The following is a 144,179-nucleotide window of genomic DNA, read 5'->3' on the forward strand; positions in this document are numbered from 1 at the left end:
CTGATCAGGCCCTTGGAAGTGTTCTCCGGGGCGGCTTGATAGGCGTTCGCCTCGAATTCTCGGTCTCCGATGCAAAGCTTGCTAATAGCTCCGTAACGTTTAGCTCTGTCTTCAGACGGCGTGCTGAGCACCACAACGTTCTGTTTAACGTTGAGGCAGATGCTATCTTCCCCGGCCGCTTCTCTACCTACACCCGCCGCGTTACGTAGGCAGCAGTAAATGCGATCCGTCCCGTAATCGCGTACGTTGAAACCGCCTCGGGGGCGTACGACGATTTTGTAATCGTCCGGCGGTAACTCTGGCATTCGGCTTGCCATGGCAATCTGATGCACTTGTCGGGCGTACTTCCTTTTGTACTGCGCTGTGGTGGTTCCCGTATTCGAGGTGGCTACCGTCCGTCGCTGCATGTGCTCCTGCTGGTTATCCGCCGACTCGGTCACACCGTCGGCCTGTTTCTTCCTCTTGACATCGCACCACCCCGCTCCCTCGCCGAAATCTTCCGGCCTGATCTCTGTTCCATCTACCTGGACAACTTCCATTTAACGCCGGGAAAGGCCTGGCACGCTGCCGTCGGCGACTGGGATCCCCAATGAGCTCCGGCGACAAGTTAGACTTTGCAAGCCCCACCGCCGTGGCGGCCAGGCATTGGTGGCGTACGTGGAAATGCTAGGCTTAGCTTGCCCCGCTTGCGTGGCGGACAAAAGGCGCTGCCTATCGGCCAGAATATGGGCCCACCTGGCAGAACTTGATGTTGAGGGAGTCCTGAAGCTTCCGCCTGTCGCTGGCAAGAAGAATTTCCACGAGAAGTTCAGTAATCCGCCAAAAACATAGGAAAGTAGCGGAGCCGACACGAAGCACGTCCGCCTTGTCTGCATTGTTTTGAACAGAAAAAAATTGTCCTAGAGCCAAAATAGAACCGGAAGCCACAAAAAAACAAAGAAAAAACAGGGACACTCAATGCAGTGTTGAAATCCACGTGACGCAAACGCTCTTTGCATTAACGGGGTAACAACAATATCAAGTGACATGAGCCTAGGCTGGTCATTTGCATATAGCTGTTGGCTGTCAGTGTCATGAGGTCTGAGGCAATGTGGGATACTTGTGGAGGGAACAGAGTCGTAGGGAATCTTTGGCACCGAGAAATACACCACATACTTAGATTATTTAAGGCTTCATGCCCTTTCCGTCACATCCTTGGAGACACGCCACAAAATTCGCTCCATCCCAATGGCAGATGTTGTACAAACTCAGTTGTACATACCATGCGCTGAAGTTATCTGTTCGGCACATACCTAATGGTCCGAGCAGTCTACTTCATGATACAGAAGGCGAACCAGTGATCAAGTTGTCTATACAAATACAAAAATATGTGTAGCGAACGAACTACGATGAACGCCATACACAGTTGAATGAGCAAAAAAAAGGGCTTCGCTATATAACGATGCTTGTTCCGCAGAAGCCAAGATTCAGAGTTGAAGAAGAATTTGCGCTAGTCAGTCGACCAAACCTGGCACCGCTGTCTTCTTTAGGGCGGTCGTTCTTTAACTACAGGGCTAACCCGAATGCTAGTAGAGGGCTGGACGACAGAGATTTTATCGGCAGAGCAAAGCGCGGAAACTTAACTTTGCAGTCTATTGGTATATTTAGTAAATGCGCTAGTAAAAACTATTTTTATCTTTCGGGAGGAACGTGACGCAAATAATGGAACGTCAACTGCAGTAAAGAAGTGCAAAAAATAACATAGCTCACGAAAACTTCTCATGGAGTTAAACCTTTATCGGCAGTTTCAGCGCATAGACCGCAAACAAGAAAGCTTTGTGTTCCGCCGCTCAAATCGCTCAGGTCATTTTCTGCTCTTCTTCCTCTAGACGTATTGAAGTCAAAGGAAGATGAACTTTGCGAACATTGAAGATGGTCTGTGAAGATCTCGGAGAAATAGGCTGAGAAACACTTCGAGAGTTAGAAGAAAAGTAGAAAGAATACACAAAATATTGTTCTTCTCAGAGGTAATCTTTTGTGAACAGCGAAGAAAAAAATATAAGAAAGTTCGGATTTGAGAAGAAAGTATTTCAGCAAAAACCTAATAAACTTGCGCAAGTGCTCCAAAACAGCAAGACATCTTTATTGACGATGGGCGTAGTTAATAACGCTGACGGATAAATAATGAGAAAAACACGCACTGCACCTAGCAGGCAAAAAAAAAAAAAAAGAACCGTCAAGCTATAAACGTCTTGAGGCCTCAAACTTCGGAGAAAAAAAAATGAAGTTCTGGCTAAGTTTCTCACTATTTCGGCTTGTTGTGTATACCTCTGGAGGACGAAAGTTTGGCCTTCAAGTTTCGAAAGTTAAAACACAATTGCTTGCTCTAGCATTCTTTTTCTGCTTGATTTCCGCAACAATAAACACATCTTACTTTTAGTTTTATTGTGGTGAAAACGCTGAAAAAGTACGCTATTTGTCAGCAATAAGTAAGCGGTCTTTCACTTCTAATCTGTACCCCAGGCACAAAATAATATTTGAGAATTTGTTTGTTTTTGGTACATTTTACGTAAGAAAACCGGCAGAAATTTGCGTTATTTTAAGGATGTATGCAGGAAATGATTTTATATATCCGTAACGATAACCTATGCATATGTGTAGAGATACCTATGGTTAAGGCCGGTTCGAGACTTAATCATGAGGTGTGCTAATGCAAGCGTAAATTATATTCATACATATTACCTTTGTACTTCCAAGTTTGAGAAGTGCTCATGAAAGCGCGAGCCATATCTATTTATTGTTTCGAAATGTGTCCATTACATATACTCAACCGCATTCTCATGGGTCATGATATGGAAGGCAATGTTTAAAAAATCACTAATGCAAAATACCACGTGATGCGCACAAATTCACTGTTCCACAATGGGCAATCAACGAAACGGGAATCAGCGAGGAAGAACGAAGGAAAAATTTAAATGGGAAATTAACTAAGGAAAGTTCTCGGAGGAAAAGTCAGAATGCTATGTTTCTCAAAGTATGTGTTCAATGTACGTGCCAAATTGGCAGCATGTTCCTTGGTTTCAGCAGCGTGAGGCAAACTATTTACTTTTTCTAATGTGTCGAGAAAAAACAAAGCGACACGATAACAGTCAGTACGCTATAAGTAAGGCTGCATAACTCTTCTGTGGTTTATACGGCGCAAGCTATACCTGCAAATTGCATATATAATTCGTTTTTTGTCCTTATGGGTCCGTTCATGATTTGACACAGAAACATTAGCCAATGCTAAATGTCTGTGATTCTAACTAACAAGATATTGAAGTTGTGGTAACAAAAACGGGTCACCTGCATTCGTGTTTTTTTCTCTCTCTCTCTCTCTATTTTAGCCTTTCAAACTTTCCGATGCGGAGTCCACACCACACAAACACACTCCAGGTCTTTTCGGACAAACATTTTATATGCTGCAAACTTCATCTTTAGTGTTGCATACTGCAACTTTTTCTTTAGAAAAGGTAGTCTTTGATTTGCCTTAGAACAGACGTTATGAGAACAGACGCTATGAGTCAGATTGCATTGTACGTGCAATGATGACTCCGATGTATTTGAAACGATTCGCATTATGTAAAACATGATCTCCAATATAGTACATGAAGGAAAGATCGCGCTTGCTTTGCTTAATATCCGTTATTAATTAGCCATTGTAACCGCTAACTTTCAATAAAGAAAAGAGAAACTAGGATTAGGGCTTTGTTTTTATAAACCCTTAAGAATATGCTCCTCTGAATAAAATGCACGTCACTGCACTAACTACAGGTACTAAACAGTAACACTTCACAAGCGTTGTTATGAAAAAAAAAGCATATTGTGTTTCATTTCTTTGTGTTATAATCAAGAGAACCGAATACTAAACGCCCGGAATCGATGGCAGCAAGGCAGAACAGGGCCTTGTCGTTCTGCCACAACAGAGACAAAAAAAAAAGTTATAACGCAGAACGTTTTGGTTAAATACATTCTGGAATTCCCTGGTTGATTCTGAATACTTCGTTGGGCCATTCTGCATCGACATTGCTAGCGACCGGCAGGGAGGCTTCACTTGTAAATCAAGGTTTGGTGAATAGTCGAAGCAGCTTGCCTTGTAAACACGGACACACAAAATCAGGAGGGATACAGAGCGCTGAACAGGTAGGCCTCAAGTGCTCTTCCCTTGCACCTTCCAGTTCTCTGCAGTTGCATTTTAATAACGGTACGTGTATCGAAACACGACAGACATAGGGCGCTTTAACGGGATGCCCTTCCAAACTGTTTCTATTCCATAAGTGCAGTCAGCCGTCCACGAGTTATCAAACATTTTTCGGGCCAATGCCACTTCGCCTGTCTGTCGCGCGACATATTTCCATGCTGATTATGCGTGATTAGAACAAACAAACGAAAACAAAACATTTGTTTTCAGTTCTATACGTACTCCACCATTAAGCCTACGTTACTTGTGAAAAGTTATCGGGCAGGGCCCACTTCATCACCTTTCTTTCCCCCGACGTCATGAAACCTCAAAAACTCACGGCGTCAAAGTGACGTGTACTCTTTAAAAAGGCACGAACAAAACAGCATTTTTCTTTCGGTATAGCCAGAAACTGCCGCGTTCCAGAAGCAATAAAAAGATGGCTCCCCGCCGATTGCTTCGTTACTGGCTTCGCAGAGCTGCTGGGCAGAAAGCATTTATTTGCGTTTTGTTGCTTTTCGCCACATGCCCTTTTTGTCATTGCATGCGTCACGTTGTATAGCAACGCGTTCGAGTGTTGCTGTGCCACATTCCTCAGGAAAGTGTTCTTTTCACTCCTTAAGTTACGTATTAAATCAGGTTTGCTTCCAACGTAATGCGCTTAGGTGTATATATCAGTGGGCTTGCACAGTAACGAGAATAAAGAGTTTGAAATTTGGAATAAAATTCAAATATTAGTGGAAGAATGCGTCACACTTACACGAGCGAGTAACATCTTCACCAAGAACAAGCCTTCAAACACAAAGTTCTGCGCACTTTGTCATCGCAATTTCCTATCAATCATTTCACTAGCTCTCTGTCCTCGAATAAAGCTTTTGCACCAAGGAAAAATTGCTTTTCATTAAGTGCTGGACGGCACACTTCAGAAGCTGAATGTTTGAAGCCTGCGATCAATATTATTTGTCGCAGATCTTTCACAGCAGTACGGTTCTCGTTCGCGCCCGATATTTTGCTAAAGCGAGTGTTCTCAAATACAGAAGAAAACGAACAAAAGTTAAGCATCTTCAGTAAGTCTGCAGACGCTCGGCATCGCCTTTGAAATTGTGGCTGATGGATCGCTTCGCGGCGGTAAGCTCGGAGTCTCGGAAAATGCGCTCTACTGGAAAATACATAACCTCCTTTTGGGGACAAAAAATTTGAAGTTTTCGCGGTGATGGTCTCCAAGACATGTTACTCGGACCGTGTGTTCTTAATCAAACGAAGTCCTTGGGATCACTACCAAGGGCAACGAAAGTAGTGAATATCGGAATGGCAATATTTCTTCATTCGCTAGCGAGAAATAAGTCGGTGTTTGCGACTTCCTTCGGTAAAGCAAACGTAAGCCTAACCAACCTATAAGGAAAGTCTAAGCAATTTCAAAGTGGTCTGCCTTTTCTTTCAGGCTTCGATTCTTGAGCATCCTGCCTCTCCTTATTTTTATTTGAACGTCTCAAACATTTCAGTGTACACCCGCCTATTCGCTCCATGCATGCCAGCACAATTACCTTACTTGGTTTTGCCTGCCTCCTCCGGGTTTCCCACGCAATGGTCCTCCTGCATAAATGAAGCTGACATTCCCACATGTGCGAAATCGCATTACCGTATCAGTCGAAAACATCTCCAAACCGCACTAAACTCGCAAAAATATCCTTTTAAACTGCACATTCTTGTATTCGGAAAAATAAAGTTGAATATTATGGAGAAAGTAAAGAATACGTAACTCCCTTTCAGTTTTTCTCGGAAAGCGCTGCGGCTGCGTGTCGGTGTAACGCTGCGGATTTCAAATTATCCCGCCCATTTGGGCTATTTTTGAGTGCAGGAACATCTATTTCTCGAACATTGTCTTGGTTTAATGTTTGGTTTTTGAAAAGACAACTAGAAGTCTCATTCCAATGAGAAATAGACTGGACCGGAGCAGACGCTCTGAAAATCGATGGAAGCACCTGGACTCCATTCGGGAAGACAATGCGTCGCCTTGAATTTTCGCCCATTCTCCGATTTCCGGACTAGCGACGCTTCTCTTGTGGTAGGAGTTATTTTCCTCCTAACGCGTTATGTGCTCACACAGCTGAACACCTGAACATAATCTCGTCTCGCTCTCTCCAGATAGCGTCACGTTTCCAATTTGATACTCGCGATGCCATTTGCGTTCCCTTGTTCTTGAGGGTTGTATGGTTCCTGTCTGAGTTTTCTTTGGATCTGGAGTTTGGATGTGAATTACTCCGGATGCACTTTCCCCTCTTTTTTATGGATATTAGGCGCAGGTTACCTGACTGTAGTTAGGTGCGCCGCTTAGTTATAAACGTGTGCGTTTTTTTTTCCTTCACGCTGCGTAATGCAGATGACCGCTACGCCATTAATCTCTGGTACCGGCGACAGTCACGTGATGACAACCAGTACGACGCGATGCTTTACTGGAAGCAATCAAACAGGGCGCGTGTTTCGTGAAAGTTCGTTGCTCGAGATAAGCCATGTAAAAGGGTGTGCACAGCGGAAGATGTTTGACGATACGAATGCATTGGAAAATTTCAAAGAGTGCAGGCATAGAGACATATTTTCTCGTTTGGAACCTACTGTCAATTCGTATATATACGCATATTCTGGCCTGACTTATTGCGCTGTTTGGTGATCCATGTTGCTTTAAAGTCAGACCTAAGTTAGAAGTGGGCGCTCGTCTTCGTCCTGTCTGCGTCCTTGTGTGTCTCCACTTGTGCTGTCCACTCACTAAGGATTACCGGTCAAAGGACACAAACGGAAGCAATGTGCATATCCAACGAACGAAAAGCTGTCGTCGAAATTACATAGCTTTCACCTTTGAGTTGCGAGCTCGTGTATACATATACAGTAAAGTGCGAAATACCTACAGGTGTAGATTACGGAAAATACCATCATAAGAAAAGTACCTGTACTACTGTTCACAGAGCAAACGTGAGGTTCGAAACGAAACTAATACTTTGAATATGTCGGTGCAATGCGCACAAGTGCGTCCCCACTAGTGTAAAACCTCATAGCATATCTATGAGTTATTTGATTTGATAGGAAATTTATTTCACCAACTAATTGCTAATGTAAAGCAAGAGCATCTAAAACCATCAGAATTAATGGGATGCGTCTTAGTTGCTTGCGAATAGTGATGACTATATGAGGAATAAAGTAACTTGAATATCAATTAAGTGCATCACAACACCGTTTTTATATTGCTGTTAACTGGATGCTCCGTTGTTATATGATGGATAAACATTATTCAACCAGATATTTCCAAATTACTACAAACAATAGGTTATTGTGTACAGCCGAAAGACGCATCACACATAGCTGGCTATTCTCGGTGTTTTTCTTCAGACTCCACGAGAACTTTTACCCTACAGACGTCAGCGTAACAGCTTAATCGGATTGATATGTGCGCAAAACTAACATTAAGCTGTCTAATCTACGCCTTATGCCTGCTGGAAATTCGAAAAGAATGGCTCATCTCGCTGTTCGCGCAATGAAACGCACGCTCACAAAGATGTCGCCAAGTTGTTCTGTTGATTGCGTTTTCAATAATTTCTCTCGCAGGCTGATTATCGGCAGCTGTGGCTTAGCGTAAGGGCGTTGTACGGCTAAGCACGGGGTCGCGGGTTCGTTACCTGGCGGCGGTGGCTGCATTCCGGAGAGTGCGAAATGCAAAACGACACGTTTACCTAAATTGAGTTGGGTGATAAGAACCCTATGGGGGTCAAAATCAATTGTGATACACCTTGGTTTATAATCATTTTTTTTTCTTTTTCATAAACTGATTCTTGCTTCCGCGAACAGTTCTGCTGATATAAAACAACGGCGGAAAGGCACAAGTCTGAAGCATTGCAAGAAAACCAACCAAACAAAAGAGACACCTGACAGTGTACATTGCAAGAATGATCCCCCAAAAGGTCATTTAGGCAACGGCTGATCTGCCTAATCCATTTTTCGCAACATGGCATGTGCATGCAATATAACCTGGGCACTGATACACTGATTATGTTAACGTTTATGGGTACGAAGCATAGTAACGGGGTCACGAGAAGTAAATAGTGAAACTGGTGCAATTTTCTTGCGTGCATGTGCTTTTTGTTCAGTCCGTGCCCTGCGTAGATAATTGTGTTCCAACGTGTCAAAACTCACACCCCTATTACAAGTACAACTATTCCGCGAAAGGTGTTGGGCTGCTGAGCACGAGATCGCGGGATCGAATCCCAGCCACGGCGGCAGCATTTCTATGGAGGCGAAATGCGAAAACACCCGTGTACTTAGATTTAGGTGCACAGTAAAGAACTCCAGGTGGTCGAAATTTCCGGAGTCCTCCGCTACGGCGTGCCTCATAATCAGAAAGTGGGTTTAGCACGTAAAACCCCATAATTTGATTTTTTATTCCGCAAAAGAGGGCAAGTGTCACGAGCCGAGAAATTCGCTCTAGCGGGCTCTCGACACACCCTGGTTCTGTTTAACGGCGATCACCGTGGAATTCACCTGGGGCGTGCTCAACCAGTGCGGAACCGCACATCATCCCTACCACTGGCAGAGGCGGACTTCGCTGAATGATGACTCGCGGATGCTTCAGTCGAACGCTTGTGTGTGCGGCGGCAGATAGTGAACGTCGGGCACAGCTGCCTGGACATGTGGATCCTTGGGCAGAAAGTCAAACTCGCCTGTGCTACACTCCTCGCTCGCTTTCGGCTGCGCGCATTAGATGAGCCAGCCATTATCGATTTTCTATTGTCTCCCATTTGCCCATAACTTAAGCACGGTTTCCATAACTTAAGCACAAGTTTTAGCGCCTGCGATATTCGATAAAAGCTTTAGCTATGGAAGCCTAATATCATACACAATTACTGCCTTGCGAATAACAGGATAATGGTCCTAGCAGGTATATTCGTGAAAGGAGGAGTCGCCATGGACTTAGTGGCCGCGGAATTATGTTGCAGTCGAGAGGAGAGCAGCTTCTCCCCTCTCATTATTTCGTTCCAAAGCACTTATCTCACGTCGTCAGTTCTGACGCACTTGCATTCAACTCATTGCTCCTGTCTCCTTTCTTGGTAGGCTGTCTTCAGAAGAACGCTGCAAAAAAAAAAAAAAAGGATATAAAAGAAACTGCTCACGGTGATACGATTCGAAACATGAAAGAAACAAAAGGACTTAGTTTGGTGCTGCATCGGACCGCCTCGAAATGGTCAAGGAAAAAAAAAACACGAAATTAGTTCCGAGCTATACCGAATGGAGTAAAAAAAAAAAAAAAGCAAGCTTTCGTATCTATACCCTGCGGCGCCACCAAAGGGTCTTTGATAAGTGACCGTTCACTTGCCACAACACCTTTCGGATCGATGCAGTGATCGAGGACGTGGCTCTATGCGACCGAGATAAAAAGCCAAGGGAAAGTCGCCGCGACTGCTCGCACGGTGGGTTTTCTATAGCAATGCGATGGAATCGACTAGAGACTGTCGGGGTGTTTCAGAAGGGGACCCCTGCTTCGGTGGTATACTTTTGGTGTCCCGCAGCCTCGCAGGAAGTATTTTACTTTCTCTTTCTTTTTTTCTTCCTTTCTGCCTATATACGCCTTTCTGTTTTGCAGTCCCGTCGACGTTTCTTCCCATCCTTGATGCGCCCAAAGGCTCGCACGAATGATGCCGGGGTGGGGAAAATGGCGGTGCTTTTAACGACAGGGCCACATTTTTACCATCGGACGTCTTTGTGGCGGACTGCGGCAAGCGACTGTTACTGCCTCGATGCGGGAGGCTAAAAATACCCACGCCAGGCTCGGTTTGCGTGGCCAGAGTCGAAGCGATCGCCATTTATAAGCCTTAGCGCAACGAAGCCTATTGTTTTCTAGACGACTGCCACGGCCTTTTTCTAAATTTCGCGGAAGCGCAATATATAACCTCGTACTTGGAGAGGTATTGTATTAAGCAGTGCGATCGTTTACTACATAGAGGGGGCAGCTTGAAGAAGAATCTGAACGCTGCTCGTGCGGTCCTGATCCACAGCACAAGTAATAGATAAATAAATACAAAAAAATATCCGAGAGCACTTAAGCACTTCGTATGAGTTGTGAAGTCGGAAGCAATAATGTCCAATCGCCCGCCGCTGAGTGGTCCTTCGAGTTATAAACCCCTCGCGGGCAAGCAAGCACGCTGAAACGCTTGGCCAGGTTTAGCCCTGCGGTTAAGACGCTACGCTTCTGAGTGTGGGGCCCGTTAGATTCGAAACTCACTACCGCCAACGTTTTCTTTTTCCTTTCGAATTGGTTCAGTTTTTCTTTATATTTATACATTAATTTCTTTATTGCGATTGCCTAGAAGCAGTTACAATGGCGGCGAGAGCATACGCTGTTAAGGGAGGCACCGATAACACAGCCTCCCAAGAGCGAAAGTGGCGTGGCGTCGCGGTGATGCCCTCTCCCCCTCACGCAACAGCTGGAGTGCTATCGCAACGGCAGGTAGTCCTTTCGCCCGGTCTGGTCCGTCAAGGTACACCCTGGTGTGGTGTCGCAGCCAATAGGAATTTAGGAGGCGTTTTTCGCTTGTCCATACGACAGACGCCGGCCTTTTCGCTCACAAAGCCATTTGACGCCTTGGAATCGTTCTAAAGGAAACGTATGCCCCGCAGCACGTGTTTACGCCATTTGTATGCTCGTGCAGGTCTTCAATGGACACAGAATTGTTTTCGTTAATTTACTTAACGTTTAAGCATTGCGAGGATGAAAAGATGCGATCCTGGCGCACACATTTACTGCATGTGCAGATGTTGAATTTTGCTCAGTGATATATGGCTATGGCTTTCCAGATTTATTTTAGGTAAGCATTTGCTTAACATGCGTATATGCAAGGAAGAATTATTATACTATTGTTGGCAAGTGTGACATTGGATGCAAATGAACTTCAGCTGTCTTTCCATTCCACGAAAAAAACAAGAACTTCTGACCACAAAATAATATTTCATTTTGTAAGGTTCTATAGGTGCATTGGATGTTACTTGACGCTGCTTGTCAAGAATGAAAGGGATAAAACAAGGATCCGTCTCATACATTAGTCATATTGTCAGGAATGGCACGTTCGTTAAAGGACTAAAGGACCACGGTGCCCAATTCAGCAATCTTAAACGAGCTTGGGAATCGAGCATCGTAAAACCAACGAAAGGGACTAATTCGGAGACATTTATGCCTCCAGAATTACTTCGCTGTACCACCCAAGCGTTTTCTTTACCACGCGACCTCTCACAACGATGTTGGAACCCACTCTTTCCTGCTGGGTGTTGAAAACAAAAAGAGACGATAAGTAGTCCCCAGGAACTTGCACCTCAGAAAAGTGCAGTAACTGCTACTTGTAGTGCGGGGTGTCGATTGCAGGCGATGCTCGTGAAAAAAAAAAAAAAGGAGAGAAAACAGAAATAAAATGTCGAGGTGCGCGATGACAAAAAGTAAAAGTAAACCCTTGAAGTCGTATGCGAGGGAAACAACTGAGGAGAGCGGAGGGAAAAGATAACGCGAAGCTCGAAGCCAAAGTGGTTACTGAGAGAAGAATGGGTGGGGGGGGGGGGGGGGGCGAAAAGTCTGCGATGCGTTCTCTTCCCTGGAGGCACACGTGACTCAAGAAATGCGGCCTTTCCATCGCTGTTCGCTTGACTGCCTGCTCGACTGGAGATTTGATGCGCGTCTCTCTACAGCCTCCGCGTGCGCCACGTGTACGACTACGCACGTTGCACGGTATATATGTATACTTGCTGTTGTGCAGGAGTGCCGTGCATCTTGGTATGAAAACACGAAAACTGGTGGAAAGGGGGGGGGGGGCTGCTCTGTTGGCCCGGCGGAGTTGCTTTTTTTTCCCCGTTGTGGCAGGAACTGCTGAGGAAGTGCTGTGAGAGCCGATGTGCGTCGTCGCTGGAGGTAGTGCTCTCACGGATATATGCCTTTTCGGGGTTCAGGCCTATGCGTTTTACGTCTGCGTGCCCTGAACGACACCCTCGCGTCCTTCTCCGGTTGAACGTCCTCGTTCAGATTCCATGCCGAGTGTGCGTCTTAGTGCTTCCCTTTAGAAGTTTTTTTTTTTCATTTTTTTTAAACTCGTATGGTGAAGAAAGAGGAAGAAAGTACTTGTTTATCGCACATCTTTCAGTAGCAGCTCATGCGCTGCCAAGAACAACCGTCTTTGACAAAAGCTGTTTTCGTTGAGAGCTAGGCGCGATTAGTTTCAATTAATTTAATGGCATAGCGGGTGGCATGTGGGATGTAAGCAAAGGAAAACGCCCATTTGAGTCATGCTAGTTCCTTTTCAAAAGCTCATTTCTTTCCTCCTTTATTATTATTTTTTTTTTTTGCCGGGGTCAAGGACACACAGGGCCGGGTAGTCCGTAAATAAAGCCTCAATTTAGCAGTGGGGGGAGGTTACGTAACCTTTTATAACGTTTCCCTTGAATGCATTAGCATAGGTGGTGAAAACCATCGAAGCGAGAGGGTGGATAAAATCTCCGCTTGGTTTTTGTGAACGTAAAGACGGATGAGCAGGTCAGTGTGCTCTCTCGGCACGCCAACTTTGCACTTAGGATCGTTTCCGGAAAAAAATCGCACATTCAAAAACAAGTCACAGTGACATTATAGTAAAATATTTACGACATAAATAAAAATTCATCTAACCACAAAGCGCATGGTAAGGTCAGACAATTGCAAACCAGTTCTGCGGAATGGCGCAAGATGGAGACACTGTCATCCACCCGAGTGTAGCACACAACTATACAGAGCAAACCCTTACGGGTTTCTCAGGAAGAACGCCTCACAGTTTATGAAAAAAGATTCGTCCCGGAGAATATCAAACTTTTCGGCAACTGCGAAGCATTTTTTTTTCTGACAAGCCCGTGTGGGTTTCCTTTGAAGCTTCGTGGGGCATTCGGGTAGATGACAACTTTTCTCTTTCACGAAGGTCAGACTAGTAGAGATTGGATCTCATCAGCGTGATACCCAATGAGTGAAGAAAAATAGAAGAAAGCAGCACTTTGCAGCGCGCTTCTGAATAGAATTCATATTGCGAATGAGTGAACTAGCATCACGTTTCTCAGTATTCATAATACTGTTGCTGGGGTACTGCTTGATCATTTGTTCTATGCTGTACGGCTAAGCTAGTGAAGTAGATTCGCACAGTTGGGCAATATCCGTCAAGCTGAGTAAAGAGCCAATATCCTTATATGCGAATAAATTGTAGCAGGGCACACAATGCAAAATAGCGAAAGAAAGAAAACGGCGCGTTTCTCTCAGCTTTGTGTGCGCTGCTTTAACATATCACACTGACCGCAAATAAAACAAGGCGACAGAGGCAGAGAACACATAAACAAGCTGTTTATGTGTTCTCTCCCTCTGTCCCCGTCTTTTATTTGCGGTCAATATGATATGCAGTAAACACAAACTAGGCCAATCTGAAGTTCTTCTGCTTTAACGTAGTTGAGCCTTCGCCTACTAGCCGAAATGATATGGCGTGTTTATGGAAAATTGCTTTTTGTATAAGTGCGCAATGTCGCGGCAATGGGTTAGGAGGTACGGGAATATGAAAACGTTTGTATAGCTATATTTACTAGGTGTCCGTAAAAATAAAGGCGCATCAATGTTTTTAAAATTGGGCGAATCTGTGCCCTACTCTGTAAAGGTGCTGGTGTTCACATGTCCCATTCGCCAGTATAGAAACACTACTATAAATGTGCACTGTAGTGTTTTAGCAAACCTCCTGTGCATTGCACTTTAGCAAACTGGTCTAGCAATTGTAGCGAGTTATACTTGGGCTGGAAAAGATGTATTACAATATGCGAAGCCGCTGTTGCCCACTGTGCGTTTTCACAAGTGCGTGCGATTCTCTGGAACATCCGTTTCGAGAGTGGAACATTGTCTTTTTTGCGGTTCATGTGTGCTTAATTTTTAGCAGAACAGCAAAAAAAAAAAAAGAAGGAGACGTTTTATGGGCTTGGGCCATCAACTGGATATTTCACACACGGAACATGATGCCAATAAAAATAAGCTACATGCTTACGCAGTGTTCCTGATTCAGATATAGGTTAAATTGTAGCTTTGATGTACCTAGGACGCATCACAATCACTAAATATGAAGCAATAATCATCGATCGGTGAAGGTTCGAGGAAACCGGAGCTTAAGACGAAACATATGCTCGTGTAGCTTCCTTTGTTACCTAGGGTGTTGCTTCAACCCGTTGGCAGTAGAACAACGAGCGGAGCTCTGCTTAGCCAAGAATTTGCATGAAGCAATATGAAGCGCTGGCCCTACGGCTCGGTGACGGTTTGACACATTCATTGTGCTTGTCATGTCATTTAACAAAAGCGTTGGTGCTTTACGGCAATCACGACGAAAGCCCGAGCGATGAAATTAGCGTTTCTTTTTCTTTCAGCCTTTGTTTTCGCTACCTTATAATGTAGAACGCCAATTCCGCAGAACGATCTGCAGTTCTCTTCATGGGAAAAACAATGACGATAACTTTTTGTTACCCAGAACCTTTAACAACTACAACTTAGGAGCTCAAACCACATCTTGTTTTTCGTCTAGTAAATTCTTTCTGTGGAGCGATCACAATCGGGGATGGTAATGCCATGATGTTGTGACGATGAAGAATAGAGCAGTGCCTCTTGCGTGAGGTAAGGAGTTAGCACTCTTTTTGGCGGATTAGGAGGCGGAATTGTACATCAAAAAATCAAGTAATGTTCAAAGCACAATGATAGCGGCAGGCCCCATCGTCGAAATTTGATCTGTGGGTCCAGCACATCGGCTGTTTATTGCACCACCCATTGTAGCTTCCAGCGTAAATACTCGTGCTGGCGTGATGTCCAGAATGTAGAAGACTATTCACGTCGAGCACGGAAATTAATTAAACGAGGTTCCCTAGCTGCAGAATCGGCGACGAAATTTCAAATAGTTGCGGTGCATGAAGGCGTGTCTTGTGTCAAGCCACGAATTTGATCAGGTCAAAAATGGTCATGGGAAAATATGCTTCACATGTCGATATATTTAGGATGATAAAGCCGAAAGGCCTGTTCTCGGTGAAACGTAGTAATTGGTGTTTCAATTGCGCTTTGGGTCTCTAATTGATAATGAGCACCTCCGCTTGTCCAGCCGCCTTGACAAAAAAAAAAGTTAATCCTGATCAAGTACTATCCTCGGCATAACTACCAATATTTCACTTTCACCAGAACGGCCAATCACTGAAGGCGATAGCAAGGTATCAGGTAATTCCAAGAAGTAAGGCTCGTAGTTTTATTGATGGTATAAATTTTAGTAAACATTCGCTCATTACCTAAACACATGCTGTGCCACGCGCCCAAGGGCATACATGAAGAGAGTCCGCTCAACACAGGTCGAAACAGTAGCACGATGCGCCAGACAAGGATGACAGCGGAGAACGCGCGCGCAGGTTCCAATGGGAACATTTCGTGACCCCCCTACCGCAACCATTCGCCGTGCCATACATGATAAACACAGAAGATCACGTGACCTTCAAGAATGCTCTAGCGGGAAGCCAGCGCAAAATTCAAAGCGCCTGCAGTCTCCTCCCCTTAGCCGCCGCGCTAGCACGCTCGCCCTCCAACCCACGGCCAATCACGAGGCTTTTGATGATCAAGATTTTAACAATACATACTTGTTAGTAGTAATTTAATACGAGTTAAGAACGTTCTTTAATACCTATTCGGTAAAAATAACTGCAAGGGAAGATGTCACGTTTTGTGTAATCTCATTTCTGCTGGAATTGCACTAAGCAACTTCGGAGTCAAATAGGGGAACAGCGCCTTTAGAGATATATCAAGAATGTGTCTTCATTAGTCTTTACGCCTATTTTTCCTTTTTACATGAGTTTATTTAAATTTTCATTCGTAGCATACTGCACACTACAGGTCTAAGCAGGGCTGGTGTAAACATGTAGAAACACAATGATGAAAAGCAACTACTACATTTTAGAAATACAACCAAAGCGACGTGCTATAACATGCAGTCTAAACAAACCCACTCATTTGTGGTTGAGGAAAAAATCAAGAGCCAGTTTTGGCAGAATATGGAGTTAAGGTATGCTGACGGTGGCTTTGAGGTTATGGGTGGACGGCTTGATTTTTTTCTAAATATTTGGTTGAGAAATTTAAGCCGCAAGATTTTTTTTTCTCCGTGCTTGAAGTGGGAGAATGCTATTGGAGTTCACTGGTTCTGAGTGAGAGTCAGTTGTACAGAATTAGGTGTGGCCGATGCCGCTGTCGGTGCCTTCGGCTAAGCGGTAGTAAAGAATTGTGTGATGTGATAACTTTATTTGGAATCCGGCGATTGGGAGGCCCGGGCCTGGGGCCGCCTAGATGGCCACTGGGAGCTGCTGCTCCCGTGCGGCTTCCTTGGCTCGCTGGACGGCCCAAAGTTGGTCTTGGAGTTCTGAGCTGAGCAGCACGGCCGACCACCGCGCCCGTAGATTTTCTGGGGAGACTGCCATTTTATTTTGGTATATTTCACAACCCCACAACATGTGTTGAAGGGTGGCTCTAACAGACTTGCAGAGCTTGCACATATCGCTCTCGTATATATCGGGGTAGAAAGTTTTTAGTTGCACGGGACTCGTATAAGTTTCTGTTTGTAGTCGCCTCCAAGTAACGGACTCAGCTCTGTTCAGTTTAGTGTGAGGCGGTGGTAATACTCGCCTCCGATTTTGATAGAATTTGGTAATATCGCTAAATCTTGTTAATATATCTTTTTCTCTCCAGATTTCCTCCTCCGCGTTCTCCTGACCGATGGAAGTCACTCTTTGCTCAGCTCGGCGAGTGAGACCTCGAGCTTCGCGGTGTGCTACCTCGTTGAGGTTGATTGCGGGAATGTCTAAAGTCGTATGCGCTGGGAACCAGAGCAATTGCCTGCCGTTCTTCTCTGCATCGGAGAACTTTGCTTCATTGACTCTGATGATGTGCCATGCCTCAGGAGAGATCCTACCTTTTGCATAATTTCTAATGGCCGCTTGAGAATCACTAATGATGTACTGAGCATTCGTGGAGACCAATGCTAGTGCAATGGCTACCTCCTCTGCGGTCTCGGAATGTTTGGTATTAACTGATACGCTTGTAAGGAGTTTTTGGGTGTGATCTACGATTACTGCTACATAGCTATTTCTGTCTGGGTATTCAGCAGCGTCTACGAAGGTTGCTCTGTCGTCTGACCCAAAGCTTCGGATAATTTTCTCTGCTCTACTCTTGCGTCTGCCGTCGTTGTAACCTGGATGCATGTTCTTGGGTATATTTGGTACTAGGAGTTTGTCACGAATTTCTCTCGTTATCGTCCTCTTTTCCCCGTATAAATTGTGGTAATTCATTCCTAGTTTGCTTAGTATATGCCGTCCCGTTTTGGTTTTGGTTAGTCGCTCTGCTTGAGATGTTTGTTGTGCTTCTATGAGTTCGTCCAGTGTGTTGTGGAGTCCTAGCCTTAGCAAGAGATCCGTGCTTGTACTGATGGGAATACCTAGTGCTAGTTTGTATGCTTTTTTTATCATGTTGTTAATTTTACGCTTTTCAGCTGCAAACCAATTGTGGAAGGCTGCTATGTATGTGATCTGACTGATTACGAATGATTGTATCAGCCGTATGATACTTTCTTCCTTCATACCTTGGTGCTTGTTAGTAATTCGTTTGATTAATCTCATGGTGTTTGTTACCTTTGTGTCTAACTTCTTTACGGTTTCCCTATTTGTGCCTTTGTTCTCGATTACCAGACCCAGCACTTTGAGCTGGTTGACTATTGGGATATGCCGCCCGTTCTTGGTGTGTAGCTTGATTTCCTCATGAGCCTTGTTTCTTTCGTATCCTTTGGGAGGCCTGCCTCTAAGTGTGGGGCGGTACAATAGAAGTTCAGATTTCTCTGCAGAGCATGTGAGGCCTGTTCCTATGAGGTGTTCCTCTACTGTGTTAATTGCAGTCTGGAGTCGTTGTTCTATTGATCCGTCGCTGCCATCACAGGTCCAGATAGTAATATCGTCCGCGTAGATTGTGTGATTCAGGGACTCTATGTGATTTAATTTTTCGGGGAGTCCCATCAAGACGAGATTAAACAGCATCGGCGAGATAACAGCGCCTTGCGGCGTGCCGGCCCCCCCTATGTCGATCTCGGGCGACTTGAGCCCTCCGACGGAGATGACTGCTTTCCTATCTGATAGGAAGCTCTTGATGTAGTTATACGTCCGTTGCCCTAGTCCTATTCGTTCGATGTTTTCCAATATGGTTGCGTGGTTGGCATTATCGAAAGCTTTTTTAATATCAAGGCCCAAGATGGCCCTTGTCGAGCGCGTTTTATAATCGATTATCTGATGCTTAAGTTGGAGCATAGCATCTTGTGTCGAAAGATTTTTGCGAAATCCTATCATTGTATCTGGGTATATGTTATTATCCTCTAAGAAGTTGTCTACTCTGTTTAAAATTACATGTTCCATTAATTTTCCGACGCAGGATGTTAGGGAGATTGGTCTGAGGTTGTCGATCTCAAGCTTCTTACCAGGTTTTGGAATAAGCGTTATCGTCGCTTTCTTCCATTGAGCTGGCACTTCTCCCTTTACCCAACACTCGTTTATGTATTCTGTTAATTTGGCTATCGATTCATCATCGAGGTTCCTGAGAGTCTTGTTGGTTATACCGTCCGGGCCTGGGGCGGATTTGGTGTTTAACTTTTGTAGGGCCGCGCGGATTTCTGCCTCCGTGAGTTCCTCGTCTAATTTTGCGTTTGTATTCCCGTTGTACCTAGGATAGATGCAAGGGGGTGCCTGGTTTAAGTATTTCTGCTGTAATTCATTGAGAAATTCCTCTTCTGTACCCTCATATGCGTGTATTAACTTATTAATGGCTTGCATGTGATTTGTCTTGTTATTGTCATGGTCAAGCAGGAACCTGAGCAGGTGCCAGGTTTTGCCGGTGCTTAATTGTCCGTCCATGGAATTACATATCTCGTCCCATTGTTGTTTGGTCAATTGCTTAGCATGTTCTTCTATTTTTTTGTTGAGGAGTGCTATGCGCTTTCTTAACTTTCTGTTATGCTTCTGACCGCTAAGTCTATTCTGAAGCGAGTGCTTAGCTTCCCACATGTGGAGAAGTCTGCTGTCGCATTTATCCAAGTTAGATTCAGGTGGTGCTATTTTTGTGGCAGCTTTGACGTCATCACTGAGCTCCTTAGTCCATTGTTCTATGTCTGCGATTGATCGTTGCTGTTTCGTCTCTCGCGTTCTACGAAATAGTTCCCAGTCTACTAATTTTATCTGTCGTTCCTTGGGTCTATTCGGCCCTTCTCTGACGTGTAACTCCAATATGCGGTGGTCACTACCCAAATCTTCCAGTGTGTTGTGCCACGTCGCCTTTTCAATATTCCTGGTAAAGGTTAGGTCTGGGGTTGTGTCCCTGTTTAGCGCCGTGCCTACTCTGGTCGGAGTGGCGGGGTCTGTGACGAGCGTGAGGCCTAATTCTTGCGAGTCGTTCCATAAGTCCCTTCCTTTTGCTCTGGTATATAAGTATCCCCACGTGGTGTGCGGGGCATTAAAGTCTCCTCCTATAACTACCGGATTTTCTCCAGCAAGTCTGAGTGTTTTCTGGAATAGGTTCTTGAATTTGTGTTTATGTAGCATGGGGTTGCTATAAATGTTGAGAATAAATAAGCTACGTCCTGTCTTTTTTTGTGGGATGAATTCCAATAGAATATTGTCAATGTGCGTTATGCCTGTGTTGTGCTGCACGCAAGTTATGTTTCTTTTTACCAGCGTAGTTAATGCCCTGGTGTCCCCTTCGGCATAGCCAAAAGATCTGTATCCTGCTAGCTTTGCAATCCCGTGTGTTTCCTGCAGAATTATGACGTCTGGTGTATCCTTGTCTTTTAAATACTGCTGCAAAACTGACTTTTTGTTTTCGTAACTTCTACAATTCCACTGCCATATCCTGAACCCTTTTTTAGCGCGCTTCATTTCGGGTGCGACCATGGGAGGGAGACGGGAGGTTGCAGAGAAGCTGATCTTATATAATTATGTGGTTGTGAAGTGGGTAATGATTGTGATGGTTCGGAGGCAACGGAGGGGAGTCCGTTACCTGGTGACTGGTTTGCCTCTAGGATGTCTAATCTACTCATAATTGCTGCTATTGCCTTAGCCATTTGATTCATCAATTCGTCCCGTTTTTCATTTGACTTTTGTATTTCTGCTAGGGTCTTTTGAATATCGGCTAATGCTTTATCTACCACTGCGGTATCTTGTTTATCACTGATGGCTTGGGCCTTGCGTTTGAGTGGAGGGGGGTCATCCCCTTCGTCCATCTTATTGTCCGGGATTTCAGATGGCTCTTTCGTGCTCGCGTGTGGAGTGGGAGTTACCTGATTTATTTGGCTTTTTCCTTCCTTCAGAATTTTGATTTCATCGCTCATACGTGCTAGCAAAATCCTCAACTGCACGTTCTCGTGTTTTAGTTGCTTGATCTCGTTATTAATGGCAGTCTCCCCACCAGCCCCCGGGCGCACGCCATCGACCACGTCTGCCCAGCTCACCGTGTTAGTCTGGTTTGCTGAAGAGGATGGCCTAGTTCTGGACCTGGATCGGGATCGTGTCCCCGGTTGCCTGGAGCCGGACCGGGATAATGATCTGGTGGTGGATGGAGACCTTGTTCTCGATCTGGAGCGTCGTTCCCTGGCGTTTAGGAGGCCAGGCGTTCCGCGAGACTCTGCTCTGTCTTCTGTTGAGATAGCGTCTTCATGTTCTTCTTGTCGTTCTCGTTGCAGTCTGTGCCATTGTCTCTGTTTAACGATGAAGGGTTTTTTGAATTTGGCTTTGCACGTCTTGTCTGCGGTCGGATGGTCCTCGCCGCATAACTGACATTTAGGTTGGCACCTGTGGTCTTTATCTGGGTTTGATGTTCCACATCCCGCACAAATCCTGTTGTCAGGGTTGGGACATACATCTCCTCTGTGTCCAAGTCTGTTGCACTGGTGACAGAAATCCACTTGTTTCCTGTACAGGGAGCAAGGGAGTAGCGCTGCCCTGTATCGGACGTACGCGGGCACTTTGTGTCCTTCAAAGAGCACAATCACTGTGGTAGTATTACTCAGTCTCTTTGCTGCTATCGCCGTTGGGTTTTTACTCGTAACCACCGCTGCTGTGATGTCTCTTGGGCCCTCGTCGAGTGGGATTCCTCTGATGACTCCTTTGGCCGTCATGTCAGGCGCTGTCTCGTAAGCATTGGCCTCGTAAAACGTGTCTTGAATCTTGATACGTGCTACTTCCTGATATTTGTTTGCACGCTCTTGATCCGATGTACTGACGATGAGGATATTTTGATAATTGTTGGGGCAGACAATGTCCTCCTCCCTTTCGTCTCGAGGAATGCCTGCCGCATCTTGTACCGCAGCTGTGAGGGGAACTATACCGTGCTCGGATATCTTGAGTCCTCCACGCGGTCTGATCACAATCTTGTAATCCCCTCTTGGCAAATGTGGCATTCTGCTTGCCTTGCGTATTTGCTCTAGCCTGCCTTTCCATGGGTTATTGTTGCGCTTGTCGAGCCGCGTCGGCGACAAGGTGCTCTCGCGATGTTGGGAGGTTCGCCGGTCTGATCTTCTGTGTCTGACCTCCTTCCATCCCTTGCTTATATCCACTTCTTCCTGGGATATGCTGCACCCCTCTACGGTGACTTCCATCATTGAGAAAATGATCGGCAATTGTTGAGGAAGCCGGCTCCGGCGCGTGGCCTCGCGGCTCTCCCGCCACGAGGTCCGGCCAAAATATTGTCGCAGAGGCTTGAAAAATGGGAATCCCACCTGGTTTTTGGTATCCACTTGTTCCTGGGAACGAGCTGAGTCCGTTGGCGTGCAATAGCGGGTGGCTTTTGGCGATTTGCGCTACAAGAACATTCGTGGAATATCACTTTTATACGTAATCAACTTTACGAATTAGAAAGGAGTTTTAAATAAGTTCGGCGTAATTTCTCTGGGAAACAGATGTAATTATTGCACTGCATGCATAACGTTTCAACAAGTTTCTGAAGACCAGGTTCCTTGCAAGACAGGATAGTCTTACATTCGCAGCGTCAGTTGCCGAAACCTCATCCACGCTGTGCGGCGTCTGTCCTTCGCTCTTCCAGTTTTCGGCGTGAGCCAGGGCGACATTTGAACAATTCACACAGGGTTTAAACTTTGTTCGGTGGTGAGCTTAGCAGTTGTAGGCATCGGTGAAATAATTAATGCGCAGGTGGAGAAACGCTGTAGCCTTTATTTATTTAGATATTTACAAGAAATCCTTGGAATGCTATCGGGTGGACTCCGCTGAACAGGCGTTTGCAGAACTTGCGATGGGAAACGTACGTCGAGGAATCTTCGAAGATAAGAGGGTACGGGTATTGTCGCACTACTTCCAGCAGTAATTAATTGTTCAAATTTTCATTGACTATTATTCAGCCAATGGAGGCCAGCGGCAAGCATTTCTTGAGTCCTGAACGGTATTGGTGTATGTAACCATCTGCTTCGTAGGAAGACTGAGATTATTGGCATTTTTGTGAAAACATAGAATTGTATCTTCACAATGTTTTTTTCACCTAGAGGGTGGCTTATAAATTCTTGCAATGAGTTTGCTCACACTTGTATGTTTTGGTATATGCAGAATAAAAATTTTGTACGAATGTTGTTGTCTGATTTTTAAAATATTTAATGTGTAAACATTCTTTGGCTAGCACCCCAGCGAAATCTCTCTATCCCGTGACGCCTCATATCTGCAAAATAAATGCATATTTACTCAAGTTAATACATGTAAGTACTGGAATTGTTCAATTGTAGATAATCGGCAGTGTCAGAAAAAAATACGTCTGACCAGGATTCGAGACATGACCGCTGCGTAGCCTGCGGTCCATGTGGCATTTCGTTCCAACAGCCTTCATTCTAGTTTTTGGTTTCGTTTCACTGAAAAAAGTTCCGTTCCGGTTCTTCTCCGGAACGAAAAAAAAAAAAAAAGACGTGATTCGTAGCGGTTCATAAGAGTTTTGGTTCGCATGAGAAAATGTTCGAAGCAAGGTAGCTATAAAAAATCTAAAGGAATTATGAGTTTTCAAATCATGTTCTGTGCCTTGAGGCAAAGCACTAAGAATGATATAAGTAGCACACGTCAAGGAGTATACTGGCTGAAATGCGAGGCTGCTTTTCCGAAAAACGAACCTAAAAGAACATAAACGAACGATAAAACCTAGGTAACAAAGCATTGTACTCGTACGAGACGAAACAATAAGCTCTTGAGTGCGCAAGTACTGGGTACAGCTACGGTGCCGATCTTCTGGTGCACCGAGCGGCAGGCTTAGATTAGCGGCGCGGCGCGCTCGACCGGCTTTGGCTTGTACTGTCCCTGCCTGAGATGCACGTTTGTGTGGACCCCTGACATACGCGTTAATCCTGAAGTTGCCTGACGCCAGTTGCACCGGATTGCCCACTTTCTTCTTGAACCGAAAGCCGATAAAAAATATATCGCTTTCACTCCGAAAAAGAATAACAAATAATGTTTTGGTTACGTTTTGGCTCCCGTCAAAAGTGTCGTTTTGTTTCGTTTTGTTTGCTTTCGTTCCGTTTCGACACACTTGGTGCCTGTGTGAGCCACATTACACTCATAGCAATGAAAGAAGCTTTGACCTCTGTTTACATCACACCCGGTTCAAGTCAAAAGGACATTCAGAGGTTTTTCTCAAATTGCGTCACTGTTTGCATTATTCCAGTCAACTTGTTGTGGTGTTGTGTTGTATGTAGTATAGATGGCTAACAAATGGTACATTGATCATAGTTGAGGGGAGCAATTCGACTACAACACGCTTTCTATTTGTGTGCTCTCTTTGGTGGATGAGAAAAGACTTTGTTATTGCTATGTAATGTACGTGACACATGCTTGTAAACGCTATTCGCAAATGCAGTTTGTTGGTGAGCGAATCTCCCGTACACTTTAAGGCAATGCCCCTGAAACATACCCTCATGTTTAGGAGATCTTTCAGTTGGTTAGCTAGCAGCTTTCCTGCATTCAAGGCTCAAATTCTCGTGAGTTGAAAAACGGAAAGTCGCTCTCTTTTTCAGAGCAAATATCATCCGCCATACAATAAATACACTTGCCCTCACTTCCACTTCCTCGAACAAAAACGACACTAAGTGCATAATTTGAGGCTAGTATGATTTACAGAAAAAAAAAAAAAACTTTTGTTTTAGTTGTAACTCTTGTTTGCGGTATCATTGTGTAAAAACATTACTCTCCTATGATCTCATGAGGTAAGTTTCTTTGGAAATAATTTTTAAAAAAGGCCTGTGGCGGCGCAGATGCACCGAAATGCCGAAGGCGGCGAAGTGCGCGCGAGCGGAACGCGTATGCTTGAGAAGGCGTGTAGAATGAAGTGAGTTGGTTATAGTATCGCGACGTGGCAGCGTTTCTCTTCCTACCACCCCAGTATATCATGAGAAGCCAACAAGCAAAGACGGCAAGGACAACATAGGAGAAATTACTTGTACTTACGAATTGGGGGAAAGAAATGATAAATTGTTGGCAATGAAAGTGGATGAAAAAACGACTTTCCGGAGGTGGGGAACGATCCCACGTCTTAGCATTACGCGTGCGATGCTCTAACCACTTGAACTACCGCGGCGCAGTTTCCCCATCCACTTTCTTTGGTATTTATGTTTTACGACTACAACTAACCTTGGGAGTGTTAGCCAGCGCCACCGCTCACAAACCTACACGGCGGAGGTTCGTGAGTGGTCCACGTAACAATGGTTGCTCGTGTACTAAGAAATGCTCATGAGCTGGGGCCTAAAGCTCACGGCATGAAGCGAAACAATGTGCGCGGACATGTGTGCAGACGCGCAGTCGGTCGCTGCGAACTCGTGCGATCACTGCATCGAGACTTCATTTTTGATGCTGCATTTCCTTATACAGACAGCCCACTATTAGAACGCACTTTACATAGCTTTCTCCCAGAAGCTGCCTACCTTTCACGCAAGAAGCCAGTTCGGCGGACTCCATCGCAGCGACAACGTGCCGTGGTCATTCACTAAGAGAATTCCGTAAAGAGATAACGTATGTAAACCACTCTGCGCTTTATGTTCGCCCAAGATCATAAATGTGACCGTAAAAAAACATACCCCGCTTTGAGAGTACTTACGGAAATGTCCAGGAAGGCTCCGGCGTGGCGTTTTTATTGCGCGCAGACAGCCAAACCTATGAGGAGCGCGCCTCGCGTTATCCCTCACACTACGTAAGCGTGGCGTTTCCGACAGATGGCGACTCAGTACGTCCTCGCCCCCAGCATTGTGTTCTGTGACCCGTAAACACCTAAGAATACGATGCTTTGTTAAAGGCTGCTACGCGATTCGTAGAAAGAATTGGCTCGTCCTGTCTACTGTACTGCCCTGTTTACACTGTTTGGTTTCAAATATGTCGCTGTACCAACTGGCTCGGATTCAGGTTTTAGTGAAACAGTGTATGTTGTTTTGATTCCGTGATTCCACACAGAAAAGCGCCGGTGTGCGGTGAAGCTGTAGGGGTATTACAGTTGGCTATACGTACACGCCGACTCATGCGTATTGCCCTGTGTTGAGCCATGTTAAGCGATCGCGTAGTTTTTGTGAAACGAGAAAATGCGAGAAACCGCGAGAAAAGCCGCTTCTGCGATCAAAAAAAAAAACATCAGTGAAGTGGAAGAGTTGTAGCACGCCTCTAGTTGTATTGAAACGAAACAAAATACCCGAGCACTCGAGTAACCACACCAGACAGTGTTTTCTTGAAGGCCTCGCATTTTCTTTCAAAACGTAGGATAACGCGACAGCGTGACATCTTCTACAAACTTGTTTACGCACAAACAACAGTCGCACACCTGTGAAACGATAATTCCAGCAATGACACTCTTATACGTAAGGACAGACAAGCATACGTGTGGGGCAGAGACACTGTCCATTCCAATTCATCAATATATTAAAAAAATAACTCTACCAAACGAAGATGCACCTTTTCGATGGTAAGAAAACTGACTTCTGCCAAATACACGACATCACGCAAACTTCCAAGGGCTCGATGACATCACTGTTTGTGGGCTATAAAAACGCAGCATTGGTTGAGATGATTCCACGTCAGCAAGCAACAATATCGATGTAGTACACCTATCATTCGCGACAGTTGACAAATAATTCATACAGTGAAACACTCTTCCGAAAGAGGGGCTACCCGTGCAAGGCTCTGGGTATGTAAGGCGACGTGAGTAACGGCTCTTGCAAGCTCATCTCGCAGTCGAGACGCCGCTGTGCAGCTATAGTGGAAGGAAGGCGACATATCCGATGCGTGAAATATTTTGGGTACGATGAACACTTACAGTACACAGAGACCGCCACCATCAAGGTTTTTGTAATGAAGTAAGCGTCATAGATCAGCTTGTTATAACTGAGTTTCGATCTTGCAAAGCCTGTTTGCTTTACACAAGGGGCACGTGTGCACGAAGTTACGCGAATGAAGCAACACGCATTACAATTTCAAAGGAGCATCAGAAAGATGGCGTCCTGAAGTGTTGTAATAGCCTAAGGATGCTTCTTTGCTCTTTTTTTTTTCTCTGTAATATCACAAGATTGAACTTGAGCAATCATTCGTTTCTTCAACCAGCCAAGTAAAAAGAAAGCCTTTTTTGACCCTATGGTGACATTTCGTTGTGAATGTCATCGTAGTGGAATGTCATCTATACACCGCTCAATGTTGAAGCGTCTAGTCACACGGCAACACATCTGAGCAAATCGGTCACACTTTGAGAGAGTAGCGCTCCAATGTCGCTCTTACTAACATGAGGGTCGAAAATCTAGGCACGTCGTTGCATAGTCTTATGCCACCACTCGAATGAATCGTATTCCTATTTAGAGGAATCAACGTAGCTTGTGGCAAGGAAAGGTCAAATTAAACAGGATGACAACCATAAACCAATGCACAAGCAAGTTTCATTAGTTAGATTTTTTTGTGCGCTGGAAATGCGTAATGAGAGAAAATATATGACACAGTATCACGGTGTTCATTCGTTTTCGTTCACATTCGCTGTTGGTTTGGTGGACTTGGACGAAACTTTTGCAGAGTAATATCCTTCCCCACAAAATAAAGGAGTGCAGAAAATGTACGTTAAAGAGTAAAATTTCCAGGAACCGTATGTTAGACCGATTGGAAAATCAATTAAATTGCGAAAATGGCACAGCACAGCAACATGGTATGGTGGTTTCAAAAGTACACCATGCACTTATGAGAAGGAGTGTACGGAACAGGCCCTGCTTTTGGCTATTTGCAGCCGACAGACTTTAGACGGTTTCCTCGAATACTTTTGGACAGTTATTAGCGTTCCCATCAGTGACGTAAAATTCCGAAGTATGTATCATATTTGGATGTGGCTTTAGCAACCCTCTGTGAAATACCAGGATGCTCTAATGCTCAACTTGTGTAAAATATGAAGTTAAAATCGTAGAATCGTTCATAACGAGCCCTGGTATTGATGCACCACCCTTCGATTTCCTCTACCGGGCGTCCGCGTTTACAATGACAGAGTTGCAAAACCTAAAAAGTGGTACAGTTTCAATCCAGCCAGAACATCTACAGTACAAAGAATAAATGTCTCTATACAGAAAAGCAGCACAGTAAATGCATTTAGACAATACAACCACTCTAAACGCACTCGTGGAACGGCAGTGGCCTAGTAATTCGCCGACTTAATTTGGCCATGTTGTCCATGATGAGTTTGTTGTTTGGATCGAGAGACAGAGCCACTTGGTAGTGTCGGAAAGCGCCAGGGTAGTCGTTCTGGAATAGAAATTCAAACGCCCCCTTATTACGGCACCGAAAACACCTCACAAACCTTATGTCGAGCCCTCATTCAAGCAGCTTGGGGCAGCATCAGAAGGACATGGAATGACGCGAGACATAGACTCACAGGACTAGATCAAATTATTACGGCAGCATCAAACGTAAAGCAGAAGAAAAAAAGTTTATAAGAAACAATACAATCAGGTTCTATGAGCTTAATCTGTGCTTTTTACAGAGACAATAATAAACATGGGGCAAAGCCACTCTAGGTATATACTCTGATGTTAGGGCATTCGTAGATCCAATTCTGATAATCCTAATTGATATTCTAAATGATAATTATAAGAATCCCTGGAGATTGTGGTGGAGTAGCACAAACAAGTTCTCAATGCCTTGCAGCCGCTTAGTTTTCTATAGGCGCTTTAACAATATAATAATAATAGTAACTTCTTTGCGTAATGGTGGTTGTTAGCAAAACTAGACTTTGTCACCTAGAAGCTGGTTTAATGCGAAATGTTTTGAAACCTTTATGCAGTAAATATCTCGGAGAATGTTTTGAGCGATTACATATTACAAATAATTTGTTCATCCATGAATTTCAGCCAAAATATTACTAAACTACCAAGGCTTAACCATGATGTATTCATTAGTTCCTGTAGCCAACATTGTCAGGCGATCGTTAGAAACACTGTGAAAGTTCGTCAACATTGTGAGTGAACTCCATGTGCAGAATGCAATAATAACCCCCTTACTTGTACCTCTGTTATCCTTGTCAAGAAGTACTGGAGGATTATCGCTATGTGCATTCTTGCACTAACAATTAGTTTAGCACAAACAGTGTCCTCTATAGTGGTGATTAGTTCCTATTAAGGCGGTATCGGACAAGCACGGCGATAGGACTCTGCATAGTTAATACGTGACTCGTTTCGCATAATCAACGACAGCTACGGGAAGTTTTTAAAAAAGTAACAATGTTACATAGGGTACGAGTACTCACCTCTAAGTGCCTTATCACGGCGAGATTCAGATGTGCATGAGCGAGATTGGGATCAAGACGAATAGCGACTTCGTAACTCTGCAAAAGAAAGTGAAATTCTTATTTTGAATCTTGGCTCCTTTCCATAGCCGTTGTCGTGTAGAAAGCGGCGAACATTTCCAATATTAATCGCAAGCTTCAACATGTTCTGAAATATAAGTTAGAACCCATAACAGAGAAAGAAATTCTTGTTGTGCTCGTCGAAAGTTTCTCTTTACAAATTTTGCAACAGGCACAGTGATTGTTTTGCGTGCGTGGTTTATGCCTCCTATAACAAAGGCTCCTAAACACTTTAAACGGTAACAGAATTGGTGCTGCTTTGCGAAAACAAAATCGTTACAACTTTCATCCCCACGTATAGAAAAAAAAGACAATTGTTATAATCTTTTTATCCATTGCATGAATTCGTGAAAAGGTAATTTTTACCTCAAACCCTTGCAGATTAATATCGCAGAACATTGTTTACCATGATGCCCAAACATAAAAATGTTTATTTTGGAAGCTGCAGTGTTTTACGCTTATCATTTTTATTGTTTGGTTCCCACTATCTATCTATCTATCTATCTATCTATCTATCTGTCTGTCTGTCTGTCTGTCTGTCTGTCTGTCTGTCTGTCTGTCTGTCTGTCTGTCTGTCTGTCTGTCTGTCTGTCTGTCCGTCCGTCCGTCCGTCCGTCCGTCCGTCCGTCCGTCCGTCCGTCCGTCTATCTATCTATCTATCTATCTATCTATCTATCTATCTATCTATCTATCTATCTATCTATCTATCTATCTATCTATCTATCTATCTATCTATCTATCTATCTATCTATCTATCTATCTATCTATCTATCTATCTATCTATCTATCTCGACTCGACTCGACTCGACTCGACTCGCCTATAAAGGACGTAAATATAGCTTTTTGACTAGATATTTACCGCAAGAAAAGTAAACCTCGTACTGGTGCAGGCTTAATATGAACATGTATGTACTAGGAATACTCTATGATACTAACCACTCTGGCGCATGGAAGCCTGTCTTGAATACTTTCATAAATATTACGACACCAAGACTAACAGACCTGTGCTGAAGAGTTGAGGTCCCCTAAGTCCTTCAGTATGTCACCATGATCACTGTGTATTCTAGCACAGAGCAGGTCATCAACGTCGCAGAGCTCTAGAGCCTTCAGTACGTAGTCCAGTGCCTGCAATAACACAGAACAATAAAAAGCCGGCGATTAGTAATGCCCTTCTACTTCGGCTTAAGTTTAAGAACATTCAACATTGAGAGTTTGTTAAATTATGGTAGCGTAGTGAAGTAATGAAGTTTCAGAAGAAATGTATTAGAATATATTCGATAGTTTAGGCTGTTATCGCACTCCTTCTTTATTACTGAAAATAACTAATAACCTAAGAAAATAACCTAACAAATGATGTACCGCGAACCGTAAAATGTTTGCATGTGATCGCAGTCAATGCATCTGACCTCGAATTGAAAGGTGTTGCGCAAACTTTGCCGCACAGAGAAGAAGCTGAAGTCTATATAACAAAGGTTGGGAAGAATTTTGAACTTTTCGCAAAATAAATATTCCAAAAGCTTTTGTTGTCGGCTGCGCCAGTTGCTATAATAAAAACGTGAGTGCGCCTGCGAGATTTCTTTCACAAGTGACAGACACCACAAGGGTGAATTATTATAGCCTTAAATATTTCTTATTTGATTGTTAAAAGTGAAAAGAAAAACGCTTTGTAGTGATTGTTGAGATTATAAATTAAGCTGCTCTATAGAACTGTAAAAGAATGCAACGAAACAACCATTGCTATATGCCCATGACCATACCCAGAAAAATAAAAGAACGTAGCACATTTAGCCATATACACGCTACGAAGACACTCACTGTGGTGCAATAGTGCCTTGCTTGTTCTGCTTTAAAATAACAATTGTGTCAAGTAGTTCACGACTAGGTGAAAAGTACCTCGACTGTGCGGTTGATGTGGTTGTACAAAAGCGCAGCCGTGTGCAAGGCCGCTCTGTCAGTGCTGTTATTCTCGATGACGTCTACGAGAAGCTCTTCGGCCACTCGGAAGCTTCGGAGGCGAATGAGCAGCTGAGCCTGAAAATGAAGGTATAATAAAAACAAAGGGAATTCAGCTGTCTTTCCTGAATTCCTGATTCAGAACGTAAAAAGTTTAGAACGCCAAAATCATCCCTGACCTAACATAGTCGATGACACATTTTTCGACAATTTCTTAAGGAAAATTACGCCTACATAGTTAGTGTTATCCAGTACGTCCTTAGAAGCCCTCATTATGCGTCTCAAAATGCCCTCCTCTTGAATACGAAAATGCGTTTGCGTAGCCTTGAAGAATGGGAAAGTTTGTCGTTTCGTGAAGTCGGTGTTCCAACTGGAGTTTCCCTGCTATGCTCTATTGATGTACAAATATGTTATTCCGAAAGTACAAGACGAAAAACAAATTTCGCCCACAAGTACACAGAAGTGACCAGCATTCATCTGGTTTATCACACGCAATGCCTTTAGGTTTTAAAAACACATGACTTCACATTAAAATGGTACTTACAAACATAAACTCTCAAATACGTAAACTTGGCACCGTAGGCATTAACACCAAAAATCAAGAGCTACATTGGATGTCGGCTTATGATTCTGCAAGTTCGCGCAGCGTTTCCGACTGCCCTATGATTCCCGACTTTACAACAAAAATATTGATTCAGCAATTCCCTGACGCAATACGTAGCAATGTATGGCTTGAGTACACGCAAGCACTGCAACTTTTCAGTATTTATTGTTTAACTATTGATTGAAAACATCTAGATTTTATGTTTCAGTAGCCCATCTTATTTAGGCTAGATTTATGAAGTAAAAGTAACAAGATTTACTTCTGGACTGAACTTTTTCTCATTTCCAACGTTTCTTTTTTTCAAAAGTGAGCAGTAAGAAGCATGAAAGAAACTCCATCTTTCTAAATAAGCTAGTAATGACAATCAGGTACATTAAATTTTATTTATCAATGAAACTATCTGCTTCCTGCGGGCACTCACATGATGAACGTTGCTGTCGCGGTGTTCAGGAAAGAGCCGATTAATTTCTTCGAAGAGCTGCCTTGCTTCGTCCAGGCGACCAGCACTGACGTAAAAGACGGCGAGGTTGTCCATCACCTGAGGGTCTGGCTCAACTGCAAGGGCTCTGTTCACAAAAATAGACAAATAAATAAAAGGAATTGTCGAACAGAGAGGAAGACTTTGAGGTTGCACGCAGTGAGTTATTTCACGGAGGGGGATCTTTGTCGCGATAAGAAAAGCGACGCGCATGTCTTTTTGTAACTCTTTCTGATGGCTACTCAAAATTGTTCAAGTATAGTGTCACCATCCGATTTAATGCGCATCACCTTTGATTACATTACGAAGAAAGAAAGAAAAAGACTACTGGGAAGAAACATTGCTACACGAGTCTATAGCAGTTAGTGAATTATAACTTAAACGGTACTCACATGACGGACATTGCTACAAGCTCCGCGTGACGTCACATGACGAAGGAGGTCCTGCCGGAGCTCCTTCATTCATGCGGGCAGCGCTGATGCCAAAGGGAGGTCAGCCTTATACTGCCGTACGGGGGAAACCACCACTATTCGAGAGAAAATATATACACGAGTGGCCAACACCTCCAGTCAACACGCAGTTTTGACAGCTTTTTTTGTATGGTACCTGCATGCAGGCGCCTAATCTGTCAGTGGGTGCAGCTCGTCGATTTCAGAGTTCTGTGGCCTTCGAACGAGGCGTTGCGTGCTCGCTTCATGGCCCGGCCGGCCGGCCATCACGGCGTACACGGAGTGCCGAACGAAGACAATGGCGCCAAGTGTGGCTGACATGAAAACTAATCGTTAAGTCTAGTTTGTAGTGGCCGAGCGAAAAGTCAGACAGCGCTGACGTATCGCGTAAGTTCGTGCGTCTCGCAATAGCATGACGTGCGCGTGACGTGGTGAACGTATACTGAATAAAACCGTCTGATTTTCGACCTTTTAAAGAGCCAGTAGTTTGTGTCAGTACTTGTGCGTGGTCTTTGCTTCACGTGGCTAGGCTTCGAAACATTAGCTAAAGCCCTGAAATAAAGAAAAAAAAAGGAGGCGGTCACTGCATCTATTTGCTAATTCCGAAAACCCATCATTTGGTAGTTGCACTTTACGGCAAGGACTGATGTTATAATATGAGAAACTCAAAACTAAATGGAAAAGTTCCAAAACTAAATCTAAATTAAACCATCTACAACCGGTAATCCCACGTGCCAACGTAGCAGCGACCGCAATTAAGAATTTTGGTGGAATATCAGTTAGAGACCATAAGGGGGCCGTGACCTTCGTGTTGGCAGTCTGACAAGTGCCAAATCAGCAACATCGATTTGCTGGTCCTATTGCCCAATCACCTTGCTTTACAGGTTACAAGTGACATTAATACTAGGACACAATATTCTCACACCTATCTAACGACGTATGAAAAATAAGAACCGCCTGCCTTAATTTCCACTCGAATAAAAACACACAGATGTTCTTCACCCAACGCTTATTTCAAGCCTGTGGATTAAGGAAGGTCGAATGGTAATCGTGTAGAATACCTCTTGTAGAGACTCTCGGCCTGCATGTTGAGGTTCATGCTCCGAAGGCTTCTAGCTGCGTTAAAGAGGGCCACGGTGTGATTTTGCTGGAGGTCGAGAGCTTGCTGGTACTGTGTCATGGCTTCTGCCGCGCGACCTGTGCAGGAAAGACAATAAGGTCAGCCCAGCAAACGTAAGGGTAAATTCAATATTCCATCTAAGAGCCTAAATTAGTTTAGGTGATTTGTAGTCAAGCCAAGGCATGCCATGTGAGCCCTCTCCTGGAGCTTCAAATTTCGAACATTTTGAAAGTGTTATTTTTACATCATCAATTATCCCCGAGGGCACGCAAGCCCAGAAAGTAACGTCATAAACCTATGATACCCAACGTATCATTTTGGCTACAGAGAGTCTGACGCATCGAAATTCTGACTTATGTGCGTTCAAAACATAGATCGAATTTATTGATAGGACAGACAGAGAGGTCGACATGAACTAGTGCGCTATAGTTTGTTACTCAGCACTAGGAAAGAGGGAAGGGGAGTGAAAGTACTGGGATGGATGATGATTATAAGACACGTGGTGAGTGCTCTTGTACATTAGTCGGTGGCCCTAGCAGAACCACTTGTCTAGCTTGGTGTCCTGCAGAAACTTCAACAGTGCTTGAGTTGACCGCGTTGAAGTTACAGTGTCAGGCCATGGACCGAGAGTAGCTGCCTCCGACAGTAGTTGCATGCCATAGCTGGCTAGGGACATCCTCCGCTCCAACTTACAGGCTGCGCAATCACACAATATGTGTTACAGAGTTTCAGGCGCCTGACAGTGTTCACAATCAGGGCTGTTCGACTGGCCGATGAGGTGTGCGTAGCTGCGGGTGAAAGCAACGCCCAACCGAACGCCTGCTTCGCGTAGCCTTAGGGGGCAAACAGAATTTACCGTCTTGGTCGATGGTACGTAGCCGTGTGCGGATGTTGTGAGCGTGGGTTCTGTATGAATTTGTTTCTCGATCGTTAAGTTAGTGTCGCTTCGCAAGTAGGCAATCCGTACTCCACCAGAAAAGGGAATGCCGATCTTGCCTCACTTTCAGAGTTCATTTCCAATCCCAACACAATGACCATGTAACTCATTGCAATGTGATCAAGCTGATAGTATATATAGCCTCTCATATACACTGAAGTAGATTTCCAGCTGTGCACAGGGCAAAAAAGAATTAAAATTTTGATTTGCGGTTCTGCCACGCTTTGCTTAAATAACACTTCGCTATTTCTCTATTAGAACAACTGTTATGTCCGTGGCCGGAAACATGATAGACAAAATTTTTCTGCGTTTCCATGCTGCGTGGGACACCTTCGGCTTTACGGGTTGAATCTTGACGCACACAACACATGGCTGAATCAGGGACGACATGCCATTGTGAAACCTCAAGTCCTGAGTTTGAATGTCGAAGTCATTGAATGTCGAGGTGGGCACGGCAGCAGCGTCAGAATGCCGCCTAACAATCCGCTTCTATTTTGTATCCAGACGCTCCTGATTCTGCTGCTGCAACCAACGGCACCAACGGGAGCCCCATCGACCACAGATTAGCAGCAGATATGGCTTCTGGATATCGACGGCGCAACTCGTGAATTGACCATCAACTTACTGGCCTTAAAAATCATCGGTGGCGGCGCTGGAACTGCCTCAGCCCTCCCTCCGGAAGTCCTCACAGCGCCACCAGCGTCAGCACTTCTGCCTGGTATAAAGCTGGCCTGCAACGGGTCGCTTGGCAGTGGGCACGGCAGCAGCGTCAGAATGCCGCCTAACAATCCGCTTCTATTTTGTATCCAGGTGAGAAAAAATTTTGGAAAATGCTTCCGCAGTAATGATGTATTCCTTATTTTGCTGCCGTGCCCACGGCTCCTGTGCGACTTGGTTGGCAATTCCTGCGCTTCTATGCGGTTCTTACTGCTTCTGGGTGGCGATGTCGAGTCCAATCCGGGACCCACACTTGAAGAGCTGGCCGCTCAATTGAAGCTTATAGCGGGTGAAATAAAAAATGGCCGAGCAGAAACGAATGAAAAACTCAATGCGCTTGATAAAAAGCTAGAGAAAATTGCTAGCCTTGAGGCTAAAGTGACTGACTGTGTCAACAGAGTAGCTGAACTTGAATGTAGTGTTGAAATTATGGCCAAAAAACTAGATGCCCTCGAAAACAGAAGCCGTCGTTCTAATCTGATCGTATATGGTGTCGAGGAACGAGAAAACGAGTCGACTCAAGTACTTGAAACAACTGTAGTTAAGGAAATTTTCGAGGATGTACTTGGCGTAACGATATCGGGAGTCGAACGCATCCACCGTCTTGGTAGGCCAAAGCAGGGCGATGAGCAAAAATCCAGGCCTATCATAATGAAGCTTGTCGATTACCAAGATAACAAACATTATGAATTGCTGCTCAAAATTGAAAGGCTTCAAAATTTCCATCGGTGGGGATTTTTCCCAGCCTATCCGAGAAATTAGAAGGAAGCTGTGGGCTCACACGAAAGAAAATCGTGATCGACAGGAAAAAGTACGCCTTGTGTATGATAAGGTTAAAGGAGAGGGAAGGCTCTTTTCTTGGGACGAAAACAGCAATAAAATGATGGCGGTAACAAAAAACGCCAAGCAGAAGGCAATGAAAAAAGATCTACCAAGCGAGCCACGTATCACGAGAAGCCGAAGTCAGCAACAATAATCAACATAAATGCTCGCAGTCTCATTAATAAGGTAGATCAGCTAGAAGCAATACTCCTGGCACATACACCTGATATCGTCAGTAACACAGAAACATGGCTGCATTCCGGTATTTCCTATAAGGAAGTTGTACCCCCAGGATATGCGATAGTGCGCAAAGACAGGGAATCACGCGGTGGGGGTGTCGCGCTTCTTTGTAAGGAAAAAAATTAAATTATGGGGTTTTACGTGCCAAAACCACTTTCTGATTATGAGGCATGCCGTAGTGGAGGACTCCGGGAATTTCGACCACCTGGGGTTCTTTAACGTGCACCTAAATCTAAGTACACGGGTGTTTTCGCATTTCGCCCCCATCGAAATGCCTTTTTAAGGAAGGGATCCACTTTTCTACTATGCCCGACGTAAAAGATAGTGAAGCTCTGTGGTGCAACGTGCATCTTCAAGACACGATCGCTAAAGTGGGCGTGTTCTACAGACCCCCGAATGCAGAAAGCGTGTGCCTTGAATCTTTACTTGACTATATGCAATCGCACGTGCACGGGGGCTCGATTGTACTTGCTGGTGATTTTAACCTTCCCGAGATTGAGTGGTGTTCCCTTGTCCCTGAAACAAAAGCTCAAAGCATACTACTGGACATTATGCTTGGCTTTAACCTTGATCAGCTTGTTGGCGCCCCAACTCGTGTACAGGGAACGTCATCCTCCATCTTGGATCTTGTATTCGTGAGTAACAGTCTACCTTTAAATGAGTCGCGAGTAGACATACTTGATGGACTATCCGACCACAAAATGGTCTTATGCTCATTGCCACTCACTAGCCCACCTATACGTGGCCAATTAAAGCAAATACCCGCCTTTAACAAAGCCAATGATGACGCTATAATGACGTACCTGGCACACGAGTACCCTGAATTTCATGACTTTTGTACCGATGAACGTTATAGTATCGATGCGGTTTGGTTAAAATTCAAGTTTCATGTCATGCACTGTATGCGTAATTTCGTCCCAACTGTCTACAAATGAACTCGCAAAAGCAATCCGTGGATCACGCGTGAAATAATTCATACTAAACGTAAAATCAAGAGGTTACGAAAAATTAGCAAGGAACGGAATGTTGCAGGCTACCGTTCTCAAGTAAATTCCCTTACTAGATTACTTAAGGAACGAGTACGTAATGCTAAACAGAAATTCTGTGGCTCTACATTGCACGAGTTTATTAAGAACGCGCCTCACAAATTCTGGCAGTATATGAATGCAAAGCGGACTAATCCAACTTCACCAGATTCGCTGGATCAGGCTAGAGCTCATGAATTTAACGACTATTTTTGTTCTGTTTTCACAACTGATAATGGCACTGCGCAAATGAATCCTTCCTTTTACAATTGGGACAATCGATTGCTAGGCACGCCTACTTTATCGGAGGCAGGTATTCTTTCACTCCTATTAGGCATCAATGAAAAGAAAAGTAGCGGTCCAGACGCAATTCCCAACAGCTTTTTGAAACGGTACGCGGAGCCAGTCAGCAGATATCTTTATCTCATATATTCCAAATCTTTGAAAGACTGTTGCCTTCCGGGTGAATGGAAAATCGCAAAAATTACTCCCGTACTCAAATCGGGTAATGCAGCGTCTCCTTCTAATTACCGGCCTATTTCTATCACTTGCACTTGCAGCGAAATTCTAGAGCACATTGTATTAAAATATCTCATAAGTTTTATTGAGTCGAACAATATCCTCCACATGAATCAGCATGGCTTTAGATCTGGATTATCCACTGTTACACAGCTTGTCGAAACACTGCATGACCTGGCCCTCGGCATTAACGAGCGCACTCAAACTGACGTCATTTTTCTCGACTTCTCGAAGGCGTTTGACCGCGTTTCGCACACTAAACTACTCCTTAAACTTAATTAGATATTAGGTGATGGCCTAATTTACCAGTGGATTACTAATTACACAACTGGCCGCTACCAATTTGTAAAGTACGGCTCTCACTCCTCCGACCTTGCTCCAGTGTTATCAGGCGTTCCCCAGAGATCTGTATTAGCTCCAGTTTTGTTTTTAATATTCATAAATGACATAACTAACTATGCTGACGTGCAACTCAGGCTCTTTGCTGATGACTGCATGCTCTATAATGAAGTACGACACCGCGATGACCAGGTGAAATTAAATATTGCCTTGAATAACATAGCTCAATGGTGCATAGACTCGCAAATGACAATAAGCATTGATAAAACCGTATGTCCATTACAAATAAAGCGTCTAAGCTTGATTTTCCATATCACTTTAACGATGTGCCACTTCGTAGTGTAAACCAGTATAAATATCTAGGTATTATAATATCGTCTAATATCAGCTGGACAGAGCACGTGCGGCAAGTGTCAAATAAAGCATTAAATAAACTGTTCTTCATTAAATGGGCCTTGTCATATTCTACACATGAAACAAAGCTTCTTGCATACGTCACTTTTGTCCGCCCAGTCTTGGAATACGCCAGTATTGTCTGGTTCCCTCACACTGCGAACGATATCGCCATTTTGGAAAGGGTGCAGCGGAAAGCGGTGCGTTTTATCTTTAACAGATACGGACGCCTTGATTCACCTACTACTCTGTTACAGCGTGCTGGTCTAGCTACCCTTGAAAGTCGAGCAAAGCTTTTTCGGCTCAAATTTGTATACCAACTACTGCATAGATCATTCCGTATAAACCCCGACTCTTACTTTAAATTTCGTGATACCAGACCGACCAGAAGACGGCACGCATGGGAACTTGTAGAATATCCGTTTATTAATAATACGTTTCGTTATTCTTTCTTCCCACGCTCAATTCGTGAATGGAATGCACTGGATGTAGTCACAAAACAGCAGCCAACACTAGCAAAGTTTATGGATTTAATTGAGCATGCTGCATAAGCCTAATATGTTGTTAATATAAGTAACCAAATTGCTTTCGTCATGCAATCCATCCCGATTCAGTTTGTGCTAGGAAAGCACTTGCCTACACTTTTTTGTTCTGTGCATTCTGTATTTGAATGATGCCTTCTACCCTGCATTTTCTTTTTCCTGCTGGTTGATGTACATTGGTTTCGTTGTGTGTATCATTATGTATGAATGTACTACTGCTATTCTTGAATAGTCTCCAATCATTATGTACTCATTTATTGAATGTTTTAGTAGTGTTAATTGATGTGACTTGTTGCTCACACCTGTAAAAATCCCCATGGGGGATTGACAGTATTCTATAAATAAATAAAAATAAATAAAAACGACGCTGCATTCATACAATCGCGCTCACCGTGTGACTGAAGGAACGTTCCGTAGTTGTTGCGCGCATCCGCATTTTGGTCGTCACTCGTTAGCGCCATCTGGTGCAGCCTCTCGGCTTCAGCCAGGTCTCCCCTTTCGGCGGCCAGCGCTGCTAGGGACGAGTAGGCCTCGCAGAAATCGGGCTCCAGCTCTACCGCACGCTCCAGCAGAGTCCGGGCAACCTCCTTTTGGCCTTGCTTGCTGCGCGTGAAAATCGAAGGGGAATATTTGTGCACTGCAAACGAATGCTTACTCTGGCATAGATGTGCTTTCTAACTCAATTTAGGACGTCAATGCATGGCGGCAAGTAAATAGCACAGGCAAACGCATTAAAAAAAACGTGTCTTGGAATTGGTACTCGAACAGTACGACCCAATGTCTATGTCCTAACTCTATACAATATAAACACATGCATAAATACAAGAATTTTTTTTTATTTTCACAATTTCGCAACCCCTGTAGTAATATTTCCCTTCGGAGAATGTGAAAAGTTTGCATAAAAGAAGTAAATAATTAAATAAATAAATAAATAAATACCTGAATAGAATGAATCACCGCCATATATTCTTCTGCGTGATGCTCTATTTCGGCGTCTGTCCGAATAAGACTTATTTACACGCTTAACACCCAGTAAATTTGGCGCATTCGGGATACCTGGAAAATGGAAGGCTAGAGAACGAAAAGGTACTGCATTACACTGAGCATGCCTGGACAAGGCAAGCATTTCTACACTTAAAGGTACGTTTAAAACGGTTTTGAATATATTGTTCAGAAGGAATACGCCAGGGCTTTCTGAGAAACCATAGGCTACGACGTCATGTAGTCCAGTGTCAGCGTGCTTCGGTTGTAATGCAGCAAAATTAATTTCTAAGGAGCAGTTGGTGATCATGATTCGCAAGTTTTCTTCTTTTCTCTACGAACATTAAAAAAAAATGCGCTTGTGTCAATGACTATGCCCGTGAACTGAGTTGTTCAAAAAGATGTTGACTCAGCTGCGAGTCCACCATAGATCATCCGATGGCAAATGCATTAGTTTGTCTGTGGGGTCTATCACTAAAAAACTCTCAACCTTTAAAGATTCCTAGATATAGGTGAAAATTTGATCAATTGACAGTTGGTTTCCGTAAACCTACACCTGCGGACAAATTTCTAGAGTTAGCACCACTGGCACCAACGCACTTTTATTCGTCTGCGATGTCCCTACTCCTAAACCTGGCGCTCTCTACTACTTGGTTATCATAAACTTACTCCTTGAGTGCTTCACGCACAAAAAAGCAAAGTAATGCGTACCTGTAGATATTGGCGAGGTTAAAATGAGCCCCTGGATGATTTGGATTGACGCGCAAGGCGTACCGGAACTGATGTTCCGATTCTTCCGTCGACGTCAGCACAGTGCCCAAGTTATTGTGCGCGCTGGCATGCTCTGGCCACAACCTGAGCAAAGAGGCAGCAACAGTTCTAAACGTGAGGCAGGGTATTAAACTATTACAGGGAACCTTTTTGCAGCATACTTGTAGTAAGACCCCAGCTAGCCACATTTTCAGTCTTAGCAGTACGTTGCACAGCCGAAGCGGAATAAGTATTAATCATAAAACAGAAGCAGCGCATGAGGATAAGTACTTCACATTTGGTAGGTCGCGGTAAAAAAAAGAAACGTTATGCCTTACTTGATCGCCAGCCTGTAGTGCTTGACGGCCAGGTCAGAGCTGCCGATGTCCTTCTGCAGATTAGCGTAGTTGTAATGCATCTTTGCGTTACCTGGAAGGTCCCTGATGCCTGATCTGTAGGAAAGAGTATTCCCGTATTTTTAATCTAACGAAAGATTATTCTGGTCGAGAGCATTGAAACAAAGCGCCACTCTTGTTGATATTTTTTTTTTAGAAACTCGGAATTTGAAGGAATTCGAAGGAGCCCAAATAAAATGCTTGAACTCACTCGAACAGGGCTTCTCTAGAGGCCCACACGCCGTTCCTGCTCCAAGTACGGGCAGCAAAGAGCAGCACTAGAATGAAGCAGGAGCTGGCGGTGCACCACCTGATCGCTCGTGAGCACCGCGAGTGGAGGCGGCACAACCCTTCGGCCACGAGCAGTGTAACTCCGATGCTGCAATCGTGGGCGCCAGAAGGCAGAGAGAAAAGGAGTGGGTATCGTGGAACAGTGAACCTGCAAGCTCGAAATCATTCTAGCAACGAATGCAAAGCAACACTGCCGTCAAGTGTAGACGAAAGTTTGAAATGCAGAAGCCATGGTCCTCAAGGCCGGGGGGGGGGGGGGGGTGAGATAGAGAGAGAGGGCTTTACTTCCACACACCGAAATATCGTATATAGATGTAACTGTCGTAAGGGAAACGGCCACAGCGGACACGGCTATTTCTGAATTTAGAGCTGTGCAGACAGTTCTGTTTAAAACCACATATCGAAATAACACTGTGGTAAGGGAAATGCTCCGGCCAAACAATTATGTAGAAACCAGCCGAAAGCTCGGTCAGCTACGAGGAAGAACGTAATTACAGTTGTGTAGTTTCAAAATTAACTACTGCGCTTTTACTTGGCAGAACAACAGTTTCACTATGGGGAACGACGTATACTGGAGGAATCCAGATTCATGTTCTTTAACTCTGGTTATTTAGCACGAACCTAACACACGTTACGCGAGCGTTCTGGCATTCTGCCCCCATCTCAATGCGGCTGCCGCGGCCGCGACCGAACCCATGACCTCGTTCTCCGAGCGTGATGTCATGGCCACTTACTACCGCGGTGGGTCAGTGAAGTAACCTGTGATCGGGAAATAAAAGATACGTTCGCTAATAACACTTTAATAACGCGACAATATTTCTCGTTTTCAGCTGCGGCGCTCGGAAAGAAACCGCAGTGCGCTCGCAATTCAGTGGCAGCGTATGGATTGCGCCGCAGCTCATCGCAGTCTGATTCTACAATGTGGGCAGACAGTCACGTGGTCCGTCTTCGTATGGTTTTAAGCCTTTAATTCCTAAAAGACAGTTCGAAATGAAAAGAAATTGGAACAGTTTGTTCACCATGATTTCTGACCATGGCGAGTACCTTTGTACGCAGCAAAACATTGAAATGTTATTGTAGATGTAACTTTGTCACGTGGCAAAACCGCGATCTTTTCACGAGGCACGCTCTTACGGGAGACTCCGGATTTATTTTGATCACGTGGGCGTCCTTAACGTGCGCATGAATCACGCTACACGAACATTTTCGCATTGCGCCTACACCGAGAGAGAGAGAGAGAAAAGCAAAGGAAAAGCAGGGATGTTAACCAAAGATTATCTCCGGGTGGCTACTCTGTACTGGGGGAGAGGCAAGCGATGCGATAGGTGAGAGAAAAGGAGAAAAAAAATATAAAAAAATAAAGAAATAAAGAAACCTACACAGACACGCGCGATACAAGATGCGACCGCCACGGCCAGGATAGAACAAGCGATCACGTGCATAACAGCGCAACGCCGCAGCCAGCGAGCTACAGCAGTGGATTGATACAGTAGTTATATTCTCACAATTGAATTCACGACTGAAAACTTCTCAGGATATTTAAAACGCTGGTAATGTCTGTGTGCTAATTTTGCCATGCCCGAATCAGAATAGGGAGGTTTCGAAACAGCGTGTCCTTAAATACGTCAGGCATTACATGGTTGAAAATCGTGTAGATTTAAAGTGAAGTCATTTTCTCTAAATGACGTGACTAGAAAACTCGCTGGCGTGTCTGCGTCGTTAGCATCGTAGCCATCAACTATATGTTACGCCATTTGCGCGCCTCAATGTAAGAATTATGGATTGTTCAGAGTAAGCAAATCCCGTATACACTGAACAGCCCGTTTTAGCTCTAGGGCAATGCAAAAAAAAAAAAAATCATGTTCGCTTTCTCTAACAAAGGTACCATATACCCTTTTTCTCAATGGATAATGGATTCCTAGCAACGCCGCGTTGTGTGTGGCAATTATTATTACAATCATCAATATTGGCACGAAGTCAGCTCGAGAGAGCGTAAGTAGGTTTTGTTGTTTTTTGCCTCCTTGATGATGTTATTTGCTCTGCTGAGCGAGGAGTATCGTTGTAGAGCCAGATGATTGCGTTAGAATCGAGGAGGCAGCCTCTATGACGATAACTTTCTTTTTTTAACTTTTCCTGTGTCCAGACACCTTAACTAACCAAACGACCAACCAACCAACCAACCAACCAACCAACCAACCAACCAACCAACCAACCAACCAACCAACCAACCAACCAACCAACCAACCAACCAACCAACCAACCAACCAACCAACCGAATATTGCATTATAAATGTACGAATGAAAAAATAAAACGAGACGACACGTGAAACGCATTAGGACAAGCAACAAATTGTTGCGAAAGTAGAACAACTCGACGATAAAAGACGCCCTTGCATTGTTCGTGAATAAATGGCAACAGTTAATGAATGAGCGAAGCCGTGGGTGATTTTTCATGCCAAGTAACACGAAGAAACACAGGCGGAGAACACATTACACAACGGCGGAGAAGTAAGCGCTTACACCGTTGTGTGCTACAAGATAACGCTTTCACGCAGAAACAACGCGCATGGTGAAGGAAATAACAGAAATACTTTTCGAGCAAAACAACAGGCCCGTTAATAACGAAGCCTGGCGGGCCATGGTTCGAGACAGGAAACGACCAGCCACGTGGAGAACAATGCACAGTCGAAACTTCCGATGGGAGGAAAAAAAAAATAAGGTATGATGGGCCATTGAATCCGCAAGCCGGATAACTTATTGCCGAGAGTACGCAACACATTGAGAAACGGTGGCACCGGTGGTTTGAAAAAAAATGAAAACGACGGTACCGAATGACCACTGCGGCAATTTACTGCAGCAGCGTTGAAATTATGTGAGGATGCGCCCCGCGTCGAAGCGAATTTATTTTTCGCACCTCATAGGGGAAACGTAACAAGCGCAAGAAATAATGGCTCGCGAAATGGCCATTCGCGTTCGCGTTGTCATAGAAAGAGGTGCTTTATAAAGCCATTTGTTACCTTTCCATATACAATACATGGCGGCGATTCACGCCGTAGACAGGCGTAGCAAACATACAGAAAGACAAAGTATACGTCGGTATGCAGAGCATGCCTGTCCGAATGCGTAAATACGGACTCCAGTAGAATAACGTTGGGCGCCTTGCGCACTATGACAAGCACCAGCACTTTACGGGATGCTATATACTCTGCGTGTCCACTGAAGGCATCTAGTTTTAACGTAGACTAACGCTATTGTAAAGGAAGCGCTAGAACTCAGCATAACGTGTTCTTGGGCAAGTTGGTTGACACTTGGTGAAGCCACACCGTTGGAAAAAAATTTTAGTAAACAGATAGTAAGGGGCGCAGTAACTAATTTTACCCTCTTTTACTACCGTTCCCTTAGCTCTTACTATATTTTATTGACGACTTACTACAAGGTACTAACTTCGTGTTACGCGTTGTTTATTATGCTGTGTAGTGGCAGTGATTATAATGCGATTTTTAGATGAACTGTAGTTGGTATTGTTATGTTAGATGAATAGCTGTGTGCTTCGTTGTGGCGCAGACTGTACGGTACACAAATATAGGTCAATAAATTTGTTTTTTTTTTATACCACAATACATGAGCACTCATTGGTATATAGCTTGTTCTCCCCTTGGTTATAGCTATACGGGATGTTTCTGCGAAGAGCTTTACTAGTATTTAAAAATAGTCGTTTTGAAATAACAGGACGGTTCCTTCAGGGACATTCCCTGAGCTGTAGCAACCGTACGTTATTGGGTGAAGCGAGGTAATTAGTTGCTAATAACCAAAACTACACTTCATAAATTTTAAACTTTAGATTTCACCGTGATAGGCCGATTCAGGCGACCTGTCCGTACAAGCCGCATCATATTCTAGATATCGAAAAATCGGGTTACCCGCGGAACTGACGCAAAACAAAATTCGGCTATCAAAGCGTGCAAGCCGAAACCGGGAGGCTGCAGTGCGGGCCTATACCAGCAGCCCTAGAAATGACGTTCTGCTGACGTCATCAGAGCGTTGGGCAGCCAGCACGCTGAGCCAACACCACCTAGATAGCACAAGGCCTTTTCACTCCGATCCATGACGTCATGTTACCTAGCCCGGCTGCCATAGAATACAATGGGGATGATCCCGAGTAGGCAACAGTGATTTTGACGTCACCGCTTTCGTCACCCCAGCCTTGTCAATGGGAATTTAGGGCCTTGTTTGTGACGTCGTGGATCGGAGTAAACAGGCCTTGCGCTATCTAGGTGGCATTGGCTGAGCCGGCGAGGAGCAAAGACGCGCAACGTGTTAGTGGCTTGCCGCTCAGTGTGTGTGGTCAAAATAGTTGTAGTATATTGAAAAAATGATAGTAGGTGGGATCAAAATGAAAAGTAAAATTTAGTACAGCATTCCAGTATATGCTACACGAGAATGTAGGGGCGTTACGCTGCTAAGCACGAGGTCGCGGGATTAAGTCCCGGCCGTGGAGGCCCCATTTCGGTTGGGGTGAAATGCGAAAACGCCCGTGGAGCATACAATGGGTGCATGTTAAATAGCGCCAGGCTGTCGAAGGTAATCCGAAGTCCGCCACTACGACGTGCGTAATAACCAGATCGTGGTTTTGACATTTAATTAAAATCCCAGAAGTTATTTAGTTATTTAGAATGTGGAGACATCTAGCATGACGCACCTGAAAATTGCAATTCAGCATAACGTTAGTGTTCATAGAATTTTTGTTTATACATCTGTATCTGGGTACTTCGACTGTTCTTGCTGTGCACGACCGTGGTAATTGTCCTTTCAGGGAATGTGCGTATAATAGACATTTCGAATACGAATCTAATAGTTCTTTGTATTCGACTGGCATTCGATTGGATAACTTACTGTACTAACAAGTCGAATATTTGTTTCGTGCGAATAGTGCAAGGAACGACAAGACTTGTTCCTGTCTGCAGTGAGATGGACAGATGGAAGTGAAGACTCTACCAAATGATGAGGCTGCAAACAAAACCGCCGTTTTAACCCAGTGAACCAGTTCTGGCGCGAACGTCTGGAAGGCGTGGGTTCTGCAGTATACCTTCCCTAGTGGTTAAATAAGCATGCTTCGCCTTGGTAGCCCACGAATTTATTTGCTCAGTTAAGGCAAATCAAGTGAGCACTTGGCAAACTCACATCACAATTATTTTCAAGTATTGGGAAGTTTCGCCCGAAGCGCGATACGTTGAAAGCGATATATGGCTTGTTATTACGCTGGCGCTCCTCACAGAGCATTTTAGGGATACCTGGTGCCGACAGGTTGGCGCAACACAAGCACGCGCGAGAACTGCTGTGTCGCAACAGAAACACTGCCCCGGCAGCTATCAGGTGTCTCACAACGCTGGCCTGACGACGAGCGCCACCAAAGCAAGCGTTACGGGCGTCACACCTCAATGGCGTACGAGATTAAACTAAAGGAACACTCTCAGCGTTGACAGCGTCAAGCGTGCTGGCCATTACCGCTCCAACCATTGCGTGCACTGAGGTGTGATATTCGCGTCGCTGCTCATGAGCAACGCTGAGTGCTTGTGCACGATGCTGCTGCCAGCAGAGGGAGCCAAAACTGTACACTGGTTCAAAGTCAATGGAGCGGGCCACTAGGATCGGGCCACACGTGGAGCGGGCCACACGTGGCTTCTTCGTGTTAGCAGCAACGCGCACTGCGCGTCTCGGGCGTCTGTGGAGAACTCTGTATCTTTCCACGCGCGTGCCGTGCTCACGGGTGGTCACAATATCAACACGACGGCGGAAAATACGGCGACGGTGCACAAGCGCCTTAAAGCTCCGTAAAGTTGTTATCGCAGTTAACTACATTACAATATTGCTCGCTTGACGTGTTGTTGTTCACGAGGAAGCTATCACGGTATAATGCGTGCTGAACTATGACACGCAGTATTCCGCGCTCCTCGTCAACTGTAAGCGCCACGCCGCAGATAGTTAATCGCTTGCCCCGTGCTGCAGGACCAGGGTTCGATTTCTCGCAAGGGACGAAAATTTTTTTAATAGCTTCTCTACGCGGTCAGTGTATCGAGGCTAGAGAAATAGCCAGACAGATCAAAGTGGGTCGCAGTAGGCAAAGAATGTTATCACAGGCAAGGTGCCTGTGGTGCTGCAGTAATGCATGTAGCTATTTCAACAAATGCTACACTCTACTACATGCGTCTTGTGACGCACTGTTACGTAGTGCCATAACTGCAATTTTCATGGTACTAGATGCTCTAAATTGAATACGCCTCTCATTTACAAGCTTTTCAAAAGAGCAAGCCTCAAGTTCCTAACGGCATTAGCTGTACCAAATAAAGCAATTGAGCCCCTCGTTGTCAGACGGGCTCCCCGCACGCAGTATCATTCACCTCCTTTAGGAATTAGAAGTGTTACACACCCGGTTCGATATACGAAGGTAGCTTCGCACGATTGCAGACATTCAATCTGATTCGGAAGTTTCGCTACGAGAACGCCCTCTTCTCATCTGCAAACGCCGACACACGCGCCACCCCTCTGCTTTGCCCTGCCTTCATTCATGCTTGTTCATATCGAAGAGCTCCATACCTGGGAATGTAGAGAACTCTTTCGGCGACAACGAAGCCGACTGTCACAAAGAGGTTGGACGCCGGAAGGAAGGGTAGCACAGTAAGAAGCAGTGCCACTAGTAGTCCCGAAGAAGGCTCTTGCAGTTGCTCTGGAGTTCTGTAGTAGCAGCACTGCTGTCTTGATCCACCAGCAGTCTTCATGAAAAGTATAAGGTGATACCCAGTCATTGACAGCGGCTCTCCCAATTTCCGTTCTATTGCTGACATCAAGATACCCAAAATGTACCCGACTGCTGCTAATTGCACATTCAGATACGCACACAAAGCATGTTCACGCGCTTACTCTCACACACCCACACAGAAATGCGCACGCACGCACGCACACACAGACAGACAGACAGACACACACACACGCACGCACGCACACATGCACACACACACATACACACAGACAGACAGACAGACAGACACACACACACACAGACGCACGCACGCACACATGCACACACACACACACACACACACCACGCACACACGCACGCACGCACACACATCAGGTGCAGAGGTAGTGAACCACATTCCATTTAAGCTACTAAATCGTAAGCGAGATAAGATGTCGTAAATTTCCTTCTTTAGCACATTTTCAAATTGACTTTCTACTTTAGTTTCTGCTATAACATATTACAGTTAACTTTTCTCTCGAAAAACCCACCGGTAGTTCGATTAATCTGAAATTTGAAGCTTAAGTCACGGTATTTTCTACTTTGCTCACTATATCACGGCCACAAAATTATGGTTTTTGAGCATCAGAATATGGAGCAATGTTTCGGCGCCGCGTGACCTGAGAGGCAGTATGACAGACACACAGAAAGTGTCATCTCACCACCTAAAGGAGATGGAGATGCGACGATCAGTTATTTTCTAAATCATGCAGGAAGGAAGCCATGAAGCGTAATTATAACTCACGCTGCCTTTGTGTTGCGATAAAATTAAGGCCCGCCATGCGAGAACTGGTAGCAAAAGAAGTATCGCCAGTGTTGCCAGATTCCTTGGATCAAACGGTGACGTCACGAGAGGTATGCTGCCCATCTGCCAATCGTAAGACAGGTTACGTGGATACAAGATGAGCCAGGCGTTGAAGGCGCACAGGTAGCTATAAGTCAGCAGCCTGTCATTAAGAGAAAAAGAGAGAGAAAATATTAATAATACGAAATGTAGAGGTCATTAAGAGAAAATTAACAGTGGCAGTCAGTGGGCTCTCTAGCTGTCCTTTTACACGATGAAAATGACGGCACAGATTTTCGCGCAGCTTTCTTGTGGTTCTGCAGTGGTGCTTGAGCGTTCAGCTATCTCTTACCAGGGCATTTAAAACATGTTTATTCTCATTCAACGCTTCATAAATGACCTTTAACACTTGTTCAGATGGTATTTACATCGCCCAACATATCGAAAACAGCGTAGTTTTTATTGTGTATTTTGGTTTAACTAATTTTGTTCTATATATTGAGTGCAGGAATACTTGCTGCGCCATAAGTTTACTCGTGAATCACAGCTTTTATAAGATTCAGTATTTCCTATAGCTAGGACGTTCAAAGTTCTGCACAAGAATTTTGCTTCTTTGCGTCATTTATTATAATCTCATTATTCCGGTTTCTGTGCGACACTTCTTGTAGTGATTGTATTTGTTGTGATAGCCGCGGCTCAATAGACCGAACTTAATATTGATATAACGAGAAACGATTTCATCGGTTTCAGTTTCAGAACTTAAGCTGAATGGTAGCACATCTTATAGTTTTGTTCCATATTTTAAAGCCACAAAGCGACTATTTTGCAACTGCAAATAAAAACTGACATAAATATTTCTAGGGCATCATAGCACGAAACATGCGAGCTATAACCTGCCTGTCATACGCAAGCAGGATGAGTTTTCTATCGCGAAAGCGCTGGCATGCGGGAGTTACTATTTGATTAATGGAAGAACGAGAAAGGAGGCTCAAATTTTTCTTTAGGAGAAAAGTTTACAGCCCAATCATTTGAATAGAACATAATTTCAAAGACATAGTCATATTGTTGGATCTGCAGGACAATACCAATTGCTGTCCCCCAGAAATTTGGATCTTGCCGTTGGGTGCGGGAGTTCGCCGAAATTGAGGAGGACGTCGGGATGAAAACTGGAGGTTTATTTACATTATTTACAGTAAGAGTACAAAGAAATTAACGTTCATAAAGTCATTACGGGCCGGCAGCAACTCGGACGCTGCGGCCCGTAGCAAGAAGCTCGAAAGAGATGAATGAAGGAATGCTTTCTTGCTGCTCCCGGACTCTGGCTTTTAACCCCTTCGGTGTCTCGAAGTCACGTCACGTTCGGCCAATCGGCGAGCCCGCTCTGGTGGCGTCATTTCCGGCCAATCAGCGAGCCTGCTCAGGTGTCGTCATTTTCGGCCAATGGTAGGTGCCCCTGCGATTGTGTCACACCCGGCGCAGAGGGTAGCTCCTTGGGCTCCAATTGTCCGAGGGCTTACTTCTCTCTGCGGTATTGCCTTCCTGGCTTGCAAGCGCCGTCACAATAGTCGGATGGGGGGGGGGGGGGCGAGCATCTTTGCTCGGGGCCCAACATTACCTGGAACCGTGCCAGGCTCCCGCTACACTTTCGGGAAGAGTCAAGCAGTGAATAGCTCCACCTGCGGCGCACGCAGTGGGGGACGCCCACTCGTTTGCACGTGCCGCGCCTCGGGAACGGGGTAGATGTGCTTCTGCGCTCCTTAATTAGCTGTGGCGCGATTCGATGTGGTCTCGTGAACTCGAAGTAGGCTCAGGAAAAGGTCCCGTATCTAACAATATTCTCTCTCTTTATTTTTTACAGAAGATTTATCGCAAACACCGTACTTTTTACACTACCAATGAGCACAGTGATTCACATCGCGTTCACTGTCCTGGTATTAGAGGTGGAGAAGCTTGCACATACTGTAGGAAAACAAAAATGCTTTCGGAGCCATTATAATTGATTGATTGATTGATCGATTGATTGATTGATTGATTGATTGATCGGTTATGCGTAATTAATGTTTATTATTTATTATACACAATTATTACAACATTTACTAAACATAATCAATCGATTATGTCTAATAAATGTTGCAGAAATTATCGGTTTCCCTTTATGCGAAACATAAGCGTACATTTGTGTCTTTATTTCACACTCTTTCAATGATTCAGTACGTTAAATTAGTAATTACTTAACAACGCGCCATCGCAGCCTCAAGATCCATCCCTCCTGACATGTAAGCCGTTCGAAAGGGTCAATAAATTTCCTACTCAAGTGGTTCAAGGTCAAATAATTTAACAATACTAGTAGATTAGCTTAGTCACTGTGTTCACCTGGTAAGGCGCATTGGCGAGAAGGACGCAGGGTTGTCCATCGCGGTGAATTCGGGGAAGCTTCCCTGTAGAATCCATAGCCGAAAGCACAAGAGTAAAGCCGTCTGCAGAGAAAAAGAAAATAACGGGAATGTAACAAGGTGCTGCGTATTTGCACGCAGGTATTGTTCCTTTCTCCAGCATACTTAAATTAGGTGCACGTTAACAAACCCCAGGTGGTCCAAATGATTCCGCAGTCCTCCACTACGGCATGCCTCATACATTAACAGATCGTAGTTTTGGCTCGTAAAACTCCATACCTTTTTTTGGTAAGTTCTTTGGAAACGATCGCTTTGACATATGTTAGCTTATACAAGGAAGGAAGTTGTGTTCTGATACAACAAAATAAAATCGTACGTGTTTCTCACATAAAAAAATGCCTTTAAAAAAAAACTCGTCTTGGTCGGGAATTGAACGCAAGAACAGCGTCAATCCGAGTCGTTCGCTTCATCATCTCAGCTAAGCTGAAGTCTAACAGACCACAAGGCGAAGCCGAATTGGTTTGTCCAGTTGCTAGAGCAACGACGCCGACGGAAAGGAGTTGGTACCCCCACACAAAAACGAATATTTCTTGAAATGTGAAACTGGTGTGGCATTATTTTGTAACTTCTCACTGCTGTCCGGTGGGTGAAAAGCTTTTCCCTTTCATGAAAACTTTCGCTACCCTGTGGGCTTCCGCACAACTAATTTGCCTTTATCACCTCATCGCCATTTGGGGACGTAGGTTTCAGAAAGGTGGTAACATTATCACCAGTTTGATGACAAGGCAGACCTGTCAATCGCAATGCATAAGCCGCTAGCAGTGCTGCTCTTTGTCGAATCACAGCGAGCGTTGTCGACTCTACGTAAGCGCACGCTATAGCACATGTATAGGTGCTGGAAAAAAATTGAAGTAGAAGAGCCCTTCGCGGAAGCTCAGTAGATATAACGTTCTGTTGCTGAACACGAGGTCGGTGGTTCAATACCTGAACGCGGGAGCAGCATTTCGAGAGGAGGAATAAAAAAATTGACTCGCGATCCCGTCCCTGCGAAAGTGGATGCGTAGCGAAGCTGTTGCAAAACCACCACTACAAGTGCTGAGGGTATTGATGCTTCGAATGCTTGTTTTGAGCTTGTTCCTTATTGAAACGCATGCTGCTCTGTGTGTGGTTTATGGGTGATTTCAGTGTATGTATGCTATAGGCTTCGCTGTAAAAACGTTAATGTACTTAAATTGAGGCGCACGCCAAAGAAGCGCAGGTGGTACGAATTATTCCAGAGCCCGTACGCGTTCGCTGACAAACCTCCCGCGCAACTCAGTTGCGTGAGGCTACATATATGCCCTTCGCCTCGTGGCCCTTTGTACTTGATTTGAAAATTATAACAGCGCAAACACATGGAACCACAAAGGAACAAGGACGAGACACAAGCGCCAAACACAAGAGACAAGCGATCGGGGAAAATTGATCCTTAGACTAATCAACCATCGACCACGAATATAGAAAAAATGTTCAAAGGAAGCTATTCAATTCAAAACTAGTTTTTGATACTAGAAGCCATAAATACGCCTGACATCTACAAAAAAAAAGAAGGCCATAGTTTTGCCTGAAAGGCGAAGCCTTGACAGCGATAGCAAAGATTTATGCAATTACGCGAAGCAAGGTTTGTGCTTTCACCTCCTCTGTAGTAAACACACGCATCAAAATTAAACTATCTTGGTACAACGCACGTGTCGGCAACCAGGAGTAGACCTCAACGGACGACCGCGAGCACTGACTGTCACAACGCTCGCGTGATGAAGAGCGACGGCAGCTACGAGCGAAGGTATCGTGACCGATGGAATATTGCGCTTGAACTTTCTACTGAACGTCACGGTGACTGCGACGACGCAAGTTCGCCTGCTTGTCTATATAATTACTATCGCAAAAAAAATATGTAGGAGTCAGGGAGAAAGCAGTTCATTTACCAAATGCTTGTCACGAATGGTGCTACACATGGCTGGCTCGAGTTTAAAAGCGCCCTTATTCATGGATATGCCGAAGTCGTCAGCATTGTTGCGTGTTCTCCATCTTGAATGATATGTGACATGTGCCTAACACAGCCCCTTATTCTACGGGCAACATGACGCACTAAATGCATTCCGCGTGCAATATCTCGCGGGAAAATAAGAACTCATGCCAAAGTTTTTCGTTTACGAGCGTGTGAACTGTCAAGAAGCTCGTTATGTTGAGATGTTTCCTTGGACATCTCGTTCCAACAGCGCGTATTTTATTATGCAGCTCGTGTAAGAAGCGCTACGGTGCGGTATAACCCTTTCGGCCTCTCAATCGAGAATAACAGCCATCACCTGGATTGGCGGTCGCGCGTAATAGAGAGTCGTGCATTTTTTTTCCCTGAACGACAAGTGCAGGTCCCGTTCCCAAACAGAAGGCGCTGGCGACAGCAGAAAGCGGAACCATTCCGAGTGATTGTCGGAGATGGGACGACTCCACTCCAAGTATTACCACACAGCCGCGAGTGCGGAAATGATTATGCTTCAGCCTCGCATACGCATGCATTAGCAAGCAAGCAAGTAAACGTGCGCGCCAGCGAACGATACCCAACAAAAGAAACACGACGAGAACAATGGTTACGGCTGTGCTTTGTGCCACTACCTCTCGAGAGCACGCATACGATTGATGTGAAACGAGGCACTAATTTGCACCTGGTACTGTGCTCCGCCGGCTATCGATCGGCATTCATTGCTTGTGAAAGTGAGTGTAGGCCTCCCTCGTGAAACGAAATCTGCGTTCTGTCACAGACATTTTTTCTGCTATACACATCGCCGGTAGTCAGGTTTCACTGCAAGCAGACGACACGGTGCAGAGAGCTGTGGAAACGCGACGAGCATTTACATATTACAATAAAACGGCTCTTTTATTATTTTGTCGCTGCATCCGCATGCATTCCGAGGGCAAAGCAATGTTAGAAAGATGCCCTGGCAACGGATGGTTAGCCGAGTAGGCGATTGCGTTTATACCTTATTACCTTCCTCATACTGGCTTTACGGACAGGGATAGCATGCAAAATAAAAATTTTCCAATGCGGAGTGCAAGAGCATGCATAACTACCACCGAAAACAAGAAGGCGCACGTTAAATATTGTCGCACATTTCTTTGAGTTGCAGACGACACACTGACATCAACTGCTAGGCGACTCAGCGCGCCATCATAGGCGCAAAGGTCTTGCATCTGGAGACCTCGACAAGACCTTACCATCAATGACAGGCTCAGGGAATGCACCGCTTCCTTGTACATATTTTTTTTAACCCAAACTTAACTTGGTGCGCTAATATGCAACCTGGGGTTCTTTCTTTACAATACTTTCCGTCGTTATCGCTCAACGTTAAAGTTATTAGAGATTGCTTTTTTTTTCCTTTTACGTTATGCAGCGTTCTCACGGGTTTCGGAATAACTACGCTTTCTCTTCCTTTTTTTTTCTTTTTTTTTCCATTGCCTAATAATCCGGCACCCACGCTGAAGCCCATTCAAAATATGAAAACCACGCAGGCGTCTCGTATGCAGACGCCGCCATTGCGGCAATAAGAAACACCGCATTCACCGCCAGCGTAGTCGACAATCAGGGCAGACGAGATCAATGCGTCGTCAGTTTCCGGGGCGAGCGCTTTTGAAACGAGTGCGACTAGCGATGGCGTGAGCCATCCCGACCATGTCGCACGGCCGCCCGAGCCCACTAACGCCAGCATCTGCAAGAGGGGCGCGAGGAAGGGTTCCATAACGGGCCGATACCCTCTCGTTAGCCTACAAACACACACACACAATCCGTACAACACTATACCGCTTGTCACGAATAACACAACCACCGCCGTACAATGCCCCTAACGAATGAGATAGCCGCAGTACGGCGGAAACTACAAAATAAGACATATCCCTCACTTGCGTCTTTACCACGCTATATACACACTCTGGGCTGTATTGTTATAAATGCTCGCATGCGGGTTTGTGCGCAAATTAATGCGCAACGCTCTACCACTTGGAACGGGCATGCACACCCATGAGCAAAAGTATACGGAGCAGCTATTGCGCTGTAAAACTCTCTTTCTGCTCTGTCAGTCGATGGAACTTGAAATTAAAGACTGCAGTATAATCTTGGCATTACAAATGTTCTAGTGCACTTATCAGTTTTCGTTTATGCGCGTTAATTACAGAGAATTTTTTTTTCGGTGACCCTGTGGTTTGTATACTTTTGCTCAAGGGTGTACAAGCGCACCTGAGCTCATATCCATAACACATCCCACCAGACAGCAACGCGAGGCGTCGCTGTCCTGCTCGCGCTGGATGGATCAGCTCGAACTGGTGGACTGAGCGCGGAGGCGCAGCTAAGGCCGCTGGACTCCTGGACTGAGGGGACCACCCACTGCAGAGCGGAACTCACGCCCCCTTTACCCGCGTGCTCTTCTGCATAAAGTTCATTCTCTCTCTCTCTCTGGCTTCCAAGATAAGCGACGTATTGACTATACCATGCAGACGCTCCCAACTTTGCGTGTTATATTGAAGAAATTACACTGAAGTCGGGTATGCTTGTGAGCATCCGGCTACTCCTTTTCTTTCTTTTTCACATGTACGAAATATGTGTGGTATTTTTAGTGACGGAAATGTTCCGAACAGCTGATAATTTCATACAGTATAACGTCAAGAAGCGAAAAGAGCAAGTTCACCTCAAAACTAACGGACATCTTTTATCCCACCCGAAAAAGCATTCTCGAAATTTTATCTTTTATTGGAGCTAGTAGTTTCCCATTCCTAAGTTGGGTGTTTCGGACTTTTCTTCCAAATGTTCAATCGCTCGGCTGAATACGCCGACAAGTATTTTCTGGTCTGCCCAATCATTGACTGCGCTTACCAGTGCTCGTGACAAAGCAGTTTACAGTTCCACGCATCCATGCGTGTTGTGGTGCATTTGTATGAAAAATGTCCCCTCCCCCAAGATATGTTCAACAGAAGCATGTGCACTGAATTGGAATCGGGTGTGTATAAAAAGTTTAATGAATTAACAGGCTCATCGTCGTGTACGGGGCGATTACGACAAATGACAAGGCATGCTAAAGGAACCCATTATGAATACACTTACTGCGACAAGTGCACACATACCCAGCCCATACGGGGTTCACTGCGGTTCAGGGCGTGCCACATGATAACGAAATGTTGGGTTTTCGCATGTAAATAGCGCGAATTCAACATGGTGCATGCGGTAGGCAGGTGGGGACGAGGGAGGAGGACGGAGAGGTGAGGGGGATATGACAATGCTGTCAACCGGAGGAAAATTTTCTTAGGTCTTAAGATTGAAGTGAAATGCGTTTTATTTTACGGAAAATTCGTGCTATTACCTGGAGGAAGAAACCTCAGAAATGTGAAAGAACACCCCTTTTGCGCCTTGGTGGCCTTTACGTGGAACTGCTGACGTGACCACGTGTTTTTTTCTGTAATTTACCGCAGCTTACATTCACATTAGTAGGCAAAGTATCAGTTATGATCGTCCCGCACTGCACCGAACGGATCTCGCCAAGCAAACCGCAGGTTGTAGACGTCCTGGGCCATTTACCCGGGCAACGCTACTGCCCTGTTGCCGTTTCTATTTCTAGCTGTGCTGCCGATTTATGTTTCCTTTGAATAAAACTATTTTCCTGTAACAGGCACTTCAAACGCGTGCTGCAACACAAGCAAATCTCGGTACGAGCACGCGCTTGTTGCTAGCAGGCTGGTCATGGTGCTTCGCAAGCCAACTGCACGCAAATTTACCGAGAACCATCCATAGGCCCAGCAACCTTGCACAGTGTCCCACTGTGTCCTGTGGTCACGTGTTCAATGGGGGGCGGGGGGGCGTTTGCATGAAGGAATGGCGTACTTCGCTTCAAATGACGTGTAAACGCTATGCGTGATGGCACCGCATTGGCACACAGCATGCACTAAAAATTTATGTAAGAATTTATGTGAAAATTTAGTGCATTTTGCATTCGTGTCCCTAAGTGGCACACTATTTTGACACTGTTACTTTCTGTAAGGTTGGTCTGGCGCCAATCTTTCTTATAATTCGAACATTGTAACGTGATGGTCTTTTGCACATAGTTGTCGAAACTTCTTTTAAATGTAGAGCAATGTGTAGGTGTTCTACCGTCTTCTGTGAATATGGCTTCAAGCAGCAGGCTGTGTTATTGGCAATCCAACTTGCGCTTCAAAATAAGTTTTGTGACTTCGTCATTTTCATATACTGAAACTACTTAGGAGTAAATTTAAACTATAGGTTTAGCAGTCTGTATGAATTACAAAAAAAAATGTTTTATATACAAAAGTCATATTGACAAACTGAACAACCGTATCTTACATAAATCGAACGAAATCTGGCGAAATAGACAAATCCGGATTGAAAAAAAAAAAAACTGGCTTCGGAGGCTAGCAGCACACATGCGGGCTGAGGTGTAATTTTCACTATTTGTTTTTTTTTTTTACCGTACACCCAACACGCGGTACGCGAGCATAGCTCATAACAAAGTTGAAAAAGCGCGGTATGAACAGGACATAATGTTGCATCTGTTTGGCTACCTCTCCTGTTCGCAGCACGTTTTTGCAAGTTTACTATCGGGATCTCTTTTGTCGAAATGTGCTTTCCGTGTGTGTTATCTTGGCAGAGAGCATATATTGAGAATGTGCACTTTAAGCCTTACAGAAAAGCGACACGCCGCGACACTTCCCGCAGAAACCTCACAAGTATTACAACTATTACGCTAATTATACCAGAATATTTCTATTTTGCTAATCTCAAGTTACTGCTTGCCTCCTCTCTGTATCCAAAATACTTTCCTCGCACCTCCCTCAGTCTAATTAGGAAAAAGATTTAAATTGAATCCGCAGCGTGAGAGAGAGAGAGAGAGAGATAAAGGCCAAGGAAAGACAGGGAGGTTAACCAGACGTTATCTCCTATCGGCTACCCTGTACTGGGTGAGAGAAAGGGAATGCAATAGGGGAGAAAGAAAGAAGGATTAAAAAAAAAGAAAAAATACCTAAACACACACACGCACGTACACACGAACTATTTCTGTGGGCAGTCACGCAGCCCGCAAAGGCGTTCCTAGTCTTACGCAGTGTCACCGTACAGTTTTACGTCACACAGTGTGCAGTCACAATTTGTCAGAAAGTCCCGTGTCTTTCAAGTATCGCAGCAGCGTCGTCGTAGCGGATCGCGCGGACGTTCGCGTAGGCCAGGTTCCAAGGATCTTGTTTTCTGTCATTGGGCGCTTGTCCAGTTTGTATAGGGTGGCTGAGAGGACTGCTCTTTGTGGGTTAAAACGAGAGCACTGACAAAGCAGCGTGAATTTCCATATATGGTCCTTGGGAGATTAAGAGAGAGATATAGGTTGATTATAAGAAACGAAAACACATGTCAGCCTGAACCACTGTGTTCCAGCCTCGATCCGCCGTGGTTGCTCAGTGGCTTTCGAGTTCCGCTGCACTAATCACGTGGTCGCAGGGTCAAATCCTAACCGCGACGGTCGCAGTTTGGTGGGCGCTCGTGAAGCGTGTATTTGGTGCATGTCAAAAAACCCCAGGTGGTCTAAATTAATCCGGAGTCTCCCCGCACTGTTGCGTGACTCATAAATCTCCAGCGTTTAATTTCAAAGTTTTGTTCGGGCCTACAGCATTAGTGTGGCGAAAGGACTAAATAGAGTTGAACGAGCGGGAGAATGGGAATATAAGGATAGGAAGAGAGAAGTAGATGCGCATGAAATATGAAACTAAAAAAAAAAACTGACTGAGAGCAACTTATTACGGTGCAGAAGATTGCTACCTTTCGCAGTGAAACAAACAGTGCGAAATTGCTTCAGCTGTCCGAAAGCGAAATTATCATTGTACTGCCGCCAGGAGAATCTCTAGCACGCGCCTAATTCGCACAGCCATCAGCGTAGTGGACACCGTACACATGACTCCGACCACCTTCTCGCGGCGAGTGAACGCACTCCTTTTGCGAACACACAGATACGTATTTCCACCCTCATCGTAAGGCTCCGCTCCCACGCCAATTTCGCACAGCACAACACCTGCCCAGTAATTAGCGCGGCATCACGCTCTATCTACTTGAGGCTCAAAGCAGGAAGCACGGGGACCGCATTCCGGCCTTCATTACTGCGGAGTCATAGCGAGGTCTCGACGAGTGGACGCGACAACACTTCGTCATCAAAAAAGTGCCTGCAGGGAGCCTAATGTCCACGCCGCTGTACGAGCGAGACGAAGGTCAAGGTATATTAGAGTTGGCCACGTACATTCTCGCTTATTACTGAAGAATAGGCTGCGGTAGCTGCGTTATGTGTCATATATATAATAATAATAATAATAATACTTTAATAATGACTTGAGTTTAATACAATGCAAGACTCGGGCCTGCCAAAGACGCCAGGCACTGCCGTTCAACTTCGCGGAAGTACACAAACGACGGCCAAGGACGGCTTGGTCCACACAGAATGTTTGCACGCGTGAACTTTTCATTCGGGCCCGCGAGGCCAGATGAAATTGCAGTGAAAAGTATTTGAGATACATTAGGCAATGCTTCTTTCTTTTCCGCACAAGCGTAACTGGCCAGCTATTCAAATCGGCGGTGTTTGCCTGAGGCCGCGAAGCAAGCGAACGAGGAAAGCGCCTGGAGGTGAAGAGAATCGAGCGCCGGTGATAGTACGAAGGAGCGCGCTCAGCGCGCGGCAAAGTACCGCCACCCCGACGAACTTGTAGGTAAGGTTGAGCGAAGTGGACATAGATAAACCAAGTGAAGCGTCGCGGAAGAGGAAGGTTGGCAGGTGCTCGCTGGGTTGACCTCCTCTGTCAGTTGCTATTGGTTTTCTTTGCGATGCATACATAGTGAGTTCGTCTCGTGGTAACATCGTCCTCGCGCGATGTACGCTGTGTGCGCGAGTGAAAGCGTGCGACGATGGTGGCTCAATCCCACGTGCTCAAGGGGAGGAAGCGCGCCGTATTCCGTCGCGCGCATTGCACCATGACACCGGGAGCGTATTTACAATTGCTAGCAGGCACAGCGGCGCGTGGCACTTGCGCAGGCGTCGGACGTTTGGGCACATGCGCTGGTAAGAGTGGGTGCGAGAGAGGAAATGTGGGGACTTTTGTTCCATGAATATATATATGGCTCTGCCTAGGCGCTACGGAGGAGTTTCTTAGCGCGCGTTGTATGCGTTTGGCCCTATAGGCGTGCCGGCAGAAGTCGCGGGGCACGGTAGTACTAAACGTAGCGTCACAACCTGGCGGCTGGACGTAATTATATTTATTTAATCGTGTTTTTTTACCAATTGAAACAACGCGTCATTATTACGCATTATTGACGGCACCTCCAGGACACCAGAGCGGCAACGGGGACACCAAAGCTAGAACACGGACTGGTCCGTGGGTTGGCACTCGCAGAGGCCTGCATGTGCACGCTTCGACCTCCGCTGCCCCAACCCACGGGCCGTTCTGCTTCCAGCTTTGATCCCACCACAACCCCTTCGGTGCCCTTGAGATTCCGCGCCGCCTGCTTTATTATAACCACAGGTGCTCTCCTGAGGCTTCCATTTGCCAGTTACGTGTGCCCTCCTGGAGCAGTGCTTGTAAAAAATCCACTCTATCGTCACGAGGGCAAAAACAACCCGCGACTTATACAACACCAGTCAGAACCTTGCCCCATCAGACACAGCGATCAGCAAATGTGTCGTCCGTGCCCACTGCCTCACCGCGCGGGCAGCCAGCGGCGGAGCGTAAACAAATTCGACCGACTCCGCATTACCGGCATATCTAGGGGACAAACGCATGCAACACGCGCTAAGGAACCTCCTCCGTAGTGCCTAGGCAGAGTCACATATTCAAGGAGCTAAGGCCCCCAGATTTTCTCTCTCGCCCCCACTCACACTAGCGCCTGCGCAGATATGTCGAGCGCCACGAGAAACGCCCCAGCCCCGCTTTACCTACAAGAAATTGTTAAGATGCCACCGGGGGAGGGGATGGAGCGGGCGCGTTGTACTTAGGTAGCACGTGGTCGCGCGCGCTTTTTTACATTGTAAATTAAGTTTTCGACTTTAATGTGCCAAATTCTCAAACTGATGATAAGGCACACCGTAGTGCGGGACTCCTAAGCAATTTTGGCCAACTGGGATTCTTCAACGGGCGTCCAATGACGTCCTGCCTTATACGATTGCAAGGCTATCAACCAATTTTAGCAAGGCTATCTACCAAGCCTCCATTTTTAAGTGCACTGTTCAACATAGCTAAATTTGAAATGAAACACCACTTACCAATGTTGCGAGAGCAGCAAGGTCACGATCGAAGAAGCATCGGTAGGCAATTTGTCGCATGCAGTGTCTGCAGATTGGCCTGAAAGTTAGAGCATATTTCTTTTAGGGCAGTCAAATCTGTGTTTTCGAATGTAAGACGCATATGAATTCGACATTAATATGCGGAGTGCACATGTTCAGCTCATATGGAACTTGCGCGGAATGGTAGTACGATGTTACGCTTATGAAGTAAAACTTATGTGGAAGGATACTAACAGTTACAGGTTTACACACTGCATCAGTGACGAGAAGTTCGACCGAAGAGGAAGCCGACGCTCAAGGGCCGTTGTGTCATCTCGACACCCGTCACTACGTGAAACATGTGTGCGACTGTGTTCCACTTGCTGAGTGAGACCTATGCGGAGCGTGCGAACGGGTCGCATTGTATCAACACCTTATCGACCTGTAGTGAGTACTGACGGAATGCGATAAGGGGAGCTCGTTTCGAAAATGGCGCCGCAACAACTTACCACCGTCGTCGGTGAGCCTCTAGGCACTGCGTCTGGCGCTCTGGATGCGTGGAATCAGCGACCAATGCGCGTATCCTCAGGGCCATGCACAACGGTAGCACGGTGATGCCCTGCTCCTTCGAGAGCAGTGCGCATACGGAGAGTAGACCGCAGGCTGCGAACCAGATAGACCTTCCACGACCTCCGCTGGTCTCACTGAAAACTTGGCAGCTGTTTCAGTGCAAAAGAAATACAATGCACGTCTACGACTTCCCTTCAGTACTGCGATCTCTTCCTATGTGTGACGATGCAAACTTAATTCGCAATTTCATATAATCGTAAACATCTTTTTCAAAAGCGTTATAAGACCATGTCGAAGAGGCCTATAGAAAGTGCAGCTTGGCGGTTTCAGACTGAGGTGCTCATCCCGAATTTCTTTTTTTGGCCAACGGCAACCTTAGTACTCGTAAATGCAGTACTTTGAAATGCTAGGCAATAATTGAAACGGAACAGCGCGGTTTTGACTTGGACAAGGAGGGAGACACGAAACGGACGAGCGCTGACTTGCAACTGCAGTTTATTTATTGCTTGGAACGAAAAATATATAACAGCCTTGTCCCCGTCAAAACCGCGCTCTTCTGTTTCAAATATGGCATACCAACTCGCCCCAACGGCCATTTTAACTAGGCAATAAACCATATTGGTGCCACCACATTTTTTTACCGTTCGTCATGCTCGTACGGAAAGAGAAAAGAAAAGGAAATTATAGGGTTTTACTTACTAAAATCACTATATGATTATGAGGCCCGCCGTAGTGGGAGAATCCAGAATAATTTGGAACACCTGGGCTTCTTTAATGTGCACGTAAATATATGTTCATGGCTCTTTTCGCATTTCGCGCCCCATCGAAATGCGGCCGCCGCGGCCGGGATTTGATCCCGCGACCTCGTGCTTAGCAGCCATCATCATGCCCACAAATCTACAGCGGCGGGTACTGAAGAAGATACAACGTGAGTCCGGTTGAAAAACGAAAGAAGTATTGAGGTCGTATTTGAAGGACTCATTGCCAACGCGTACTAAGGAATGCGCGTGAATGAGAACTACGAAAGTACTCATAGGATGAAGGCCTCGAAAATTAGTTTCATAGATGATGTCAGTCGCACGCAAAAAAGAAGGCATTTTCTAGTGGTATACACCCGGTGTAGCTTATTCCCTTAACTGTGGAATGGCGTAGTTGTTTTGTACCTATTTGAGCACAATTGCCGAGAAGTATCACAGAGAAGGAAAGGCAAAAACTATTAAGAATTGAAGAAGATAGGGTTCGTTTTGTTTGTTATCCTGGAACAGCGAAACACGAGGAACAGAGGTATGATGTGGATGGCAGCTAGCGATGTGTAGGTGCGGGCAATGACCCAAATGGCAGAGTAGAAGACGGAATGGCGCATTCCAGTCGCTCTCAGAAAAAACGATGCTGGCTTCAACGCTTTGAGACGTGACAAGCAGTGTCGTTGCTATTGATTTATTGTCGGTTGAGCTTGTCACTTGGAATTCTCGTAAATGCGCACCAAAACCAAAACACTGCGAAACAACTCCAACAACGTTTGTCAGCAATGCCTGAAAATGAATATATATATATATATATATATATATATATATATATATATATATATATATATATATATATATATATATATATATATATATATATATATATATATATATATATTCATATTCATTAGTGCCCTGAGAAATCTGACGCAAACGGACGCTTCTGTATTGTTCAGCAAAATCGCGAAATTAATAAAGAAAACAGTGCTCACCCTGACTTGTTCTTCTCCTCCTTTTTATTATCATGCTGTCTTTATAAAAAAGATGTTTTAGTCGCTTGCGTTTAATAACTTTCGCGTCTCGCTAGGCTTCTCAAAAAAGCCCCGTCCCAGCGCACTAATGCAAGATCGTTAGGTTCTAGCTTTCTGCTTGAATGTATGTGGGTTAATGTATGTTATAAATGAAAAACACGCTACACGTCTTTGACGAAGAGACAGGCCGCTAAGCTAAACTTTGACTTCAGCGCATTGTGTCGCCATGCTTGTTTCCGGTGCGCAAGCACAAAGCGAACACTGTTAAGCGTACTAGACTTTGTCCGTAAGCAGCTTATGTATCTCTCTCTCTCTTTTATTTTTTTAGAGAGCACCAAAGAGAGCAGTTCATACAATAGTCTTTCAAAATTCTCATAACGCGCGTTCTCCCAAAAAAGAGAGTGCACTTTGCTCTTTCGAAATCCTAAGCATCCTTGTTTTTCACAATTAAGACGTCCATCATGGGTTCTACTCGGGCAAGATACGCTGCCTAACAAGCGCGGTTTTTTTCATGCTCCATGTTTCCACAGAATCAGCGTACTTGATGCAGAAAGCAAGTGCTAATGCATGGTAATCCGGCATTTGCCCCGAGAACCCATTAGCAGGATTTCCAAGACGAGCTAGTGCTAAGGCGTTTTATGTTTTCGGAAAAGCCTTTATAATTAAACTCGTGCGCACGCCAGTAATATTGTAGGGCTTGTAAACGTTGCGCGTTGTTGGCACGCTGGCTGTTAACGTGCAGCAGTAAAACAAAAGCGCGTCGTTAAAGGGACACTAGAGGCAATCACTAAGTCAAGCTAAAGTGATAGATTGGTGCTCGAGAATCTCTAAGGCATCAATGTTATCGCGAGCAGAGCCTTAATAATCGAGAAACTGAGGTAAATGCACGGCATGATTAGAGACTCCCCCGGGACATTCAAGCACTTGCCCGACGACGAAGGCACTCCTCAGCTAAATTATGTCACTAGTGCTGAACTACTCGTTGCAAAAAAAGAAAAAAACATCCTTGTGTTGTATTATAAGATGATATAAAATGCTCAATTAAAACTCTTGCTTGGGCTAGTTGGTTCATGCTTGAAGTAGGTAAAGGCAAGGCGCAGAAGACCAGGACTTAGGAAGAAGAACACAAACGACAAGACGGGCGCCTTGTCCGCCTTGTCCAGCAAAATGCTACTTGTCCAGTTCTATTTCATTTTCAGAAAAAAAGAAACTAATTCAAAATACCGTTAACAACGACGAGGGAGGTCGAGAGGTTTTGCTTGCGCTGGACGCTGCGCCGCCCACGCTTTCGCATTTCAGCACTTTCCCGCTCGCGTAGTGCTGCACTGGTTTTGCTGGCTCGCGAAACGTGCACATACTACCAGTAGCAGGGAATTCAGCTTCCATGTGGATGCCTGAACAGTCCACGCCCAGTTGGCCAAAAAGCAGTTGCAGTGACGCGTCTGCCGCTCTGGATGGATGGATGGATGGATGGATGAATGGATAGATGTTATGAGCGTCCCCTTTGGAAAGGGGCGGTGGGTTGCTCCAAAAAGCTCTTGCTATTATACTGCCTAATGTCCTACCGAGGTTAAACAATACAAAAAGAAAAACGACCACTACGAACTCACACAACCAAATTTTCTGATCCCCTATTGCGACCTGTGCTTTTGTACGTCTCCGTTTTTTGTCGTTTCCCTACTTTTATTCCACCAATCCTCCAGTCTTCACTCAGTACCACCGTCTGTCGGGCGCCGCTTCACTCACCAACGGTAGGCAGCAAGGGGTGGTGATGGCGCATGAAACGTCACCACTCCCACAGTTGGCGAGAGATTTGAATTTCAAACGAGGCAGTCGGACGCTTCAGATGCACTTTTCTCGTTAACTAAGTCTTTTCTAGGCACGAAACAAGCGTTACGAGGTTTCTGGGATGGCATTTAAACACTCCCCGTCGACTTAGTATTTGCCTTTCGTGTCCACTTAAGAAAGCAGTTGAAGAAGGGCATTTCGATACGTTTGGATATCATCTTCCGGTTCGTTCGATAATTTTTCGTTTCTCCTCTCATTTTAGTCCCTTTTGTGTTCAATAATTGATCATTCCACGCCCACTGTCCTTCCAGTGGCGCCCCACTAATATCCATTTCTCTCGAAAAATTGCAAAACAATTACACCTATATAGCGTGCATTACTTTCACAGCATTATCCCAAAATATTTTGAGCGGGAAAAAAATTTTTTTGCGCCTCTGAGTGCCGTTTCTAGTTCACGAAACGGTGGAATACCAGGTGGGAAACAAACATTTGCCAAAATCGAGCCTCTCACACATTCTTTCAAAGATTTTGCTTTCATTACAAACAGTTTCAGAGAATGGCTTTATGTTTTTTAAACCCTTAGCATCGAGATAAAAATGCGCAAATTATATGGTTCTTTTTCGTAAATTTTTTCACAAGAAACGGTCACGGAAAGAAACTTGAAATTATTTTTATTGAAGTGTCCCTAAAACGAGCTATGTTCTAAAATTTTATTTTCGCCGGCGTGCTGCGCACAGGCTCTGAAATTAAAACCTTACTTTGGCAAAAAGGCTATTTTGGCCCATGTTTATACTTTGGTAACACACTAACGTGGTCCATGGCAAAAATACGCACAAAAACGGATATAACTGCGAATGATGACAATTTTCGCTGCGGAAGTTTTATTCTAAGTAATTTGCGCTTGCACCCAGAAAAGATATTTTTGAACTTCAGTCCCACCATTGCAATATTCTGGTTCGCGCTTCGAGTTGACCTCATAACATGTTGCCGGAACACACAAAACAAATTGAATGTGCTGTGTAAAAAAAAAATTGAAAATGGGTATTGTATCCGCAGCATAAGGTTATCGCTTCTTCCTTTTTCGTACCTAATTCTTTATATTTTATACGGGGGGATAATTTTTAAGTTTTACGTAATTTATAAAAATTCGCTTTGGCATACAGCATAAGTGTTGTTCTTGAGCTGGATTACTTGCAGAGGCGGACATCATAAGCACTAGAAATCGAAACACACACTCGCCTAATTAACAAGCGCTCGCTGATGAACTTCTTAATTAGTTACTTTACAGTACGTAGTAAAATTTAGAAATCGTAGCCGGTGAGTCTGCAAGACGTGCCCACTTGAAATTAATTTCCAGGATGAGCCTAGTTTAGAAATATTATTTACCAAAATGCGGGAGGAAATACGTGGGCGTTCAAGTAACTTTTGTGCTTGAATACATAACAGAGGGTTTTCTTTAACAAACTAATCAGAACCACAGCGCACTATTTCGGCGAAATTGATGCACATATCTCGAAACTAGTGTCATTCTGGAAATTTATTCCAAGTGGATACGCCTTCTACTTCTAGAAAATACTACTTTTAGGGACAGTACGGTGAAAAAAATTTCACGTTCTTTTTCCTTGACCATTCTTTGTGAAAAACTTTCGAAAAATGTTATAATTTGCTCGTTTTTGCCTGAATGTTATGGGTTAAAGAACATAAGTATTTTGTGAAACATTTGTAATGAGAGAAAAGCGCCCAGACTACTCAAAAACGCAAGTTTTTAATGAATGCGCGAGAGAGTCTATTTGTGAAATATTTTGTTTCACACCGCGCTTTCCACCATTTCGACAAATTCAAACGGCCCTCACGTGCCCAAAAAGCTTTTTTCACTCAAAACACACTGGGAAAATACTGTGCAACTAATGCTTATAAACATGCAATTTTTGGTATTTTTTAGAGAAATTAATATTGGTAGAACACCACGGCTGGGACGGCTGGCGTGGAATGACCATCACAGCTGAAAGAAACAGGCTAATGAGGCAGCAATTCCTAGTACGTTTATAATAGTAATAAAGTAAGTAATAGTAATAATAGTAATAGAAAAGAGAAGGAATGCTCGTAACGCTGTTAGATGGGATGTACCATTCTTCAGTGCCAAACTTGTTTGCCTAAACTGGCAGCGAACACGACAATAAAAAAGAATATTAGGGTCTTAGAAAGCACAGAACAGGGAACCTTATTCGATGAGAACGGTTTTCTTTCCAATCACCTGCCACGAAAAAAACTAGAAAGCTTTATATTTCAGGCAACATATCTCTGAAAACTATGAGAAATAAATAAGGCAAAACCAACTCTCTTTATCCCAAAATGTTACTTAAGTGAACGTGAATAACGACCAGAGATTACTACCAGAGAAAAAAATTGCAGTGTTTTTTTGTTTTAGCAGCTGCACAAAGAAGCAAATATGTAAGCATGATTTTTTTAGTTCTCCTAGCCCTGTAAGTACCAGATGCGGAACGTTCGTCCAAGGTAGGCCCCTCCGTAATGCTCAGTCGCACCTGAAGTTCGCAAATGGCACGTCTATTCGACGTCATCCGGTATGGCAATTGCGCAACTCAGACAAGCAATTTCAAACAAATTGCGAAACCTGACCAGGAACGTATGACCTGGGACGTCTAGGTTTCTTCTGCACCGTAAACTAAACAATTCAATTTGATTATTGTCAGAAATTTAAAAAAAAATGAGGTGTACACTTTTCTAGAAGTAAAAGCACCTCTACACTACGTTTAACCGAACACCACCAGCAGACGTTCTGCGAATGACGACTGCACTTAAAATAACACGAAAAACGCGCAAATTAACTCGCTTTATTCTGACGAACAAGGAGAATTAACAACATGAACTGCCAAGTACAACTTTGATCAGGCCTTTCCGTTGTAATGGAGATGGCCAAAATAGTTACTTTCACTCCGCCTCACTGCGGTTATGTTAGCACCTAAGCGATTACATGCCCACCGCGGGGCGCTCGTTATTTCAGCCGGTTACGTTTTGTTAGTACGTCTTTCTTGTGCTAATTATACAGAAGTATTGAGAATGTTTCTGCCATCCAGCAATTCTTTAAGATATTCAACACTGAAACTATAACGTAGCGTTTGCGTTGTCTGTAGCCAGAGCGGCCTTGTTTCTATTCCATACAGCTTATCTTTGAACGGGACTCAAGTCTGTGAGCGCGGAACTACTTTCATTGCTTGAAGTTATAAGAATCAGCATTATAAAATAAGTATTATAGTATAAAGGTACTTGCAATATAGATGCAGCTTCGTTTGCTCTTCACTTTTTTATTCCAGAGTTGCAGATATGTACCGCTTTTAGAAAGTAGCTGGCGGCGTCAATTCTTTAGGGATCTCTACACAGGACACAACGCCGATGTGGCACTGTCGCTGCCAAACTCAACATGACAGATAACCATATTACCCTCGTTTTGGGCAGCTCAGGGGTGCCACATATAAGACCAAATCAAGAAAAACCCTTCAGCGCTCCACTTTAGCTTTTATATTTTGCTTTGTCTGGGCTGTCAGCATAAAGGGAAATATCTTATGACTTGCAGAGCGTAATAAACTGATAGAGGTGCTTGTTTAACTTAATCTTTCCTGGATTTGGAAGGAAGCAGTTTGCGTAATCAGCATGGGTCTGTGTAGTTGGCTGTTACATGTTGCCATGTCTACACGTATGTCTCATTTATTTATTCATGTTCTGTCCCCGCAGTTCATTCAGCTCACAGAGTTGGGTGATGATCTGAAGCTGATACATTCAGAAAACATGATTTTCAGAAAGCAAATCCTGGGCTACACTTGCAGGGTTACGTTCTAGTCCTGCTAGGCAGAAGCTCCGGCACCAGGATTGCCCTTGTAACTGAGGTAATGAAATGGGGATGGTGGCGCCTGTATTTTCGTATATAGTTATGAGAACAAGAACCTAAATGGGAAATATTTGGTGTACATGCGTCTACCAGCAAAAAACAATTAGAAAGTGAAATTTGTTTAGGTGGGAAAGGGATCTTGAGTGAGACACATTTCAAGGATTTTATCGCGCGTTCTCCCCGCCCTTGCCCCGAGTTTCATTTTGAGTATTGTGCTGCCAAGCCTTGCAGATTGTAAGCACGGATCTCTGCGTAATTAAAATTTAATTCTAGGTTTTCACATGTCAAAACTAAGATATAATTATGAGGCACACCATAGTGAGAGACTCCGGATGAATTTTTCCACCTGGGTTTCTTTACGGTGCATCTAAATCCAAGTAAACAAGTGTTTTTATTTCATTTAGCGTCCATCAAAATGTGGTTGCGTGGCCACCTGATTTCGTTCTGCCGCCTCAGGTAATCTCTACGTAATGTAAGACAGCAACATTTATTTAGGAACCTTACCATACAAGCTGCATCGTAAACGAGGATAACGCCCGACAGTCAAGGAATGGGCAGGCTCTAGAAACGTGTGCGGTATGCTACACAAGCATACACCGGCAGTGCAGTGGGCCAGACTAACATCATCGCAATGCAGTGTGGGACATGCGCCACGTTATAATGCGAAGGCGCACCACAGACGCTGCCTGCTTAAACGTGGACTCACCAGTGGTAGCAGAGGAACGAAAGCAGAAAGAAGAAACAGCACAGCACTTCGGCTCGGCCCACTATGCTGGACACCTGCGTCACAATGACGGAGCGAAATGACCGGGGCTCGAGTCACCGCAATACCAAATCGAAATATGAAGGTTATGAAACATGCGCATCTTGACGCGGAAAAACCTTAAATTAAAACGCAAGATGCGCAAATAAGAAAAAGAAATCTCGTAGCACGAGACAGCTTTGCTTTTAAAAAAAAAAGCCGTCTCCGTGAAAATTCGTTGAGTGGCACCGCATAGAGGACAGGAAGATGAAGCGCACATTGTTGATACAATTATTAGAAATCTTACAGCGCGAAAAAGACACTGGACTCAGAAATGCAGCACAAAGCCAAACGCGATAATGTGGTGTGTGTTTTTTTTTTTCTCCGTCGATTGACTTTTGTGCTCTAACTTCTCCAATAATGAAATAGCAACTAGCCCAACTATCCACCATATTGTTGACAAAAGCAGTACAAGGACGAATAATCTTTCTTACGAAAAAAGTGGGTTTGTACCAACGCATACTTATCATTATGGTTTAAGGGCCCCTCCCGAGGCCACATAGGCCATTTCGGTAATACGCTAGAAGTTGTTACGTGCCCTCTAGCGAGCATGCCCTGCAACAATTTTTCAAATTGTTTCATTAATAGCCGAGATAGGAATATTCCAGTGTCGCGAGGCCGTGATTATACCTGACTATATAGCGGTGTAAGTTAATGCTACACACGTACTAAAGCAGACGCAGCCGGATCACAGAGCTTGAGCGAGCGCTTAGACACGGCACTAAATTACATGGTTTTGTTGTCTGTGCGCGCGACTGCACAACGTGGGAACAAGCAGACGATAGGGAAGTACATCTCTCTAGCCCCAGTACGCAGTGAAACAAAGAGAAGCAGACGTTCGGTTTGTAGGTTTTATTATTTCTCAAAACTTTATGTCCTCTATTGAAGCACCAGCTCAAACAAATAACAGATGTTTCCTTGAATTATTCTCAAAGTCACGTGCTGCTATGAGCGACGTCACAGCACTGCCGTGTACGTAGGCGCACTTACGCGATATACGTCGACTCTCCGGGAGGGAGCGCGGGGCCCGTGAGGAGGAGGGCACACGGCGTTCGGTTTGAAATTTCAGTTACGTAATACTTCGCCCATAGGATCGTTAGCGCGCATTGTATGCACGGCGCTTGTCAGGTCAATATGGCCAGACCTGGTGAAGGGCCCTTTAAGAAGCTCCGTTTGACCAATTTTGACCGATAAGCAATATTAATGGGGAAAAAACAGAAGCTCACAGAATTAGTTCACAAAGGATTAGTTCACATTCGCCCAACGCTGCTCACAGACAGCATACATTTGTATCTGCCTCCTGGATCTTCTGCTCCGAAATACGCCCGTCTTTCAAACAAGATAATGTGGCATTCGCAGGAAGCTTTACCTGGAGGTCTCCTATCTAAATACATGAGAGTGGAGAAATCATTTCTTTTTCTTTTTGTTGTTGTTGTTGTTGAGAATTACTGCACCGATTTTCATGACATTTGTTGCATTTAAAGAAAAGTTAAAATCACCTTAATTATTATTTTTAATTACGCACTGACTTTTATTTTCAAAATATTGCGAGAAATACAGAAATAAAGAAACAAATCATAACTTAAGAACTCCGTAATTCAATAATACTACGGATTTCACAATCTTGGAAACCACACATAATTTTGCACCTGAAGCGGACAAAGTTGCGTCCATATTTTGGTTCGTGCGGCACACTCAAAGACAGTGACAAAGAGAAAAAGTACAACGGACCTGCGCTGTCTCACAAATGAGATCCCGCATTTTTTTAGAGAGCGCATGTCAGTATGTTTCTTTTCTTTGTCTTTACCTTTGTGAACGCCGCACGATCTGAAGGCGAAATGCGTACCGGCTTCCTCAATTTAGAGTTCTATAGTTCATGGATTATACACTGCTCTGGAAATACCACTAATTACCACTATTATACCACTAATTTGCACCAAGTATATCACTAATTGGTGAGCAAGACTACTGCGAAACCATTGTTAACATAGTAACATTTTCACGTAAGCTGTAAACGAAGACAGCAAAGCTGTGAGCTCCAGGTGCGCTAACAGATGCATTTACAGAACCGTGATGCCGGTTTTTGGTTCAGGGTTACGAATTTTCAACTTCGCGCTGCACTTCTATTGAAACTCGCCAATTTGCGGGAATTTGCGTTAAAAAATTCAAGCCCTTAATTGAAACTTTGTTTCCAGCAGTCACTATAATTTGCCGCTTTTTCAAACGCAACACATTTTATTGCAATAGGTTCACAGGTTGACTCATGAGTACATTTCTGTGCTTTACATGTATCTGAATAGCGAAATGAGAGTTGGCCTTAGCCTTGAGCTTGAGATTTAATGTTTGACGTTATGTTCTCTAATCAGGCCAGTGGAAGATGGTCAGAGAAATTGTCTCTATAGTTCGGCATGCCTGACCCATCTTAGGATTCCAATGTCGGGTAGACGTCCTTCCCCCCGAGCCTCGGTGTAGTAAAGTTGTATGAATTCACTTTGCTCTGTGCGGAAACCTGGATTTGAAACTGCGGTCTAGCGCGAAAATGATATTTTGGAATTGATTGGCATAACCCAATGGAGACTGCACTCTTTGTGGCACTAACGAGCACCATAACACTGTGCCTGATTGTTAATGTTCACTAAGTTTCACGTCAGAATGCTCAAGCTTTGATCCATCGCAACTATAACCGGGGCACTTTTGTGCTTCTTCATGCCACACAGCTATATTTATGGCGAATTGCCCGATTCCTCCTCACTTCATTGGGTACCCGACTCTTTGCAGCGTTGACTCAACATCGCAAAATATTTTCTGTCATACCGGTATGTCAATGCTGACTATACTGGGAGCGTACCGGATAATTAATTCCGCTAACTTTGAGAACGTTTCGCGGGCGATCTGGAAACGTCGGTGTGAGCCACTTATAGGCACAACAAATTATACGAATGCTGCTTGTGTTCTTCAGCCGTTTGCAAACAATGCCAAGTGTAACTGCTTTCTTTTTTTTTCTTGTTAATGCTTGACAAAGTTGTTTGCTTCAACGTGGCTCCTAGGGACAATATCGCAAGTGGTGCAAGATCACAACTTGCAGTTAGCTCGTGGAGCCGGGAGGGACACAGAACTGGAGAAAATAGATTACAGCCTAATGAAAAAAAAAAAAAGGGACGAACACTTACAGCCTCAGTGTGTACAGGATGTGCAGCGAAGAGCATCGCCGCGAAGCACGCATGGATGGCACTTATCCGCATGACGCAGCGGGCGACGACGGCCACCAGCACCGAACATGCGCAGTGCAGAGCTACGTTTACCACGTGGTAGCCGCGCACCTGGCGTCCGTTTGCGAAGTAGTTGGCTCTGTGAGAGAAACGATGAAGACGCTGACCAGAATTCCAAGAGCTCCCGCTTATACCATAATGATCCGTTCATTAAATTCAAATTTTCGTTATCATTAGACAGAACCATAGAAAATCATTAGACAGAATTATAGAAACCCTTATTCATCGATTAAGACTAGGTACTGCATACACAAAGGATTTCTTAGACAGAATTGGCCGCGCGGAAATCCCCGAATGTGATTGTGGATTTATAGATGAAGATATATATCACCTCCTTCTAGATTGCCCACGTCACGACACAACAAGATGCCGACTTAAATCAACCCTAATAAAATTAGACCGCAGACCTTTCAATTTAAAGAAACTTTTGAGTCCTTGGTCAACAACGTTTTTGCAGAAGAGTGCTTTAAGAGCACTAAAGACCTTTCTTGAAGACAGCGGCATTGTTGGACGTTATTAACGCGTTTATTGTTCCTTTCGTTTCATTGTCGCTGCATATATGCATGTATTTGTGAATTATGCTATGTTGACTGTTTTGCTGTGACTATACGTGATGGTGCGTTTACACGGTGAATGTATCACCCGCTGACTAGAGACTCTGTCATTAGGCGAGAATATCGTTTGTATTTTTGAGACTTTTATCTACGTAACTGTGGAGACATTTACCTTGTATATTGTATGTACCATGTGTTTATTACGTCATAGTCTTTCTGTGAAAACGTTGCGTGATAAGTCCTGGTGCTTCCGTGAAAAGATTATTTCATATGTAATCTTGTACCCTGTATGTTGTATGATGGAACCATTCAAGAGATAAGGAGTAGCCGGCGCCTTAAATTGTGCGTCAACATCTCTTTATATCATATCAATAAAAAAAGAAAGACGCTATCAGAAACGGCTATAACGCGCGGCATTTCAACCGTTTCCCTAAGAAAATTGTCGTGACATGGAATTCACTGATACTGCAGCTACGTTTTATAATGAAGCCTTCCTATTTGTCATTGCAGCTTGGTTCACATTGGATGCGAAAAGCAGGTTTTATTTACGTAAGCTACAGTTCGCCCGGCAAAAAGAAAACACTTTATATTAGAGCACGAAACACCTCTTTGTACAGCCATGCTGTTTTAATATACAAATTTTTAAAAGCCGTACAATGTTGATATTAGACTATCACAGTTTTGTTACTGCGATTTATATTAAATAATTTGGAAGTGCCAAGAAACCTAAACAATTTGGCATGTATGTTAGGCTCACAAGGAGCACAGTTATCTTAGGCTGATTGTCTCGTGCAAGTACGTTTTCTATTATATTCTTTTGTCTTGTTATTTCCTTAGGTTGCTCTTTGTTTTTGCCTTGTTCGTTGTCTGAAGCTGTGTCCGTTGTTGAGCAACTTGAGCGCCCAGGTCGCGCCACGCTTGACTTAAACGAAGCTATATTTAGCCTCGTGCATGGTGTTTACAGAGGCGTGACTCAACAGTATACCTTTGTCCATGAGAGCAGGAACGGTCGGGTTTGTCAGAGCTACGTCGTAGTATGTATAATTGATATAGCAAGGCCAAACTGGTTTTCAACAGGACTTAACAAGGCCTACAATTCTGCAAACTGTCGCAGAAGTTTCGCGCTTGTTATAGCACCATGCGTTCGAGCATTTATTTTCTACCGTGTTTGTGCGCGAGTGATACCATCTGACAGAAAAACGCGGGCTGTCACGCGTAACAAATAGTTATTTTGTTATAGGCTCTGAAAGTGTAGACGAGGCTACAAGAAGGCACGAACAAGCGCTAGCTGTATAAACAGGCCCCGTACATTAGAAACTTGTTAGGGAAATAATTACACCGCGTCCATTTCGCTCTTATAGCGCCGCTCACCATTACTAGCTGATTATCGCGAAGTAGACAATCACGTGTCTACCAACCACCTGCAGCTAACGATATGAGGAGCTGTTACTTGCAGCAAGCGCACGCTGTGTTGAGCACGAGCGGGGAACGATGAAATGAAGCGCAGCGTGATTTTAAGAAACCACGCACATCAGGGACTGCGATAGGCCGGTGTTAAAACAAGGCGGAGTAGTGAAGAGTCCCACGCCTCGTTCCTGACGATATGTAAGCAAACAGCGCCTATATTACGGCAACCCGCATTACGCAAACGGCGCGGCTACCTCTGATGGGAAGGTCCGGCACTGTCCGCACAGCATCGCATTCATCTGGGCTTTCAAAGCAAGGACCACTGTTGTTTGCAAGACTAGTCGGGTGGCGTAGTTTGAAAAATTGTGCAACACTTCCCCAGGAGTTGTTTACTACGATGAGACTTGCAGGCATGAATTTTTTTCTCTCTGACAGTGAGTGCAGTATAGGATTGTAAATACGGAATTCTACAAAACTCTATGGGAACGCACGCACATGCGTATAGGGTGATGATGACGGCACCTTTGCAAGGCTTGCAGCCAGTGCCGGCATTCACTTTCATCAAGCCTTGCTGTCCAGAGCATAAACCACGCTATCACATGTCGTAGAGGTTCGTGGTTTCTTACAATGCTGATTTGAAGTTTACCAAAAGTGCGCTGGTCTTTTAGGTGAAGTGATGAAGAATCCAATTCGCATCTCATTCAGCCCGCCACTAATCAAACATCTGTGTTGTGGAATTCATGCTACGTTTAAGCAGAAAAAACAACAACAGAAAAGCAAGCCCTAGCAGTATCGGCTCTTTCTGCCCCTTGTGCATTTGCGCTGAATCCACGCCACAAATTTTGCAGCAACTGACAATTACCGTTCCTGTCTTTGTAGTCGTGTAAAACTTGTGCTAAAGGCTGCCATGTGAGTAACAACAGCGCAGTGAATATTGTTTTGCGGTGCTCGTCAACAAGGCCGCATAAATCTGAAGTAATTTAGGAAAAAGCTGCTCGGCTATTGTGTGCCAAGGCAAATCTCCCTTTTTCTCTATATTTAAAATTCACGCAACAGAAAGCGACACACATGGCTTCTACAGATCAGAAACCCTGTTTGAGGGTAAGTTGAATATTTCAATTCCCTCATTCGTTAGCGTACTGCATACATATGCTGATAACTTTGTGATAGGAGAATGCCACCTGCGTGCGGATAAGTGCAAGCACTTTCTGTTAATTTCAATAATTGTCGACGCTATACTTAAGGCGCCCCCTTTCGCCTTCGACGCAGTAAAATTTATCCAACAAGCTGCTTCATGTTTCTCTCTACATTTGGGCGGTACTCTATGGAGAGACATAAGATACATTCAAACCATGTCAGCCAGATTTACCACCTATACCATACGTGAGCACAGCTGATTCTCGCTAAATTCTAATGTGAAAATCAAGTGCGTTCCCGCAATATATGTCTATAATGCGCATTGATGTGCAAGTGCAACTTGTTGCTCAAAATCAAATGCTTAATTTCAGCAATCGACCAGCAGGAGCTGAGCTAGACTCTGCTCCCGTCTCTTTCCACTTAAGTTCAAATAAGTGGAACACATTTACAAATATATTTCGCTTAGTTCATGAAACCTATGTGGGGGGAGATTATAATGTTCCCTTTACTTAAACGATAATCAGAATGACAAAGAGTAACAGTGGTAAGAACCCCGACTGGAGAAAGAGCTGACACTCAAGGACGCTTGTTCCACGGATGTGACACGCACTTAGCCTTTCATGGACAACTGTTGCCTGAAGGCAACCTACCACAAAAAAAAACTTTTAGCTTGCCGAGTATCGGTAGTGAGTACAAACGTATCTGGCTGATTGCCTGCATCCTACACTGGATGAGAGGGAAAGCATCACTTCTAGTTCTGTAGCAGGAACACGGGAAGAGGAAAAAGAAGTTTGTCACGTGACTGGGTGTTCTCATTGAAAGCATGGTGCGATGAGACCAACCGATGCAAGGTCTCTGGCTGAAGTCGTATCCGACGCGTGATTTACAGCAAAAGAAGTGCATACGCATCGTCCAGATAGGACTGTATATTTGCCTTTACAAATTACGATATGTTCCGGGAAAATACATTTTTTTTTTCTTTTTTCATGTCACTGATCGGGCTAACATCGATGCGTTTTGCAGATTCAAATAGAAGATAAACATTTTTGGGGGTATTTCAATGTCTCTTTTGGAACGTTCTGTTTTCATGGGAAACGTGCAGGGAATGAGTGTGAATACATTTTGCTGCAGTATGGTATGTGCCAGATGTCCGACGAAGCACATATATGTTGCGTTGCGTCAGCGGCTAGCTGGTTACACGCCGTGGTAGCTCAGTGGCTATGGTGTTAGGCTGCTGAGCACGAGGTCGCGGGATCGAATCCCGGCCTCGGCGGCCGCCTTTCGATGGGGGCGCAATGCGAAAACACCCGTGTACTTAGATTTAGGTGCACGTTAAAGAACCCCAGGTGGTCGAAATTTCCGGAGTCCTTCACTACGGCGTGCCTCATAATCAGAAAGTGGTTTTGGCACGTAAAACCCCATAATATAAAATTTATAATATCGGCTAGCTGGTTATCCTTTAACAGCCAGGAACAGCGCTATGGAGAAGCACCAAGTGAAGGCACATAAAAGAAACGACACCGTGCGTTAGAATCTGCTTTATTTATATGGCAAACATTTAATTCCGGTGAAAAATATTTCATAAGAGCAATTTCAAGAGGCACGGAGTGGTCAGGCAACTACAAAAGACTACTTCGGTGTTCAATTAGACGCGTGCCAGGCCTTAGCCTAATTAGTTTAAAGCTTAATGGGATTTTGTAGATTAGGCTATTGTGAAATGCAATTTCGCATTTAGGTAATATCTATCTCTTCTAGTGATCCAGGTCAACGATTAGAATAGTGCCACCTGCCACAGGGGATTTTGATAAATTGTGAAAAAAAAATGAAAGCACCTGATGTATTATCGACCTTGCCCCTCTTCTGCGTTCTCACTCAATTTCTCTTTCTGACCCGAGACAACGGTTTTCTGCCGACTGTGGGTCAATGCCACATTTACAAAATCCTTTGCTTTCCGCATCAAAAGGGAAGACAGTGCTGCATATGACCACTGCGACGATGAGGAAACTACCGAACACGTCCTTTGTCATTGTCCCCGATACAGCGCACACACGCAGTCCCTCGCGACCACGCTGGAACGTCTTGACGACTGGCCGCTTTCGGAGCAGGCAGTCCTGGAACGGCGAACTGTATAGTGGTCACACCACAAGGCAGGGGAGGCATTCTTGAAGTTTTTGCCTTTGAGTGGCCTATTAGAGGGACTCAAGCTCTCTTAGACGCTCCCAACTTCTTCTGTTTATTCTTGTTGTCTTTGCTTTTTCTCCGCACTTTTTTCCGCCTTTCATTTCCCCTTACCCTTGCTCCAGTGCAAGGTAGCAAACGAGAATCTTCTCCGGTTGACCTCCCTGCCTTTCCCACACCGTTTAACTTTCTCTCCCTCGCTTTCTCTTAGCACTTCACGCCGAAAAATATTTTTCCTTTCCCAGTCATTCTTGAAGCCCTGAATGTGAAAACATGTGCTCTGTTTAGACTCACAATATAGAGAAAAAAAATTTACAACTGCCTCGCCTCTACACCTTTCTGGCGAATCGTATCGGTGCCGAGGTGACGAAAGTCAGCTGCAAGAAAAAGACCGGTAACTCCTGCTTTATATGTAAACCACTGCCCTCTTCACTACGTATACGTTTTCTTTTTCTGAGGTAATATTTCACGTCCTTTAACTCGCGTACTTAAAGACCGGCCTGCTCAAAGAAACCGTCCTTTTTTTTTCGGAGAATTATGCTTCCTGCAGATGATGTCTTTCATCTTTTGAGATGACTTCTTTCTTCTTACTCTACGTCGTTCATGCGCTATCAGCGGAGGCCAGACTCCCCGTACTTTCTGCGATGTATTTACATGTTCTTTTTGTCGAGTGTCAGTCCCCCTCAAAAGGAGTCGAGCAGCGAATGCATGTGCGGCAAATCTTCCTCGCTCAAAAGAACAGATGGCGCAAATTCGAGTGGTGACCCACCGAGAGTGTCAGAAAACAGAAAAAACGAAGGGTCTCTCTGTATAAGCCAGGGCTGTTCTTTTTCTTCCTGCATCCTTTACAGAAGGTGTATTTCATATTCCTTGCTAATTGCGTAACACGAGAAAGAGACCCAAGATCGAAAGCATCGTTCAAACAGCCGTAAGAGAGCAACCCTACTATACGCGATCAAAGTGTAATGCAAACGCAAGGTATTAGGCAACCGGGTGACATTGCTGGGCTCTTGACTGGAAACGACACTTCCTTTAGCCCGAACCTCTTCTATGTTGGAGAGAGGAGAGCCGCATAGAAAATAATGCCAAAACAGAACTTGGTGTAAGAATCGTTTCCACGATGATTGTACGTTTTAAAACTAAGCCTATTTCCGGAACTTGCAAACTAGGATGCAAGGACGTCCATTAATACATTGAAAGACTCAAGGAAATAAATGACGCGTGGGAAACAACCGATCGTCGCTTTCCCGTTTCGGTTTCTCGATTCATTTCCCGCTCGCACCGTATTTGTTGGTGCCTGTCTTTAGGCTCTTTACATTCCATGCTTGGATGAGCAAAAGAAAAGTGTTGATAACTGTCCGAATACAGTTCCTTCGACCCACTTCTTGACAACTTCGTTTGGAATATTATGTGCTGAAACAACTCTTGAATGATGCGTTCACAATAGTTTCATTTGTGACATCTGATAGTTCATGTCGCTCCTGGAGGTGCTTTCTACAAAAACTGTTTCATATTTTGGTGAGGTCAGTGTCGTAGAGAAACCCGGATATGATGGACAACAATTATACATTAAAATATTAATATTACAAATTGGTCTTCAACAATGCCTCAAAGAAGAGACATCGACGCGAGAAAGACCGATAGGTAAATCGGTTGCTAAACATACGGTTTGCTATCCTACACCGGAAAATGTGTGCAATCATATAGGAAAGTGGATAGAAAATGCAGAACGAAAGCACATGTGCGAAAGAAGAGGCGGGAGAGTGTTAGTTGTTTAAATGTGTCACTTGAACGTGCGAAGCTTACTAGTGCCTTCATTGCCTTATGGTTTGAGTACCCTGTAGGCCGGCATTGCTGGATTGTCGTTGAGACATACTAAAACATTTTAGAGGGAGGGTGCAAGTATACGCTTTGGGCTGTAGTACGCCTCTTGTGATACAGCAAGGAATGTGCCAAAGACTGCAGTTAGGAATAGTGAACACGTTATATAAGGTTTATGGCTATTACAAGTGCATAAAGTTTAAAGGCGATATGTCGCATGATTTTATTCCCCATTCATGCTTACTTGTCGCACCTTGGCAAGGGACTCGCACTGATTTTTTAGGCTACACGCCAACTACGCAATGTATATCGCAGGTATTTGTCTAACCGTCTGAAAGCATTGCGTGTAGCAGGCAGCTGTAAAACAGCTGTCAATTAAAATGTCTCTCAAGTCGCACTCTAAAACCCATAAAAACACATTTACATGGTAATTTAGGATGCGACAGCAGCATCAACAACAGCTCCAAAGGCATGACGGCGCCGTTGTCGCCCATTCGGAGCATGGTAAAGAAAACAGCAAACAACAGAAGAACCAGCCCAAGAAACAAAAGGCATTATTGTTTTGCTCCTTGTCCTTCAAAATACTTGAAAATTCAGATGTTCATTTTTTTAACTCTTCAGCACCTATTTACCTGTAAACAATGTTATAGCTTACTAATACAGTAAAAATAATAAACAACGCCCGCGAATATATGCGTGATATATGTGGAAGTAAAATGTAATACACTTACTGTTGTCAACTTCATATGCTTGCCAAGGTACCTTACTACAATCCGTTTAAAACTCGAGCGCAAGTGGCATTTCCTAACAGCACCGAAGCGCGATGATGCCATTGTCAACGGAGATACAAGACTTGCGTGAGGTAGTTGTGAGGGATGGCGTCAAGCGCTGTAGGGGACGGTGTAGAGTGGCATAGTGCTATATTACTTTGTTATACTAGTTCTAGAAATCAGACTGCTGCTTCACCACCTCGTCGAGCAAGGACACGACATCACGTTGCAGTGGATTCCAAGCCGCTGTGGTATAGTGGGCAATGAACTTGCCGACGCAGCAGCACGATCTGCACATGAGGAGGGCTTGCAAGACTCCATTCCATTCTCAAGAACAGACGCTGCAACGAAAATTCGTGTGCTTGCAAATGAAGCCATCAAAACTTTATGGAACACACCAAGCTTAAAGCATACACGTCTACACCGACTGGACCCATCCCTTCGACTTCGACCCCCATCTGGACTCTCTCGACTAGAAACAGCAGTACTTTGCCGACTGTGGCTTGGTGTCGCCTACACAAGATCCTTCGCCTTCCGAGTCGGTATGGACGACAGCGCGGCTTGCAGACACTGCGGCGGCGAGGAGACCATCGAACACGTGCTCTGCCACTGTCCTCAATACAGCGCGCACCGGCTGTCACTAGCGACCACGTTGGCACGCCTTGACGACAGGCCACTTTCAGAACAGTCAGTTTTGGAATGCCGACGTGAACTGTCGTCGCAGCAAAAGTCGGTCAAGGCTTTGTTGACTTTTCTACGTGACAGTGGCCTATTAGAAAGACTATAATGACCCCATTTCATCCCTTTTCATATTTTTTTTTCTCACGCTTTTATTTTTGTCACGCTCTTCTTTCCGTCTTTACTTCCCATTTCCCTTCCCCTAGTGCAGGGTAGCAAACCGGAGGTTTTAAGTCTGGTTAACCTCCCTGCCTTTCTCTCATTTGCATCTCTCTCTCTCTCTCTCTACTTTGTTAAAAACATTAAAGCACTGGTAAATTCTTTGAGGAGGACACAACTGTATGCCTTACTTCACTCCATTTTAGAGGCTTCGGAGTCAGTTTACTCGGATTGTGCCTTATCAAGTGCACACGCCCTGCTGAGACCTAGGAGCCCTCTGAAGCGGAGACTCAGATCTTCCACTCAAAGGTGTTCCAAGCAGTGTCTGCATCCTTAGAGTTGTCGGCGCCAAAAATAGATCTGCAGAGTCAGTATGGGGTCGTTTCTTCTCTGAGAATAGTGGGCGTTCTGCGTGAGCCAGACGTGCGAATATGTCTATGCATTTCCCGCATGCTAAAAGTTGCTACTTTTAAAGTTCTAAAGAAAAGGTAACTCCGTAAAGGCTGTCTGAACTGCCCTATCATATATGTTTCTTTGCTTTTGGATATATCATTATGGGTTTACTATCTAGGCCTGAAACAGCGCTGCCGAGAAATTACTGGTCATATGCACTCGACTAGTGTGTTCTTCAACGCCCCTTGATTACAAATGACATCATGGTCTCGTTTCTTTTTAATTATGGTGTTTTACGTGCAAAAACCAATTTCTGATTATGAGGTACGCCGCAGTGGAAGACTCCGGAAATTTCGACCACCTAAATCTAAGTACACGGGATGTTTTCGGTAACGCATAAAGAATTTAAGAACACAAAATTTCAGTTGCATTATTTCATTAGCTAATCAGCGGCAACGAATTGCAATAACTAATGCAGCCACGCGCCAATCGTTTATTAAATATAGTGGTTTCTGTACATATGAAACTATTGATTCTCATTTTGTTTTCTTTCTTCTTGGAATTCTTGGTGTCGTTTAATAGAGAAAGAGCTTTCTTGTTATGCCCAATTTATGCGCAAAAATTCAGGTGCTCCTATCTTAGGTTTCTTACCCTACGGGCGTTCTTAAACCATTTTAGTTATCCTTTGAATGTGTTTATTTATTTTTTTACTTACTATAGCCTTACTTTAGTATTATTGCTTTCCGGACATTCTCGATCTTTAATATTTCGAGGCTGAAGGACTTTTCCTTTCGTACTGACGTTCTCAACGTTCCCGCACTCCTGAGAGGCACTCAGTTGTGCGAATCCCTGGCGCTTAAAAGCCTATCGCGCTCCTTCGAGTAGCGGGGGAGAGGGACAGGAGAGAGAGGAAGAACGCCTCCTGAGATGGCGTAGATGTTCGCTCCGAGGGCATCGATTAATCCCCGGGCACTTGTTATAAATGACGACGAGGTCCATATCGAAGGCTGACCTCCGAGCACTTCACATACCACGGACCTGCACGGTATATTTATAGTTTCTCCTCATCACTTCCTTCTCGCTTTTTTTTTTTCTGTTTGATGCTTCCCCTCCCCTCCCCCCCCCCCCCACATAATGCGACACAAGTGACCAGCTCGCTAGGTTCTCGTACATTACTTCCGGGGTTATAGAAGAAAAAAAAAAACATAAGCCGAAGTGAAGACAGAGGCACTATGGGCCACAGAGCAAACCACCAGGGCACCAAAAACGCTCGATATCGATTCTGTTTAGGACCTTGCACAGTCATGTGTAAAGAGCTGGCTTTCTCTGGGTAGACAATTGCCGTTTGCCCGTGAAGCCAACTACAATTATGATCCGTGTTAGAGTCCGCGTTACCGGAGCCCTGGCGCTAAACATGCTTTCAAAGTTTCTTTAGTACTGTTGCACTGAAATACAGTTCAAAGGAATGCTCTAATGCTGTTCAACAATGCACTAAGAAAATGCGGACGACTGTTCCACATTGAACATTTGTCTTACGGAGCAATGCTGCTAAGTCTAATCAACAATGACTGTTATATAGCTTTATGAATGGCGATTGCATGATTGTTATTTTTCATACAGTTAAACAGCCAAATAAAAAAAATGCCATCTATCTAAATAACGCATTGCAGAATACCACCCGAAGAACCGCTTTGCGAGCAACTCAAAGTACAAAGAAAACCAACACTGCTCATGCTTTAACACACACACGTGAGCTGATCATCATCATCATCATCATCATCATCATCATCATCATCATCAGCCTAGTTACGCCCACTGCAGGGCAAAGGCCTCTCCCATACTTCTCCAACTACCCCGGTCATGTACTAATTGTGGCCATGTTGTCCCTGCAAACGTCTTAATGTCATCCGCCCACCTAACTTTCTGCCGCCCCCTGCTACGCTTCCCTTCCCTTGGAATCCAGTCCGTAACTCTTAGTGACCATCGGTTATCTTCCCTCCTCATTACGTGTCCGGCCCATGCCCATTTCTTTTTCTTGATTTCAACTAAGATGTCGTTTACCCGCGTTTGTTGCCTCACCCAATCTGCTCTTTTCTTATCCCTTAACGTTACACCCATCATTCTTCTTTCCATAGCTCGTTGCGTCGTCCTCAATTTCAGCAGAACCCTTTTCGTAAGCCTCCAGGTTTCTGCCCCATATGTGAGTACTGGTAACACACAGCTGTTGTACACTTTCCTTTTGAGGGATAGTGGCAAACTGCTGTTCATGATTTGAGAATGCCTGCCAAACGCACCCCAACCAATTCTTATTCTTCTGGTTATTTCAGTCTCATGATCCGGATCCGTGGTCACTACCTGCCCTAAGTAGATGTATTCCATTACCACTTCCAGTGCTTCGCTACCTATCGTACACTGCTGTTCTCTTCCGAGACTGTTAAACAATACATTAGTTTTCTGCAGATTAATTTTCAGACCCACCCTTCTGCTTTGCCTCTCCAGGTCAGTGAGCATGCATTGCAATTGGTCTCCTGAGTTACTAAGCAAGGCAATATCATCAGCGAATCGCAAGTTGCTAAGGTATTCTCCATCAACTTTTATCCCCAATTCTTCCCACTCCAGGCCTCTGAATACCTCCTGTAAACATGCTGTGAATAGCATTGGAGATATCGTATCTTCCTGTCTGACGCCTTTCTTTATAGGGATTTTGTTGCTTTCTTTGTGGAGGACTACGGTGGCTGTGGAGCCGCTATAGATATCTTCCAGTATTTTTACATACGGCTCGTCTACACCCTCATTACGCAATGCCTCCATGACTGCTGAGGTTTCGACTGAATCAAACGCTTTCTCGTAATCAATGAAAGCTATATATAAGGGTTGGTTATATTCTGCACATTTCTCTATCACTTGATTGATAGTGTGAATATGGTCTATTGTTGAGTAGCCTTTACGGAATCCTGCCTGGTCCTTTGGTTGACCGAAGTCTAAGGTGTTCCTGATTCTATTTGCGATTACCTTAGTAAATACTTTGTAGGCAACGGACAGTAAGCTGATCGGTCTATAATTTTTCAAGTCTTTGGCGTCCCCTTTCTTATGGATTAGGATTATGTTAGCGTTCTTCCAAGATTCCGGTACGCTCGAGGTTATGAGGCATTGCGTATACAGGGTGGCCAGTTTCTCTAGAACAATCTGACCACCATCCTTCAGCAAATCTCCATCCTTCAACAAATGATGTGTCAGCTCACGTCACGTCACGTCACGAGAGACGTGAGCTGATACATCATTTCAAATCTTGGAACGTCATACCCCACCGGACGCAGTCAGCGCTTAGGGTCAAAACAGTAACCCGTGATAAAAAAACAAAGGAAAAAAGAGAAAAAAAGAAGAATGTCACAATTGCTAACGGACCAGCACGGAAGGAGTAGTTCTCCTGTAGAAAGTTAGCCCACCAATATAGAAAGAAAGAAAGAAAGAAAGAAAGAAAGAAAGAAAGAAAGAAGGTATCAAAATGAACGTAAAAGCGGCAAGAATTACGATAAACGTGGAGATAGGCAAACCAAAGAAAAGGCCAATCGGCAACGTCTGAGCTCAGCATTTCGTACGAACCGTTGGAGTCAGTGCCTTCGTCCCTGGGGACACGGCGTGTCCCACAGATCACGAGGGCTCTTGCGACCGCCCTCCTTGTCGAGGAAGACGTCAGCTGCAGCAGACGTGCAGTTTTTTTTTTTTTTTTGCATTGTTCACCGAACTGCCACAAATCGGTGATTCTCCTCGATCGACTAAGTCTGTGGAGTCAGAAGTGGTGGCACTATTAATTAGCCTTTCTTCAGAGTTGCGCGTCGGTACAAACTTTCGGCAAGTAACAGCACAATACATACAATGCACCGATCACCCATGCCCCACCAGCCGGTGCTGTCTCGGTCCATCCTCTCCTCACCCCCCCACCCCTCCCTCCATCACCATCAGAAAAATGAGAACGCTACGCCTGCGGCCTCAATTCGCATTGAGGACGTGCTACGGTTTTGACTTTCGGTTTGCCACTCTTACAATTATAGTGACTCGCCATTCTTCGAAGGCACCACAGAGCGTAGGCCAGCAATGAACGCAGCAGGTATACGTAAGACGGAATGTGTTATGTTTGCAAACCACAGCACGCAGACTCTAAGCTAGCTCTTTCCCCTGCTTTAATCACATTTACCTATGCAGTCTATATAAACACGTGCTTTAGAAGCTCCACGAAACGTGATCCATAGGAAATAAAATACACATATAGTCACTAGCCTCATAAACCAGAAGTTGCGCTCAGCTGGAGACGGTGGTATATACTTGTCATGTTTCATTGCAATGGCACTACCCAAACTTCTTTGTATTAATTCACTTTGGTCATGGTGCCAATTCTACAGGGGCTGATTCCAAGCCATTAAATCAAAACCTTGTTACAATACTGCCAGGGTAAAGACCAAAATGAGGTTAACAAAACTATGCAGTAGATATGACGCTATGCAATCGCACTAGGATACAATGCATAGATATGCAGTGCAATGCACCGGCATGCATAGATACGAAACAATGCATTGACGCATTCATAAAAGCACTTCATTGCCTGATGCTTCACTGCCGAGTGCCGTTTGCATGCTGTACATACCAGTATTTCTAGTGCCGTTAAGCGGAAGCCACGTTTTTCTTGTGATGGTGATCATGATGATGATGATGATGATGGGACTGCGGGAACATCGCGGGTGGTACCGGGCCCCAGCGCGTTAGCGGTTCCGAAAGAGGTGCAGCCATCTTGTCGTCCTGTTGTCTCGGAACGCCCGTGTGTACTTCGTTAATGCGATCTATCAGATGACATATATTTACCACGCAGATCATTTAGCGACAACAGCCTAGGGCACCATCTGCTTCAACGAAGCTGCAGTGTCGTCTGCGTCACTGCAGTTGCAACGTCGTGCGGTTGGCCAAGCTTTTCTTTTTCTTTGTTTTTCGAGACCTGCCTAACTATAGACGTCTTTTTGGAGCTTGAGGCACAGTATGAAAGATACTACGCAAGATTTGTGCGCTGAAATAGTTTCTTTTTGAAGGACGAGTGTCATATTCGGGAAGGAAGGAAGGAAGGAAAAGGTGGAGAAGGAAAGGTAGGGAGGTTAACCAGTTTAGCTTAACCGGTTTGCTACCCTACACATGGGAGAGGGATGTGGGAGATTAAAGATGGGGAAGGGGGAGAGGGAGAGAGAGCACATAGCACAGCACACACACATCGTCTGTTGGAGTCCATCAATCTGGCATGGTACGTGACATCACTCTCACAGCCGCTTGTCCAATCCAGTCTCTTTCAAAAAACGAAGTAGTCCCCTTTGTCGCCTTCACCTGCGATGTCTTCTGTCGGCGGCATGTGAAAATCGTGTCGAGGGACAATGGTCTACTGTCAAGGTGCGCTAGGACAGATGCCAGGGACTGTCGCTGAATATTCGGGAAGCGTGTTATCGTGATACGTTGGGCTGCATTGTCATCTCGATCGCCAAGGGCTCTTAACATATCGCAATCGGTATGCGAGCAGTACGAAGAGAAATGCTCTAGCTCCCACGTGCACAAGTAAGGCTGTCACGAAACATTGCATGAGCAGCGTTTCACACCAACTACGGACACACTCGGCAAGACATACAATTATTGGACCAGTGCAGCGTGCACAAGATCTAGGCATTTCATTTTATATCGCGCGTAGCCAGTTACCGGCGCTTTAATTTTCTGCCTCGCAGTCAATAGAGAACACAATAATTCGTGTATCCACGTACGACGTCGCTTGTGTAAACTTGTGCAGAGAACGCAAGTACTACCATCTTGTGTATGCGTGAACGTGGGTCGCAGGCCTAACGTAAATTATGGGGATTTACGCGCCGATACCGCGATGGGCCGGCTTGCTGCGGGGGCGGTGAAGTTGAACCCCTCGTAGAGTAGGGAGAGGATGACCACTCTCTCCCTCATCTTTTGTACCCTACCCTAGTTACGTGGTCCCCGCCGCTGTGGTCTCAGATACTGCCCAAACTATGACGTCGTCTGCCGACCGCCGTCACGTGTGCATTTGAGTCCCCAAGCGAAAACCACGCGGCTTTCTTCTGTTTTTTTTCTCGCTTGAAGCCGCGACTTGATTAGATGGGGAAAAAAGTCTGCCTTGTGGCTCAAGTACCAAATCTCCTATTCCTCCTCGCTTTTGGGGGCGGTTGCACCGGTCTTCAAGTACGGCGGCGGTAAAGGTGCCGGGCACGTGCAACGTATAGTATTATGCAAAAATGTACGCTATGCCTCCGCGTTTTACACTTGGCTTTCTTTAGTCCGCTCAGGCTTCCCTTCATACGCTCCGATTACCGTAAGTCATGCAGCGGTGCAGAGGCTAAAGAGATGCGGTTTGAGACAGAGAGAGAAAGAGAGAGAGAGAGAGAGGGCAAATGGTAAATTAAAGGCAGGGAGGTTAACCTGGACTGATCCCGGTTGGCTACCCTACACTTGGAAAAGGGAAAAGGGGAGGGAAAGATTAAAAGAAGAAGAGAAAGTTCACTGCGGATATCGATCGGTCACTCAGTCCGGATCACAGACGGTGACTCAATCCGGTAGCTTGCAAATATCGCAGCAGCGCTTTTGCGGGCTTTGTAGCTGCGATAGGCCATGTCCCAAGCTCTTGTCCAAGGGGAACGGTTCTTTATCTAACTGATCTAGAGCTGTGCAGAGGTCATATCCTTCATTTTCGAAAGGTAGGCAGTAGCACAGTAGATGTTCTATAGTCTCCTCGACATCTCAGGCATCGCACTCGGCGCTATCAGCCATCCCCATGAAAGACGTATATCCAATGGCGAATGCTACGCCCAACGTAAGCGGCACAGCATGGTTTCCTCATTTCGGTGAAGCCCAGGTAACAGCCGCAGTTGCTTTGGTAGGTCGAGGGAATGTAATCGATGTCGGCTGAACTCAGGTGTGTGCCACTTCTCCGATGTCATACGATGCTTTAGCCTGCTTATGTCTTGGGCGGCGTCAGTCCGCGATAAAGGCACAGAAACAAAGGTTGCTCCTTCGTGTGTTTTCCTAGCAGCTTCGTCAGCGAGGTCGTTGCCGGAGATACCGCAATGGTCCAGCAGCCGCTGAGACACGACGTCGTCCCTTTCGCAATCAAATAATGGTGCATTTCTCGTATCTCCTACACTAGTTGTTCACAGGAATGCTATGGAGATGTTTGCATGGAGGCCAGGCATAACTATCATACTACTATAGCCCAGTGCACGTCACAGATAGGAAACATACACAAAACAATCACATCAGGCAAAGTACAAAGTATTTCATAGAATCCAGGGTCTGTAAAGAACGTTAAAAGTGCTTTCGATGATGCTTCAATCCAAAGCGGGAACACAGTGATCAAAGTCTATAACGCGAAATACCCGTCTCAATACCCAGGCGATTATGTTGAATGTTTTTCGAAATAGTGGGCGTGTCTGTAAGCAACGGCAGCAGATGTAGGGCCACTTGTGTATTGTGAGCAGGAAAACGTTTTAGATTCTAAAATAATAAACGATTAGTAACTAGCGTCCCTCGTACTGTGAAAAAATTACACCGGAAATGCAACAAGGATTTCAAGGATATTTTTCAGGCCAACGTGTAGGTAATTAAATTTTTTGAATGCGCTTTTGTTAGGTTAGGTTTGCTCCCCTCATCTTTCTGACAAGAAAAAACTTCAACATTGAAAGCGAAGCTCAAATACTTGTTTGCTAACACAATTTGGTATGATAATGTTATTAGTTACCCAGCACGCATGTCGAAAGTGTGAACACACGCTGACTGTAAAGTTCTTTGTTCATAAAGTACAGGTGAAGCAATCTTCAGATGCGTAAGAGCAAGAATTTTATTTGTGGTGTTCACCCACGTCGTGCAAGAACGCTACGCCGCCACTCAATTCCTTGTTCGTTAAAAGTCGCAAGATCTGCTCGAACATTGCAGTTCCACTTAATGCCTAGCCGTCCTTGTAGAGCTGTGAGAAAAAGTTAACTTTTTTGCGTTCCTACTAAGAAACTAAAGTTGGGAACATTTTTGTTCAAGGTTTCACCAGCATCTCGTTTGATGTTTTGAGATGTAATTAAACATAGCAGAACTTCCGTACACTATCCCTCATTCAGGTCAATCTTAACAACAGTTGACAGGGCTGGCAGCAAGGGCGACAAAGAAGGCAGGCAGATGCAAGCGCTGACTCCCGACTGAAGGTACATTTAAACATATTTCAACAGACCCAGTAAGGTACCACCTTCACCACTTAGTTTCGTTTATTTGTAGACGTGACATATCTCAAAATAAATATTCAGCTGTGCGTCAGGACGCGTGAGTTTTCCCGCCTTCTTTTATGTCGTTCTTAGCATCGCACCGGTCTTGAATATTGAATCCCAAGAAAATATCCCAACGTGCCACTTTGTTACAATTATATATACTTTCTCTTTGTTTTGTTCTACGTCAAAGAGCAATTCGAGATTCGCATAGGCATTATCAGACACTGTCCATGACATGAACGTGATACTCGGTGCAGTTACGTCTGCATCACAAGCTTCTCTTGCCAAGGAGCGGACTTCGCCAAGTTCCGAGCTTCCAGGGAAATCTTTTAACGCAGGACTCGAGCTTCGAACAATTCGGCGTAATAAGATATCTAGCAAGCATAAACTCGCGTGTCTTGAGTCCCATTTTCGCTGGAATTAAATTATACAAATTGCAGGCACGTGTTTCAATTTGTATTCCTTAATGGAAATGCCACGCATGAGCTCTGCGCGTTCTTTCTGTTCCTCCTGACTGCAGCGCATCTTGCTTTACAGTTGTACAAAAGACAGAAGCATCTGGGTGCCAGAAAAAAAAAAAGCAAGGACACACATTTAGTGTGCCGTGCACTTCCCCTTCCTCCTCCTTCTCCTCCACTGTCCCACTGCTTTCCTTTTTTTTACATTCCTACGTTCTGCATCAGAAACGCCTGTGAGCGAAGAGAACCTAAGGCACTCTGCAAGAAACGGGCGGAGATACAATTGCGGAACCGGCATCAATGTTCGCTGGCGCCAAGCAACGCGATCATTTCCGGCCAAGACGAGTTCCTCGAGGAGCCAGTCATAGCCTGTCACGGCAACTTGTCATGCTGCTTGTATTCATTTGTTACGCTCCACGTGGGTGGTGCTGGAGTCTTTATGTACTTGGTCTTTTTTTTTTTCTCTTCCTGTAGTTTCTTGCTATTTTGGTAAACGCACGCCGAGGGAACCGCAGCGGAAAGTTTAAGGAACCTCAAAGCTAGCAACACCTTACGTCCCATAAGAACTCGAGGTTTGCAAAAAGACACGGTGTCGTGTGGAAGTGTTGAATTCGTAATGGTGCACAATGAGTAGTAGGTCGCATTACTGCTGACTTTGTCTCTTTCAGTTCTGCCGTCAGGAATAAGTAATCGTGAAGATCAAACAATCTGTGATGAGAGAATGTGCGCGCGTCAAAAGCATTTGTCACGCAAATTGCAAACACATACACAAAGCTGTAGAATGCTGTTCAATACCTAAATTCCGGTTCTTTTCCACTTTCTACGTAAACCCGCAACCGTGGATTTGCGTGAATGCTATGTCAAGCTCGCACACGTGCTACGTGCTCTCTTAAGCCTCCAATTACGCATACCTTCTGGTTGAAATGACATGCTAGCGCTTCTGCATGCGATGGCACTAATGTTACGTAATCTAACATACTCGCCGTCGCGAGCCCTTCAATTAGCTTATTGGCACTGGCGTGCCGTCAGTGCAACCTGGGACGCCGCGCACAGGACCTAGAACTGACTTCGCGGCGGCGTCGCCAGATGGCACAGCGTGCCCAGAGAGACGCGCACGAGAAAAGTGTCCCTGCAGTACACGCCACACAGACGACATGTTTCGGCGGCGCAGGACGGGGTGTCGCTACGTTGCTTCTGTATCCTAATCGCATTACCGTGGGCCGTCATCGTGAGATGGATACTGTCAGATTTTTTCAAAGCTTTACCTTTGCTTGTTGCTGAATATTGCCCCTTTGACACCAGCGGTGGTCGGGACCGACCCAGTAGATAGTTAGCTGTGACGTGGGCGAGGCCTTCTCGCTGCCGATCTCGTTCTAGCTCCCGATCGCTTGGGTGCCCGAAGATCCCGTTCCTTCCATGACATTCCGGTGTAGAGGATGTCTTCGAACGTTGTAGTTTAAACTACAACTATGATCTCAGATGATTGAGCGCCCCCAGCTTTCCGAACATGCTCCCGCAGCAGAAGGCGCTATGATGACCACGGGATGAAGACACTGGAATAACGGTCCTGGAATGATGAGGATACTATAACGACGAACGACGACAGCGTGACGACCATGGCATGACGAGAATCGGATTACAACGAGTGTATTACAAATGTGATGTGACGATGACTGTGTGACGGCGTATGAATGAGAGCGATTGTACGAAGGCGATGGCGTGACGGTAGCGGTACGTATGACCAGAGTCGGATGAAGAAGCTGCAATGACGACCTTGGAACGACCATGACGACATCACAACCACTGTATGACAACGAATGCATGATAACGACTGTATGACGACGATGGCTGAGTCATAATGTCGACTGAATGACGACAGTATGATTAATGTGGAACTTCAAAGAAGGAACGAGGTCAATCGATCGATGAAGGCGGTACGTCGAGGACAGCATTACAATGGTATTGTACGACGACGGTGGCGTGGCGACAGCTCACTGACGACGACTGTATAGAGGCCATTTTATGACGAAAATGGGCTGACGAAGACGGCGTGACGACAACTCCATGACGACAATCCGATGACCTCTATATGACGACGATGGTACTGATGGTGTGTCGACGACACTATTACGACGATTGTGTCACAATGACCGAGACGACGATGGCGTGACCTTGACAGTTCATACATAATGGCATTATGGCTTATCCAATGGTGCGTACTCAGCGGCACATGTGCATGGGAACTGTAGACTGCACTACTCCCGAATCGGGCCACCATCGCGGACTTCGCCAGCAGCAAAAAACGACCTACGACCACAAAGACAATGCTTGACGTTTGCTTCCAGCATGAGAGGAAAGGCAGCGAAAGTGTACAAACCCATTCACTTCCTATAAAGATGGACATGTGTCAGCAATGGGTGGCCGTTTGAGCCAAAGCGGGCAAGCATGGTGCCGCAATGTCCATATTTTGCCTGCAATGGAAGCGTCCAGGAGACCTAGTGAAAATCAGCTTTTGCAGTAAAAACGAAACTTTTACAATAAAAATAGATTTGCTTGTAGTTCATTTCAATGAAATCGTAAAAGCGTCAGCAGGACGCCTCTGCCCTGTCAGTATACGACGAAGCAAACATAGTCTTGCAGAGAACAAACGTAAGATACATAGAGCAAGATAGCAGCCTAAACGCAGCAGCGGCTTTGTAAATGCGCAAAGCATTTCAATTCACGTTTTGTCACACCTAAATCCGCAATTTGTGGCCATGCATAGTCGGCAAGCATTAGCGCGTCTGGCCGCGCGCTTCTGTTTTCAACCATGAAATAAACTAAAAAGAAAGTTTCACTGCTTCTCGTAGTATCACTTCCTTTTTTTTTTTCTCTCGCTTGCTTTCGTTGCGTCTCTTCGGGAGTGGCGGTAGCGAGCAGCAGAGAGCGCGGTGTGCACTGCGCAGACAAAGGTCCGTGTCGTGACAGGAATTGCAAATGGAGCCCTGTACGGTGGCTGCGGGAACACACAGACAGAGAGAAACGCAACCGGTCGGCGACTAGCGTGCGCAAACTGTCGGACAACAATGTGGACTCAGCTCCGAAGTTGCGACTACATACATCTGACGAGAATGGATTGCGAATGCTAAACGCAAACGCGATGTTTTCCCGAAGCATCTCAAAGTGTACGTTACGATAAAAACGGTACGTGACGCGTGAATTGAAACACCAAGAACGCGCATCTATGCACAGAGCGAGAGGAACTACTCTGCAGGCTAGGTACGCGTATGCGCGCCCTTTCATAAGACCCGTGTTTGTGGAGGCTGTGCTGTCCAACCCTGTTTGCTCTACCTCGTTACGGTCACAGAATTCTTTCGAAGTAATTGCATTGGGCGCAGTGCTGGTATGTTGACAGACGTTATCTGGTGCGGTTCAGTAGCATTTGGAGCACCGCGCTGCCGTTGGGTCGATACAATGAAGCGCAGGAATTTGCAGACGTACTGTCAACGGTACTAGGAATATACGATGGCCGATTTAGTGAAGTCTCTTTGAGAGCTGTACTGGGGATCCCCGGGGGCAGGTACGCGGTCGGGAACCTGAATCGTTCACGTGGCAGCGCAGGAGAAGACCGAACAATTTATTTATTTTCTTTTCGCTCAAGAATATTGAAATTCGCAGGCTGTACATTAAATGTAAATTCATATTTATGTGACGACTGGAGAAATTCGGCACTTAAAGTGTGATGGTCTTAGAATGGAGCGGTCTTCTTGGTAAAAGAACCTTTCACTTCGAGTTGAAGAGGCTGAGCCTGTTTGCCGAACACCCAATTTAGTATAAAGGAAGCGATGCGTACCGTCGTTTCTTTAAACTGCACTGCATGAATAAGCTCACATCTCAGGGGTGTCATAATGGGGTGCAGATAACGATAAGTATCACAACGTACGCGTGTTCTGTGGAAAAAGTCCCAGGTATACCAAGAGGATTAGATTGACGCATTATGAAGAAATGAATTTCAATGGATGAATAAGTGGAATGAATAGGGCGAAATAAGCGAACACACACATACACACAGAGAGAGAGAGAGAGACGTTGGTAGTGCTCGCTGAAGCCTACGTGAGGTTCGCCAATCCATCTAATGATGAGCGACTGTAATGTGTCTCAGCACATCAGCCCGATGCCCTACCTATTCGACCAAGGACGACCCTGTGATCCACGTAGGCGATACAATGGGAATACATACATAAGTACATAAATAGATGAGCATATAACCTCCGCAAAGTGCGTGAAGTATCATAAAAATGCTAACGCATTCGCATATCCGCGATTACAGATACATCATAGATAGATTTCTAATCGCATTAAACTCACCGATAAACTTCAAAAGATTCATGCACCACAATTTTCTTTTGCAATACAACCAACTGTTCTTGTGTACGTATGATGTCTCTTTAAATTACTTAAGCAGTGAATTGTGAACTATTAGCTAAAATTATGTAATCAGAACTTCTAATCCATATTTTTGTTGTTGTATTTTTGATCATTTGCTTAACCACATCCCTCTCTAATGCTTTCAGCCCTTACGGTATAATAAATAAATAAATAAAATTAGTGATACGATTTGTCAGTAAAGCACCGGTGATGTCCTGTCTTCTGTCCTTTTTGTATGTTTTTCCGCGCTACGGTGGCTTTCTCTTCCTCTTCTGGCGTTCTATACTGTAACAGCTTCCTTAGGAACGTAAACGTCGCCCAAAGAAATAAAGAAATGGGAATGCCAGCCTATTTAATTCCACTAAGGCCCGATGGCAGGCTAATCGTCAAGCCCTTTGCTAAGTCTAGAGCACTAGAACGTAAACAACAGATGCAGTTCAGATGATTTGCACTGTCGCTTTTTACCTTGGGTATGTCGCCTTCCTCGAAATTTATTTACCTAAACAAATTTCGTTCTCCCAATGATAAAAATAAATCATGTATGTACGTGCATGACTAAGCCTGCATGTTTCCCAGTTTTTCGTGTTCTCTTCATTGTACATATTTTTATTTCAGTCATTTAATAGATTGCTTTTTGCATATTGATAAATGAATGAATGCAGAAGTACCTGCGTCACTCAATGGAGGCGTTTGAACAGCGACTTTAACTGTCGTTAAATTTTCTTCTTATTATAAACAATTACTTTTGCAGTTAGTTCTTTGTTACAGTGCACCCATTAAATCACTATGTATAGCAATTGCTATAATTGACATTCAGGAAATGTCTATGACAAATTTCTTAATATAAAGCTTTCTAAGCGAACATCATGGGCGCTATAACGCAAAACTATTCCAAACTTTTCTATTCCAATTCTGCTATCAGCCCTCCGCGATTGGTTAAAAACTTTTTCGACCACCCCCACTTCACCTGTCTGTCACGCGACGTCACGAAAACCGCGATAGCGCCCCGTCTGATATTATGTGTACACACTGATTATGCATGATTTGACAGAAAAAAGAAAAACAGTTATTTCTGATTCGACCCCTTTTCGCCATTAGCCCTCGGCTATTGGTAAAAAGCTTTCGGCTGCACCCACTTCACCTGCAAGTCACGCGACGTCACAAAACCGCACACACTCCCCGCGTCAAAGTGACGTGTACGCGATAAAGATGCATTAATATGCCGAACAAAACTGAATTTTCTTCGAAATAGCCGCAGGCTGCCCCGTTCCGAAAGGAATAAAAGATGGCTGCCGCCGATCGCTGAGACGCTGGCTACTCGCACCTGCCGGAGAGCATGGGTATATTTGCGTATAATAAATCTTCTTGCGTGGCCGTGTAATGTTTTCGAGCACTTTCGGCACGTTTACCACTTCATTCTGCCAACTATTCTTTGCTGAGGGTCAGTTTTAGCGTCATTCTTAAGCTTCCGTTGCATGCCGTCGCGATTTTCGACCAGCCACCACAAGCTAAGTACGAGAAAGCCGACCAATCGCAGACGCCGGCACTACCCTCTTCATCCGGTTATCGATTTTCAGTGCACTGGCTCTGCCCCAGCGGATCCCTCTCCACTTGAGCGTTCTTCTGGCCTCTTGTCAGCCAATTAGGTACGACAAGCCGCTCAGTGTAGGCAATGTTATTCGTTTTTCAAGCAAACAAAATTAACCTCCTATGAACGAGAAGCGTGTTTGATTGGTCTGTACAGACAACCCTGCGGGTGACCGCCCGGTGCTTGCGTAGGTGGTTACGCAAATTTGACGTCGGGAGATTGGAATAGAAACATATTGGAATAGTTTTACGTTATAGGGCCCCTAATGTAAAAAAAAGAAGCTTTGCATACGCAGCGCCTAGGCGTAATCTGTGTACTACTGTTTCAAAAGAACGGGTATCCGTTACTCTGATATAGAACAGTATTTTTGAATCAATCCTTTGGAAAGCAGTTTTAGCCACTATTATTAAGCCAACTATCTCTTTACATTCTTACTGACATTTCACTTCTTTGACAGCCATGCTTCACTTTCGTCTGCTTCCCATCCTAACCATGGAATTTTGTATTCTGTATACCTAACATTACTTAAAACTCGATATTTCGACGTCTGCAGTCAAGGCGAACATCTAGCTACGTTGACATGGTTTTAATTATCAATTGATCTGCGAGTTGCCACACGACGTTTACGTGCTGCTCTTAAAGCACTAACTTGGAGCTAAAATTTTCAGCTTTAAAACACCGAGAAAAAATAAAGGGGGGAGGGGGGACTCGTTAGAAAACATGCGTAGGAAATGGTACACTAACCATGCAACGAAGATTATTGCGCCGTTTGTAAACGGATAAAAAATATTAGTGCCTCTGAACATATAGCACCTTCTGTAGTCTCGTTTATGGCGTCTAAATTACAGAAGGCGCCTCTTCTGACGACGTAGTTATACATGGTCATAACAGTAATGCTCGTAAGAGTAATGATCATAACCGTAACAGTAACAATACGTCGTTATACAGTAATGGTAATATCAAGGCACACGTCATATCAGAAATCCAGCAGCACCTTATATATGGCGTCCATCAGGAGCACGTAGAGCGCAACTGCTAAATTGCCCCACCTGAGTTTATTCATCGACTTTACGAGCTATGAAGCATCCGAAATGTCTGCAAGACCGCTTCAGCAGGAGTAGAGGAAAATTCCGTATACGAGTGATACCTCAGTACAGTGGATTGGCAGTAACGATAACCTTCTCAACTGAACATCTTCAAGCTTCTTTGAAGTACGGAAGCTTATAACGGCTCGGGTAATGCCTGGCGCTCTCATTCCATTGAGTACAGCCGCTTCCGATAGCATTCGCGATGCAAGGGCCTTGCGCTGCTGTTCATCCGTTCCCCGCCCATCAAGTGCTGACTTATGATAAGGGATCTAAAGCCGATCGTCCTACTCGGAAGCATTAAGGGGCGTGCCAACGTCGTCAACGCAACGGGGCTCACCATCAGTCAAGTACCAGGACATTACAGCGTAAGAAAGGGCGGATACAACTGCACTCGGATATTTCACTCTGGAAGCTGCACCCATCGTCAAAAATGTCAGCATCGAGTTTTCGAGAGAGCGCCGAAACGCGAAGCGGAACGAAAAACAAGCAGGCGAGGTAACAAGGCATGCTAAGAGAAATAAAATGAAAAACAAAGGCCTCGCTGTTCCAAAAATACGCGCTGAGCACCGCGCCATGATTTTTCACCTATCGATTTTCTATTAAGTCGCGTGCGGCGCAAGCTGTAACGGCAAAAAGCAAAGTGGGAGTCGAATATATTTAAACAGTGCTTGTTTGTTGTTCTTGTCGTTTTCTTCTTTTCGGAACGCTTCTCGACCTTCGTGGAATTTCACAGGCACAGGAACTATTTGGACGATACGCCGGAGAGTATTTGCTTGAGGCCATCGCTTCTCACGAATATTTCATCGGAGAAAAGGCGCCAGTTTATGTCCGCAAAGGGCGGCAAGAAGTTTCGTCATCCCCTTGTGTAATTTGTACAACAAAAGCTTCTATCGTCGCTGTGGTAACGCCCTCGTCCTAGAAACAAGCTTTGCGTTTTATGAGGGAAATAGCTGTCACTATAGGACAAAATGAATTGGTTGTGTGAATTGAATCTAAGATGTTTTGTGTTTTCGCCAGCTTAAGGAAATTTGTGACATGCCCAGAGCAATGCCTCTTAAAGTATGACGATAACTTTGGTATTTACGGCGAAAAGTAATCCTGTTAGGCCTTTTCGTCTGCTGCATATTTAATTGGACGCCTGGCTTTCGCGTTGTTGAGACATTGTAACTAAGCAAATACAATGGGATCGTAAGCTAGCAGCGCTGGTGAAATGAGGTGAGCAGGTCGACCATTGGCGACTCTTGTCTCGATGCTGGCGCAGATATGAACCGTCAATTCTATTAATTCTGCCGCCATGCAGTACGCAGTGTGTGGCTGTGTATCAAGCTCTTGTGTATTTCATAGTTTTGAGCATGAGTGCATGGCCTGGAGAAGGGTTTCAACATACTGAGCGTCATATGCTCGTTTCTTGCACGGGATGCACAAAATTGCACTTGTTTTTTATGGATCAAGTCGGCTTAAGACACGTCTTCCACTGGAAGCCGATAGTGACAACTCGAGTGTCAGCTACGACGATGGGGAGAACTATGCATACAGACTTGAAGACGCGACACCTCCAACATTCGACGCAACCAGTAACGAAGAGGAAGGCAAAAAGTGAAGTTGCTCCTACCACGTGCATGTTAGCAACTGAAAAGGTGGAGCGGGCAAAAACATCTTGCGTGAAAAATGTTACATGCTGCAGTGCCAAGGACATGCCCAAGCGTGAGAGGATGAAGACTCCAGCTGAGTATTTCCAAATTCTTCTACGAATTGGCGTGCTATGAGACAGGAGAAGCACATTGCTGCAAAACAAGAACGGCAGGGTCTCACCCTTCATCAAAACATTCCTAATGTGAAAGAGGAGGGATCCCTTCAATGTAGTTGCAATTGCGAAAGTCAGGATGAAAGCGCGCGGCACTGACTACTTGTAAAAGACACGTCGCAGAGTTTTGAACGACGTAGCTGTAATGAAAAGACAGTTTTCGCATGCTGCAAATGCAGTGTTTATATGTTTTGAGAAAATACAATAACTATTTCTTCAATTTCCGTCGGTGCTCGAGCCAGCAAGAAAGAAAGTACGAGTTATTTAAGTAAGAAGCAATTCAGGAGACGAAAACCAGGCATTCTCTCAGTACAAGCCCGGCTGCGCAAATTTTCAGCATTCGCTGACGATGGACCAAATGTCCAGTGTTGCAAGTCAGTGACAAGCCGACTTTGACAAGCGCGATGAAGTTTTACCGAGTGTCTTTCCTTAATATACGGGCAAAATCCAAGTAAACCACAGTTTGAAATTTCTGCCTGTGTTTAGGTAAATCGAGCATCAAGGGGTTACCCTCGCTTCAATAGGTTCGAGCAACTACGTGGATTATATTTACGAAACTATTTCACTTACTTATTCGACCTAACATGGAACGAAGGTTAAAAGTGTAGTACATGGACACTTCAGAAACTTTTTTATGAGAAGGTCAAACAGTATTTGTAAACTGTCCGTGGACACACGACCGTAAACCTTTTGTCAGCTTATATTATGCAGACATCCTACAAACAGCCAAAAAAGTTTCTTTGACCTATCTACAGCCCAGTACTTCGAACACTTACATGAGAATGCGGGTGTTACCTAAGTTTTTTTTTTTTTTTTACTGGACTTCCTCATTGACGGATTGTAGACATGATGGGCCATCCCACGTATTCGCAGTGCTAGTGCATTCTGCCTTCCCATTTTCTTGTTTGTTTTCTTGTCTTAACCAGCTTACCCGTGTGTAGTGTAAATAACTAGACGCGAGTCTGCTTGATTTTCCTACCTTTCCTCACTCTTACTCTTTCTCCTGCAATCTACCCACTGATAAGTCGATGGATCAATGGCGAAACTAGTAGCACAACCTGCCAACACGTTTTTATAGACATTGTGCAGAGCTGACGTAGCTAAAGAAATGGCTGTGGCTTAGCTAAGGTTAAGCCCAGGATGCGAAGCATACTAGCCTTTATTTTAGTTGTTGAACCACCGTTTAGCCTGGTGAACTGCTGTTGCTTGGCTATATTGGGTTCGGCTAGACGAAGAAACAACTCATGCGTTACTCTGCTTCGCCTTCAAGAGTGGAACGCGACAGCGTTCCCGTCGACCCGCCAAGGGGTGTAAGACAATGGGCTACGGCGCAGCGACTACGTGCCCCGCATTGGACGCGGTGAGCGTCGAGCAACGCAGCTTTCGGCGCGGCAACGAAGCTCGTTTCTAAGGCAACACCGCATTCACTAGAGGCGCTTTTGTACCACTTTGACGCATCGTACTCGTGGCTCAGTGGTAGCGTCTCCGTCTCACACTCCGGAGACCCTGGTTCGATTCCCACCCAGCCCATCTTGCAAGAGTTGAGCCAAAGCCACCTAGAAACAAGCGCAGCTGCTTATATACCGCCGCGACGCCGCGAGCGACGGCGCGAGTTGGAGCCCCGTTTCTCCTCTGTCGTGACGTCATGGTGTCACGTGGTCAGCCTTGAAGGCGACGCCGCGAGCGACGGCGCGAGTTGGAGCCCCGTTTCTCCTCTGTCGTGACGTCACGGTGTCACGTGGTATGGCATGGGGTCAAAGGTCATTGAAGGCGACACCGCCGCGCCTGAGGAGCTGGGTTGAGCTCTAGTAATATGCTTCGCATAAAATTCAACCAAGTAAGTAAAACTATCTAAAACAACGCTATGGACTAGTATATGGAGTGTCCTACTTTGTATTTGTAAGTGACCTGCTGCTCTCGTTGTTATCGCAACGCATACGCATTAAACGGCCGCACGCCAAACTAAATCCATAAGCTTATCGTACAGTACTTCGGCTGCCTGCATTGAAACTGAAGAGTGTGTACTGATTTTCTTTCTGTATCAAAACATGCAGTTCGTGCCACATACGTTCGCACATGAGGTTACAGTAGCGGTATACTTCATACAGCTAGAACCGAAGCGTGCGAGGTGGACTCAAGGATCGCGGGTTACCAGTTGGCACAAAGAACGGCTGGGCTCGGGGATCGCGGGTCACCAGTTGGCACACACAGCGGCACGAGTTATAGGGGCGAAGTCATCAATGCCAATGTAAATTGAAGGGATGCAGTTGCGCTTCGGAATCTCTTAATGGCAGAGCGCGGCGAATGTCGCCTGCAAGCTCGGAAAGCTGTGCCGGTCTGAAAGAATATATTTTTATTTCCCGCTAAACGCGGATATGCATGTGGTAGACTGGTGGCCTGGTCGATGGGACACAGCGAGGCCATGTTTACGAGCAAGGCTTGCCTCGGATCCTTCCTATTCGTATGCACATGAGACGTGGATCGAAGAGGCTCTCAATTGGCAACTGGTGAAGCGATCTGAATAAAACTTTTTTGTATGAGAAGTGTATCGTGAGTACGGCAGGAATACTAATACAGCTCTTTATTTTAAAGCAGTTTCGTAGGGAAATTTGAGTTACTAGATTACAATAACTTTCCCACTCCTGTAAACCCAGAAGTATACAGACTTGACCATTCCGTCATCCTAATCTGTTTGAGTGTCTTACAAAATTGACAATCTTTGCATCACATTCTGCGTTATACCAGCAAATTATATGACGCTTCGAGAATACCAGCCAAGCATTCATCATTTGATATTGACTCCTAAGAACTATGCTCCGTTTGCGGGCTCTACATATGCTAATTCATGCAGTTTGTAGCGAATTACAAATTTTCCACTTCATGCTATGCTCTTCTTTATAAAGAAATTAAAGTTTGCGAGAATCTGGCGAGAAATTTACCAGCCAGATCGAGACATTCCTTTCCAACAGCCTCAAATATTCTAAATTCCCTTCCAGTGGAACACATTTTACTCAATTGGTTAAACATTGTCCTGTGGTGACATTTCTACCTCCTCAACGTACTTGTGTGCTTAATTCATGGCACAAAAGTAAAGCCTTTTTAATGATACCATAGGGGCCTGGCTGTTGTGGAGGAACAGAACGGAACTTAGAAAAGTGCTGGAAAGTTAAGGGAAACGGCTTTGCTAGACAACATCATCTGCTAAGTTAGGCACCAAAGCCAAATATCAGTATGTCGCTTATCGGCACGGGAAAATGAAGCGGAATATGCGATATACCGGAAGTACGCTGTCCCACACTGTTACGTTCTCCGTCACTCATCGATGGCCGACCTCCCACTGACGACACCACTTAGCCAAGGTTATAGGTTAGCAAACAGCGAAGGGAGGGGGGGGGGTGCAGTACAACAAGGGATCGTGCAAGGATTGCGGCATCTGCTTATGCACTCCCGATTTATTTACGTCTAGTGCAGATTAAATGAAATATGTGGAGAAGTACACGTGCAAAATTTAGCACATCTCTTATACAAGCAACTAAACCGTCTTTTTTTATTTTTTTATTGCACAGCAAAATGCTAATCACTTTTAGTATTCCACGAAATACTGCTTTGCACTGGTTCCTCGGAGTGGTCCCTAAAGTAGTGTACAGCGACATCTTATTTAAATGAGCCCAGTTGTCGAGCATTAGCCAAAATATAATTCTTTGATGAAGTACATTTTGAAGACAAAAATTGTCCGCAACGGAATTGACACTTTTAAACACAAAAAAAGTGCTATTTCGGTTGCTTTCTTGCAAGCCGATATATAGCGCCAATCTCATCAGTAAAACCGAGCAAGAGAAGCATGCAAGATAATTAAAAGTTGAAGTGTCTTGCCCAAAAATAAATAAAATAGATTGCGTAAAAGTGCTTACGCTCTCACACGCCAATAGAATAGTGTTTTATTGCCATTCAAAAAAGTAAAAGAAATCGGAAGAATATGGAACCACTGCAATGCAGATTATACGCTGTGAAACGAAGAAAGGCGAGAGAGAGAGAGAGAGAGAGAGAGAGGAAAAAAATATTGTTACGTGAACAAAGGATTAAGACTGGAGACTATTTATATCGTATATTTACAAAGGATAAGAGTAACTGCAGCTCTGGTCCGTTCAGCCGACAGTTCGAGAGCCAGAGAGCGTTCGTCGTCTTCGTCGAGGCACCCGCATGAATCGGACACAAGAAACACACAATATGCATGTATCAATGTTATCAATTCTAGCTCACATCATTATCTAGGGGTCCTGAGAGAAATAAAACAGCGTAAAACTGCGTCTGTGATGTTAGAAAATATTTTACGCCAGCGAGGGGTTAGGCACGTGGCTGGCGGCGGTTGGCTCAAGATGGAGCAAATCCGAGCACGTCGGGGCCGTTGAGTGGTCGCTTTGAATTTGGTAGCGTTATTCCCGAGAGACCGAAGCCAGTGCTTCAAGGCGTAGTATGGCGACACTTAGAAAGTCGTCTCTGGAGAACGCCGCCGTCCAGAGTTTGCGATAAGCCGACAACACGGATGTAGAACACAGCGACAAAAAATGAAAGTGCAGCGTCACTTCCGGTAACAAAGGCCGCTCTTCGAATAAGCTTCGAAGTGATCTCGAAGACGAGGGTCTCTAAGGATAAAACAGCGCATGCTATCGCCGTCATTGATTCTCTCGAGACGCTCGATAAAACCAACGCAGAGAAACCTAATAAGAAATGGGAGCCCCGTCGTATGAGCGTATGCGCACAAGGGAATACTCGTATGTTGGGATACCCCAGATGAAAGGGGCTTCCTTCACTTCGTTCACGCTCTCTCGTTCCGAACTATCTCTGTGTGCTGCATTTACCCGATGTCGGATCACATCTTTATGTGATGTTCCTTACCGCTATCCCCGTTTATTAAGGTATACTAATGTCTTTGACAGAGCTTTCGCTCGTTATGAATCAAATTTGTACACAAATATATCGATAGAAAAACACAGAGTACACAAGCAACTATAATGCCACTAGCAACACGCACTGAAAGAGAACAGAAAATACTGCATTACTCTTGCTCAGGCATCAGTAATAAATATAAAAATATTGACGCTGGTCTGGTTCACCTCCCGGCCTCTTGTTCTCTTCCATTTCCTCTCCGTATTGACTCTGGCATCAGGTGGCGTTTGCGCCATTGCATGTGCTGTATTGGGCGAATGCTGCATTGAGTGCGTGTTTCATGTATTGAGCGTATATTGCTGCTTCCCAAGCCGCTTGAACATCTGGCGTCTGTACAAGTCTAAGCAATGCTGAACCCAGAATTGTGACAACGTGCTTCTTCTGCTGCGCGCTATTACTGAGCAAGTCGTTGTTTGAGCGCGTCATACGGTAACAGTTGGACGTGAATAAACACCGGTGGGGAATAGGAAAAAAACATACTTATTTGATCTATTTCCTCCACTTCATTTCACTTTTTTTTTACCACTGGCTCCGTGTAGTGCTTCTCGCTCGGTGTTGCTTGATAGATCAGCTGCCAGTCATCAGCGAATCGCAGTGCGTCAGCCCATCATTGTTTTTAAGGCGCATGTCCTTTCGGCTGTGTGATTGGGGCTGGCGCAGTATTACGCACAGTAAGCCGATCATTGTTTCATGCAGTATGGGTTAGAATAAACATTCGCAAAGTGCATGCGGAGCAGTGTTCTACCTATAAGAACGCAACTTTCATTGAGAAGGTGGCGCGCCCTGGTGATAAAGTAAAGAAACACAAATTTTTTGTCATCGATCTTCCCTCTTTTCTGCCTTTCACATCTTGCTGCGAGCTTCATTTACATTGTTTCGCGTTGGTGCATATTTATAAATAAACTGAAGTTCCCCCAAAAGCATGGCATCAGCCCATCAGGGCAGCTTGAGGCGTTAGAGCACTCATAAGGTGCTGTATTATTCTATGTGGTTGTGTCGGTGGAGTGGTCAAGTACAAAAAAAATTATGTCCATCTTTAAGGAAATAAAGTCCCTAATCTGTTGTCATATAGACGCGTTGATGTTGAAGGCTTATCAGTGCATGAGTTTTTTTTTTTTGAAATTATTGTGAAAGTACGTGTTGTGTATAAGGTACGGTATAAGGTATAAGGTGGAAAAGTGTATAACAGCTGTGTCTTACCAGTACTCACGTACGGGGCAGAAACCTGGAGGCTTACGAAAAGGGTTCTACTTAAATTGAGGACAACGCAACGAGCTATGGAAAGAAGAACGATGGGTGTAACGTTAAGGGATAAGAAAAGAGCAGATTGGGTGAGGGAACAACTCGAGTTAATGACATCTTAGTTGAAATCAAGAAAAAGAAATGCGCATGGGCAGGACATGTAATGAGGAGGGAAGATAACCGATGGTCATTAAGGGTTACGGACTGGATTCCAAGGGAAGGAAAGCGTAGCAGGGGCCGGCACGAAGTTAGGTGGGCAGATGAGATTAAGAAGTTTGCAAGGACGACATGGCCACAATTAGTACATGACCGGGATAATTGGAGAAATATGGGAGAGGCATTTGCCCTGCAGTGGGCGTAACCAGGCTGCTGCTGCTGCTGATGATGATGTACGCATGCTTTATTTCCACAAAACAAAAATACGGTATTGCGGGGGGAAAGTGTGGAAGAAAAGCTGGTCGTGGCAGCTTGACCAGCGCCTAATACCCGTAAAGCAAAAGGAGCGGAGGAGCCGAAACAGTTTTTTGTAATTGTTTGCAATGCAAGCACTAGAACATACCATGCATAAATATCCCTGGTGAGAAAAAGAAATGTAACATGCACAAAAAAGCACATTTCAGTGCACTTCCTAACCTTAGTTAATAGCATGGAACTCACACACGAAGAAGAAAAGCAAGAATATTATTAAATATAAGATCATTTAGTAACCGAGGTAGCCTGGAGCACACATTTCCGATCCGTAGTCAATGCGCGATTCTGGTTCGTGTCAATAGTCTGGATATCTTATTTTCCATAGGAAACATCGTGTTGCTTCAAGTTCGGTAAAAGACACATTGGTGAAAAGGCTGAAATTCCAGAAATTCTCCCTCTCAAATCGGGATATTAGTTCACCTAAATACCCTTTTCTATAGGAGTAAGGGGGTGAATCATATGCACTAGGAAACACCCTTCAGGGTGGAATATTCCTTAGTGTGCACGAAGAAAGTGCTCCGGAAAGGGTACCGATCCTGGTGATGGTGCAGTGTAAGACAGCTTTTCATAGCGGGAGTTCTTACGTGGGAAACAAAAATCGCAAGAACCCGTCACGTGACGCCTAGGAAAAACGTCTCAAAGAGCTCGTCGGCTTTGACACGAGAATACATTCTCTTATAAAGTGCGTACCGAAATGCTACCTGTTAAAGCCTGGGTAAGTAGGAAAGGCATCTTTGTATCTTCGATTAGCTCTCGTATTTGTTATGAACCGTGAACCATAGAACAGTCTTTTATAAACGGTTCCGTACTAGCAGTCTACTGTGTTGGGCGTCGACAATAACGTGGGCAGTGCTTCCGGAGCTCTTTCCATGCCTAGTTTCGCTATGCATGGAAGCGGCAAAAGGCGAATCTTTGTCTACGAATAACCCGACAACAAATCGCTTTTCTTAAAACGGCGTCAAATATTTTTGCTCCCTGCGGCGTCCCCCTCCAATGCTACCATTGCCACGTTAGCGTCAGCACCTGTAAATAATAACTTAGTCAAATAACCTTAGTTAACTATCAAATAGGTTGATGTCCGAACATACAGAGTCCGCCGTGCTGGAAGAACGAATAGTGAAGGAAACATCATCACCTCGTTTAAATGCATCTCTTTAAAAATCGGCTTCTAATAGAATAGATCACATGGTGTATATTTGACACTGTTCCCCAAATGAGGCTGTTCCTAAGGGCTAGTCGTTCCTTCTCTATCAGTTGAGAATACCGTAATCAAGTAGAGCTGCGTCAGTGTCTGTTTTCTCTTTTCTTTTTTCTTTTATTTTCTTTTATTAAAGAAATGTTCAGGGGTTTTAGACGCTATCTCGCAGAACATCAACAACTGAAGTGTTGGTGATCTTGTGGTCATTAAATGTAGCGCTTAAAGCTGTTCCTTGCTCACGAAACTACAAGGAAATCTACTGTAGAGTTGTTTTAATATATTTATGTGATTTACGATGACAGCTGCTCATGGTTGTAGTGAGTCTTACAGCTAGATTTCCTCTGACATGAGCAAAAATATGCGTATGCAGGTATAAAAAATAGGCTGGTAATATTAAAGCGCATATACTGAAAAAAAAAAAAATTAACATGCACCGTGCGTAAAACACTTTCAAAATTTGAATTCATTCGTTTTCTCTGCGTTTCAACTATACAGGCAGAGAGCGCAGATGTCAGCTATCAAATTTTGTGCAGCTTTCAGACATTTGAGGCCGTTTTTCCAAAAAACCAAGTGCTGCCGACAGAGAGAGCATCTCTGTTGTTCAACATGACAAATTTCCCCTGATGCAAAAGAAATCCGCCACTGCACCGAACTTGCTCAACGAGAGAGCACTACTTCCTAAACGTGGTTCACTTTCTCGGTAGCCGCATGAGCTCCATTCAACAGATTTGCGTGCAGTGTTACGTGCGCAGTCAGCACTCAATGTGAAACTAACTTGCTCCGCAATACAAAGCGCATCGGGAAGTAAGGTTGCCAACAAATAGATAAGAAAGAGTGCGCACTGATAAAGCAAGGCTACATAATGAAGTGTGAAGAAATAGATAATGCTAGAGGCAGAGATTGTGGGTGTCTTCAAATTGCGGGAAATGTTAGTCTGTTTCAGATAGCAGGTGGCAATAATTTTACGCAATTTATCACTCTTGGTCTTTTGCCGTGATGGAAAATTTCTCTTACCTTCAATCCATCCGAACATAATACACCTGAAATATTGCCGAACTGACCAGAAATGACGCGTTGAAGGCTTCGCTTGAATCGCTGTATTTATCCTGTTTCTTTATGTCTCGAACTCTCTTTTTCCTATTTGCTAACTTATTTCTGCATTTGATAAGCTTGGTACCATCATAATGTTCAAAACGGAGCACTCAGAGCTTAGTGGAACGCTGAATTCGCTTGTTGACAAGTTTTCTGCAGTTGCGCCACAAACCAAATGGTACGCCAGCTGTGACGTTTGAATAAACTGCAATAAACTGGATGCTGCTAAACTAGATGTTCCATGAGGATTTGAGTAGTTGTACAGTGCCTGATTCGCTGATAGTATCTCATTAAATTCTGCGGTTTTACGCGCCGAAACCACGATCTCATAATGAGGCTGGGCGTAATGAGAGGACTCCGGAATAATTTTGATCTTGAAGCAGAACCTAAGCACAGGCACACGAGCACTTTTTGCATTTCACCCTCATTAAGATGCGCAAATGGAGATCAGCAGCGCCAAGCCAGAACCACTAAGCTACCATGGCGGATTTTCACCTTTTTCCTCGTGGGTTTTGTGAAAGGTAAAAATGGGCAACCGGTTTCTTAGCTCTGCAAAAATGCCTTCCTTAAAAAAAAAAATGAAATAAAACGAGACAACGGGAAGCTGCGAAACGCTGCAGGCCTTAAAGAAGAGTTTGCACGGAAAAGGTCGTTTTGTTTTGCTTTAAAAACACGGTATTTCACGTTTCATTCCATTATGCAGAACGTGTCTTAAGGACACCAAATTGTTTTTTTTTACTTATTGTAGACAGCATGCAGAATCGAAATACACAAAGGTATGCCTTCCATGAATATAGCTCAGTGTAAGTACCAGGCGATGGCGCACCACTGCGTAGTTACAAAAGGCTGGTATCTCGCACAGCAAACTGCCTCCTCTCCCGATGTTCATCTCTGCTCAAGCGCCAGTTTCGCTTATCGACAACTGTTCTTGTTGGCATTTTCAAGACTTTCGCATGTTGCTAACCGAATGAAAAGATTAAACTGAACATTCCCGCGTCTTTCTCACAGCTAGTTGATAGAACAATCAAAATTGAGCACTGATAAGTGTTTAGGCTGTTGTTTTTTTCTCTGCGCTCCTGAAACCTTGCGGTATACTTGTACTAAAGTGAGAACGAATTCAAAGAGCTGTCCAATATGTTGCAGGGATTTCCGGGAGCTGTATCGTTTGCCATCTAGTCATCGTACCGAGTGAGACGGTAAGTAAGTACATTTTTTTGAAGTACTATCATTTCTGCATTCACGCGAACATTAAAACTCATTTGTAATTTTCAATAGACGTCATCGGCACTTTACATTAAGCACTGACTAGCGGGCATGCGTGTTATTGCCCAACGTTGCCATCCATTGCACTATTCTGTTTCATCTCGTATAACCAGAACAAGCACAAATTTCTTCACGAGTTGTTCGCATGGCACTTCACGACATTCGAGCTGTTTATATATGCCCTCGTCGTTACTTTCCTCCACGTAAAATCCTCAGCGATTAACCCTTAATTTTCTTTCGTAAATTAATTCTGAATTCCGGACTCCTACCAGTGAATATGAAAAAGGCAACGTATAGAAAAAGTAGTTTAATCTTATCAGTAAAGTAAGTACTAGATACGATAAATTGAGACTATTCTACGCATTAGGCGCAACAGACCGTGACAACGCGTGAACAGAAATCAGTTAACACTCGTTTAGCCGTTGACTCGGAAACTACTCTTTTAACAACTGAGGAGATTGGGTCCTTTCTAGTAGTTGTAGTAGTGCTTCCAGTAGTAGTAGTAGTTGTAGTAGGAGTATCAGTAATACTGCTTCTTTTTTTTTTTTACTTAGTAGCATAGTGGTACTAAGTTTGTACAGCGCAAACAAACAGGACAAGAAGGCATGCAAAACAACGTGGACAGGCATTGCCCACGTTGGCACTACGGAGCGTATACAAAGTTGGAAGCTCAAGTGACTGTGCGGCCGCGCACACGCATCAACCTACCGCCAAGGGTAATTCCGTCAGCACGGATGCCACCAAGCACCACCGTCGTTTAAGCTACTGAGCCTTCAGAAGTACAAAGCTTCAGAGCGTTTAAGCTTCAGAAGTACAAAAGATTGAAGACAAAGGACGCAAACGTAGTTATGACCCAGCAACAACGTTTCTGCGCGTTTTGCTGTGCAACTTCCTGTCCTGTCCATTTCCGTGGTACAAACGTAATACTCTAGAGAGTTGTACGAACTTGCCCGTTAGCGAATCCTGTTGGTGTACCGACAGTTTTATTTTTTTTTCTTAAATATCCCCAGCTCTAATATTTTGCAACCTCCAGCTGAGCAAAGAAAGGTTATTACTCATCACTGCTATAGCTCAGACTCGGTGTTCCGGAACGTTTCCAATTTGAGACCCGTACGTTCGCACATAGTTCACGGAGTAATGAACAGCCACGGTACGAGTGAATAAACTTGCACACCAACGTGCGCGCCAAGGGTGCTGGGCATTGTACTCACGAGGCAATCCGTAGAGTCCACCAGAATACGCCATTATAGCAAATGCGCATTCGGCTTCCAGCTCGTTACCGGACACGGTGGAGCGGCACGTTTCAGTGCATTTCGCGCGTTTTTTTTTTTTTTTTTTTTTTTTTTTCCGCACCGCTACGGGCAACCACGTACACTCGTTGATACGGACCACGCTTCGCGAGAGGTCGTTGGCGAGTGCACAGACAGAGCCTCGGAGGCATGACGACGAGACCGTGGGCGACGATCGTCCTGCACGTGACCGTACGCGCTGGTTCTGTAATACGGTGCAGCATGCTGCGAGTCTGCAGCTTCTCTCACCAGCTATGAATGGAGATGCAGAGAATTAATTTAGATGGTTGTTTCCTTACTTGAAATGGGCTAGAAATATCGGTGTAGTCTAACTATTGCCCCGCCTCTTTCATCTTTCCCTTCACGTATGTCTTGGTGTGCACTTGCTTGCTTTGTGGCGTCAACTTAGAAAATACGAGTCCTGAAATTAATTTGTTATTTCGCATTGTGTGTTGAAACGATACGCTTAGGCATTTTCTGCGTAGACTTTATTTATTAAATGTATATTAGAAGTAGAGACAGAGCATAATATTTTTTGGTTGCCTATTTATTGATAACGTTTGAAATACTTTTTGTCGCCACACCTGAAACAGCTATCACGAGATATGTGTTGCGAAGACAAAAGTTTAACAAGCGATATATACCGTTGAGACACAATACGCAACATGACAGGGTCGCCACGCTCTAATACGTGCTAGTCTCAAGTATTTGAATTGATGAAATTAAATTGAATTTATTTGCCTGAGCTTACCTCAAATAAAAAAAATGTAAACATTTTGTATAACTCTCATCTTTCGCCTTCCAAGTATACCTTTTTTATTAATAATTGTTATTGTTTCTCGTGTTGATGACAAGAAACCGCATTACATGGTTCCTGTTGATGTCGATTTATTGCTATTTGCCGGCGCAAAAGCAATCAGTATCGCATTTATACGTATGTGTGTGTCCCTAATGCTACGTTGTGTTGATATAGAGAGCTCGGACCGAGTAAAACATCTGAAGCAAATTTACGACGAGGTAGTGGATGGCGTTTAAGGCACAATATACTCACTTTGCGCTGCAGGAGTAGGGAAGATAAAACACCAAATGCTTTGTTGTGTGTTGCATTGGACAAGTTCTGCGTCATCTGGCTATTCTCTAAGTAAAAAAAGAGTAAGACTAATCAGTTCCTGTACTGATTGTTTTCCGAAGGAAAAGAGACAACGAAACAACGCTTCTAAAGTTATCGATGCTGTAGCGGTGGATCTGGCAAGAGAGTCTTGCAATTCTTACGGTAAAAAAATAAAATAAAATAAACCTTGAAGTGCACAGTCTAAGTAAAAGCAGGCGTGCTAACAAAACTGCGATGCGACGATCCACTTTTTCCACTTATAAAAGCAGTGCTTTTCTTTATCGCTTGGTTTTGAAATCGGTACAAGTATTTCCCCATGAGAAGAACGACTTCAAAAACCCATGTAATCCTTGGCAGATACTATAGAGATTGAGAAATACCGGTCTTCTGTGTACACGCACATCCATTGTAGCCCTTAAGGCTCTAGAAACCTTTACTAGCGAGCGAAGATTACCGAAAGAGCAGGATCGCTTTCTAAGCTACCTCAATGAGCCAATACTTTGTGGCAGACTATAGCCTTACACCCAGGAAACAATGTGTCACCATTAGTGCGGCCTGTGGTGGTCTATTTTATTGACTTTCAGTAAAGCACTAAGGAAACGGACAGCACAAGAGCGGCAATACTTTATTTTGCTTTCCAGATAAAATATTTGTAGACGTCTACGACAACTTGGCTTTTGGGAGAAGGCTCAAATGAATAATGTGGCTAGTGTCTTCTCACGAATATTTATTGCAGAGCACCGCTTTGTTTCTTTAGTAGTGGTCTTCACAAACGAATTTTCAATACTCTACCAAATCACCAACCATTTCCGCACAAATTGATATCAATGCGGCTAAGCTGCCCAAGATGAATATGCGTATTAAACTTGATCGTGCTGCACTTTGAACATAACGAGTTTAAGGAGCCCTTGTTTTTCTCTTTCAAGAGAACTCCTGCTCACTGTGTCACTGAATAGAAAATCTTAGGCTGCGTAAGACAGTGGCAATCATTATCGTGCTCAGTCTAACTGGTGTTATTGTAAGCTCTAACCCGCGTAAGCACAAATGTCTTTTCGAATCTTCAGAATCATCAACTAGGTGCATGTCACTGCTGTATATGTCGTCGTCATTGCTTCGCCGGCAGGTCAGAAGAATTGTATGCATCATACGAAGCATTTCATTTCCACGTACAGAAAGCGGGCTTTCTTGCGTAGCCAAAGAGAAAAGAAAGGCAGAAGGTTACGTTCATCTATTGCTTGTGAGACTCTCATGACGGAAAAAATTTCTTGTTATCAACAGAAAGACAGTATTTCGCTATCCATTCTCATCCAGCAAGATCTTTTGAGAATTGCTTGCTGATCATCTAAAAGCATAATATAGAGCTTCATGTAAAGGGCACGTTATCCGTACACACGAACGGTTACGAGCCAGCCGGTACTTACACTGGCCAACCTCCTTGTCTTTCCTTCCCCTTTTGTCTCTCTATCTCTCGCTATTTATGCTGGGGATATAGAATGTGCGTGATAATCAAGAGGCTGTATTTGTTACCCTAATACCTACTTGTTATTGGTCCACTGCCTTCGCTAGTAAGTTAACTATCACTACTTGCCAGTGCTCGTACTTGACATGGTATAGACTAGGAATATTTTCATTCAGGCCTTGATTTACACTTCGTCAGATGTCTCTGGTCGTTATCTTCCAACTGCTGCACCTTTCCCCCCGCTTCATACTCACCGTCTTTGATCGTTGTTCCCATTTTTTTCCTTGTAAAAGGTGTTAAACATTCACTTATGAACATGAGACAAGTTTACAGATACGGTCTTCTTTCTTGAAGACCATTCTGTGGTAGATGGCACCACGCGCAGGTCAGTTATTATTTATCGCTGTTTGGTGCTGCTTGTTATGATAGGCAGTCTTTACGTGCGGCCAATCACTTTAGTTGGCTTTTGAGTGCAGGTCCTCACCCATAATTCACAAAGTAGTACAAGCAGTTCATCAGCTACATCGGTGCACAGGAGCAGGCGACGAACCAGTGTGTAGCCGCAAACGGCAATATTAACACAGTTCGCGAGCCAGCGAAAGGTCTTTGCAAATGGAAATCTTTGTGAACTTAGTGCGCTGATATTTGAACAAACAGGAGATGTGCCAGCACTCATCGAATTAGTGGTATCAGCAACTTCTGTATACTTCCGGACATACTAAAGGAAGACGATCACTCTGTCAAGTAATCCCTGCTTAATGGCGAGAAAGTAGAGAAGTCAATAGGGGGGGCTTTGACATCTAGAGGGCATGACATGAGTATCAGCAAACAAAAATTAATTCCATTTATTTTTAGTTTCACAGTGGTACCCATTTAATAAAACCATCTAATATAGTTGGGAGCCAACGCTGACTTGATTCATGCGGCCGGACATTTAAGGAAAACGGCTGGATCACTTCTTTTTGTGCTGATGCTTTGTAGGTTGCAGCGCGGCCTTCTTCCGAACTCCGTTTCGACTTCTTCACTGAACTTACGTACGCTTTGAATCATTGATTGAAAAAACCTTTATTGCTCTAAAGGAAGGTGAATATTTTCAGTCTTCATGGTTAGCTCCCCTGGTTCAAAGAGCCAGCGGCTTCTTGAGGCGGGCGAACTTGCTCGACTGAATTTGTTTGATCTTAAAAACATAGTTTAAGGACTTGTTTTAAGTGGGTCGACAAGGTTGCGGCACTCTTCATTGCTCCAGTGAAAGTAATATGTTTTCCCAGTGGGGAAATTAGAGATTTGACATTTCTGTTTTCGGAATCGACGCATGATTTAAACGCAAATGCTCAGGGCGATTGAAAAAAACGGGCGTTAACAAGAAAATACCAAGGTACAAAGCGCATTACGAATGCAGTGTCGCTTACGGACATTCTAACGCGTATTGTCATCAACGTTTTGTCCGACTCGCAAGCGCTTTAGTTCTATAAAATAATCTCGCGCGGATTCGCCTACAGTGATACCGTTTTGACTGTGATCGGTGACATGCTTGACATTAAAGGAGAAGTCAGCATGGACGTACATCATCGCGCACACATCTGATTGCCTGTTTCGCCCGCTCCAGTCCTCTAAACTTAGCAGACAATAAATCCGATGAGAGCCTCGAGGGGCTCCGCAGATGTACAAGAACAGGAATGATAGAGTTTAAGTTTATTCCTGAGCAAACCACACTATTACGAATGCAGCTTTTTTAAAGAGGCACAAGCCGTGACAGATGGCCAAGCTGTAAAAAATATATTCTTTTTTGGAAGTGCGGAATGTGAAAAAAGCGCTGCAAATTTTCTAAGCTAGGGCACGCATCTTGGAACTTTGAGGCCGAATTCACGAAGCTTTTCCTGATTAGGTGCTAATAATATGGCCAGCTTCACGATTGACTGGCACATGCTATTGAACGGTTTTAGCGTGATAAGTTTTCTGAATATGCGGCCCATTTTCGGCACCGCTACCGTAGTGTGCGCGGTCTACGTAGTGTTTTACCGACTGCAAGCGAAAGCGGAGCTTTTTTTTTGTTCTTTTTCTTTTATGCAAGGAATCCACATCCCGCAGAAAGTTTTAGTTCTGAATGTGCATATCAGAACAACTCCGGTCCTTTCATTCGGCGGTCAGTGATGCATCTACCATCTTTTACTCGCCTCTCACCTTTCTTCTACTGGCCACACGCAGAGCTGATGTAAGAAAAATAAGACATGCATCGGCTACTTTCTCCAGTTTTCCCGCCACGTTTGCCACCAGGCATGCAAAAAAAAAAAGTAAGTTCCGCTACGCCAGCTGCGTGCCGTGACTGGCCCGCTACTGCGGGTCATTACGCGCGCAAATGGCGTTTCAACAGTTCCTCCCGCATCCTTTCAGCACTTCTTCCGCTTCAGCGCAAAAAGAAAAAAAAAAAGATCTGATACAACAAAAGCGAAAGGTTAGGCGCCCTTCTGAACGCCAGCCGATGGACGTGGCTGCCTGAAGAAAAGACGGGCGCATTGGCAATTCATATCAGAAGGAAGGCTGCTCCACGCCTACCGAGTTTTCAACTGTGTGGCTAAATTTCTGGGTAGGTCAAAACTGTAGAAACGAAAATCTCAGAGTTTTGCATACCGCGCGGTCGCCTAGTGACGATGAAAGGAATTCAACCAAGGAGCTTGTAAGGAATGTTAAACTTTGTTCTGTAAACGTTGGCTCGTTGGGCCTCGCCTGAGCAGAAAAGATAGATGGGAGGGTGGGTACTTGCGCCCTTATTTCCATAACTTCTTTGCTAAAGTTGTACACATGTCCCATCATCCTTCTGTAATCGCTCAGTACTAATCTTATTGGAGGGCCTTGAACGCAGAAAAAAAAACTGAAAAAAAAAATAACTCATCATATACCACGAGAACCGCGCTCGAAGATGTTTATAATAGTCGCTTATCAGTTACAAGATACCCTAATTATTGCTTGTGTTTCTGAAGCTCGTGATGAGCGTATTCAGCTTTTCCAGCCTTGGAGATCGTACGTGCGAAAATACTTTTACGAGCGTTGCTTTTTTACTTTTTGTTCGCGCACTCCCGAAGTTTTTTTCACGAAGACATCTTTGTCAACAATCGAGATTATCGGTGAACGAGATGGGTCCCAAAATGTCTTAGTTCTGGTTTCTTGATGATACCAAGTGCAAGCGTCATCCCTGTTTCACTACTGGCTTCCCTTTTTATGCAACGCTAAAGAAAGTTTTCAACAAAAAGTACTTGACGCTTGAACTAGCATCTTAAAAAAAAAAAATTTAAGGCGGCCTTTCTCTGCCCTTCAAATCTGGTTTCTCTGCCGTGAGTGAAGTATCTTAGCTGGCAACATTTTTCGCTGCTAAGTACACGTATTCGGATTGGTTCGATGCGCGCCGCTGAACTCCAACATTATTCAGGGAGGAGTATTCTGTAAGAGTCCAGCCAGTGGACTGTCCATTTCGGCCGCTGCTGATTGGATGTAGCTGTACGAGAGAGGAGATGAGCGGCCCTAGCCAATCAGCAGCAGCCAAAATGGACAGTCCACTAGGTGGACTGTTACAGAATACCCCCCCCCCCCCCCCCGAGCTAAATAAATGCTGACCGAAAATTTTTGTCGTACTATTTGCGCATTATCTTTTTGTCCGGGCAAACGTAAGGCGTTCACGGGAAGGTGAACCCATTCTGGAAAAAGTTAGTATGGTTAAATGGTGAATCATTGGCAGCCCTTTATACTAGTTTGCGCAATACTATCGTATTTGAAAATGCGCGCGTAGGGACTTACCTTACGGTCACTTTTCAGTTACATGCAGAATGCAATGAGTATAGCACCAAGAGAGTAGTGAATTTATGCTTAAGCGAGCTCACTACTTTGCTCCGTGTTTCGGTTCCAATAAAGTTGCATTTCATACGATTCCATGAAACTCTAAACTAATAATAATTAGCGAGGCGTAAATTGTTGTGCCTTTCATTATAGTGTTCAAAGATGCGCCTAATGAATGAGAGATTTCGGCCTGGCACTTATTATACTAACTATGCTAAAAACGCTGCCTTTTCTAATTCATTTGTACCTTTCCGTGATGTGAGAGGAAAGTGCGCTTGTACGTTTTTCCGCACGTGTCCTACTGTCACGTAGTAGTAGGCCAATGAAAATGAAATAGTCAGAATAAAACCTAAATACGAAAGATTGCAGTTCAGGTTTCAGCCCCTCTGGTGGATGTTTGAGTAACAGAGCTACGCATCGGGGGCAGGGGGGAGGGGGGGGGGGGAGGAAACGCGTAAATGAATTGTCTAGCGGCCACTTCACTTTACCATCTACATTTTAAGCTGATAACAAAGTTTTTACGACCGCAGTCAACGAAGCTCACACACCAAACAGGCCAGAAGAGCGAACGAATTTAGAAGCAGTAGTCCGTGAAGCACTGATGCATCCCACAGCGTGACCTAGTTCACTTTATTGGTTTCTTGGCCCATCTTTAATCTCCCCCATCCCTCTCCCATGTGTAGGGTAGCAAACCGGTTAAGCTAAACTGGTTAACCTCCCTACCTTTCCTTCTCCACTTTTTCCTTCCTTCTTTCCTTCCTTGTGCCTACCTAGTACGGGAAGCTCACTCTTTCAGCAATGCTACGTTGCAGATTCATTGTTCCACTATACACCTTTTTTAAAACAGCACCGCGCCACTACAAACCAAGATTTACCTTCTGTGGTTCTCACCTGAAGCTGAGCACTGTGAGTGGCCGGTATGACTTGTGACTCCGGGGATCGGCCATCGGTCGCCCCCAGAAGTCATTCATCCAAAGCGATGACGACGATGACGACAGCGCGTGTCGCCTGCTCTCACCGGTGACGTCTGGGTTCCCCACCACCGCCACCATGTCGTCGTGCACGAAATCTCCATCCAGCGAGTTGACGTAACAGAGCACAGCCACAACACCGGCACACATAGCGGGTATCCACGCGGCACTGGTCGCACACCACTTCTGTCTAAAACCGTAGTCGATGCACGTCGGTACTTTTGCGCCGGCACCGTCACGCCGCTTTTGCTGGCCTTGCTGCGGATGGTGGTGTCGACGGCAGCGGGGTCATGTCCGCCGCTGCTCCTCTGCTGGACCTGAACTCGAACTGAGTTCGGGACCCGAACGATGTTCAAGGTAGTCACGTGTCCTTGCAACTGCGGAAGCACACACGGCGCCCAGCGAGCCGGTCAACGAACGCACCATGCCTGCACCGCGTGCTGGCTTGCTACGGCGAACTTCGCTCAATGAGTCTAGATGGCAGCGCTTCCGCTCACCGTTCGAATGATTTGATGTTTCCGTTCTACCCGTCATCGTGGTGGACTCATCTCCAGAAGTCTCCAGGTACGCACGGAGCGAGGACGTTGCCGCACCTCCACCAAGCCAACCTCCTATAGCCATAGTAGGATGTCACACAACGAACAGATTTTCGAATAGAATGGTCTAAACACCATGGGCGGATATTTGCAAGTCGATGCAGTAAGCACACACAAGGCAACGGAAAACGGCGTGGACGATTCGGCACTTACAAAGCACGTGCAGCGTGGGATGGCTTACTCACGGCCGCCAGAGCGTATCCAGGAGTATGTCCACTCACGACGGCGTTCTTCTTCGACGCTCTCGTCGACATAACATCATAATCCGACATAGATCTCCGTAATGGGTGCAATGCTTCGACAAACACGCGGGTAAGAGATACGAAACAAAGACGATGGCCTGCCTCCGCTTCGGGATGCGAGCGCCGGCCGCCTGCTCTGCATGCCAACGGCACGAACTGCGACCAGAACACTGCGTCAGAAGAAAATAAAAAAATATACAAGAAGTGGCGGTATCGAATGACTACCTGTATATCCCTTGAAATGACGTCATTGTCACTGTCGTTGCCTACGCATAAGCTACACGACGCTAGTTCCACTTAAACGAGTTCTCCAGGCTTCCGCACCCTTGTGCTGAACAACCTACCGGATAGCGGGGCCTGGAACTTCTACCCAAGCACTCATGCGCAGTGTTCGAATAAAGGAAAACATTCAGGCTGATGGGAGCGCACGCGGCATGACAGAGCGGGCGTAGGATCCGTGCGCGCGCACGAACATGCGCGATCGTGCGAGGGAAACGCGCCAGCGACCGCGCGTGAGACGTTCCACCAGCGATGAGACGCCAAGAGGATCTGGCAGACCCGAGAGAACCGCGGCGGTATTGCGCATGTACCATTGGAATGAGCCGCTGGCGCAGCGCCTGGCGTTCTGAGCGGTCCGGCGAGGGCTTCGGGAAGTGGCACCATCTGTCGGGCGGTACAGAAGTTGAGGAGGTGACGGAGTCGGGGAAAGCGCGCTTGTTGGACGCACGGACTTTGAACCGCTGCCTGTCCAGCTGAAATATAAAGCTGGAAGGAGTCAAGGAAAGAATACAGTGGGCAAAAAGATGATGAAAACAAAAATAAAGGAAACGGGTACGTGAGGAGCACAGGGCCATCAGAAATATAGGATGGGGCAAATGTGCCGAGATAAATTATAATGTAAACAATGTTTTGAAGAGCTTGCGGCACGAAAGAAAGGATGGGAGGAAAGGAACATCCTGTAAGGGAACGAGGCAACTAGAAGTCACAGCTGTTTCTTCATTCTCGATGGGAAGGAATTGTACAAGACAAATAGATACAGCGCAGAAAAAAAGAAGTAGAAGGGTCAAAAGTCCCACTGAAGGTAGCGAAATACTTCCAAGGCGATTAGGATGGAAAAAGATATAGAAAATAAAAAAGACTAACAAGGGCAGACTGCTGAGAGCACAGGCTTGCCAAGGAAGTCAGATAGGGCGTAATGAGTTCGCATAGTAAGTTCCTCGGTTCTGCTGACAGAGTTGACACAAGCTGTGTCTACGATGTGCCTGTTTACCCGGCTCCACTACAGTATAACGCCATGGCTCTTTCTGTCCCCGCGTCTGAACCGCCATGTGACAGAACGTTTGCTCGATATATCGAAGCCAACGTAACTGAGTCAGCACACGGAAGTCGTCGACGTCCCTAACCGATTTCCTATTTCTTTCGGCTTCTGAAAACCACGTTTAGAACGCACGTCTAAGGCTCGTAAGCAGGAAAGCGTAAGCTTGGGTACTAGTGACCTCTTTTCAAGAACGCGTAATTTCTCGCTTACTGCACACTGACATTGAGCAAATGCCCAACATATGTGCATTGATGCATAGTATTGCTGTTCAATTACGTTCTTCGAAAAGAGGAGAAATCGACCTCGGTGATATGCCAACACACAAGTGGCATATTGTTCTACATGCTAATTTTGTGTAGCCTCCAGAAAAGTCACCTTTAGACATCTTGACCTTTGATAGCAATATGCACGAGCGTGCTTTGAGAATGTCATTTGTCCCGACAGATTTTCTTTCTTACGTATCCAAGAGGCCAAAAGGCTAATAGAAACATCTGTTGAAAGTTTACATGCAAACACTTTTTTATCGTACCACAGAAAATTGCCTCTTTGGCTTTTCGCGCAATAATTACTGCTTTCGAATACGTTGAAAAAATAAAACGCCTAGCAAAGGGTCAACGTCTTGCGACTCGAAAGCAGCCGTCTGAAGCGCGTGAAGTTTACGACGTGGCAATTACGACCAACTTCTGTCTAGAATCAACCAAATTTGCCATTCTGATTCTGAACGAGGACATGATATTTCAATTGCTACCGGTGACATTGTGGCGTCGATGGTAATCACCCCGCCGATGAAGCCTCCGAGCTACCCAGCCTGGAGCACCGACACTCCTACCTTTATCGAGAGTAGACGCTGCATGAGAGCTTCGCAGTCTCGTACGTACTATCACGTTGAGTTACTGGCATACTCCGAAGAACTCTACGCGTCGATTATACAGCCTCGAGCCATCACTGAAACTGCGATTGGCAACAAACCTTTCATGATGACGTGACGCAACAGTGCTGTGTCGGCTGTGGGTAGGAGTAGCGTTCACCAACTCACACAACTATCGCTTGGAAAGGCGGGCTCACCCATGTGCGCTACGTGCAAGTGTGAAGCTGCCATCGATCATCTCCTGTGCCACTTTTCTCGCTTCGATAAACAACGCCCGATTCTCCAGTGTGCCTTGAATAGACTGGACGATAGGCCATACACAGAAGCAAAGGTCTTGGCAACCTGGCCTTACAGCTTGTCAGCCCACAAAGCCGTTCTAGCTCTTCTGGGATAGCTGAAGGTGGCAGACTTGTGTTGCTACAATTAGATAGGCTGAACCTGGCTCACTGCATGCGAAACTGTGATCGAGACTCGTTAGTTGTCTCTCTCTCTCTCTTTCTTTCACTCCCGATCCCTCTCCCCTTGTGTAGGGTAACAAACTATACAAAGTCTGGTTAACCTCTCGGCCTTTCCTTCCTCCCTTCTCTCTCTCTCTCTCTATCCCTCTCTCTCTCTCTCATTCTCGGTTTGGTCGTTCCAATTTGTGCAAGCAGCAATAGAAGGAAGAACTTTGGCAGCCACAAACGCGAAAAAGGCATTGCGAAGTGTTTTACTATCAAACGTTGCAATCGTGAACAAAGCAGCTGGCACTGTGACCTCATTGATAACATCTAGTGCTTATAGAATAAGATTAAATTTGTCGGGCATTTTAGTTTTACTGAGCCACCAAACAGCCTTATATAAAGGAAAGTTAATCCTAGAAAAGGTCGCTAGGAACGGAGAATGAGTAAGTGTGGAAATAGCATAGAATATTGTCGTTTTACACAGGCTGATTACTCTACCAAAAAAGCAGCTTATGCGAAACTTCTACCATCTCTCACATAATTTTTTCATGTTTGTGTGTGTAGTTGCTGGAATGTATGTTTCCTTACATGTGTGGGCGTGCGTATATTTACGTTACAATACTCATAGCGTTACATGCTTTAATATTATTGGATCCACAAAGGGTCAGTGGCATCGCATCAATGGCTGTAGACGCTGCTCTCGTAAGCACGGTGAAGCAAATTCAAGAGAATCGCACGCAGTTAAAATGGTTTCGTCCCTGCCCTATATTAACATTTCAGCCCCTTTGAACTCATCTGAGGCGTGTAATTTTGTGCTGATACGAAGAATGTTACGCGGTATGTATATATAGCAAGTACGGAGATTTCACGAGCATCCCAAGCTGAATGCAACCTAAAGAGAAAGTACACATTAGGATGCAGAGACAAATTGGCATCAGCCTTCTACTCTGCTAGTCTTCTCTGAGACAAAGAAAGTGTGAAAACAAAACATTGCAGCTGAACCGATGTCACGATGTCTCAGCGTCTCAGTGTCTCAATGCGTCAGCATTGACTCCACAAAGCGGCACAGTGTATCGGCATCGTCGAAACTAGTTGTGTATTAGGCATGTACTGCAGCGGTACTCCTCTTTTCCGCTTCCCTAAAAGCACTCGGCACCAAATAGCGTGAATTAGTTACCTTTCAAATTCTTGTTGAACCAGCTCCTGTGTGCGCTCCATACTCTCTCTCTATCTCTTTCTTTAATCTACTGTTATCTCCAGTGTACGGTAGCAAACCTGAGGCTTGTCTAGCTGACTTCTGTACATTTCACACCTTTTCTTTCTCTCTCACCTCCCTTTGACTGCTTCTGACAAAACAACGTGCTCACGGATTGATGGAGACGATGGACGAACAAGAGCCGCCTCAGCGTGAAGCCAAGGTGTCCTGTGGTGATATGTTAGAAATGAGACTAGCCTTTGGCAAAACGCGCGCTTCAGGCACAAGTTTCGATAAGGGGACTTCAACGGGCTTTGGCATGGGGACAAGGGGATCTTCTGGAGTCACTGTAGAATATTTTCACCGTTACTGTGTCTTTCACCTTGCGTTCATCATGATAGTTTAGTGCCTAAGGCATTGCGCTTCTGACCTCGAGATCACTGGCTTGATTCTGGCCGCGGCGACCGCATTTTGATGCGTGCGAAATGCAAAAAATGGTCGCGTACCTAAATTTAGCTGCCCGCTAAAGAATATCAGGTGGCCAAATAAATTGCGACTCTTCCACTATACGCGTGCCTTACAATCAAATCCTGATTTTAGGGCGTAGAATCTCATATATGGAGCAATTAATGTCACCTCCGAGAAGTTCAACTCAGAGCATCTTACGCTTTAGGCGCGTTGAACGTGCAGCTTCAAAGAGAAACGTAGATTCCGCTGCAATGCGTGCGATTTCCACGTCAGTTGACGCAGCCGCAGAGTTGAAATTGCTGCTAAATTTACCCGATTTTCAACTCTATCAGGCATATGGGAGCACAGTATGAAACTTTACGTCCCCCTTTTCCTCGCTTCAACGCGTGAATCAGCAGTGTCATTGCGTATAAGTCTTACCTGCACCTCTCTCGGTAGAAACGCAGAAAACAAACCGTGCATCTCCAAGAGGTGAAGGAACGGAAGAATGTGTCAGAGGAAAGAACAATCGACCATGGCGTGCGCCTGTGACTGTCTATCGACTCACCGAAACCGTACGACCCCTGACGCCTAACGATGGTCCTGCCCATAGGGTTTTTACACCTTGATGAAACTGCGTAAAATGTAACAGAGGGCGCAGGGCCCCCTAAAGTAGTTGAGCGGAAGAAGTTTGCGAGGCAGAGACAGCCGATGGCGCTTGCAGAAGCCTGAAAGAGGATATAGTGCTAAGGGAGAAAGGCGGTTACTTGGGGCCACAGTTCAATGACAGTCATGCGTCCCCGTCGGTGAAAAAGAGTCGGTAGTACAGACTCGGCAGAAAAGCTGATTTCGGCTTGCGTAAGTTATCAGGCTGCCTTCTTTGATCTAGCTTCCTTTGAGTAAAGGAGGTGGCGAAAACGATTAGGACTCAGAGCTTGGCAGTGTCACTGCCTTTTTTTTTGAAGCCAGACACTATGGCAATCTTGTTTCACTCGCCGCTGTCCGGCGCTTATTTCTTCATTTCGTTTGCAGTCGTAGAGCGTTAGACAATTTTCCGGGCAGTTGCTGCTCACTAACACTACTTCCAAAATTATGTTCGCTTTGTTTATTTTTTTGCTTTTAGAGTTTCTTACATTAAGCAGATAATGTGAGCGTGTATTTCTACCGGAAATGAAACAAATAAGGTATGATTTATGTTTGGTGCCATGTTGGCCGAAGACAGTGAGCCTTGTTTTTCGTGATTTTACAAACCGTTGGAGATCATATCAAAAGCGGAGAACGTGAGGCGTAATATCGTGTTAGTCGCTCCAAGAAAGTAGGCGCTCCTTCTTAAAACACGAATTCCTTTCAGGCACTTATTCCTGTTTCAGCGAATGAATGGGAATATCTGCACTCCTACGTAGTCAATATCACCAACCCTTAAGATTACGCTGAAGATTTCCGTTCGCAGAAACAAATTGTGAAAATTATTACAGCGAAACGCTTCATGGCTGTGTTCTGGCGCATCTCGTGTCTGTGGAAATAGAGCAACAATTTTTCATACGTAGGCCGATCCCGAAGATACTACAATGCCGGGCCTACGCGCGCCGTAGGCAAATCAGGCGTGAAGCACTCCCCGTAAGTGGACCTATCCCGAAGATAGGGCAATATCGGACCGAACCGGCGGCCCAGGTGCAGTTCGCCATTAAAGGGCCTACATTCATAGATTCCCGTGTCGTCCTTCTTGACAGTGCGGAAATGCACTGAATATTTGCATTTCTTTTATTTTTCTTCCACTCCAGTTTATGGCCTTCGCTTATGAAATCCCAGGTGATTCAGCGAACAATTTCAAAAATTTTATAATTTGGCTGTGGCCGATAGCGCAATTATGGTCCATGAGCTGGTCCACTCGAAGAGGCGGACAACAATTGAAAAAGAAAATGAAATGCATAATGGATTAATGCACGAAATTCGCTAAGTAAGATTTACCTAATTACCGTAGGGCACACATTACACTTTACAAGTTCTAGCCGAGAAGTTCGCAAAGCGGATCCGCTGGGAACGAATTCGCAGGATTACATCAGGTTCGGGGTACGAATTCCCGAACTTCGCGAAGAAATGCTTTGGCATTCCAGTTACTTTCGTGCTTACAGTGCATAAAATGACGTTGTGCAGAAAAAGTAAGTAGAACGACACTGCATTTTTACCGCAAACATATGATAGTGCATATCTTGCAAATGGTGCCTTTCGCACAACTGTTTTCAAGCGAATACAGCTTGCAGTCACCCGATAGACCTACAGAAACCCGACCTCTACGAAGACCGGAGCAACGACAAGTTTCCTGAACTGTGGCAGCCTAATTGACTATCGCAACCATTGGCCGAAGGCGCTGCCATTTCGCGCGCTGAGTGAAGTCTCCCTGGAAGCAGCCAAGGCGACCCACACCAACGAGGTCTCATTTATTCAACACCTGCCCAGGTGTCTTCCGTTAATCCACCTTCTGACAAGGACGACTGAGCAGCCCTATGTTGCTCCGAGTTTTTCTTTGTGTCGGCAGTGTAAGACACGGCCAGCAGCGCCATCAGGCAGTGCCGACGACGCAAGGCCCGCAAACCCAGTGCACGTCTACTGAAGCGCCGTCTGCTCGCATCTGACCCAACAAACGTGCGCGTGACGTCAGTGCCCACTAGAAACCACCGATGTTCCTGCCGTATGCGTCGACGAGCGCCGCCCAAACCGTTCCCGATCCACGAACGAGGGAGCGGACACGTTCATAAACATTCTCTTGCGGCAACACAAGGACGTCGCCGAGCGCTATCAGTGTCCTGAGCCATGTCGGCTACTCCACCCACTGTGTGGGCAAGCAGGTGTCTGCGAAAGCTTCAACCGGAGCGCAGCAGTCAGCGGCGAACGCCAGAGCAGCTGTTTGCACGCCGCATGGTTCAACGACGATGACGTCTCCAGTCTTGGCGGCTGGTTTTTCAGCACCCGCGCATCCTTACAACCGCCGGAGCCAACGTCAGCGACTCCATATGCCAAGTTGGGACGTCCCATGTTGTAATCTGCGCCGGGAACTTGCAGCATGGCTGAGTGTAAAAGTGAAGGGCACGAGGCAGCGCGCGCAGGGGAGAGGAACGAAGGGACATAAGGAGAGGAAGTAAAAGAGTAGCTCAAATGGGCCGGCGTTCTGCCTGTCTGAACGCTTCCTTTCAATCTATGCAGTTATTGTTCATGTTTCTTTGAACGCATGCAGCTGCACATGCGACACTGTGCGAACATTCGAGAGACGGAATATGTATACCGTATACCATGTATCAATGTCTGCTGGTTTCAGCACCAGTGCACATTTTAACACCGATGAATGAGACGGTTAATAGTGCCATTGATGGAATGAAATGCGAGTTATAAAAGTCTCTCAATCGGAGCATGCCCTGAGTTCCTTATCACAAATTAAATACTCACAGAATAAAAATTTTGGGGAGAGGCCATTCCCTATGCAGCGGACGCAAATTAGGCAGCTAAAGGGGATGAAGACGAAAATTGTAATGCATTTGTGGTATACTGCGGCAAATATTGTAACATACAATATATAGTAGGAAACATATACTGCAGCCGCTCTATGCAAACATGCGGGAATCACATATCAATGGCAGCGTCTGCGGTGCAGCTGACACATACAATGAATAGAACGAATTAGGCAAATGCAGGTGTTCGAATCTGTAGCAAGACGAGCTTTAGTGAAGTTGTTAACTAATTTGTCACATCCTAATGCGATGCGATAATTTCTGTTTATTTTCATTCTATACAAAGTGTAATGCCATGCAATGTTCATATACATAATTGTACGCAGTTCATAGATCACAACTACATGCTTACGGAACGTATATGCTTATGCCCTGTGGCGTTCGCAAGCAATCCCGAAATGTCAACACCAAATGAGGTGGATGCCCACTGTGGGACGTCTAAGCAGTGATGTCACGAGGACCAAGGTCATATTTGGTGCTTCTGGAAGAAACAGAAAAAAAAGAGGGACGTGTATGTTCCAGAAGCACGACGCCTATCCAAATTTGTTTGGGGACTCTGACTCATGTCACAGTGCGACAGGCTTGGCAAAGAAAGCTGAACATTAAAAACACGCGTGGCACACAGCGCTGTTCTGCTTGTTCAAGTAGGTTTCTTAAAGAGCTATGTGTTACCTGGGCGAGAAGTCAGAATGTGAAGGTTTCTGAACCAGTATATTCACTAAACATACTCCTCTCTAATAACTTTAGGGCACACGTTGCAATTTTGAAATACAACTTCACTAGTATATTGAACTAATGCCGGCTTAGCAGAAGTCCAAGCGCTTACACTAGTTGCGAACTATCCGTTCTTAATACGTGCGGCGAACTACGGGGGTATTGCAGTTAACAGTCTCTCGAAAGCGTTGCTCTAGCACTTCAGGGCAATCTAAAATTGAATTCCAATGCACTAGTGGGAGTGGTCATTGCAATTTGTCGTTAATATAATGCAGGCGCTTCGCGTAATGAACCTGAATAGAAAGAATTCCGTGATATGCTCTTCGAAAAAAGAAAACCAATCGAACAAAAATATTAAAAGAACACCGTACGCCTCAGCTCTGGCGCCTTCAAATCTGCGGATCGATACATCCATTGCTTAAATTTATATTATATTGTGTCCGTTGCCGAAGTAATCTGAGAGACAATGTTAATTAAAAAAAAGCGTATTATTGCAAAACAAATCAAACAACCGCGGCCTATGTGCAGCGCAGAAGAGTATTATTGTTTTTATTTGTTATTTGTGTGCATAATCTTCCGCGCCACAGTTATCATACGTTCCCTTTCCTCGTTCTCCCTCTGTTTCTTGTTTTAACGCTGGATATCTGGAACATGTTGTCTGTGACGGGCCTGCTAGCTTTTCCTGCAAAATGGACGTCTGTTTGAGATCACCAGAAGCAAATGCCCAGGAAAGGCCACCAGGCACGGGGTTATTTAAGCATTGCATTTTTCAAGTACGTTTCAACACGTCAGCGTTCCTGTATACCTTTACTACAGGTAACTACAGGTCCTGTATACCTACAACTACAGAAAAAAAGAATCTTGCGCGCAAAAGCCGATGTGTTTGACCCAATCGTCAAGCGCTCGTCCTCGGGTTTCTACCATTCTTCTTCCACTGCTCCCCATCCGAAAATTAGAAAGTTACATATGGCAGCAATAAAAACCAACCATTCACATGGACGCAAAAACAGCCTTTCATTATTTCTGTGCCAGCAGATAATTTTTCGCAGTACGGGAAGTTCCCATTGATCTGTCCTCCGTCATCCGAAGCTAGTGTTTCGAGTATGGTTTCGTTCCTTCACGTGTCACAATGAAACTAGTGGGAATATGCACAAATTATTTGTTTCTTCTTTTGTTTCGTTTTTCTTTTACTTTTAGTGGTGTCATGATTGAAAACTCCTGAGTAACATTGTAAACGGCGATGCCGTAGAGAAGCAAAGTGTGCAAGACTCGCCGAAGGAAATGGAACTTAACGACCAATAAGGAAAGTGACTTCCAGAAGACAGGTAACTCGTACGACCATATTCGCGTTGTCTGGGAGAATGCAAGCTGTCACGGCCGGTCGTCGGCGACATGCATTCACAAAGGAATCCATCCCATCCCACCCCACAATGCTGCGTCATTTCACCTGGACTTCCGACACCCGAGGATTGTCCGCAGTTCCGCTGCAAGAATCAAGTGTGAGACGCTATGCCGTATCGACGAGGTGGCGTGCCCTCGCAAGGCACGAGAGGGGGAACGCATTAGCAATTCAGATCGGGAAAGCTGGAGCACCGCTGCATACACTTTTTTACTCGCAGTCTTCGAAGGCGGCCTGAGAGTTGGCACCGACCTCCCTAGCTACGGGAGGGGTCACGAAGGTTCTGCATTTCTGTGATCGTTCTCACCTGAGCACCACCGGTAGTTTATTTCCTCGTGTTTTTTTTTATTCTTTTTGGAGAGAACTCAAGCCGAGCGTTTTCCCACCTACCGGTGCTGCGCCGTATACTTTTACCAAGATGGAGTGTGTTCATCCGACAATGATTTGTTTTGTGCTGCGCTGAAACAAACATGTGCTCGCATTGCAGTGACCACGCTAGGAATCCTCTGTTGTGCATTTGACGCTGTAAAGTTGTTTTGGTTGCGAAAGCAATTTTATTTTTTCAAAGCCCAAACTATGCATTCAAAGGCACAGCGCACCTTCAGCGTTGTAAGAGGGCCACTACATTACTCGTTGAAATATCTGACTTGCTGCGTAGTGCCTTGGAACAATATATCGTCTCCTGTGCATTCTGCTTAGGTGCCTTTACGACTTCGACATCTTACACCACCTGTTTTATGTACTATGAGAAGTATACTCTCATATATTTCGTAATCACTTTTTCGATGTACTATAGCTCCCTTTCTTAGGCATCCGTATACCTTTGATCCAAGCAAATGTATTTATTGCTTGAAAACTTCGTCACTCATTGCGTATTCTCAGTGGTCTGCTTATATAAATATAAGTGTGTATGGTCATGTCATAAGAAGCCAAGACGCAATGACATCAAGGACAACATAGGCGAAAATTATTCGTATTCTTTATTTGAGTTAAAGAAATGAAAAACAAATGTAAATGTTCCACTCACACCTACAGCCAGTTGTTTTTAGAGCGCAGCTCTTTGGCGTCCGTTCCTGGGTTTCGCGTCGTCGTCGGCGTTGTCGTCGGCCTCGTAACCAGCTCCGCCCCCCTTTCATCCCCCCAGCGCTAGCAGCGACCGACTGATACCGCTGGATGCCGCTGACGCCGCTAGAGAGGCAAGATAACGTGACTGCATAGAACACCGTCGCCGCCATGCAGAAAGAGGAGGAAAGGGTCCCCCCCCCTGTTCTTGTGTGGCGGATAGGGTGCTCTTCAGTTGCCGACGCGCCGGTTATTTCACGTAGGCCCCGGCACGTCGACGAATACGTGACCACCTTCCCACGGCTAGACCTGGTTCTTAGCGCTGCGGAAGCGAGGGTATCATATTGTTTGTGTCGGCATCGGCGGCGTTGTCCCTGAAACCAACTCCGCAGCTGGGGTTGACTCACTATCGGCGTCAGCGGCATCAGTCAGTCGCTGCTATCTCTTCCCTCCTCCCTTTATCGTGTTGTCCGCTTGCTGCGCGCGCTTCTGCCCCCATCGTTTGCCGCTGGGTGTACACGCCGCCCCCCTCCCCCCTCTTTCTGCGAGTCTCCGGTTGTCAAAGCACCGGCTCGAACTTAATTCCTTTCTTCGCTCCTCCTCCAATGCAACCCCTGTGCGGTGGCAATCAGAGAGCCAGATCGGTGGCGGTGGATCTGTATATGTGCACCGCCCGAGCCGAAATTGCCGCTGCCGTTCGCCCTGTGCGGTGGCATCAGAGAGCCAGATCGGTGGCGGCGGATCTGTATATGTGCACCGCCCGAGCCGAAATTGCCGCTGCCGTTCGCCACTGCGAAATTATCTGCCAGTTCTTTCTGAGCCATGAGCGAGACGACCGATGGAAGTCCTCCGTCTGCTGCTGCTGCTGCTGCTGCTGCTAAACGAGCTGCCAGAGCAGAGGCCCAGCGCCGTCGCCGTCAGAATCCAGAGGTGCGTGCCCCCGAAGCAGAAGCTTACCGTCGCCGCCGTCGAGATGATCCAGGAGTACGCGTCGCCGAAGCAGAGGCTAAGCGCCGCCGCCGAGAAGACCCTGCCGTTCGCGCCGCCGAAGCGGAGGCTCATCGCCGCCGTCGAGAGCAACCAGCAGTAAGCGAGGCTGAAGCAGAAGCTCATCGCCGCCGCCGAGAAGACCCTGCCGCTCGCACCGCCGAAGCGGAGGCTCATCGCCGCCGTCGAGAGCAACCAGCAGTAAGCGAGGCTGAAGCAGAAGCTCATCGCCGTCGCAGAGAAGACTCTACCGTTCGCGCGGCCGAGGCCGAGGCCAAACGCAAACAAAGGCTCGCAAACAGTCAGGGTGAAACAGCTTATTTGCTGCGCTCAAATTTTGCATTAGGACGTAACGTAATCGTCGGTAATTTTTTTCATCTGCTTTCATTTACAATAATTTACTGGCGTTCTTTTCGTCATTATCGGCTCGTCCATGTTTCTTTGTGCACTGGAATGAAGTTTCCATAATGCTATTCACAAGGAACTACCCCAGCTGTCCACGCTTAGCGTAACTCCACGCACGCTAGGATGCGTGTATACGACATGTTTCAGCAGCAGCAGCAGCAGCAAGCGCTGGCTTGGCGCAGTGGTAGAGTAGCCGACTCCAGCGCAGAGTGTCCCAGTTCGATCCTGGCGGCAAGTGAGGTTTTTTTTTTCTCATTCCTGGCGATATCGGCGACGGACACTAGCGGTGGCTGCGGTCAACATGGTTAGTCAGAACGGCTATTGGAATGATCTCATAACAGCCTACGCTGTAAAACCGTGGGGTAACCGTACGTTTAACATCAGGTTATCCATCGATTGTACTAGAAAGGCCCACAAAACTTACGTAGTACTTCTTTTGACCCTAACTGTACTTGTTACACATAATCATGGCTATACAGTGCACATCCGTAGGAGAATTGAAGTCAAAGAATGGAAAAATAAAGAATATGTGTAAATTCAACGCACATGTTGCAGTCTATGGAAAGAGACCATTTCTACAAAGTGCGTGTGTTAAATTTTATACCACTGACGGCGATGCGTGCTTTGTGCCTACTTTCATACCGCGAAACAAGGCAGCATTAGGCTGTGTTTGTTTACCACCACAAAGGACACATTGATGCAATTTTTATGTCGGTGCAGTACACTGATCACAAGCCGTTTCATCATGCAGATACGGATAGGGCGAATGCATAGTGCGAGATGTCTATGCAGAGATGTCATCAGAACGAAGGCAATGTATGATGGTTATCGAGAGCATGGGGAAAGCAGGCGCGCCCACGTGCAAGCACCGAACATATCTAGCTGCATTTAATGATCATGTACTTCTTGCGTCACCGTTGCACGTGCCCGTTCGGAGTATTGGTTGACACTGGGCATACGACCAGTAGCACTTACGAAATGTATAAATACCAAAATAAATAATAGAAATATCCTATGGCAAAGTCGGTGTTCTTTAGGTCAGCCGGCAATATGCGTGTTCACAATTTACGCAGGTAGCCATTTTCTCTATTGAGCAAAACGAAGGTGCGCTTACTGGCACTTTCTTCGTCAGCATCAAGCCCGTTTGCTTTCGTTTGCATTCAGCATGCCGATGGTATACTTATCTACTTGTACAATTATGTCTCCCTATAGATAACCATGCAGCCGACCTGCAAGTGGCAGCTACGACAAACGCAGGAGGGCAGATAAGAGAGGCTTCGATTTACTAAAGTGCTTCTTGGAGAGTAAAAGCAGATTGATAAATATAGCTCTAAATATATCCACGGCTGTTCTAATTCTTCGGGACCAGTGCCATAAGATACCGTAATGTACAAAATACACGATATGACTTGAAAGGATCCAGATTTGTTGTTGTGTGAGAAATCCCGGCACCGCACATTGCATGGTGAATGTTGGCGTTAGTTCGATTGACACTGACGCAATGTAGTGGCACACCATATTGACCAAGTCTGAACTGCTACGTAAACGACTTTTTTCATTTTTTTGTCGCAGTTGCATATACCCAAATTGTCTATTTCCAAATGTTCTATTGAGTCACATAGCGAGCTACGCATACACATCGTTGCATGCCCAGTCACGCAACTTGTCATGAAAGAGGTTTGAAACGGGCATGAGGATCATCATCAAGTGCCATAAGTTGGCAAACAATGCTGATGGCGTTAAAAGCCAAATTCGACCGCTTTCGAACACATTCAGTCACGAACAGTCACTCGTTAACAAAATAACCGTGGCAAGACTATTAACGAACGAAGGCGCAGCAAGATGAGCTTTTTTTTGTTATCCGTGATTGGGTGTGAGTGTTACTGCACGTTACTAATCGCCGTTTGTACAACGCAATGTTTGTTCTGTTTATGCCAAGGCTGTATGTAGAAGCGCATGCTTATTTTATATTCTATGGCTGTCTTTTTTATTCAAGCAGCCCTTCACTGGCTATTATTGGGAACACCTATAAATGACGACTTAATATATAAATAACATTGCTACACGTACATCAATTAAAAGAAACGTCTCATACCATTTAAGCTCCCGCAGAATGCTTGCAGGCTCTTAATCTCTGGTGACCTCGGTTCACCTTGAACAAGATCTTGGGATCATGGCCTCGCATATCGCAGCTACAAAAGGCCACAAAAGCGCTGCTGCGATATTTGAAAGCGACCGGATTGAGTCAGCGCCTGTGATCCGGACTGAGTGACCGACTGATATCTCCAGTGGACTTTCTCTCTCTTTTTTTTTAATCTTTCCGTCCCCCTTTCTCTTTCCCCAGTGTAGGGTAGCCAACCGGGCTCAGTCCTGGTTAACCTCCCTACCTTTCATTTATCATTTTCTCTCTCTCTCTCTCTGGTGACCTCGAGAAACTCTAGCCCAGAAAGGGGCGCGCATCGCATATTTGCAATAGCTTTTTTTATTCTCCATTTGACTTTCAAGAAACCCACGGCACATTCACGTCCAGACTCCTAGCGACCGAGGCAAAGACGACGTGGAGCAACAGAAGACACCGTTCGCCATACCGTTATACCGTTCGCCATGTATGCCCGAAACCAGTGCGAAACCGTTTGAAAGCTAGTTTGCGACTGTAGATGCAGGTTCAATTAAAGCTGGGTGATGTTCCACGAACGGTAACAGCAGTTCTCGCTGTGTTCGAGCCTACCTTTGGGCGGCTCCGGTGCGTGCTATGGTAAAATTACGCCTTTGTGTCAAGTCGAGCTTCTAAAAGAGCGTTCGTGCTTCCAGCACATGCCTCAATTATATAGCTCAGAACTGTCGCTAGGGAAAGAGTAGGCGCTCTCACGGAGTAAATAGGTATGCATTTCTGAGCATTTGCGAGCAAGAAGTTGAACGTTAGTGTTTTTCGCAACCAATGCCGGTTTGAGCACCGAAAGAAGTTAAACTATTGCTCCTGGTGGTTCGCGCTTCACCACGCATTCTTAATTAATAGTTTAAGATTTTACTGCACAAAACAGGGGGGGGGGGGGGGTATTTGGAAATAAGCTGTATTTGGAAATAAGCTCACGTTCACAAGAAGACGTTCATTTCAACTGCGATGTATGGCGCTTAAGAGAGGAGAATCAGATGTGAAGTATCGGGAGATTATCCGGAAGACATTTGCTACCCTGCACCAGGAAAGGGGTAAGGTCAGACGGAAAGATGAAAATGAAATGTTCAATGTGCTGGCAAGTCTAGAATAAGAAAAATCAGGGCGCCTTCGATCTTCGACTGCCAATCACACTTTGAACGCGCTTAATCAAGGGAACAACGCTGGGAATGCAGTCGTCCCGATAACTAAGGCACGCCCTTATCAGCTTTCCCGCCTGAAACTGCCAACAACTTTTGTCTCCGACGCAGCCAGTACGGCTTTCGGTCTAACGACGCCCATAAGAAACGCCCACCTCCCTCTGCACGCATGCCTACTTGGCGTTCTGTAGCGCTACTTGGAGTGCTGCCTCGTAAACCTTTCCCGGGAACTACCGCCAGGGTTCACTGTAACGCTTCTCTCCCTGTAGCGCCAAGGTGTAAAACCAGAGGGGTAGAACCATCGTTAGGCAGCAGGGGTCATACGGTTACCATGGGTCGATGGACACTCGGCGAACGCTTCGGGTCGATTGTTTCTCCCTCGGACGCATTTGCAGTTGGTTGTGTTTGCTTCTGAATGGTGGCGTATTTTTTTTCTGCTCTCTGAACAGAGGTGACGGTAGCTTTATCTGAATTGACGACGGCTGTCTACGCCTAGGGGAATGGCAACAGAACTTCAGGCCACGGTGCGTCCTTATATAGGAGGCAGAGCTCGGAAAAAAAAGGTAGGATGCCGGTATTCTACATCTTACGTTTCCTTACCACGCAGAGCAGAACTATCATTGATATCTTGAGAAGTAGAATGGTGCAAGGCAGTAACGTCGTAATGGTATGTGTAGTCGCATTTCTAACGAAATACATACATACTTTTGGACAAGGAGTGCCACAATAAACGTAAGATTAAGAAACATGCGAGAAGTTACCCGTCCCGCACTCTCCCTCCCTTAACCTCGCGAAAACCGCGCTTTTGAGCAATTGGATGCAAAAATATTTTTTTTTGTTTGATGTGCCATCAACTTCAAGCGTTCTTTCTGTACGATATTCTTGTTCTGAAAGCCTCTGCGTCTGCTTGGCAGCGCGACAAGCTCTGTTGTCGCTAATCCGAATTATTGCATATGTGTATTGCAGGTCACTATACAGCAGGTGAACGTGCGGGATTACATGTAAATCTTTGCATTATTTCATGTGTCTTCATCCGCACAGAGTCATGCAATAAAGGGCGTCACTTGAATGCATGTTAATTTCAGTATGTGCCAGAGTACTCCAAGACGCATCGGAATTCCTTTGCCTCTGGAAGCTCTCTTATTGCTTTCGTTGAAGCAGGATTTATAAGTTGCAATTTTTTTTAGTTGGAACAAGCTCTTCTGCGTACGTGTAGCACTCAGGAAACGCATTTCTTTCAGCAAATCAGCTAGTCAGAGAAGCAGTGCAGAAAAGCGACATGCCAAAGTTCCGTTTCTTCGAGAATACAAATGACGTCATAAACTATAACCGTGTTGCTTGTTCGTGCGCCTTTCATTAGCATTAATTGCCCTCATCAGTTCTACAAGATGATAACACTGCTTAGACATCGTTGTTCCTTATATCATGCGTGCAACAAACTGGTTTCCATTTGATATTATCAACAACGTATTACGGACGACCTGACTTTTGTACAGCTTTCGAGACAATCGGCCATTGTGGTTTTAGCGTGTCATTGACTAAACAAAAAGTCCTACCCTTTTTTTATCCGTCCCTTGTGAGCCACATTTTTCCGCCGACTGACTGAGCGTAATGTTTGCAAGCTGAATTTGCCGCTCTTTAACTTAGCGCTGCTCTTTAGCGTACACGTCAACACGTGTGCACACTCAATGCGAACTCGTTGGTCGCTGATTTAACCGCTCAAGCTATTTTTAGTTTATTTCGTCTCTCTCTCTCTCTCTCCCTCTCCCTCTCTCTCTCTCACTCTCTCTCCTTCTCTTTCTCTCTCACTATTGCTGTGTCTCTCTCTTTCTCTCGTTTTTTTAACGTCTGCATCGTTCTTGCACATGTGATAAGACGACGGCGCACTCGCACTGACAACAGTAAACAGTGCCTGCCAGGTGCCAGTAGTAAACACCTATCGGCACGATTCTTTCCTGTTTAAAGGCAACGTCTGAAAAGCAGTAACGTTGTCGGTACATATAACCTTGAAGTTATGTCCGCAGATAAGTGCGAAAACTCATGTCTGTCGCGGAGAGGCGATAAAGTGGGCCCCGGGGAAAATGCGTTGTCTGGCACGCGCGACCACCTCTGCAAGGCACGGAATAAAATAAAACAGCTAAACGACAAAAACAAATGCGTGCCGCGTCCGAAGAACCCAGAGTGGAGCCAAGAAAATAAAATTAAAAAAAGAACACGGGTTGGCGCCACTCCACTCAATGCAATATCAGCAAGAAATAGTTGAGCCAAACTAAGTTAGTGCGAGGGCGGCCGGGTGGGAGTCCGCGCAGTCGCGGCCTCAATCGCGTTTATGACGCGTCGCCTCCTGCATGTACCATGTTATCCAGCCTTGTGGCAGCATGGCGCCTGCTGAGCGTTAGCAGAGGCCAAGCGGATTTTTTATGTACCTGCAAGAAAACAGGCGAAGCGCAGTGGAGGACATCCTTCCCCTTCTATATATGTATATAAAAAAAAGGCAGTTGCGATTTAAGGGTGCATACTGCAGAAATCCGTTAGCATTGCGTCGTGCCTCTTTGAGGTCCCGGATCAACGAATTACACCTCGTCCAGAACATTGCGAAAAATGTTGGTCAAGAGTTCACTCCACCGCACACGTCCTGCAACTGATGGTGATGGTGCGGAGCGGACCACCATCAGTTGCCCTATATATATATATATATATATATATATATATATATATATATATATATATGTGTGTGTGTGTGTGTGTGTGTGTGTGTATTGTCGCAACGTGAAAAACAGAAAAACAGGGGCCGTAAAGCCCTATTCAGGAGGCACAGCGGCAGGTCGCCTTCTTAATAAAAGCGCAACTGCCACTTCTTCACTGCGCCTTGACAACAACGCTCACGCATACTCGTGTTGTGCCGTTCATCGGAGTACTGGCGCTGCAACTATATAAATACATGTATATGTTATTGCACAAGAACCGCGGTGTTTAACCGAGGGGCCCAAGTTTTCTTAATCGTATCATAAGAAGCCAACACACAAGACACCAAGGACAACACAGGGGAAGTTACATATACTTAATAATTGAATTATAGACAATGACATTATGATTTTTTAAAGTCAATTATTATTTACAAGTAATTTTCCCTATGCTGCCCTTGGTTTCTTTGTTTGTGGTCTCCTTGCGCTATATATAAACTTCTAACTCGCTATTGGTTTCCCCCACACTTCACAAGCTTTTTTTCCGCTATGGCACTCTTGAAACTAACGCATTAAAATCAGCGTGTGCATTATGCATGTGAAAGACAGAGGGAGAGCTCCTTTCGAAGCCCTTGCAAAGGGACGAAAGCTTTCTTATCGTCGCATTTCTGTGGCTAAACAGTAAGTTCCATACATTTACCTGGGCTAACAGATCTTGCCTGTGACAGAAAGGCTTGAATTTGAAAACTCATTGCTGCAACGAATTGAGCCGTTCTCCATTACAGCTCGCTGTAATATCTGCGACTGATCACTCTCTTGCCTTCTGACAAGGTTATCTTAGGAGGCACCCGAGGAATTGAATTTCGGGACGCCTGATTCTGGCAATCCTGCTCCCTATTGGTGAAAAATCGCCTCCTTAATGTCTTTCACACTCTCAACACTACTGTAAAAAAGAATAAGTTCATTTGTGCAATATGAACAATGTCTTGCATACAAGAACCCACATTTCTTTGTGATTCAAGTATCGGTATGGAAGAACTTGCAGCTTCGCCCATATTTCAGCGTCGTGACATACGCAGCAGGCCAATTATTATACATGATGAGCTTCAAGTCTACTTACGCTGCATAACTTGTAGAAACATTGCCAGGGCCACGATGACAATCTACGAACTATTCTGCGTGCAAAAAATGGGTTTTCGCGCGGGCCACGGAGCACAATGACTGCCATGTGCAGTGGTCTGCAGTATGCACAGTACAATTTTACACTCCGAACCAACTTCCTCTCCGTCTCGTTCCGTCGCATCGTCTATAGCGGGGCACTTGAGGAATAATTTCCTTTTCCGCATGCTTCAAATACCACCACTTAAACGACTCGTGCCTCGTGCCACAAATAGGGTCCGCCAACAATCAAGGGGTTTGAGCATGCCCAGTGTCCCGCTGTGTGTGGCTGCAAGTAAACGAGTCTCGGTGTTTTCAGCCTTGTGACTTGGCGGTGATCCGCATGGTACTGAAACCCACCCGGCACCACTTTACCTGTTTAAATTCAGGGATGGTCTTTTACTGTGCTGTAGCGCATGGCTACGACCGCATTTTGATTCAGTGCGGTCTTATGCGATCGTTTTTTATCCTCGCAGTGTCGAGGTTGTTGGAAACATGCGCGTTCAAGAGGAAACTTCGCAGGTTGAAACTTCATACACGTCTTTTGCTCTAGTATGTTATGCATCGTGTACTTCAGCTGTTGCGTGACGACATGATGCTGTTGCCATCTAGCTACTACAACGCCGACCTTTGATGACGTCTTGTATGGATGATGCAGCTGGTGGTGTAAAAGTCATAAGGTAAAAGATACCCGCACACATCTTCCGTGTTCACAGCCTTATCTCCCATTTTGAAACTTGCCACTCTTCTACATTATGCCCTGTGATGAGTAATCGCTTTGACGTAGACTCACGTTAGGAAATATTGTGGCGTAGTATTGGCACGTGCTATTCTCGCGGAGAATCACGTGATTTCTCTGACAGATCTGTCAGGGGAAATGATGTGGTTCTGTGCGAACATTTGAGTAAAGGCACCTTCTTTACTCGACTCCAACGGCGCACCTCAGTGTTTGCCGAATGCTCACATAAAACACACAAATCCCACTTTCATTCAGAATTCGACTAGGCTATACAAAACAGAGCATTAGCTTTCACCAATGCTTTATTACATCTGACTGGAGTTTGATGGCGACGCAGTTGCTTACCACATAGAAGAAGCTTCAAAATTTTTCGTGACAACGGGGCCTCTTATAAGCTTCATTATCACCGTCCATAAGACCCCCACCTCATTGGAGGTCCCTACCGAACATGGCGGCGCATGCTACCGCCTGGTTCATAAATGCATAGAGGAAGGAAAATATACAAGGGAGCATTACGCCACGCAGCTAGCCTTGGCAAGCGAACGCTTGCCACAGTGGTGGCCCAACACGTGACCTCTTGCGTCGAGATCGTGGAGCAAGAATGGAGGTTTCCTGAGACATTTGGTTCCCAGTAGCTATGCCAGTAGTTTTTAATTGGTGCGCGCTTGTTCAGCTTCTCTGCCGTGGCCTTTCTTGAAAAACGGGAACGCTAAAACCTACCACGCACTTTGACGTGTAACCACGTGTTGGGCCACCACTGGCCCAGCAGATTTCGGCTTCAGTCGCGTTGCGGTATGTTCCGTCCTCTTATTTCCTTCCTCCATGCATAAATGGCTCCACTGAAGCCTGAATAGAAAGTCATATACCACGTGACAGTAGTTAGAGCTTAACTCAGGGCCTGTTTCACATTGGATGGGAATCGAGCCCGCGCCTGTAGAGTGCGAGACGAGCACGCTTCCCCGACGACACGGCTGAATATGATCACTTCCATGGGTTTCAATATCACTGAACCACTGCACGCTCAAAGTCAGGCAACGTGACACCAACGTCAAGTCGCCCGCAGGGGCGTCTGCGTGAGCAGGCGTTTGGTGTGTTGCGACACCACGTACCCGAGCACACGAGGGTTGGACCCTCCCGCGCGTAGCCGTGCGCGGCTTAGCCGTGTCTGGGGAAAAGGGGATCCTGGGGGTTGAGCCGATGCTGGGTGTTTGAACCTTTAAGGCCCCCCGGCGGAGGCAACACACCTCTTCGGCTTCGGCTTCACATAGACGGAACCTTCAGACTGACCCACCTGGAGGAAATCGGCAGTCACCTTTTCCTGTCCTCTTCTCCAATCTTCGTCTTTCTCTCCCACTTTTCCATCTTTCCTGTCTTCTCTTCACTTCTTATTACTTCCGTATTTCCTGGCGGCAAGGGTTAACCATGTGTTATATATCCTGCCTTGGGTATATATATATTAGGTTATAGCGGTGATGCATGGCTGGCGTCTGTAGGTATTCTTCCAACCTTGTATCGTCCCCTTGTTGGGCTCGGTGGTGGGTGGCCGCCATCGCCGCCGAACTTTCCTGCTCAATATGGCAAATAACTTTCCTCCGCTACCTGATCGCTCCGTGAAGAGGGGGCGCACCGATGAAATATTCACTTTCTTCATGCAGCCAAAACAATCTTTTCCAAAGTACCACGTTGTACATAGTCAGCACGATAAGAAAACAGTCAGAATGATCTCACCATTTGTTGTAGCGAAATCTCTCACTGAAGCAATTGGCCCAGGCTATAAAGTAACGAAGATGGGAAGTGGTGATCTTCTTGAACTTCGCGACAAAGCGCAATATGACAAACTCTCGAAACTTGTATCATTTGGGGAAATTTCAGTCTCAGTGGGCCCACCCAGATCCATGAACACAGTGCGCTGGGTCGTCTCAGAAGATGACCTTCTCGAACTGAGTGAAAGCGAACTACTAGAAGGATGGCAAGACCAGAACGTAGTAAAAGTGCAAGGAATAACATTAAGGCGAGATGACAAACAAATACCAACCAAACACATAATCATTACTTTCGGAACCAGCAACCTGCCTGAAACAATAGAAACCGGCTACTGCAAGCTTCGTGTTAGACCGTACATCCCAAATCCGCGTCGATGCTTTAAGTGTCAGCGTTTTGGGCATGGGTCGCAAACCTGCAGAGGACGTGCTACTTGTGCTAAGTGTAGTTCTTCTGAACACGTTTCTGACATCTGCACTTCACCAAACCACTGTGCCAACTGTGAAGGAGATCACCCCGCCTACTCGCGATCGTGTCCCTCGTGGAAAAAGGAGAAACAAATAATAGAACTGAAAGTCAAACTAAACCTATCTTTTCCAGAGGCACGTAAGCGTTTCTCACTCGAAAATCAGTCCAGTCCTTCCTACACCGATGTGGCGCGCCGGGGGGCAGTGCTACATCTTCAGGCGGCCGCGCAAGTCCCACGGAGTGTGACGGCGGTTACGCCATCAGCCCCCCTGGCGGGAGCAGCCATGGCTCTTCCGCCCCCTACCACGAACGGCCAGCAGACCTCCGAGCCTGCCGGTCCCAGGGCCACTGCTCGTGCAGACAGGCCCGAAAAACCCCCGCGCGTGCCCGCTGAGCGGGCGTCATCCAGCGCCTCTGACGAGGCGATGGATATAACAAAAACTTCTCCGGCGTCTCAGACGCCGAAGGAACGGCGTTGCTCCCTGGAGCGCGCCAAGAAAAAAGAAATACCCCGCATCAAGGGGCCTGGAAAGGTCCCTTGAGCCAACCTAATTCATATCTCTTGACACACAGCACATAAACACAAACAATATGGATACACAAATATTACACTGGAACGTGAGAGGTCTGATTCCCAACCTCGATGATACGAAAGAACTCTTACACAAATACAATCCAAAGGTGCTGTGTGTTCAGGAGACACATCTTAAATCTACGCAAACAAACTTTCTTAGGCAATACGCTATTTTCAGGAAGGACCGAGATGATGCTGTTGGATCGTCCGGCGGCGTAGCAATAATAGTAAACAGAGGCGTTGCTTGTCGGCAACTGCAACTCCGAACTCCCCTTGAGGCAGTTGCTATCTAAGCAGTACTATTCAATAGACTAGTTACTATCACGTCCTTAGACATCCCCCAAAATTATCAACTCTCTAGCACAACATTTCGAAGCTTTATTGATGAGCTGCGTCACCCTTACATAGTCGTCGGTGATCTAAACGCGCATAGCACACTGTGGAGTGACTCACGCTGTGATGCGAGAGGACGGCTTATAGAAAACATCCTATTCACTTGAAGTTCCTGCTTGCTTACTAAGAAAAAGCCAACATTTTACAGCTCTACACATAAAACATTTTCTTCGATAGACCTAAGCATAGCGTCT

The 144,179-nt window shown here is 45.2% G+C and overlaps 1 protein-coding gene across 4 annotated transcripts; it reads right to left on the bottom strand.

Annotated features, from left to right (window-relative positions):
- Positions 1–22,465: 22,465 nt before the first annotated feature.
- Positions 22,466–121,106, bottom strand: LOC126535271 (protein O-mannosyl-transferase TMTC1-like). Of its 4 annotated transcripts, none has more exons than XR_011895659.1 (19): positions 119,638–121,106; positions 74,009–74,186; positions 70,743–70,816; positions 62,507–62,716; positions 61,998–62,076; positions 51,656–51,759; positions 49,244–49,445; positions 48,297–48,472; positions 41,623–41,790; positions 41,355–41,468; positions 40,978–41,121; positions 39,677–39,888; positions 33,693–33,828; positions 32,126–32,270; positions 31,041–31,178; positions 30,150–30,272; positions 29,049–29,126; positions 25,219–28,048; positions 22,466–23,189 (listed from the first exon to the last, which is right to left on the bottom strand). XR_011895659.1 is itself a non-coding variant. In XM_072289187.1 (19 exons), exons 2-19 carry the CDS (start codon positions 119,865–119,867, stop codon positions 27,914–27,916), a joined length of 2,646 nt encoding a protein of 881 aa, XP_072145288.1. In that variant the 5' UTR covers positions 119,868–120,094; positions 120,215–121,106; the 3' UTR covers positions 22,466–27,913. The 4 variants fall into 4 exon arrangements, 3 of the variants coding, with proteins under 3 accessions (XP_072145288.1, XP_072145287.1, XP_072145289.1); XM_072289187.1 differs by having other exon boundaries at positions 22,466–28,048; positions 119,638–120,094; positions 120,215–121,106; XM_072289186.1 differs by having other exon boundaries at positions 22,466–28,048.
- Between the last annotated feature and the right edge of the window lie 23,073 nt (positions 121,107–144,179).

This window comes from Dermacentor andersoni, chromosome 7 (assembly GCF_023375885.2).
Source record: "Dermacentor andersoni chromosome 7, qqDerAnde1_hic_scaffold, whole genome shotgun sequence".
Classification (NCBI taxonomy): domain Eukaryota; kingdom Metazoa; phylum Arthropoda; class Arachnida; order Ixodida; family Ixodidae; genus Dermacentor; species Dermacentor andersoni.

Bases quoted from the DNA above. Each gene is read 5' to 3' on its own strand.
- LOC126535271 (XM_072289187.1), bottom strand. From the start codon at position 119,867: ATGTGTGCCGGTGTTGTGGCTGTGCTCTGTTACGTCAACTCGCTGGAT. The intron at 49,446-51,655 runs GTGAACACAGTG...TCTTAATGACAG, and splicing joins TCGCCAATGCGCCTTACCAG to GCTGCTGACTTATAGCTACC. The intron at 31,179-32,125 runs GTGAGTGCCCGC...CTTCATTTTCAG, and splicing joins GCGACAGCAACGTTCATCAT to GCTCAGCTGCTCATTCGCCT.